Below are 144,179 nucleotides of genomic sequence, written 5' to 3' on the forward strand. Positions count from 1 at the left end.
ACTTTTGACTTATGTGTGCAAAGTAGCTATAAATAAATCGTTTAAATGTAGACATTGAAAGCTTCTTCTACTTTGTTCTATTTCATCTTTAATTCCCAGCTGAACCCAAGTCTACATCTATCAAATCTATTAACTCACCACTACTTTGAAAATCCCTCCTTCCCAAAAGATAAGGTGGCGTGCAACAACATTTTGTGTGCATGTTGCATTTGTGTTGTGTCCACTTTTGAACTTAAGTTGTAGGAGTCTGCACGGATATGTTAACATTGACTTCAAGGAGTTACACCACCAACCTAAAAGTCTTCAGCCACAGTCACAATCACTTAGAGCCGGAGATGACAGAAGATCATTTGGAAAAACTGGAATACTACATTGACAAACAGGTTCATAATCTTTCTGCTATATTTAACTTTTTCTTTAGTCAATCAATCTTTATTCTTCACTTCTTCTTCTTCACATCACTTTAGTGGGGTATCTATAACTATATATGCCTCAGGGTAGGCTTTAGACGTTAGGAGCATTCCAGGTTCAGCAATATATGCAAAACATTTATTAACGATTTCAAATTATTTCCAATAGGAACTATGTTATGTTTAGTATGGTATATTTAGTGTTTCTGTCTTTGGAGTGACTTACAAAAATAGCCAGTCATGTCACATCAGCTCCTCATCCTCTTTAACCCTTTAGAAGAAGCAGTTCAACGGTCTGATGTGTCAGCAGGTGTGAACTAACCAGGCGTGTCCCTCCGTGTCGATAGCTGACTTTGTTTGTTGAAGATGAGTCAGTTCAAGGTGGAAAACGAACAGAATATTCAGACAGGCATCAAAATTCAGCAACAGTTTGATGGTGTGATGTTGATGTTACCATGGTAACAGTGGTGCATTGACATGCAGCGGCCACCCCTGCCACAGCCTCTTCACCCTGCTGTCATCTGGCAGGAGATACAGAGGAGTCTGCTGTCGTACCACCAGATTACAGAGCAGCTTCTGACACTCCTAAACTCTTTCTCTGCACTGCACCATGAAAAAGATTGATTTTTTTTCCCTCTGTAGCAATTTGGAACACGACTTGCATTTAGCTATGCAACCCTGTGTTGTAGAATGACAATGAGGAAATGAAGAGAACTACAAGTGTCCGACTGTCAGTGGATCTGCAGCCAGAGCTGTTAGAGCTCATGCTTGTCATGTTGCTGTCCTCATAATTATCATAATGTGCCAAAGTCGATTTGGTATTTTCATATGCTTGGATTTTTTGATTCACCGAAGAGGAGAGGGGTTTGTCATGCAGTGACTATGAGAATCCAGGATCCCTCGGTCTCCTTCTCCTTCACGCCTCATAATTTACAGCTCATAAACTGCCAGAGTAACCAGTATCAAATTCAAGCACAGATGTTTTGTTATTTTGGAGAACCAAGTAATGAGGCAACAGTTGACTGTCACTGTATATCTGCTCTAGTGCTGGTACTTTAGTTATAATCTCCATTTTATGCTACTTCATATGTCCACTCCACAGGGTCTTAATGCATCGTTGGTAATAATCCAATAATATAATTATAAGCTTGATTGGTATAGCACTTTTTAAAACACAACTATAAAGTGCTTTACATAAAGTAAAACAGTATTGACAGTCAAGCTGCAGGACTCAGGATCCAGTTCACCTCACAGGTACCAGTGTTTTGAATAACAACAACTAACAAGCTAGCTTTATCTAGCTAGGTCTTTGTCTGTGTGGAGTTTGCATGTTGTCCAAAGACGTGCAGGTTAATTGGAGACTCTAAATTGAGCGTGAGCGTGAGTGGTTGTCTGTCTCCGTGTGATTGGCTGGCGCCCAGTCCAGGGTGGACCTCGCCTCTCACCCAAAGCCAGCTGGGATTGTCTCCAGCTCCCTGAGGACTGAGGAGCAGTATAGATCGTTGGATGTTATGAGTGATCCTTTTCCCGTCCTCTTAATGTATCTATGTATTTCAGTACAACTACTCAGATGATTATTTTGTTTAAATGATGTTCTTTTCCATTCCGCTACACCAGGCGTGTGAACGGTGGTGTGCACCTCAGGGCACCACAGAGATCCACTTAACAGATGGAAAAGTAGGCCATTCTTCTATTAACACCTTTTTATGCGAGGTGTGTTGGCACTTCTACACTTTCTTTTTTGGCATTTTCCTTTGAGCTGATTAGAGAGCTTGAAATAGCAAATTGAATGACAAAAGAAATGATAAAAGTTTCACAGTTGACAGGGAAGAGAAGTTTTGGGCCAACAGCATGAAATACGTTGTTCAGAAATCTAATGCAGAAAATGTCTAACTGACAAGTGGAAGAATATAAGTGGGTGATAAACTTCTCTACTTTTAGCATTGGCATTGGCTTCTAATGAGACATACAGGCAGAGGGTTCAGTACAGATGAGGAGATTTCTGGCCACAGGCGTGATATGGAGCCTGATGCCATCTATTCTATATAAGAAATGATGGAGGAACTGCTAACAGGTCTCAGTGGACGCTTCCATATGCTGGCTAGAAGGAGACGTAACCACTATGTTGATGACCCTAAATAAAACCCTGGGGCTTTGGACGTTACTAGCAATCAAATTGGAGCGATAAGAATACCTTGTTTCCCTAACTGCATGCTGAAAGACCCACATCAAGCTTTTAAAGCTATAAATAGCTACTTCGAGTTTGTCTTTCTGCCATTTTCACTCAGCTCTCCTACATCGCCTCTTTAAATCCCTTTTTATGGTCATTAAGCCAAGAGAGAGCATTATATTTTGCTCATTTCGATAAGGGTGATGTCATCAGGGATAGTTCCATTAAGATTACCTAATAAATAATTTACAGAGCCCCATCCGATTGAGGTCATTGAGGACAGAAAATAACTTTTCATCTTGCCAATCGCAGATACAGGTAGGTGGCCAATGGGCAGGAAGGTTAGGTATGGTTTAGTACAGAAAAAGCGACGGTGTTATTTAGAGAAGCACTATGCGACAGCACAAGGTCATGGTTATGTTCTTTTTTTTGTGGGTTGAGTTTTTTTTTTTACAGACTGTTCAAAGCTAAAAGATTCAAAGGGGTTAATAAAATCAAAAGTGAAAACAGACCTGGAAGGGCAACAGATGTACATTAAAATCACCAAGGATAATATTTTGCTAGATTAAATAAATGAAGCTCAGAAATGCAATAAAAGAAGTGCTGGCCTGAGGTGGCCAATAGATGAAAACACAGAGTAGCAGACGCTGGGCATTTAAGACTCAAAAGGGGGAAAATATTGAGGGGGCAGCTTTTCTGGTTACTGTTAAGATGAGCGCTATGCCTCCGCCATGGCCTGACAGCCGAGACTGATTAAACAGTAGTTAGCAGTCATGCCTCCGGTAGTGGGACACAGCATCCAGGGCTTAACCAGGACTCAGAGATGAATATGGATGTTGCTAGACGTTATAAAATCTGGGCGTATGAAAGATCTGTGAAAGATTGTGTCAGAGGTAAACAGTAGTTTTGCTGGGGCGGAGGTAGAGCAGGCCGTCCACTGAACAACAAGATCGGAAGTTTGATCCCAGCTCCTCCAAAGTACCCTTGGACAAGATGCTGATATAGTGAATGTGTGTGAACACTCACCCTGTTGTTCCTCTTCACGTGGATTTAAACCCACAAGTCATGTCAAGAAACTTTGTACTGCTGCGCAAGAGAATGGAAAACTACCATGTCACTCCCAGATGTTGAAAACAGTATAGAAGGAACAAATAGAGTCTCTGAGGCTTTATCTTTGATCATATATCAGTGTGACTGTACTTAACTTTAACAGACTGTAAGGATGGAGTGGTATCCTGCAGACAACGAGTATTGCAGAGTTGTGCATAAGCACAGTACTGCAGTAGATGTACTCTGCTGACCACTGGAGCAGCTGGAGAGAGGTGGTTATCTGTGTGTGAGCTCGTCGAGTCAGTCAGCTCCTCGTGGGGATTACAAAGAGGAGCAGTGGTGGTATGATGTGGTGACAAGCTAAAGCTCACATGCTGGTGATGTTTTCTTACAACATCGTCCTCAATAATGCTCCACTGAATCAATGCAGTATAAAAGATGAAGCCTCAAAGACTAAAACACACATTCACAGTACATAAAACCATAATAAGCCACAGTGTGAGCATGATTATTTATGCCCTGCCATGTCATTTACTAAATACAGTGGGTGTACGTTGGAATCAAAGCTGCTCTCTTCAGTTTAGCATATTTCCCCATGCCCTACTCACTGTTAAATACCTTGTACATTACAGCGAGCCTGAGCGCCATGCATAATGTAAATGGATACAGTGTAGGCAGACAGATTACCCCCGCTACAGGCTCCTCTGTTAAAAGGTGTTTTAGCAGAGCACTTTTAGCTTTAGAGGAAATCGACATCTGGAGAATATCAAGCTTTTAGTCTGCCCTCAATCTTCAAAATCAGCACAGAGATTCCTCTCGGCTTCAAAGGTTTTTAAAGTTCCCACCTCCCAGTGAGGCTATTAGTCATGAGGAGAAGTCTGGAAGATGATTCCGTATATCAGTTGCTCCTCAAACCAAGTCGCTGCAAAGACACTATAGAAGGAACTTGATCTGACAGGCGTGGACGTTGCCAGGAAATGAATGCTGTGCCATAAAAAGGTGTTAACTGCTCCGACCCATGCTGCCCCGAAGAATATTACACAGCACACTGAGTATCGCAAATAGGTCAGGAGCTGCTGCATCTGCTGCGAGGCGCCAAAGAAACGAGTCAACCAACGATCAAACAGCAAAGGAAGTTCTGTGAGCAGGTCATAATAATCATTATTCTGGGTGCAGCAGCAGGGCAAAAACTGCGAGGTCCATCCTCTGGTGAGCATGACGCTCAGCAAATTGATGCAATCCTGAGTTTTGATATTTATGTATGCATACTGTATATATTTCTATAATTGATACGGTGTAAATGTGCTCTCTAAGTTCAAAAGTGACAACCCTGTCCCTTAGAAGTTAGATTTATATGCAGCTAATTTGCAAGAAGCAAATACACTTTGGAAGTAATGTGATGGCACCTGGATTACATTTCCTATCAACATGATGAGGACATGTTCATTGATGCCAGTCGCAGTATGTTTAAAGTACACGGATCAGTAAAGAGTCCACACTCAGGATTCAGTATGCTGCCTCCCTATGACTGTGAGGCAGAGTATAATGTATAACACTTCTTTCTCTCTTTCAGTCAGGGTTTTAAGTGTTGGTCAACCGATGGTAACAAGAGAGGAAAGCTCGGGAGGCCACCGCAGTCATCCTCTGGGTACCATGAATGTTTTTACCACATCTCAAAGAGTCTCCCTGTATTTGTCACAGTGACCTGAACCAAACTGTAAGAAGTACCATCTGGGACACTAAGATAGGACCTGAAGGTGAGGGTCGTCTCACAGACTGTCAGGCTGGTGGTTTGATAGTGTTGATATTTCAGAAAGAATTATTTGTTCTTGATTATCTGATATTTCTGCAGTCAGACGCTCTGAGCAGAGCTGCTGGAAGTCACAGACCCACACGGTAAAGACTCTGAGGCACTGTGTGATGTACAAATGTAATAAGAAAGCAACTGTATCGATGAACGGTAAAGCAGACATTGCATACGGATATTGAAGGAATTCTTAAATCTGGAAAATTGCATTAAATTAGAAGTTATGTTTTGAATGAAGATAGGTTTGCTAAATCTTTATAGTCATCTGTTTTTCCTCTTGAAATCTCAGTTTCTTATTCCTCTTGTATCACAGTGATGAGTTGTATTGTCAAAACCAAATATAGGTAAAAAAAAAAGAAAAGTAGTAAAAGTGTCTTGGTTTTTGATTTTAACGTGTTTTTCCCCTTTGCTGTATACGTTTAGCTATTCTCTAAAAACAGTTGTTCAGTGATATCTTACCTCACGGTACAAATAGCAGGATTACCAAAAAGTAGCCTGCTGATGCCTTCAGTTGTCTCCGCCTGTGCTGTGACCCTGAAAGTGGAGTCCAAAGCAATCTCTCGATTCTCAACGAGACTCTAGTTTTACTTTGATGACAGAGGGTATCTGAGATTACTTTGATTTCAGGTATGTGAGACATCAGTTGTAAAAGTCATATTTTGGTGGCAGTAGTGCAGAAATGACAGGTCCACCAGTGAAGAGCCATCGCAAGCACGGTTCCCCACTGTACACAGACTAGTTGGTCAGTGAGGGCACTGGAAATTCACACACTGAGCTACGACTGAACGCAAAAACTTAGCTTCTAGTATTTCTAAACTGGGTCCTGATTTTTCCATATTTTGGGTTCCACATGACGAGTAGCTACAAAAACCTTTGGAACTGATCCGGCATATTTTCTTTGTTTCCTCCAGCGTTTGGTAACAGCTGGTGTCAGAGTCTTTGTTAGGGTCAGGTCCGATTCTAAAATAAAAGCAGAGGAGTGGAATGACTGGCAGACCTCCATTCACACCACCAGATATCAGGGTGGGGTCCAAGAATGAGCCCTGGACAGGGCACGGTCCATTCCCTTTAGTTAAACATTATGTGACACACAGCCGCACTGTGTGTGTGTGTGTGTGTGTGTGTGTGATGATATGATATTATAAATAAGTGCAGTTCAAAGCACTCCAAAGTTAAAAGAACTCTAATATTACTCTGGAGGACAAATATGAGGTTTGAAGAACATTTTTAACTGTGAGTATGATCTGTCCTCCTGCCTGCAACATTATCATTTATTTATCCAATGCATTTTTCATTACTCTTTATTTATTAACATGGACCGGTGCTTAAGCAGCCTAGAGTCTGTTATAATATAACCTCCTGTGATCGAGATCTGTGTTCCACAAAGGTGGAATTTAGTTTTCCTCTTCAAATTTTGAAGATAAAATATTTTATACATTTTATGTGTTTGATGATTCCAAGCCTGTTCCACCAAATACAAAATACTATCAAACTCACAACAGTTTATTTTAATTCCAAAATGCCAAAAACTCAAGTGTTTTTCATGTCGCAACAACTAAAAAACAACCAGAATAAACTCACTGTACAAAAAAAACACAGTGGGGTTCTTTTCCAAGTACTCTAAAATACCATCAATAAAACACTGCTTCAGTCAAATATTCATTTTGATAAAGCTACAATGAAAATATTGATACGAAAATGAAAGCTAGTCAGGATATAACAGAGCTGTGCTTTCTTTTCCAAGGCTCCAGTAGTGGTTAAAGGTACGATAGAAGATGTATGAACCCACATCAGATCCTCCTCCTTTGATTCAGAATTTCTACAGCTCTCGTCATCCCTCAATCGTGTCAGTGTCTGCATTCATTTTTGATTAAATACGTCTATGCTTCCAATATCCTCTGACGGGGAAAAATGAGTGGTGCCAGCTCCAGGCCTGGGCCTGTGCAGCAACACATCTGAGGAGCTTAAAATACACATGAGAAAGAAGAGGAAATTGATTGAATATGAAGTGACATCTCATCAGAGTAGATCTTTTCAGGGGTCGGTTTTCTCGGTGAGACAAAGGTTAGTTGCATACAGTGTGCACTTAGAGAAAGAAGGAAAGGAGTGGGCATGAAAATGAAATGACATGAAACGCTGATTTTTTCCTGCATGTTAGCACACTTTGCTAACTAAACACACTGTAAACAGACAGCGCTTACATCGTGTTTCATGTTCACACACACACACACACACACATGCGCGCTGACGGTGATAGAGGTGCAATGCAAAGTGCTGGCCTAGCCAATGAGGGCAACCGAGGGTTCGGCGTCTTGCCCAAAGATTCTTTAACATGTGATGGGGAGGAGCTGGAGATCGAAGCGCCAACCCAAAGATTAGTGGATCCCCCCTTGTGTGTGTGGACTCTGAACGCCTGTGCCAAACTGTGATAATCAGTCCAGTAGATGTTGAGACATGTCACTGAGGACACTAGAGGAAAACCCAACTGACCCCAATATCATTCTCTGGGCACCATGAGTGTCTGACTTCATGACAATCCATCCAATAGTCATTGAGATACTTCAGTCTGGACCAAAGTGGTGGACCGACCAACTAAACATCATTGCCATACTCGAAACAAGGCCACTACTGCAGCTAAACACTCTGATGTTGTTGCCCAGAATTAACACAAGATGTGAGACTGAAGCGTCCATCCATTTAGCCCTCACTGACCCCCCTCACCTTTCCGCTGTCGGCATCCTGCTCGATGCTTTTCTTAATGGAAGCTTGTCTGTTCCATGCAACAGACAAATGGTATCAGTCAGAAATGTTGCAGAAAATGGTGAAAATTGCTGGTGCTGTGGACTGTCCATTAACACTGAGCCACGAAGGGCACACAAAAGCTTGTCACTATCTCGTGCCCTCCTGAAAGTATCTGTGCACACAGCGTACTATCCCCTGTGCTCCAGAAACTTGGAGGAAATGTTTCTTTTGCTCTCCAAACTTTAGACTGTTAGTAGTTCTGGGACTAAAATGGTAAATGGTCTGTTTTTGTACAGCTCCTTTTCTAGTTATTTCAACCACTTTTACATCACATTCACGCATCACGCATACAGGAGGAATCTAAGCTGTGTTGTTTCACACACATTCACACGTTGGAGATCAGTGTGTCGCCCAAGGACACCTCGACATGCAGAACCCACCGGTTAGATTACACGTCACTCATCTCTCTTCTCCCCCTCATATCTGTGACAAACCAGCACCACGTGCTTCACAAGATACCAGGAAGCAGGGACCAAGTTTGCACATGAAATATTCTCGGCGAGATTCCCCGTCGACTGCTTGGCCACTTGAGGGTCTCAGTAAGTTGAGGTTTCAGAGCAGTGGAACAGCACTTAAGATGGTAGCAGAGATTCTCTTGAATGAGAATGCCAAAGTGGATGAGGACATAGCAAAATGACTGTGCACTCTCCTATCCTTCACCGTGATGGACAGACCTTTGACCTTCTCACTCCAGACAGAACCACGGGGGGGAGGTCGAAACGTATATTGAAGGAATATTTACCACCTCGACTGAAGCTCCAATCATTGATTCTGTTCTGCAAAGTGTTCTTTCTCTGCCCATCACCTCTTTTCCTTCGTCTCATCACTCTATGCTCAGGGCCACATTGTCACTGACTTTTCATTTACTTACTGTTGGCTGCTAGTAATTTTGTGATTAAAAATCCGAGCTTTTTTTATTCCGAACATTGCAAGTCACTCTGGGTGACTGTGTCAGCTGAATGCCAAAATTGCAAATGCAGATGAAACAGATACAGGCACTAAAACACAAACAGAGTTTGATTATTGCTAAGAGCAGGTGGAGCCTTTGTATGTGTGTGTGTGTGTGTGTGTGAGTGTGTGTATGTTTGGGGGGGGGGGGATGTCAGAGGTGCCTTGGGGCTTAACAACATCTGTTTATGTGAATATTGAGAATTCTTAAAAAATAATCCTACATATAATTCATACACATTTACATAATCATATGTTACACTGTTCATTTGACCAGCAGTATAATTCGTATTCTCCATCTTTTAGCCACCAACTCCAATAAATATGCATGAGAGTGTAGTAGCCTCTGTGTGTGTGTGTGTGTGTGTGTGTGTGTGTGTGTGTGTGTGTGTGCGCGCGCGCCTGTGCAGAGCTCAGTTGGACATCAAATAATAGGCCACCATCAATCTCTGTCACAGTCTCCAGAGAATAGGGAGAGTATGTGTGAGTGTGAGTGTGTGTGTGTGTGTGTGTGTGTTTGTGCACTGGGTGGTGGGGGAATGGTCAAGTGTGTATGCGCATGTGTGTGTGAGTGTGTCTTCTAAAGAGAAGGAGTAAATGTAGGCGAGACAAAGGGAGGGTTGTGGGCTTAAGAACAATGCATGAGGGTGTTTGTGCAGTGTGTAATGTGCTGTGATTGTGTAGGGCGTGTGTGTGTGTGTGTGTGTGTGTGTGTGTGTGTGTGTGTGTGTGTGTGTGACATATGGACCATGCACATGGGTCAAGCCGCAGCATGTCATTGAGGATATCTTATCTGGGAAGAGTGGCAGGAATAATAATGTTATCCCTGGCTGGTGATAGCTAGAGCCACGGTGGCACTCTTTTTCTGTCTGACAAAATGACATGAGCTTCCTCTCTGGCCTCCTCCATCACACACATCCACAGTTTTCCTACATGTCCAGCTTCAAGTGCAGTAAACTCTTAAATAGCTCAAAGTGTAAAAGTTCTGTGCAATAGCAGCTCGTTTTAGGAGTTAGCAGTTTTGTTGGTGATTGTTAAAAGATCGTGCCAGAACTCGCTGTTCTCGTTGTAGAAGTAATATAAGTGGAACCTGATAAATGTATGTTTTCTCATTATAGTGAATAGCAACAGGGTTTGTTTACAGCAATGGTGGAGTTGCCTCAGTGGGGCGGGGTGTGGCAGATCTCTCCACCAATCACTATCGATCTTCCCTCGAGCAAGAGCTGGAGAGGCGGGACTTGCGGCTTTACTAGCTAATCAACGTGTAGCTTCCTCAGAGCTGGGAGAAGTTAGCAGTCGGCTGCCAGTCTGGTCCGTAGCCACGATGGATGTAATACCATGCCTTCTGCTCGTCCTCCTGTTCTGGACTAGGATACGTGAAAATACCGGTAAGTGCCCTTAAATGGACAACCCCGGGTTGTGTTTTGTGTTTCTCGCGTGTTTCTTGCAAGTTACTGTCTCGTGTCCGGCCAGTTCCGCTAGAAAAGCTCTTTGTTCAAGAAGCCCGAAGAAGCAGAGTGTGTCTAACTAAGATGGCGCAGGGTCGGTGGCCAGCCTGCTGCTGCTGCCTGGCTCAGGAATGTTTATTGTCTGGGGAAAAACAGGAGCAGGGAGCTAAAAGTCACACTGGGTTTAAGAGGGACGACGTCTGGAGCTCAGGAGCACAAATGACCTCGTATCGGCCGGTTTGGGTCACAGCTTTTTGGGTTCTGCTTTGCAGACAAAGACCATCGGACTCCGTCCGGTGCAACAGTCCTCAGTTTCGCAAATACAAAGTTGGCAGCATCACTGAGGGGATGTTTGCTTTTTGTCAGGCGCTGGTTGCTCATTTACCCTGTGATGGAGGAGGTCCCGTCGTAGGCGTCAGCTGAACAGCGTAACTTAACTTTGTGCTACCTGCGGGGAACATGTCGGTCGTCACCGTTATCTGTCGGTCCAACACAGTTTCTCCTCACCTCTCTGTCTCCGCCACATCGCTCGCGTTTTAACATCCACGTCCTCGCTCCCAAATGTTTTGGGCAGAGTGAATCCCTGACTGTTGTGGAGTCCGGTAAACCTCGTACCAGTCCTGACCCGTCTCCCCTTTGTCTCATTAGTTAGTGAACTAGTTAATAAGCGGTGTTGGTTTAGAGCTGTTCGACAGATACACATGTGTCCTAACTCTGGACCGTCAGGTTAGCCCGTTAGCTTGTAGCTGCTGCCGAGAGTAGCGTGGAGCTGACAGCGGGGTGTTTCACCGAACCTTAACGAGTGTTCGGGAAATGACTTCTTCTTCTTCTTCTTCTTCTTCTTCTTCTTCTTCTTCTCCTTCTTCTAAGTGACATTGGGCTCCTTACTCCAGACGTGCTGCATAGTGGAATTTGGCCCGCAGACACCGCGGTTAAGCGGCTAGCTGTCAAAATGTAAGGCACACTTCCCTCCGTACTTCTGCATCTCCCCAGTCACAGAGCACCGGGTGCGCCAAACTCCATTCAAAATGTGGCACATTTTAACGCTGCTTTGTACCGTTCAATCTTCACCCATTTATCGAAGTCTTCTAGGTGAATTTGGCTCACAACATTTCACTAAAAGTCGACTTTGCAAATAGCTTTGCAGCGATTAGTTCACTACGTGTAGTTAGTAGTTGAATTGTTGAAATAAGAGCTTCTTGGCGTGGAGGCTCGTGTAATGTGGCGTTCGTGGTTAACGATAAGCGGTGTTCAATTACCTTACCTAGATTTGTGAATGGGATTCGGTGTTGATAGCTGCTCATTAGAGAACACCAGAGATGCCCCGCTCGCCGCCGCCGATACCATTCATGCCGACTCTCCTTGCGCTGACATTTTTATTTTCATGTTGTAACGGAGCTGTGCGCGTTTGTCTTTTTTGCGGTGATGAGCTTCCAGTCAAAGGAAGAGGCCTTTCATACAGCTACAAGCAGCCGATGGTGTTTTTTCCTATTGACTCTCGCCTTTCCTTTGTGTGACATTCCTTTGTGTGTGTGTAGAGAGAGAGAGAGAGAGGGAGAGAGAGAGACAGCTTCATCATGAGAGGAGGGGAATGCTGTTCAAACAGCATACATAAAGATCTCATCAGGACCATCATGTCCTCATATACCCCCTTCGCTGCCTCAGATGCAGGCCGTTTATTAAATTGATATGTTGGCTCAGGGACACACAAGGAGGGGTGGGGGTTGAGATTCGCTTCCTTTGTCCAGCAATAGGATTGTCATGGTGTGGGTCCAGTGGAGCCGCATCATTTCCATCAGAAAAGAATCCAATATTTAAGATGAAGAGAATCTGGACCACAGAGCAGAAAGAAGCATCGGTGCACATTTCAGCTGTTACGTGAGAGATGTGAGTCTCAGGCTGTGTGTTACATTTTTCACACAGTCACAAAAAGATGGATGTGATGAGGCAGAGAGCACCTTCACTGACACCTTTCCATGTCATGCTGCCGTTCAGTGTCCAGGACCACACCCCTGCAGCTCACACACACTTGCTTTAGCACCATTCGCATACAGCAGTGCGCTACACATGCAAAAACATCCACACACGTCCCGGCGCTGGCAGTGGGCTAAATTAGATGGTGCACTATAACTCTCCTCACCCTACCAGCCCCCAGTCCCAGTCCTTCCTGCTTAATAAGCTCTGTCCTCGTGCTCTGTCACTCATTTCTCCCTCTCACCCCGCAGCCCCCCTAGCCCCCAGTTTTATTTGTCTGCTCTGAGTCTTGTGCTGCTCACCCTGCCCCCTTTAGGCATAGTAAGTAAATGGGCCACGTTTAGCTGGAGTGGCTCGTAGAAAGGCTGAGTGTTGTGTCAGCACTCTCAGCCACTGTCAGGGGAGACTCCAAGTCAATGCTGACTGTCCCTGACAACAGAGGATGTGAGGGATCGGTCTTGGATGTTCTCTCAGCTCTGCTCGCTCCAGGGTTGCTGCTCGTCATGAAATAGCCTGAAACAACAAGGAATTTAGAGAGGTGTATCCTGCAGTGTGTCGTACTGACATACTGCAAAGCATGCACTATGTAGTGAGGTTCCACTGCTTTTGTATGTTGAATCTGTGACTCTCTGTGTCACTAGAATACTTTACTAATGCTTTACTAATCCTAATACCAGTGACTACTTTGTAATTTGAATGTTTTAGAAAAGGCCAGTGCAACGGTCTCAAGAGATGTAATACTTTAAGTGCTTGGTCATTGGAGCTGTCTCATTGATGTCCATGATTTGTCCATTCTGAGTAACTCCTCTGTTTTTACTGAGTGTTGACACGTGCACTAGTGTCCCACTGATTGATCAGGTTTTTGTAGTATTCCTGTTTTGTATTGTTAATGTGAACCATACATTTTCGTTTCAGAAACCTGAATGAGCCCATTTCTCAGTTCTGAGAAATCCGATATGTCACCTGACGCACTCAACGTAGCACTGAAATGATTAGGCAATTGATTGATTAGCTGTTCAATGTACTAATTTAATAGATTATTAATGTAAGGTGCAAAATTAAGGATTCTTGAATCCTTAATGTTGAATTCCTGAATCGTTGGGTCTCTCTCTTAATGAAAGAGTTTGGTCTAGACCTGCTCTTTATGGAAAGAGTCTTGAGATAACACTGTTATGAATTGGAGCTATATAAATAAAGATTGATTGATTGTCAGGCATTTGTCAGACCATCATTGGTTCCAGTTTCTGTGACAATGTGCAGCTTTTGTTGCTCTTCTATGACATTACATGGAATACATTTGGCTTTCAGGCTGCCGGTGGGACAGAACAGGACATTTTAAAATAGAGTTTGGACGATCCAACCCAGTATCGGTATCGGCTTCCAATTCGGATGTAAATCACTGATCGGATGTCAGACTGCTGTCATCGCTTCATGTACCAATCCAGATCCCATAGACTGCTGATGTTTTTACGATTTAGAAACATGTGATAATGCAATTTAAATCCATAGCCAAAATGTTATGGCAATGAAGCTTAATTATATGGCTCTAAAATTAAGCTAAATTCTGTGGTAATTTACAACAACAAAAAATAGCAGTAATACCACTCTGAGCCAGCGAAATGACTTCTCAGAGACAGCCCTAGTTGCTGGCCCGTTCCAAAAGAACAGAGGATAGTATGGGATGTAAACCAACCATTGTTCATGCTCAACTGCTGAGGTGTATCCGTCTGTATAAAAATAACTGGCCGAGATGTTAAGGAATCAAGACACACCTGCATGCTGGTGATACAGGGAAGAGAATAACCTGGTTTCTCATGCTCCATGTGAATGTCATGTCCCAAATAAGATTAAAGGGTAGACACTAGCTTTCATGTAAACATGCTCATTGTGTGCATGATGGGGACAAAGTGTCCAACAATTTTGCCCTCCAAAATCAGGGAATTTTTAGTCTGCACACTTGTGTTTTGAAGCAGTCGTAATTTCCACTACTACTCGAAGTAGGTTAAAAATAGTTTGCTGTCCTCTGGGGATCATGGCCAGGCATTGAATTTTGAAAGTGACGTAGTAGAGCTGAATGCTCTTGGGATATCGCTGTGGACTGATTGATGCTTATATGATACTAACAGTCATCTGTAGTCCAAGTGTAGGTGAAGTCAGGAGTGTTGACTCCATTAGAAAAACAGGAAGTAATGTTTTTCAGTAAGGCAGTAGTCATGGGATTATCATCAAGGCCACCGTGGTAGCTTTGCTTCCTCTTTTCTGTGGGGTTCTTAAGCTACGTTGTGCTGGGTTTTATCTTAATGCAGAGACTGTAAAAATTCCACTCCGACTGCAGAGAGTTGATATTCGGCGCTTTCATCTGCACCATGTTCTTGCCCCCCCGCCCCCAGCTGCTGGGGGCCATTTTTGTGGCTGTTGTGTGTTCCTACGAAATGCTTGTGTAGCGTTGTTTTTCCTGGGTGCTGTTGCTGTCACTACTAGCAGGAGAGGAATGCCAGGCATGCGGGTGACCCTGGACGCCCGTTGTCCCAACCCAAGGAACCACGACTAATTTGAACGGTTGTAGCCATGCCAGTGGCTATCGGATTGAAAGGCACCAGTGCGTTAATGAATGGCCCCCCACTCTGCTCTCCTTCATGGGGAGGCCAGGGAATCACATGCTCTACTGCTGATTCTGGGTTGGTGAGAAGTGAAAGTTATGTCAAATGGGAATAAGAATCTGAAGAACGTACAGAATCAAGCATTAATAGTTAATCTCTCTCTCATCAGCTCTGGTTTATTTTAGTCTCAAATGTTAGACACACATCCAGAAAGTCCTGCCCCCCCTCCTCAGTAGAGTGATCTATTGCTTTGCTGTGTTACAGTGAGATGCTGTGAATCAAACACAGAGGGTAGGCTGCAGCAACTACACGTTTTATAGCATTTCTTTTCCAGACTTGGCTTTGTGACAGAAAAAGGACCTGCATCTTAAACACGAAGCCTCCGCCCAAACCACCTCCTGCCAAGCCAGAGCACAACAGATTGCCCCGCTTGATTCAGTTTGCTTCTTCCAAAGAAATGGCGTGAAGGAAGGATGGATTATGATTTTTGAATATAATAGATTGAATCGTTTATGCGACTGTCATCTTGTTTTGAAAATGTATTTCCACCTGTTTTTACTGGCCCCTGGTAGTACACGGAATTTTCAGTAGCTTGATCCTGGAAGTTGAGATGAAGCCAGGTCGGTGTGGGTGTAAGCGGTCACTAACACATTTTTCATTGCTAAGGCAGCCTGAGTCCCATTTCATCCATGCAACTGCCCGCGATCCAGACATTAATGCTATGAGCACCCTTAGGTTACCTTAGCTCTCATCCTGGCTCTCTCTCCTCCCCTATTTCTGTTCTTAGTGGTCTGGCGATGCCGGGGGTAACAATCATCCACTTTAATCCAAACACTTAATTGAAAAGTACAATGCCAATAAATACTCATTTAAAATAAATGAACCATATAAAAACAACAATGTAGTGAAGTTCGAGCAAGCTACGCCTGTTGTATCTGCTGGTTTTTTCCAGCACAGTTCACTGAAGAGGCAACAATAATAATATTGTGGCAGGGCTAACCCACGGGATGGATGCTTTTTTTCCTACCACTGCACTGAAGTATTCTGGTTATTGTAGGCCTTCCCAGTTACAGAACTGAATTAGAAGTTCAAATAAGCCTAAAAAGTAACTAAGTCATCCATCGTCAAACACTAAGTTAATTGTAATTTAGATGCATGCTTGTTTTGTACAGTGGGATCTCCCAGCAGAGCAAAAAAAAATCAGTAAAAAAATCTCTGTAGGCTACGGAGTAACGTCTCACCATTACACTCACAATATGTCAGTTTCAAAAATAATGTCATGTTTACAGCTGAAATGGATCTTTCTGTTGTAATCTACTAGAGGAAAATCACAAGCTTACTGCGCCAGTGTAGAGCAAATCGGAACAAGGCTCTGCAGCCTTTTAGCAGACATTTTGTCACTTTCTGTTCTGAACATAGAAAACATCAAAATGGTTGCTCTTCTGCAGCGTCTCAGCTTACAAATGCAGACTTCTGGCTACTTTTTTCTCACATAGGAGGCAGGTGGAGACTAGGTGCAGAATTTGCGGTGCATCTTGCCTGCTGTTTAGAATTCTCAAGATTGACATACCCATTGCCATTTTGGCTTTGAAACAAAAACTTGACGTTCATTCTACAAAGTCCCTGTGCTGATTGGTTAAGTTAAGGCATGATTTGCCTCCTATGCAGTCTATGGTCATGGTATCGTGAAGTGACTGCTGGTGCTGAGATGAGTCTTTGTTGACTCTACATATGGATGGAAGTGATAAAATGATGTAGCCCAAAACAAACACTTCTCTGTTGTTTTGTCTGTTCTTTCACCTCACGTTTCTCACACTCTTTTAAAATCTTTATTGTATAATACATTTACATCATACTTTGGCATTGCTGTGTCACGTATAAGACAATATGTAGGAAAGTAAAACTGAGCAACAAACACATTATGAAACTGAGTTACTTGGATGTAGAGCTGGTAGCACAGTGTTGCAAGCAGCCTGTAATACCCAGGCTTGTTGTGGATGCCTATAGGGCGAGGGGCCGGGCACCGGAGCAGCCAACCAGACAGTCAGCCGGTTGAGTGAACTGTGAGTCAGCTGCTTCAAACAGCACACCCCCCTCTGGCCTCCATTAACTTCCACCCCCCCACCCCGCACACTACCCTTGCTTCACTCAGGATGGTTTCTGTGTGTGTGTGTTTGTGACATTGTCATTTCTCTGACACTGCCCTGATGTTGGGTAGTCCGTCCATCTTAAACAGTGCTGTGCAGAAGGAGAGGGTTTGCTCACTGGAGTGAGGGAGATTTGTGAGGACTGGCACTAAAGACTCAATGATAATATCCATATTCATGTTAATCAACCCAGATTCTCTGTGTGCTCAGAACTTATTGGAGTTGAAACAGTATCTAATCAAACTATTTCATTGGTGTCAACATGTGCTTTAGAAGTAAAAGAACATGAAGGAGTGAAGATGAAGCATCTCAGTAAAGGAGGGGCCACACGTTAGTTTGTGTGACCTGAACCACCAAATGACTGAGAAACAAACTAAAGGCAGGGAGGAACACACAAAGAAGAACCTCAAGTGAGAGAATCTACAATGAAATGTATTATAGAGCAGAATCACAACAGAACATGACATGAACCGGACATACCTTCATATATTTGCCATTTTGTCATATATATCAAGAATCAAGTTTTCAAATGCACCTCCTTTTGGAGAGCGTTTCCAAAAGTACTCTACACAGGGAAAAACCAAGCTCTCTGCTTCATGATGCTGTAAGTTTCTGCTGGAGTGGATTAGACTCCCATTGAATCAGAGTGTCATTGAAACAACCGGGACAGTCTTGTCCTGTAAAGCTGGCCAGCTTGAGAAACGCTGTTTTGTGAAGTTATCTGTGTTAGGAAATGATGGGTATTATTTTGTTTGACTCCTTGATCAAGGGCTCTACCGTGTATGGTTTATCATAAGTGTGTGTGTGTGTGCGCACTGTGTCTGGGACGGAGCAGCTGCCAGGGTGCAGGCTGTCTAACCTTTAGATCAAGCTGCTGCATATTTATGAGAGCAGTGGCTGAGACAGATGTACTGCCTCCTCCACCCCGCCTACTCTCAATCTGCGTGGCCATCCATACCTTCCCCTCTGTTTTGTAGGAACAGCTGCCTCAGCTTTATCTCATCTTTTACCATAAAGAGGCAGGTTGCAAGGCACACACATTGTTTTCATGAGGAGCTGCAGTCGAAGCAGCCGCCTGAATACTGTGTACGTCCAAATGCAACACCGTAAAAACAACCAGTTTCTCCACCACAGAATTGTTTTGCACAATAACACAAAAATCGGAGGACATACTGTGTACTATATATTACAGAAGTATTTGCAGACTATACTGAAAGTCTGCCTGCTGCTTTACTTCCGCCAGGCTTTTCAGGCTAGCTACCCAGGCTCTCTCATAGTTAGGTTTCCTGTCCAAACCTGCTCATTGGTCTCATTTGCCCAGTGTCTAAGAGAGTGTGTTGTATCTGTTCTAGTGTGAGCCACAGTTTGGTTTACACCACGTCTCTGAGCTGTGGCTCCAGCTCCAACCTACAAGGACAAACAATTCAGCGGGGCAGATAGCAGCCTTTCTCCTCTGCCCTGTCTTTGTGTGTGTGGTTTGGGGGGCTGGGGCTTGGGTCACCTGGGTCTGGGCCTGTGGGCCCCTTCGGTCAACACACACACATTGAGAGAGCACATCTGGTATGGACAAAGGGCCGTCCTTAATGGAGCTGAATGGGTGGAAGGGGGGTGGGGTGGATGGGGCCATGACCTATGGAAATGACTCTGGGAGCTGAAAGGTCCCACTGAATAAGGGGGAGTCAACACACTCTCTCTCTCACACACACACACACACACATATAGATCTAAGAAGCGGAGCTGGGGCAGGGCAACATGTGGAAAGTAACACGTAGGTCTTTGCTTTCCTTTTGAGCTTTAGCGTTGAGCATAAATGCGGTGTGATATTTATGGGTATCCTGTGTAGGCTGTTTCTCTTAAGCTGGATCAAACAGTGTACTGTGAGGAAATTAAATAGTTACAGAGCAAGGTGTGTATAAATGTGAACATTCATGTTTTAAAGGTGTTATGAATACACATTAATCAAATGTACAGAAAAATCTGTATATAACTGATGATTCTTTGAACTGCACCAGGCTGTGCTGGTGTCTGTGCTTTACAAGTGCTGTGGTCAGATGACAGATGCACCCTGCCACTAACTCATCTCAGTAACTTAAAAGAAGGGTCAGAAGGACAAACGCAACATCAACACCATTTAGCTATGCACTACGTTGGCCGTTCAGATACAATGGCACTAGGTAGACTGTCTTGTGACCAGTAGTAGGAAACGTGAACCCGTGTGTCTTGTTTTGTAGCAGGGTTGCTGTACTGTGGTGAAGCCCGCACTGCAGGTTAGCACCAGCTGAATCAGAAAACCCCCCTCACATCCTTCCAGACAGATATAGTACATTGCTTTGGTTTCTCAAATACAATTAAGGCTCAGATTGCATCGTCATTTCTGGATAAGCAACATACACAATCCAGCAATCATCTTTACCTCTGATAGAGCATTTAGAGAATGAAATAAAAATGGTTAAAACACGTCTGAGCCCTTCAGACCTCAACAGTGTAATAATAAAAGTAAAAAGAAGTGAAACACAGGCTTTCTGATCACAACGTCCTATAGGAGAACCAGTCCCTTTGCAAAGATTGTGGTTACTATGGTGATGAAAGTAATTAATTCAGCGCACGGCTGGGGTGAGGAGAGAGGTGTATTGTGTTCACGTGACTGCACATTTACTAAGGTGTTGCTTGTAGAGCAGATAATGAGATGCCCTGGGTGAATTAGATTAGAGCGTTTATGAGAGCTGAGGCACTACACTCTCCTCTTTGTTGTTAAAGACTTTATGTTTTTGTCATTGGGATCTATATCCAAGGTACTCAGCAAACAATTGACATAGGCAATAATCCATCAGTGGAACACAATAGAGGGCCCAGTGTTTGACTAGTCACTATCTTTCAGTCTGTTTACAACTTAACTAACTGGGTTTATGATTGCTTCCATTGGGAAGAATTCAGTCTACCAGTTTGTACTGTGATAAAATGATTTTGTCAACAGTACTCCTCGTGCTGCTCATTCAGGGTCATTTGCTGCTTTGTTTGCTGACTGGTGTTGTAGGTCTATGTTTGGAGAGGAGCTTCTGTGAAGTTCTCTGTCTCTTATCCGTTCGTGTTTTACAAACACGTCAATTTCTGTTATTTGCCTCGCTGGCAAAGCCAGCAGTTTCCTCTACAGGGGAGATGCCTTCCTCTAAAGGTTTGTCCAGATCAGAGGCGCCATGGTTGTGGATGAAGTGAGGCTGTGATGTGAACTGGGTGACGGTTCAGCTGGGACCGCGGCTTAATTTAGGACGAGTGTTTGAAATGCGAAACAGTGCTGCGCTTACAAATCCCAGAGAAAGCAAAGTACTTATCACTTTGATTCTCAGTCAGAGTGCCTCATGTCAAACTTTGGCTCCTTTTTAAATTTGAGGAGCTTGGCCTCGAAACTGACAGAGGCGCCTTGCCTCTTTCCAGGGACAGTGTTTCTCTGACTATTTGAAAATCGCACTATTCACTTCAATGAAACATAATATTGCCCTCTTGCATACTAAAAAAACCTGCAGCGCTACAGAAAACATTATACAGCTGTTTTCACAGTAGCATTAACCATGACTAGTTTAGAGCTCTTGTCAAGATGAAGCCAGACACCTGGCTCCATCTCAGGGCCCTGGATCAAGCTACTGCTCTTGATTGGCAGACCATATTCCGAGAAGACAGATGGAGCCAAACGCAACACAGATATGGATTTGTACATGTATATGAATAAGCTATATACATTGTTTTTATTCCATATTTGATCGTGTTCCATTCTAGCTGTAATGATCTGTATATGTAGTACATTGTGTGTGTGCATGAAGAGGCTACAACTTTCATTTCATTATGCAACAAAATGACAAACGGGCCTTGAATGAGATGAGATGAGGTCATGACACTTCACAATGATGATCACATTTTTGAGGACATTGCAGGGTTTATTAGAAATACTTAAGTTGGTCATTGAAACTGCTCTGAACTTCACTGGTACATTCCGTCTGAGCGTTGGTGAGGTGAAGGGAAAGGATACCCCACCCCAGCAACATCCTGTTCACCCTGCTGCTGTCTGGCCAGAGACACAGAAGAATCCGCTACCAGAACACAGAAGGGCAGCTTTCCTCAGGCTGTGAGATCAACTCATCCTCCACACTCCACCATAAAAATAGTGTTCTTGTATATAGCACACCACAGCTTACATTACAGTTTTATTGCGCAATCCTGTATTGTAGAATGTCAAATGGACCTTGAAGTTGTATTTACTGCAAGTGAAGAAAGTCAACTTAATTTAAATGGACTCAGGTAGACACAAGATACAGACTGGTTGGTCAATGATGACAATTTAATGATGCTTGTGGTTTAAATATTACTGTGTAGTAGGATGGGTGACGTGACTGTAGAAATGTGTCCACCGCTAGAGATTTGTCAGCACTGTTTCTACTGCAGGGGCTATTCTCACGGGATCCCGCAAATCCAGCTCCCTCACAAGGTAAAGTAATTTGGGCAGACACTGAGGAGGAGAGTGAAGCTATAGAAGCCTACAGAGCATGAGGAGGAGTTTTACTGTTTCAAGTCTTTTGTATGGAAGTACCAAATATAAGAAGAAAATAAACAAATCTGAGAAGTATGCTATGATTATTTCAAACCATGCCTTGAATTTGCAGAACAGTCCTTGTATCATGATATGAAATTACATTTACAGTGATAGACGTTTTACACACTTGGTGTATAGAGTACACTGGGCATCATGCAGCAAGAAGCATGATGTGACAAGTGCAAAGCCTGCTTTAGACTTGAGTGATTGTTGCAGCGGAAGTTGCTGAAATATCTAAAGCGGAAACAAACTCCTGGACATTCCAGCATTCGGCCCGCTGAGACGGTGCTTCAGACAGACATATATTGTATGCCTGGCAGCAGAATAATAGGTTCTTAATAGTCCCAGCTTTCGATAGACTACTAGCGAAGCCCACACACTCCCCAGAGTGTGCATGCTCCGTTGTGTTTCATTGACAGCACATTTTTGAGTGTGTTTACCACAAACAAGTTTCCTCCTAACAGAGGAAAGAAAGCTCTTCCAGTTGTGGAAATCTTGCAGAGTGAAAATAGTTTAGTAGGTTGGGACACAAAAGGTTATGGAGCCACAGCCTCTTGTTAAAAGGAGCTTCATTTTTGTTTCTCAGTGGAAAAAGCGAAGGATCAGATGGAGTCAGGGACGTTAGTCCCTCCAATTAGATATTCATTTTTGTTATATTTATTTTAGTTCATTTTTTTGTCTCAAAAGGATCAGACACCATGATAATTTTAACTTTTGAGATGTACGCTGTGCCAGGTTAGGTGACCATGGTGTCATAAATCCTTTCTGGGACTTTTCATGTCTGCTGAAAGACTGAAAGACTTATTCATAACTTGCGTGACTTATAAAAGTGATTGGGAAGAAACTCACAGGGACCAACTTCAGTGTTCCATCTGACAACTTCAACAACACGAGTTCATTTAAATACAGGTGTCTGAATGAAATTGGGGCTGGAACCCATCATGGTGACTAGGCAGGAAAAGTTAACTTCGTATAAGTTTGCCTAACTTGGTGAAAGAAAGTTAAAAAGTCATGTCCAGACATGCGTTTCTACCTGTACTCTTATAATTAGTGCTTCGGTTCATTTCAGTCAGATCCACAGGAAGCTAGGTAAACAACACACCTCAAAACACTTAACTGCTTCCACGCAATGATTAAAATGATGGCAAAATTGTGCCAAAGCAGTGGAAGATCTCTGCTGAGTCTGGATGATGGAGACAGCCTCTGTGTGCTGCAGAGACCCTGACCATGGACTGCTAGATAATGCAATTATTGCTTTGGACAGTTTAAGCCTGCGAGTGTGTGTATTTGCCCAGCTATGGGTACTTCATGGCTTTGCATTGGGGTTGTGGAATTGAATTGCTATTGATCTTTGCAATGTGAAACCATTGTCTTCTCTCTCCTGCACTCTGCTGTAAGTCGATGTATTAGACTAAACTTTATCCTCTCTTTTCATTGTAAGCGTCTCCTGGGGCTTCCACTCTGCTGGCCTGTAGTTGCAGCAATCAGTCTTTCTTTGCCTCACATTATCCTCTTCACTACCAACACTGTTATGATAATGGCTTATTTAGCCCTAATCAGATTGTCCACAATGAGGTTCAGGTTCATTTAGTGGAATTCTGAAAAACTGTCCAGCAACAAACGGCAACCAAAATAATAACAGCGACTACAGTACTGACAATAGGAATGTGACTAATAATGAGCAATATGGTTAATATATGAATAATAACAGGACTAATATTAGATTAGATATTGTTTATTGATCCCTTAGTGGGGAAAGTTTGCTGTTACAGCAGCTCAAGGGGACAGACAAAAGCACACAGTTAAAGAATAGAAAATTAAATAGCAAGAAAATTAAATAGCAATAATATAATATATATACAGTGGAAAAACCTATATACACAAAGAAACAATCATATACACAATGTAATTACAGAAAAAACGGCAACAGGGTGAGGTGGAATGGGATGTAAATTATTGCACAGTTTATGTAATAATAAAGTGCATAGGTGGTGGTTGTGGTTGTGATGGTGCAGCATTATAAAGTCTGACTGCAGTCGGGATGAAGGACCTGCGGAAGCGCTCCTTCTTACACCTGGGGTGTATCAGTCTGTCACTGAAGGAGCTGCTTAAGGCCCCCACAGTCTGATGCAGAGGGTGGGAGGTGTTGTCCATGATGGAGGACAGTTTGGTCAAGGTCATCCTCTCTCCCACCCCACCACCTCTATGGAGTCCAGGGGGGGGGGCACAGACTGTGCTGGCTCTCTTTATCAGTCTGTTGAGCCTGTTCTTGTCCTGCTCAGAACACCCCCCTCCCCAGCACACCACTGCATATGAGACCACAGATGCCACCACAGTCTCGAAGAAGGTCCTCAGGAGTGGTCTACTCACTCCAAAGGATCCTAGCCTCCTCAGCAGGTATAGACGACTCTGACCCCTCTTGTAGAGAGAGTCAGTGTGGTCTGTCCAGTATCAGTAAAGGTGGTGGCAGCCGACGATCCTCAGCAGTGATTCATGAAGCCAGAGAACCTCAGCAGGAGAACCAGGACCAGGATCCACAGGAATCAGAGAACCACAGCAGGAGAACCAGGACCAGGACCCACAGGAACCAGAGAGATGAGAAAAGCACAGAAAGGCTCCGGGGAAGATTCCAAGTTAGTAACAGACATTAAAGAGACATGAAGCATCAGGATGGAGAGGAAGAGGAAGAGAGAGGAGCCCAGTGCATCATGGGAGTCCTGGCACTCTAAGCCTATAGCAGCATAACTAGGGGCTGATCCAAGGCCTGATCCAGCCCTAAACTATAAGCTTTATCACTAAGGAAGGTTTTTAGTCTACTCTTAAATGTAGAGAGGGTGTCTGCCCCCTGAACCTAAACTGGAAGGAGATTCCACAGGAGAGGAGCCTGATAGCTGAAAGCTCTGGCTCCATCACTATTTTAGAGGACTTTAGGAACCACCAGTAGGCCTGCATTCTGGGAGTGCAGTGCTCTAGTGGGGTAGTACGGTACTATGAGCTCTTTAAGATATGATGGAGCCCAACAGCGGTTTCCATGGTTCCTAAGTTTGAGGGTAGGAGGGGATAAATTTAGTCTCTCATTGTTAGAATTTTTTCATTAAAGAAGCTCTAAAGGACCTCTAAAGGAACACAAGGATCAGTAGAGTCCTGGCTGACGTGCTGAACAGAAATCTAGGGCTGTTTTTATTTTCTTCTATTAATGAGGAGTATAGCTAGAGTTGAAAATGGCTGCAACTCCACCTCCTCTTCCAGAGTCTGGAGGTATGTGAGTATTAATATGACTGGGGGGAGTGGCTTCATTAAGGTTATATACACATACTACATATTCTTCATGGTGCAGCCAGGTTTCAGTCAGACACAATAAATCAATATGATGGTCTGATATCAGATCATTTACTAAAACAGCTTTGGATGGCAGAGATCTGATGTTTAAAAGTCCACAGTTAACCCTTCTGTCCTGTTTGACTTTGCCAGTGGTGGTATTAACTTTGATCAGATTTTTCTGCATTTTTCCTCTTTTTACTTTTGAGTTAATAGATTTAAATGATCTGAATGGTCGGGAGACGGGCACAGTCTCTATGGGATGTTGGGTGGGTGACTGTTCTAATGGAGAAGCAGAGAAGCGTGTAAGACTGCAGCTCTGCCTCCTGGTCTCAACTCTGGTGTGTCAAGTTTTGGGACAAATAAATTTAGCCATATTTCTAGATAAGAGAGCAGCTCCTTCCAAAGTAGGATGGATGCCATCTCTTCTAATCAGACCAGGTCTACCCCAATTGTCTATGAAGCCCACATTGTTTGCTGTGCACCACTTTGACAGCCAGCGGTTGAGTGATGACATGTATAGCTGCTGGTCAGATTGGGCAGGGGACCAGAGAAAACTATGACATTGTTGTCCGACATTGTTTTAGCATAATTACACACCAACTCCACATTCATTTTAGTGACCTCCGATTGGCGCAATCGGGAGTCATTCCCACCAATGTGAATTAAAATCTTACCAAATCTACGTTTATCCTTAGCCAGCAGTTTAAAATTTGATTTTTATGTCGCTCGCTCTGGCCCCAGGAATACACTTGACTATGGTCGCTGGCGTCGCTAGCTTCACGTTTCTGATTATAGAGCTGCTGATTGCACAATTGCCTCCCTGGTAATTTCACTCAGTTAAGCTGATCAAGCTGAAGTTGAATGGCCAGTTTGGCATGCCCTATTTCCAACTGGCCATTGCGCCCTTACAATAAAGTTCTGGATTTCATCATTTAAACTACTTGCGATCCCAATGTCTCCATTGTGATGCTGGACACCATCCGTAGCACGACATTTCTCCCACTTCTGCCAATATGAGTGTGATGTAATGGTAGCATACGTAAACACCGAACCTGTTTGTGAACAGAAGTTAATGTTATGTGATAAGCAGAAGCACCTAAACACTGTACAGTGTAAGTATTAAGTACACATGCTTAAACGTTTACCAGGATTTCACTCATTGCTGGGTGATCCAAGGAGTCCCACCTCAAACACAGCAAATAAACTACACTCTGCGCCATTATCAGTAAGGGAGGCAGAGGAAAGCTCAACATGGGTTAGACACACTGAGCAGGAGAGGGAGAGCGAGAAGCCAAACTGCAGCTAATTGTTGAATAGCACGTAGATGCCTGTGGAAGAATATAGCAATATGAGCTGGGTTGAGACAAGCAACAGGAAAGCAGTCAACTGGTAATAAAGTAATACATTTACTGCACATCAGGTCACAACTTCATCTAGGCAGACTGCTGTATTTTAGAGAATGAATCTGTATACCCCCTGATTTAAAATATGTTCCATTTTATTGATGTTTATTATGTTTAGACTTTTTTGTTATATGTAATTTAACTTGTTTGTTTTCATATTTTTGGGATTGAGACACACAAGCACAGGGAGAACATGTAAACTCCACACAGAAAGACCCAGGTTCAAACCTGGAACCTTGTTGCTGTGACAGCAAATGTGATAGCAACAACAGTGCTAACCACCGCTCCACTGTGCTGCCCTGGTACGTCGGTCTTCAAACTTATTTCACCTCAGGTCCAAGCTTGACAAGTTCTGCTGGCCTTGTTATTCATCTTTAGAGAGTAGCTTTTTGATCGTCTGCTAATAAAGAGCTTAGAGACTGATAGAGATATGAAGTAAATGCATGTCTTTCATGAATGCTTTTCAAGGTGTCAGGCAAGTAAACAAATAAGCCCCAGCAACCTTTTATACTTCACCTAAGACGTTTACTTTGGAAACATTGGAAAACTGCCTGCCCTTCCTTGAAGATGTCTCTTTGGCATTAACTTTGTGACTGTGTCAAACATAAACTCAGACCTTCAGAATATTTTCTGTGACTATATGCGCATTGAAATGATCAACTCATCATCAAGCCTTTGTAGAAGTCTGATAACAACCCAGTCATTTGAATCAGGAGTGCAGGGCAGTGGGCCTCTAGGACCAGGATTGGGAAACATTGCTTCATCTGAACAGTCTGGTGCCTTTCTGCATCTCTAACACATTATAAATGATTCTTTACCATGTACCAAAGGTCTCCAACCATGTTAGTGTAAGAACCACTCAAAAACGTCATCTACTGAGACTTGCCACACTTTCTCTTGACTTCATTAACGACTAAATGCCACATGCTTAAGTCATTGAATCAGTACCACCCTGACATGGTGTCGGAAAAAGGAACTGGAAATATATAGCAATCATTACCATGGTAGCAGAAGAAATTTACTGACATGTTCAATCTGCACTTCATCATATTCCAGGGGGTCGCAGGTCTAATTACCTTCACCAAATAGAGACAGACATATTAAACATGCAAAGGAAGACACCTTTAAATAAGTTTCTCATCTTCTTCAAGGATTCCTACTTCAAGATAGAATCCTGTCAAGAAAAACCGATGAATTATTGATCCAGACTTTGATCCAGCAGACTAATTTTGTTCAGCCTGTTTAAATGACTCAGCCTCTAGCCCTGTCATATATGATGCAGATAGTAGTGAGCAGCATCAAGACATGATACATGATTTAAAACAGCTTTGCAGTTATCCCGAGAAGACTAATGAAAAGTGTGTGAGGGAAAGGCAGAAATGAAACGGCTAGATATGGACAGGCCTTTTCAGAATAATTTGGTTTCACTTCATTGGAGCTAGCTCCCATGATGTGTCACTGTTGTCTGATAGTGAAATCCACCATAGCTGTTGATGGGGGGAAAACTACAGTTGTTGTATCTGCGTGGACTTGTAGCTGAGTGATAATTCAAATTAATTTGAACAAATTATTTGAATGAGTGTGAGTTCTTAGACCATGGGAAGTGTGCTGTCTGTCTTGAATGTTTATGACAGCTGGCAGATTTCTGCTTCAAAAGGCTGCGTTGTGGTTGTGGCTCCATCTCTGTGGGCGGTCAAATGTCCAGTCAAAGTGACTGAGCTCACTTTTTTTTCCTTCAGCAATATCATTGGTTTGCCAAAAGTTTTTGTGTATGCTCATGTATAGTCAATGCAATAACAGATCCTCTGTGGTCGTGTTCTACTTGATTAATGACTGTATGACTGTACTGCATGTTGTCTCGTTTTGTTTTTGGTCCATCCAAGACCATAGCAATGCTTCTGCTGCTTCAGACTTCAGACAAGAAGTGACAGAAACAGGAAGAATATACACTAATATACGCTGTGTGTAGGGATAGAATGAAACATGTTGAGCATGTATTGTGCTGTCAAGCATCATGTCTGTACCTGTGACAATGGAGATATCCTTTATCCTCATGCTGCTCATTCCACCCTGAATCTCCTTGATACAGTTCAGCATTGTACCCTGTGTTTCATTACAGAAGAGGAGTATCATCCTCATCATTGAACTACATGAAACAGTTGAAACAAATGCAACACTCAGTGCACCAGCTCTGTTCTCTAATTTAAAACCATAGCCGTGGATCGAACCACAGATGTTCTGCCTGAACGACCCTCTCTACCTCTGAGCCACAGCCGCCAGAGCCTATGACCCCTCAGGTCAATGAAAGCGGTCTCCCCCACAACTCTTTTTCCAGCCTGGCTCATCAACGGATTTGCCAGCTAAGAAAGCTGCACACTGATGGACCACTGTCTTTCCCCTCCAAGGATTGATAACAAACTCTAACTGGGCACATGCAGTATAACATAACTGACTTAGCAATGGTTTAACCTCGTGAATGTATTGGTCTTTGCTTTGACGCTCATTGAGTTTGATTATTATGATATGTTGTTAGTTTGTGAAGCAATACTGCTAAGTTGATGGCACCTTTATCATACACACTTGTATATGTGTCTACACAAATTGTCCTCGCCCAGAGAGACCTTACAACAGCAACGTATGATTAACAAATCCTTCCTATCAGCAGTCCACTGAAAATCCAATATCTCGTGCCTTCTGCTACAGGGCCTCGTTCACTGCAGGGCCTCTGGGGCACGAACACAGCCTCCAGAATACTGTCTTTACCCAGTCGTCGTAATCGTTTTCCATCCCTTACTAGGCTTTGATCCAAACATGACCACAGCCAGGCAGATTACACTGAATTCATTTCATGCTTGTATCCTGAAATATTGACTCTATACTATCCACAGCTTGCAGATGCCTTTTATTTTATTTGTTCGTGACACCCGCCTCAGTGTTTTCCCTTCTATTGTTGTAAGAATGAGAAGAAGGAAGGGGAGGAGAGGAGGTAAAAAGAAAACTGGGTGGGAGGGAGGATGTGACAGGAGGGGGATGTTAATAAGATGGGAGCTCTAGGCGAGGCAGAGAGAGGAGGGGTGGATGGAGGGATAAACGTGGTTTGCCCCCAAAACTGCTGACGGGCGGCTTTGTAACGGATTGTTCCTCTGTTGCCTGGCTACTGCTTGGCCAACAATGCACAATGCTAACATGGCTATGTGCGATGAGCATGACAGGAGGCAACGCTGGCTCGCTGCAAAGGTCCGGCACAGACTCAACCTCCAGATGGTGCTGCAGTCGACTCCACTTCCGTGTTGACTCAAACAGAGCTTCAGCACCACATGATAAGAGGCGATGGGTCAGAAGCAGTCCTGTCCTGAGACGTACGTCAGTTAATGAGCAAAACATTGATCTGCAACTTTTTTTATACCATGAGTCATTTTACCTCATCAATAATTCCCTGGTTCCAGATTCTCCAGTGTAGAAATTTCACTTTTCCTTTGTCTTTTCTCTTTCACTATTTTCTTACATTGAACAGTCCAAACAATGAATAGATTATTGTAGAAAATGAGGAGCAGGTTAATAGGTAATTAGAATAAGGGTGAGGTGCACCTACACGGAATAGTTAATGATCAGTATTTACTGCTGTAATAAATTAAATGTGGTGCATTTAAGTACTCTCCTACTTCTATTTACACCTGACGGCTGTAGTGAGCTTTCCTTTGTCAGATTTTGCATATAAATCAATAAAACACATTGCCTCCAATTATAGCCTTTATTCCTATATTTTTACAGTTTCTTCATCCATCCATCATCTATACCACTTAAAGACCCCATATTGAGCTAATTTTCCAATTCATACTTGTATTTGGTGATCCTACTAGAAAATCTTCAGAAGAACAGAATAATCTGCTCCTGGTAGCGCAAAAACATCAGAGGACAGCGAGGTGGATTCAGGAGGCATTCATTGGGCTGGGACAATCGGCCTGTTGAAGAGTCTGTGGGAGGAAGCCGCAGTACTCGAGCAAGCACGGGGAGAACATGCAAACTCCACACCCAAAGGCCTCAGGATCAAACATTACAGTTCATTTGCTTAATCAGTCTTAGGCCTGAAGGCTCATTCTTGACCCTGGGAAAAGTAGTTCACAAAAAAAACAACTTGACTCAATGGCTTACCAGATTTCCCTCAGCCCTCATCAGCAGTTTGAGTTTGCTCAGTTGGTTGATGAAGGGCACATGATGATTATTTTGTTTTGTTGTTTAGTATGACCACCACTCCAATATATGTATCATGTAAAACAAACCAGGCAAATGTTCATATTTAACAACAGGGAACCACAGATTGGTTTGCAGGTTTTTGATAAATGGTTGATTATCAAAAGTTTAGTCAACTAATCAGTATATCAGCTGTACTGTATGGATCAGACTGACCTATCACCATGTGAACATTAAAATATCATCTTACTACACTGACTGCCTGTCAACAGTGTGATGGACTGTGAGCACAGTGAGTGTTGGCACAGATGTATTAGTAGCTCCACTTATATGTATGTCAAGTCAATACTGCACAAGGCGTCTTGGTGTTCAGACTTCATGTACTGTGGTAAAACAGTTTTAGCCTGAAGTAACATTTGTGGTAACTTCAGTAAAATGGCTTTGAGCTACAGGATTGGGACCTAAACAGGGTGAGAGGTGAGAGAGAGCCATTCTCAGAAGGATTTGAAATTCTCTGGCTTTCACTTGAAGAATGAACAACTGGCCCACTTTCCCATTCCTTCCACTTCCAGTTTTTTACACTTGTCTATTTCACAGCCTAGTGAACTTTAAGCATAGACGAGAGAGTGGTTGGCAAAAGGCTCAGTCTGGCATGTTGTAATCTTTAGGGCTCCAGAATACTTGATTCAGAATAGAATTCAGCGTATTATCAACGGCTGCAAATACCAGGTCAGCCGCTGCGGGTGAAGGCCGGACCCGCCAAGCCAAGAGGTGGAGATGTCATCCAACCTGGAACTAATTCAGCTCGATTTCACTGTGGGATAGAGCTGTGGAGGGCAGAGCGTAGGGAGAAGTCCTTCTTGTTTATTGATCTTGGTTTGACAGTTTCAGGCTCTCTGACAGTGTTGTGTACAAAAGGTCCTGTGCTGCCACATGACACACACCCAGACCAGCAAGCCCCCAAGACACCCCCAAGCAGAGTTCTCTCTCAGTGGTTGGCAGGTCGCTCTCTCTTCTTATTTGAACAGTCCCAGCTCTTTCCTGTTTCCTCTGACTTTATTGCATTTGGCCGTATAAACAAACCCCGTCTGCTCCTGATGACCCCAGTAACCTGGTGTGGATCAGATATGTGCAGCTCAGTCAACTGTGCTACCTGTCCTTCTCTAGTGTGTCTGTGTCTGTGTCTGTGTGTGTGTCTGTGTGTGTGTCTGTGTGTGTCTGTGTCTGTGTCTGTGTCTGTGTCTGTGTCTGTGTCTGTGTGTCTGTGACAAGTTCAAGTTGGGGCTCATCATGGCACCCTGCTGTCACTAGCCATCACTACTGGCTTAGTCACTAACGTTTTAAGCAAAGTTCCCTCAAGCTGTGCGTCCCAGACCAGGACAGCAGCACTGATGCTACCTTTCTGGTGGAGGAGAGAAGGGCTGGCATAATGAGCAATTACAAAATCTTTTAAACATTTGTGTTAAAAATTTTGTGTTTCTACAATATTGAGCTGGACATAAACAATCTTTGATGAATTATGTAAAAATAGTTAAAGCATTTTATAATGTTGCAGTAGATGATTGCATTCTATTCCATATACATTTTCCCATATAGTTTTTCTTTTTGAGAAATACTGCTTACTCCAACTGACTGTTGCTTCTACAAGTCAAAGGCCACTGTAGAAACTGACACTGATAATCAATCATGTCCTAACAGCTAACAAGTGTCCGACGTTCACATCTCATCGCATATTATCAGACGCTTTCTGTCCTCACTGAGCCCGTTAAATAAGCATTTGTGTTGTTCGTGTCGTTTAGATGTTTCATTAGTGGAAATGAGGCGATCCAGCCAAGAGCAGCAGGTTGTTTTTATGGATCAGCTCTCTGTGACCCTCCAACCAACTTATTTTGGTTTTTGTAGTGAAATGAAGAGGGACTGTGCAGATAACTCCTCAACCCTTCCTTTCAACTTCACCAATCAGCTGTTCCTCGCCTGTTACAGCGCTTCCAAAGTGACGAAAATAGAATCCGGAAACCTCCAATGAAATTTTAGTTTTTTAACTCAAAACTGTCACTCGTGGCCAGTTAGAACAGTTTGATGGGAAACAGGGCAGTCAAACGCTGTAACACTCACTCTCAGGTCACTCTGACCTGACATCGTTTCTCGCACCACCTTTCACATCTTTTGGCAAGGTAATTGGCCCTTGCCACAGGATCGGGGGGAAAGAGGCTCTATTATTATCACCGAATTATTTGACTTTTAGGTCTTTTTAAAGTTGCTGTTCATGTTCCACAGTAGGTGTCACTGCTGACCCACTTAATTTTGCGACATTATGAAATGCAAATATATGAAGTTATGTTACATAAAATTGTAAGTGAATGGAATACAGACATCCATTAAAGCAAACATCAAAAACACCAAAGTGATGAGCAGAATGATTTTATCCTAGCCTGTAGATAAATCACCACTTCAAATGGTAGGTAAGTTAGTTCATATTGCATCTTTAATCAGCATCAAAAACCACTGCCATTTGACAAAGTTGGCCTCTAACAGAAAGGCTTGTAATAGGAGTCAACTGGTTGGTTTTTGAAGTAAATATTCATCTTCAGAATTATTATGGGTAATCAATGTTTTCATGTGGTCACACCATATGACATGTAAACCTACGCATACATGACTATACCCTAAGAATGCTAAGTGATCTCCTGTCACATGGTTTTCTTGCACAGCATTAAAATGGTTTCACCACCATGACATCTTATGAAGTTGACTTGACTCACAGAACTCCAAATTAATTACAATATTCAGATTAATGGCATTCCATTACTTTTATTTACTAGTAAATAGTACTAATGTAGTAGCTACTATGCTAAACTAGTTGATGGGGTGTTTTATTGAGATTTTTTATTTATTTGGTACCAAGTTTCTATGAATACACTTTGACATTTTTGCTGTATTTCCCCACATATTCTCTCAAAAGGGATTCAAACCAGAAATTGTAGACTATATGCTCAAAAAGGAAATAGTTGTGAGCTTATTTTCAAAAGTTAATGCTTTTACGTAAAACCGTAAAAAGAAACGTAATGCCATTGACCCCATAGCAGAAGTAATGGATGTGTCGGCCTCCTCAGCTGCTGTCTGCACGTGGAGACCCATCAGTCTGGTTCGTTTCTTCTCAGTCCACCCACTGACTGAGCGTGCTCCCTGGAAGCCCTTCCTGCTCTGTAATCGGGCTCCTGTTGTGTCACTGCTTGGTGGCCTCTCTGTCACCCTGTTGGGCATCAAATAGTACCCCCTCAATGAATTCTGAGTTGACTGTCATAGTGACGCTGCATGAAACTGCTGTGACATCATCTTCAACGCGGCACAAACATATGAAATCCTGTGCGTTGTTCCATTCAACCCTTGGGATCCATTCATCTGCAGCCACACAGAGAAACATCTGCACTTTGTTAGGTGACCACGGTGTGGTTTTGCAGGCTGCTATGAGTAGTTTTCTGCACATGCTGTGCTGCACATGTAACGTAAGTGACTATTTAATCTGCAATTAACTTTTAGTACGGACTCAGCTCGATTGGTACCTCGATGGAGGTGATACTAAAACTAGCCATGACTTGTCAATGGAAAACTAAAAAAATATTCCAAGCAATCACTCAAGTCGAGCTGAGTCATGCCATTCAGTGGAAAGGAGGTATAAGCTGCCTCAGAAAAGTAAACCACACTGTCTGACTACATTGCAAACGCATGGCCTTGTATCTGTCTGCTCTCTCATGTTTCCTTTATCATATCAGACACAGTGTGTGTGTGTCTGTGTGTGTGTGTGTGTCTGTGTCTGTGTCTGTGTCTCTGTGTGTCTGTGTCTCTGTGTGTCTGTGTGTCTGTGTGTCTGTGTGTCTGTGTCTGTGTCTGTCTTTAGGCCCCAGTGCTCATTTTAAAACTAACTGTCCTTATTACAGCAGTGGCACTTCTTCCTCGAGTGTCATATCTTTTAGGATTATAGGACTTGACTATACGCACTGTCCTCATTACTGATGTTCTACCACGTTACAAACTCCCCGATGATCCTCATTTCATACAGTGTGATTTATCAAAACATATGTGAATATGCTCTTCCATGTATAATATGAGTGCCCATTTAGCTGGAGAGCCACTGAGTGAGAATGGCACTGTTTATAAGCTGTCACTAGTTTTCACACTTCCCTGTTGTGGTTTCCATCCAATCAGACAACTTTGGTTTCATTTGTCTACATTTGGTATTTCGACACTGCTTTGAAACGGGAATCAGATGTTGTTTGTGCTAGGCTTTCATGTACAAATCACAAGTAATGAGCAATTTGTTCCTAGTTATTGACAAATCCCATCTATGTTGCCTAATCTTAAACGTCTGAATATGACTGCAGTTGTTTTTTTTTTTTTAGGACCAGTTACTTAGTCACTAAGAAGTCAGAAAATTGTGTCACAATTTTCCAGATAATAAAATGATGTTCTTTTTGCTTGGCCAGCAGTCCAAAATCTAGAGGGATTAAATTTTCAACATTTCAATATCAGAGAAAAGAAGCAAACCCTCACATTAGACAAACTGGGACTACAGAATGTTTTGCCCGTTTGCTTGATAAATGTCTGAATTATCAAAGTTGTTGGCAGCTGCTATTCAATACAGCTTCCCTCTAACTCTGCTACTCAGACCGAGTTAGAAACACTGATGGTCATTTTCTGATGGAAGGGAAGAGAGGAAGGAGGAACAATTGTTCTGATATTGTGGAATAACACAAGTAATGGGTGTGTTTGCTTTCTCCACTTGGTCTGCTGGTGAAGGTGGTGGGCTTTGTTTTTGAAATAAAACGTCACGTCGGGAAACCTTGAGGAGGAGCAGGTGAAGTTGGTAGTAATATCAACTGTTGTGCAGTTTTGCCTTCCGATAGGCATTCAGATCTGTTACTCAAACTGACTTAGCGGATCATATTTCATCATCTCAGTGGTACCTGAAACCGTTCATAAAGCTACAAGAATGTGGCCTTCCAGCACCACTTCAGCATACAAGCTGTATGATAACATCTGGCATCAAATGTGTCATTAACTATCAGCGGGCCATTACTGTTCTTCTGGCACTAATACACAGCAGGACATGGAACCTCCAAGTCCTGTTAGCAGGCGCCTGTTAACATATACAACAACATGTGGAACCCTTGAGTTATTCTGAAGTCTAGACATGTGAGACACACTACGGTGACTCAGAGCAGCGTGTGCTGCTGGGACAGACATATCAGACTTATCTGCTCTGAGGGTGAGTCAGAGGAGACCAGTGTCAGCTGGCTTTTATTTACTCGTCTCCTTTCATTTTTCCATCTTCCTGAAACTCCGCCACTTGCACGCACGCACGCACGCACGCACGCACACACACACACACACCCACCACACCCACAGACACAGACACATACTTGCTGTTGTTTTGCTGTTGTAATTGCATTCAGACTTTGTCCGTCTGAATTCACCTGCAGACAATTCCATGAATTCCATGAGCAGTGAGAAAGACTGCTGTGACACTAAAACCAGGATCATGTTCTAACATTCTCAGACTGCTGGTGTATTTCTTCACTCTTACTGGCATTTACTGAATATGTGAATGTCCGGCTGTGAAGTCACAGAGCCAGATTTCATTCTGTTAATACCATCTGCCTGTGTGTGTCTGGAGAAACAGAGAGAGTGTCCGACATAGACTGCATGGTCGCCCTATTAATTATTCAGAGGTCTCGTCTTAGAAGGTGTATGTTGCTTTAACCCGGCGAGCCATGCATGATGTGTTTCTGAGCTGCATAATGATACCAGACTCTCAGCTCTCTGACTGCCCTGTGTTGGGGGCAAGGACACTGTGGAGAGAGTGACCTGGTTTATTCATAGCACTCCATAACAGCAGCACTAATGGGCTAAAGCCTGAGGGATTGTTAAGTAGACTTCCTTACATTAGGCACATTCCTGACTTTGCTGGTGTCTGACCTGCTATTTCCGTGTGTTGGAAGGTGATTAAAGATGCTCTGACCTGTGGCTGCATAGTTCAGAGCGTACAACAGCTTAGTAGAAACAAAGAAAAATGGCCACGACAAAACATGCTTCACATTCTCTGATTGTCGCTGAGTGCATGCAGCTGATTTGAAACGTGAAAAAACATTTCACGTTTTCATTTTAACCTCCTAAAATATTCCAAATCAGCAAAAATCCTGACTGAATTATGAACTGCAGTTTTCTCTCTCAGCCAACTTTTCTATCTCCGATTGTTATGAGACAGTGACACTGACCAGGTTTACCCCATTAGTATTTGTTTCTGTATGCTTCTTGTCAATGAAAAGAACCAGGAATGTGTTAGTCCATCTCTCAGTACTGCCAGCTCCAAGCCCATTGGTTTCTACTAAAGACGTCATTCTTTAAAAACTGCTTAAAAATACCATCCGTCTTTTCCACAAATGGCCCTTTACACAGTTCTAACAAAGATTCAGCGGCAGATGAATCTCTAGCGAGTATTTGTGGCAGCTGGACAGTGCATTTGGAAACAAGTCTAAACTATAGTGTGTTGACACGATGAAGGAACAAATCATCCAGTGCAACTGTACGGGTGTTTTTTCATAGTTTTTTAACACGGAGGAAGAAGATACGCCAGCCCTGGACACACACAGGGAGATATGTTGCTCTGAGCACAGATATTGTGATTTATTTATCTAGCAAATTAATTAGGAATTATTATTGATATCTGACGTTTGTGTGACAGACGGCGCCTGTAACAAATCAGTCAGAATGTGTTGATGTAAAGTATGACTGGAGTGACGTAACGTCTCACACTCCCTTGGGGAGATTTCCTTCCCAAACCCCCATACAACACACACGCACTTCCCACACTTGAACAGTCAAATGTTGAATAATAAGCACCAGCCTTATTTTCCAGCCAGCCACTGTCCCACAAGCTACTGTAATTACTGGGAATGTCGTTCACTGGTCTTTTTGTACAATCCAAAATACGTTACCTTATTTTTATACTTATTCGAGACACCTGAGAGCCTGAGTGTGGCGCCAAGTGATGTCACCAGCGAACGATGGCAGGCCTTGTATGTGAGATTCATTTTTGTACAATGGGAGACAGCAAAGATGCATCATCCATCTTTATATACAGTCCGTGGTGTAGACTGTCTCTTACACACACACACACACACACACACACACTCTTTCATTTTCTCACATTATTAATTAAAAAGATAAAAAGGAAGTTTGTGTGCAGACTGAGGTTTGACCCTAAAACAACAGCACTCAGTTGTCCAGTTTCACGGTCAACTGAGTGCTGCTTTTCAATTTACTGCAACAGTTAATTGAAAAAGGACGGAAAATTCCGATTGATATCGGAAAATGAAAGGTATTGTTGAGCCACATGTAGTGCTTTTATTCAGTTGTACAGAATGTTTAAACTCACATTGATTTAAAAAAATTAGAATTAGGCAGGAGCACCTCGTGGACTCAAATTGAGTTTGAGGTGCTTTTTGGATAAGGATAAATGGAGGCACAGAAAACATTGTCATGCCATGATAATAAAGGTATTATAAAAGTATCACTTTATTTAGGAAGAAAGTGCTGTGGAGTTTTATTGTGTTTTTGTGTCAACATGAGCTTTTGTTGGATTATGTCTGTGCATACAAAACCAAATCATGTCTCAATTCTAACTCTTCATCCCTTTTGTATGTCTTCCTCCAGCCCTACAGTGTTACTGTGACCGCTGCAGTGCCAACTCCAGCTGCACGACCGATGGCGTCTGCTTCGTCGCAATCCGCAAGTCGGGCAGCAGGCAGACCATTGAGCAGCGCCAGTGTGTACACGAAAACGAATTGATCCCGCGGGACCGGCCCTTCATCTGTGCCCCATCTTTCAAACATGACTCAGGCATTTACCCGATGTGCTGTACCACGGACTACTGCAACAAAGAGCCAAACCACACAATCGTCTTCCCTGGTAAAAGACACGCACATGCTCTCACACACACGGGCAGTAATATACTATATGCACATATTCATATACTAATATATACAAGAGCCTTCCATTGTCTGAATTTATCAGACAATGCTGTTGATCAACATCATTAACAAATGGCATTAAGAGAAAGACGAAGTGTATAGAGCAGGAGTGGCTAACCATCTACCGTAGAGAACTAATAGCACCGATGAGTTGGAATGAGTCAAAATTGGCTGGAGGTCTTCCTTTGCTTCTTTAATGTTACTTAAACTTTGTTTTAGATTGGTTTTGCCAGTATCCACGTACTTCATTGCTGTAATTAGAAATTAAACCAGACGCTGACCAGACCAGAGACACTGTTTGGAAGGAAATCTCAACTGTGTTTTATAACGAAAAAAAAACCCTCTAAAGTGGTAGATCTGGAAAGTTCAGCAGATGTCATGGAACAATGCATGCTCACATTGGTAAAGAAATACAAGGCCATGTTGAATGGCTGAGAATGAAGAATTAAAAGAAAAAAACAAGTACTTGAAAATCATCATCATCAATTTGATTTATGATTTACTGGATTACAAGAAAGGAAGAGAGGCAGGCGAACCTCCTGCCTTTGTTACCAAACATTTGTATGAACTGTTCAGAGAAGAGAAACTAGGGATGGTCCTGCCTGTGAGCATAGGCCACCATACTCCATAAGGTCAAGCCAGGATCCGTTCGGTGATCACCCAGCTACACAGTTTCAAGTGAGACATAGGAGTGGTAAACTGAATCGGGGTAAACTGAATTTACTGAAGACAAAAAGTCCCTCCCAGTTCGATGACATCAGTCAACATAAACAAGCAAATTATTCGACTGCCAATCTGCTGCTAACTTTCAAGGACCACACATCCTCCTTCATAGGAACAACAGAGGCAACAGTGGTCTGTGGTTAGAAGGTCCATGTTATTGTATTTGTCCTCAGCAAGAGGTCACAATATTGATCAGCCCAAAAAAACTTTAAAAAACTCTAAAATTGTGAATACATATATATCAAATTAAAAAGAAGGGTTATAAATATATAAAACAATGCATGAAGTGAACGTCAAACAATATTTTCCATAAAAATCTGCCTATCAAAGTTGTGTCCTCAGTCCCTGTCAACTCCGTCAGATTTTTTCATAAACCTCATTAAATCAGGCAATAGCATGGTCAGCTATATCCCTGAGGACCCCTTTTCGTCTCCCTGGCTGGGCTGAATTCAACACTACCACACATACACTGGTAAGTTTGAAACTTTTTGATATTTTAGACAAACAATGTCAATATTCCTATGGTCACAGCTGGACCATGTCAACACCGTCTCTCTGTTATGATCATGTTTTAAAACATAGTGAATTGAATTTAAGCATTTTAGTGAGACAGCTAGCAACTAAGGAAAAACCAACTACCGTCAGTGTACAATACATGTTTTGGAAGGAAAATACTTGCCCTTACGTCAGCTTTGACAGACACATAAATGTACATATCTAGCATGAATGACTTTGTTTAACCATACTGTATAACCTACACTTCTAACTTGCATGGGCAGGCTTTGGTCTGCTTATTATTGTGTCACAAAACTACACACTGCACCTTCAAGATTTTACATCAATCAATCAATCATGTCAAGTAAATGGAAATCTGATTCCATAGTCTTATTCTAACACATTTTTCATTACTTCAATTTGTATTGTAGGAAAGCATGGCTAGACAGAAATTGTCAGTTGAGGAGCAAAGGAGAAGAAATGGAGAGTACCAAAGAATTTTAAACAGTGACCCAGAGAGCAAACATGACATGCAAGAGAGGGAAAGACAAAGGTGGAAGACAGCTCAAGACAAAAAATAGGAACCAGAGAGAGGCACAGAAAAGGTCCAGACAGAAAAGGTCCAATGAAGGTGTAGTGCTGGAGGCAGACACCCCCCCCCCCCCCAGATAGTCCGCAAGATCAGAATATTCAAGAATGCAATGCCAGACACAGCAGACACTCTCAGACAGGAAAGGGAGAGAAGTAAAACAAGAAAAGGCATTCAAGCTTAAGAAGGTAACAAAGCAACGAAACAAACTGAGAAAACAAGAAGAAAGGCTACAAATAAAACACCACTGGACTCCCCAGGCACAGAAACAGAAGATGCTATCAGGAAGCAAAATTAGGAATCCAAAAATCAAGAAAGCCCTTCTATTCCACAACATCCTCAGAAGAGAGCTGAAGAAAAACAAACAAACTCCTGGGCCACGGCGTCAGGAGCCAACACTGAGTGTCATCAGGCAAGATTCTAAACAAAATATCGTCTCCTTCACCAAATCCACCAGTTTGGGTTAACCTACTAATTAATGAGAGGAAACGTTCTTACAGGGTATAACACAGACTATTCAGGATTTGCTGAGACGGACACCATCACTAGGAAGAACACGAAGCACCAGAGAATGATCCTTACAGACTCCATGATCAACCTCCACACTGATTTCCTCGTTAGGAACCCCACTGTGAAGCTGAGCTATTCTTCATTCTGCGCTCTGAAGCCATTCTATGTTACAGCACCAAAAGCATCTGATCGGAAGACATGTCTGTGTCAAATGCATGAAAACGCATGCTTAATGCTGGAGGTCCTTAGATCGTCTGGTGTTGTGAAGTCAAACAAACTGGATGACAGTTTTCAGTTAGTTTGCTGCTCTCCAACAAGTGAGGCCTGCCTTCTTTGTACCTGTTCACGATGTCTAAACAAAGGTACAGTTCCAACCCAAGAGCAAGACAAAATCCATGTTCAGTGGAAGCAGTGGGAGAGAGTTGAAGAAGACACACTCAATTGAATCCACATCAACGTTAAGCTTGTCCAACACAGCGGCAGTCTTTCAAAGCTCATCAAACTCTATGAGCAAAAACTCAGAAATGAAACCACAACACGTATGTTTAGTGCAAAACCAACCAAAAGCATACAGAAACACAATTGAGACCTGTGGCGAAAGTACAGCAATTATTCACATTGACTTTTCGGAATCCTGGAGATGCAAATATCAATCTGAAGTTTAGGCCTGCCATTTTGGACAAAATCTGCCCCAGATAACGCTGCATACCGGAATGTAGTACATTAAGGATGGAAAGGCAGGGTTTTGAGTCAAAGAGACAGGATGCTGCAGCAATCTGGACACATGGATCCAGTCCTAAAAGATATCGAGACGACATATCCACAGGTTACCACCGTGCACTTTTGGTCTGATGGTCCAAGTAGACGGTATAAAAACTTCCCATGGTAAGGGCGCACCAGACGGCATTGGTGCAACAGGGAAAAGAACAGCTGACAACCTGGTCCTGAGAGGAAATGACGTGACGGACGGAAACCCATTCTTTGAAAATGTCTCCAACAGTCTGAAGGGCGTTCAGCTGTACTACATTGCAGAAGAAGACACGATACGATAAAGAAAGATACGATACACTTCTCATGCAACCTCTCAAACAGGTTCCCCCAACAAGACAAATACACCAGGTCATCACACACGAGAACAGGATCCACCACAGACAACTATCCTGCTTTTGCAGCGAGATGTTGGTTTGCCAGTGCTATTATTGCTTCTATTTCCATGGCTACCCAGAGGAACAGCAGAGTGATACAAGGAGAGCAAGGAAGAGAAGACCTTTGACCATGTGGATGAAGGAGATGGAAGGGGAGATGGAAGGGGAGATGGAAGGGGAGATGGAAGGGGAGATGGAAGGGGAGATGGAGATGGAAGATGTGATGGAGGAGGAGAGGGATGAGGAGGCTGTGAAAGGTCGTGAGGGTACTATGACAGTAACGACTGTTAGCAGCCTTACTAATGGAGATTGGCTAGCAGTAGTATATGGTGACCACTGGTGGCTAGCCAAGACCACTGCTGTGGATATTGAGCATCAAGACGTGAAAGTGGAGTTTCTGCATCCCCATGGTCCAACAGCAAAGGTTCAACCTAAGCTTGGCAGGAAGGATGTCTGTTTCTGCCCAGTTGAAGACATCATGGTGAAACTAATGGGAAAGGCATCACCAGTCCAATCAAGAACACGAGAGGTCTACAGCACAGCCCCTGATGTGATGGACTTCATAGAGCGTGAGCATGTCCGACGCCTGTCGCTGAAGGCACAAGTGCAGGTCAGACGAAAATGAAATCTTAAGTAAGGGAATCGAAACTGTTGCTAGGATACAGATTCTGTGTTGCATTTTGAGCAGTATTGTTGTTAAGGATCAATTTAAGATCACAGCCAGTATGAAGTGACAGTGTAGGGCAATAACACTCACACATGCACACACACCTCCCCCTCCCCCTCTCTCCCCCACCCACACATGCATGTTTTAAAAAGCAAATCATGATGAAGACCAAGCAAATGACACAGTATTGAACTGTCATCTGTCTGACACTTTTCATCTATCTGTCCAGTTAGTCACAGGACCCACACCAGAGAGGCACCAGAGGAGTCACACATGCTAAAAGGTGGAGACGGAGGACGTGGAGGAGAGGAAGAGGAAGAGTAGATGAAGTGGAGGAGGAGGGGAGAAGAACACAGGAGGAAGTGGTAGAGGAGAGGTAGATGAAGACAGGGGGAGAGGAGGGCAAGGAAAGGAGGAGAAGAGCCCGTGTTCTCCATCATTGCTTTGATAGAAGAAAATGTTTCTTCTTTCTTCAGTTTATGGTGTTTATGTAATAAAAGACCATCTGATCTACATCCTCTTATGTCTTAATTATTTAAGAAATTGTTTCTTACAATATTAAAATTAAAAACAGAGTTTGAAAATGAAGATATTTAGAAATCTGAGTTTTCAGAATAGAATAGTGTGAAATCACAATTAAAGTTTATGTATTGTATTTGATTACACATCAGAGTAACTAAACCCTATAGAGTAACTAAACCCTATTACAACATACTTCAGAACTTTAGGTTCTTGTTGGACTGGAAGAATTAAAATTGTATACTTCTGACTGTCTGATGGAGTTGACACAAATCAAGTTTGAAAGGGAAACATGTTTATTTGCCAAATGTGTATATATGTGTGTGTGTGTGTGTGTGTGTGTATGTATGTATATGTGTGTATATATATATATATATATATTTCTAATTGATAAAATAACCACCTATTCTTGAGAGTTGGGAGTTTTTTAAATGCACACTATTTTTTATATATATAGAGAGAGAGAGATAGAGATATATATAGAAATATATATTACTACAATCTATAAAATGGCATGAAAGGCAAAACAAATAAATGAAAAAAACCAACTAAACTAAAAAGGCAAGCATGTGTGTGTATACAAAGAAAGGATAGGCTCAAAAGGTGACTACTTAGACAAAGGGCCAAGCCATGTTCTGGAGCTGTTAACTTTGTCTCCTGATGAAGGTCAATTTGAATAGAGTATTTGGAAACGTGCCAGGATAGAAAAGGAGGGTTCGTTTGCATGCAGGACCGTGTGTGTGTGTGTGTGTGTGTGTGTGTGTGTGTGTGTGTGTGTGTGTGTGTGTGTGTGTGTGTGTGTGTGTGTGTGTGTGTGTGTGTGTGTGTGTGTGTGTGTGTGTGTGTGTGTGTGTGTGTGTGTGTGTGTGTGTGTGTGTGTGTGTGTGTGTGTGTGTGTGTGTGTGTGTGTGTGTGTGTGTGTGTGTGTGTGTGTGTGTGTGTGTGTGTGTGTGTGTAACAAACATTAACTTACTGCTATGGCTACGCAGTAAACTACAATCTATCACAATAATAAAACTCAAAGAACATCATTGAATCGAATCAAAACAAATGCATTAACAAGGTTATCCAATTTTGCTTAGCCATGTATACTGTTATGCTGTGCTTTGGAGGGGGAGAGAGAGAGAGAGAGAGATCCTTCAGTGTTGCTGCTTTTTTAGTTGGCAAATCTGTTGATGGGCCAGGCTGGAAGAAGGGTTGTGGTTCTGCAGTCAAAGCTGGTCTTTGTCCTCGCTGTCCTGCTTGCTGATTGGAGGAAACCGGTCGCTCCTTTGTTCCTCACTAGTTAGTCTCTTGCTGGTTGCTGTTGTGCACCTGTTTGCTTGGTAGATCAGCTGGCAGACTTGGAGTCTTACCTGCTGACACTAAGAAACTTGGTTGAGGCAGGACGCTGCCATGAAAAATGGGGTCTGCTTTGTACAGGCCACACTAAAGCTGGAGCAGAAGAAGAGAGCTGCGGGCCTGAAGCTGGCCCCCCAGCAGGGACCAGGGCAGGAAGAGAGGTGCAGAGCTGGAGGCGGAGCTCCAGCAGAGCTCAGGCTAAAAGAGAGAGCAGTGGGGGGGCTCATATTGACCTGAAGTTGTGAGGCATCATATGACACACATTGACCAATGGCGATGATAAAGCTGGGTCTAGTGGTGCATTTAGCGCTTAAGTATGAAACTTCAGGACTCAGTTCAGAACAGATGACAGAAGTCTTTTATCTAACAACACATAGCGCTCCACTACTTGATAATACATCTACCAATGTTATTGATATGAAAGTAGTAAAAGTAGTAAATGGACTACTTATAAATGACATCTACCAGTCTTTGCTATCCATCAGAGCTCCATTGGACAAACACAGACCAATAAAGATGTTTCAACAAACTAATTGGACACAAAAGACCTAATTAAACAAGACTGGAATAAAGCCTGGTAGGAAGATGTAAATGAGACGTGTTTGTCCATAACAGCTGCTCTCTATGAAAACTTGTCCTTTAGGTAGGAAAGTAGTGGAACCCCATTGTCTTCCTGAAGGACAGCAAGGCAGCAACACTACATGGAAAGAATGCTGGCTAGTCCATTTGGGTCGGTGCCTCAGAGGATTGCCTAACAGAAATCTGGTGGAAATGAATACAGATGGAGGTCTTCGTTGGTCTCACACAGTAGTTGCATTTAAAACTGGGACATTACTGTCAGTTCAAATTGTGAAGCACTTACATCTTATGCTAAAGTCATCCTAAAACTAAAGATGGAAGCTCTACAGTGGAGTTGAGTATGAACCCAAGAACTGGTGTGTTTGAGGAGGTAAAACCTACCCAATTTGTACAGTTACATGCATTAATAATAATTAATTCGAGATCATCTGAAAACTTCAACACTGAACTGACTGTAATGGGGACAGTGGGGCCCTTGCTTCCCAAATGCTTGTTCTTTCACCCTGTAACTTGGCTTTAGAGGGTATGATCACAAACTCCCATGAGAGCGCTCCGTATCTGTATCACCAACAATGGGTCAATGGGTGTGTGTGGATGTAGTATGTAGAGCAGGAGAACATATTTCTTGTACACTATCTGGTTGGGAGAGTCCTTGAAAGGCTTCTGGTAGTGTGTGGTCAGATACAGCTCTTTAGACAAACATATTTTGTCTCCTTTATAAAAGAAATGTAAAGACCTTGTCCACCCACGCAGATGCTCAGAATTCTTGTGATCAGACCTCTCCTGTGGCTGGAGATGTGCAGGGCTATGGTGGGAAATACCAAAGGTCACTGAACACTGCACTGATAAGAATGAGTAAGTGTTCTGTTTACTGTAGTTTGATAGCAAATTAGGATTAAGATGGACATTCATGACTCTACATTACTGTCTATGTTAAATATGCACCCTGGAAGCAGATTAGACTCTGGGTCAGGGTGTAATCAGCTTACCACAAAATGTTAATGGTGATGGTGTTCATTTTAAACAAAGTAGAAGTTTTGACCTCTGTATGAATGAACCATACTTTTCCCTTTACTTCTTACTTCCCCACCTGTTTGTTGAATTGCCATTCATATATCTGAGACTTTCTCACACACTGATGGATATCATTTTGCTTTTCAGTTATCATGGAGGCCTTTCTTAAAGGGTAGCTTTTATCATTTTCATTTTGGGTTCACTCCCATTTCACTTCTCCCACTTTGATTCTTTACAAGTCGTCTCCACTGGCATTTTTGCACCATCATCAGTGGTCGTGGTTGATCACAGAGGCACAGCACCAGCAGCTCCTCTGTGGCAAAAGCCTTCAAAGAGTTTTTCCTGTTGTTCCTGTGTGCATCATACAATTAGTGTTGAAGGTAAAAGCAGTCCATTGAACAATAAATACCCAGTGCGTGCTATAGTGACGGACAAAGCCGAATTCTCCTGCTCACGGAGCTGTGTTTGAGGTCTCTGCATTTATCATGATGCATTCTCTGGGTTGGTGTCAGCCAGAGACAGCTCAAGAACGATATAAACAAGATCAATCACAGCAGCTGAAACCGACGGGCAGTGCCAGGCTTTGGGTGTGTACTATGTACAGTGTGTGTGTGTGTGTGTTGGGTGTGTGCTATAGGCCAAATCTCCCATCAGTGAAGCAGATGGACTGCGCCCCTTTACCACTTGGCCTGTTAGCTTCCTGGCTAGCACTTTGGGCACTGCTGGCTGGTAAGTGGCAGGGCTAAAGTGAACCTCCCAACAGCCTGTGGCCCCAATTGATCGCTCACATGTTGGTCTCAGAGCCAGATATCAGCCAATCGCCGGTCATTTATCAACTGTTGATCTGTGATATTTTCTGAACTCCTTTGTGTCTGTCTCCTCTCTGTCCTGCAGGCCCCACAGTAAAGACTCCCCCTCTGGGTCCCGTGGCCCTTGCTGCAGTGATTGCCGGCCCCGTCTGCGTGCTCTGCCTGCTGCTGGTCTTGGCGTTCTATGTTTGCCACAGTCACAGTCTCAGGGCAGGAGGTGCCGGGGCACATCATCACCACCACCGGGTGCCCAATGAAGAGGACCCCTCCATGGACCACCCCTTCATCACTGTTGGAACAACGCTGAAGGACCTCATCTATGACATGACCACCTCGGGCTCTGGATCAGGTACAATGCTGCACCCCGGGGTCCTTGTAATTGGGTCTAAAAGACAAGTGACTAGTCACGAAATAGTCTTGAGTTGTGGCATTAAGCGTATTTGATATATTGTAGTAATGATTTAGGAGGCTATATTTACTATGGTTCATTCAGTACTGTGCTGCTCAGTGCAACATTAGCAGTGATTACATCCTCAGCTATGGATCAGCCAAATGAAATTTCAGTTTCAGATTTGTACAAAACCTGTGTTTCTGCATCACTTTGCAGAGCTGTAACGCACAATACAGCGTTTATACCAGCTGCAGTCCTCATGGGCTGACTTGGTTCCTTGTAGCCGAGACCTGAGACCAGTTAGGACAAACTGGAAATCTACTCGTCCTGTTTGTATTCTGTGTGTGAGACAGTGTGTCTAATAAGCAGGTGAATCCAAGCAGCTCTTAGCTAGGTCAGGTAATGAGACTCTTGTGAGAGTCTCAGGTCTCAGGATCTCATATTCAGGTTAGTATTATTATTGTCACATTGGCTCTCTATGTGTATTTATGTCTTTTAAATCACACAAGGAACTATTTAGATTCACTGTATGATTTTTTTTTTTCCTCTCTTTCTTCACAAGTCCTTTGACTTATTTTTAAAGTGGGTACATTTTTAAAAAATGCACATAATTTTACTTAAATGAGTTTATAGGGACACTTATACCAAATTGGCCCTTCTGTGTCCTTGGTAAAAACGAAGTGAACGTATAAGGAATTACCAACTGACTTTATTATTAGTTATTAGTTGTATTTTTGTGTTGGTAGATACAGTTGTACATTTTTTATTTCAAACGAGTGCACACAGTGTTCTCTACGCAGAAATCTGTTTTAATGACTGACTGGCTCAGATTCAGGCTGCGTAACTGAAAAGACACACACACACTCATGCTGCACTGGCAAAAAGCTGTTTGTGATGTTGGCCATAAATTAGCACCTCTCTGTGGAGACTGGCACCTCCAACACTCTGCCAAGGAAAAACTTGGATTCCGTTTTTCTAGCTATTTACACCATATTGCACAGTATGCAATTGTGTGTGTGTGTGTGACCAGTACAGTGTGTGTTCACTTGTGTTGTGTTCGTTGGCAGAACTGCGTGGGCTGTTCTCACTTTGCTGAGTCAGAGAGTGTGTGTTGTGCCTGTTGAAATCGAGGGATTTCCATTCCACTATCATTTTGTTTCCTCATTGGCACTTTGACAAACTGGTGAGCTGACAGTTACAGTTTTTCAGTATTTCTAAAACACAAACCACAGAACATCTGTGGTTTAAAGTGAAGGTAAGCTTTAACTTATCTATGGCTGGGATGAATGGAAGAAAATATTTCATTTCAGTCTATCAATAATTATTGATCATTTTCATTACCTATTTTTTTAAAGAGTTGGAGAAAACAGGTTGAATCTACCAACTTTATTTATCAAGGTGCACAGATAAAATAATTTAGATGTTAGCACGACGATGAAAGACCCAAATAAACACAAATAGAAATAGAAATGTAATGAATAGTATTTACTAGGGATGGGATCGGATGAGTCATAAATTTCAAATGTTTGAATAGTCATCACATTATATCTAATAATGTAATGTTTTCTTCAATTTTTTCAAACTGTCTCATCTTAAAAAGTATTTTTTCCTTTGTTTCCCATCGCACATTAGGCTACTATCAATCAATCTTTATTTATATAGCTCCATTTCATAACAGTGTTATCTCAAGACACTTTTCATAAAGAGCACGTCTAGACCAAACTCTTTAATTAAGAGAGACCCAACGATTCAGGAATTCAACATTAAGGATTCAAGAATCCCCACATGAGTAAGCACCAAACACCCGTTAACAGGGAGTCCACCTCCCCTCGCCCTGCTGTTGTGCGCTCTGTTGGCTCTGAACACGGTCTGCCTGTCGAAAGTGAGAGCTTGATCCTGGCCTCCAACGTGGAGACGGGCCGGTGGGAAGACGTGTACAAGCGATCTGTGATTTCCTGTTGCTTGGTCCCATTCCGTCCATTCCACCATTCTGCGACCAGTCATTAGCCGGGAGCAGCCGTGGGTCTGAGATGACTTTGCTTACCTTCTCCTTGTGGGGCGGTCACACCAGCCACTGTGGCACTTGAAAGTCCAAAAACAAGAACAGATCAAGCTCCCGCACATTTTCCTTTTACTAGCAAAAATCTTGCTGCAGCTGCAGAAACAATGCTTAGGTATTGTGGGACTGATTGCCTGACAGCTCATGACCCCTGACTGACCTCACCTGAGGAGATGTTGGCTATTTCTGCCTGGAATACTCTTTATTTATTCCTTTATTTTCATTGTTGTTTGCTGCGAAAACAAAGTAATGCTAATGCTAACCCTAACGCTACGCCGATTTATATAGAGTTTCCAGGCTGGCTGGTGTTGGCAATATTAAGTCATGGCTCCTTATATGCTCACAGCTCACACCTTTTCTTTTTGGTACTTTTTTCTCAACTACTTTAAACATCTTCTCATATAGCTACAACTTCATTCTTGGAATTTTCCAACCGTGAGTATCAGGTTTATTAGGTGAGGTTTTGAGGAGTCTGCTGCCTCCTCCTCAGCACATGGGTGGAGGTGAATTGAACAATGTCTAGTTAACTGTGACATTTTCCTCGGACCTTCCTCCCTTTAGATTTGTTTGCCAAACAAACAATATATTTCCTCTCACCATGTTGCTGTCAGATGTTGAAAGGTTTGATTCCTGCGTGTGTTTTGGTCTAGGTCTGCCCCTGCTGGTCCAGAGAACCATCGCCAGGACCATCATCCTCCAGGAGAGCATTGGGAAGGGGCGTTTTGGGGAGGTTTGGCGGGGTAAATGGCGTGGCGAGGAGGTGGCTGTGAAGATCTTCTCCTCCCGTGAGGAGCGCTCCTGGTTCCGGGAGGCTGAGATCTACCAGACTGTGATGCTGAGACACGAGAACATTCTGGGCTTCATCGCTGCCGACAACAAAGGTAAGAAATTTCCAGAAGAGGTCTGAGAGGACAGATTAAGATCCGACTATACATCTACCTGTTGGGAAAAGTGAAGACGAGAATATAAATCAGACTAGAGCCAGCAGGAAGAGAATAGAGTAGAGATGACTTAACACAAAGAAATAAATGAAAATATGAGAGACAGATAATTACGTTGTCAGCAAAGAATCAAGTTTTGATTAAAGCGTGTCAGTGCCAGACCCTGTAAATTAGACCTTCATCAAGCTAAGCTCATCGTCTGCAAATGAGAGTGTGGGCTGCTTTAATTACATGTAAACCCTGAGCTGTCAGAGCAGAAAAGCAGCTCTGCTGAAGGTGAAGTTGGTGCATGCGAGCATTCACTGTGAACAGACACGCTGGTAGACAGTGTGGGGGAGTAACAGTTCACAGTGAAGGCCAAGCACACATTACCACGCAGTCTACAAGCTCCAGCCACACACACACACACACACACACACACACACACACAGGAGCAATGGATGTTGTGTGACTAACAGGAGGTTTTGCACTTCTGTATGTATGTGTGTGTGATGTGTAGGGTTTAAAATACACTACCCATAACATATTTTTAGAATATCTTTGGTCTACCATGAAAAATGGGCTTTTGAGCACTGTTTGTGTGATTAGGGAATTAGTTTAGCTACAGGACAGCTCATGTTAGAGTGGTCTTGAGGCATGAATTCTAATGCCTATATGAGTGGTTGTGTGAACACTCCTCCCGTACATAATGGGATTTGTGTTACTCTCAGTAGCTAAGTACCCAGCCCATGGGCAGGGTGATGTTTTCTATATGGATTACATGTGCTGGATGTCTCTTGATGGTTGTTAATGGAGTCGGACGGCATTTGGACCAGACTGACGACTGACTTGATATGTCTGCAAGCTTGGACAGCCGACTATGGAGACGCCAGTGGGAGACTGGGCAGGAGGCAGGGTCATGGTTGTTTGTGTATGGCAACACCTAGACAAGACCATTATCTCATCGCATAGTGTCGCTACAACTTTTTATTCTTTTTCTATCAAAAAACTGTACTAGAACCTGTAAATGGCCCCTTACATGGATATTGAAGCCTAAAAACTGTGAAAATAACAAGATATGGCATGCAGAACTAAGACTTGTGAGATGAGATGAAATCAGCCGGGCTCTAGCAGATACTACAGGTACCTGTTTGTGGAAGAGCAGAAGGACATCATTAACCCTTTCTCTCCTTGCTCATCTTGCTGTCTGTGTGTAGATAATGGGACATGGACTCAGCTGTGGCTGGTGTCCGATTACCACGAGCACGGCTCCCTGTTTGACTACCTGAACCGCTACACAGTTACTGTGGAGGGCATGATCAAACTGTCCCTGTCCACAGCCAGCGGCCTCGCCCACCTCCACATGGAGATAGTGGGCACGCAAGGTGAGACACACACACACACACACACACACACACACACACACACTGTCCCAGGCACATAAACTGCATGCCTTCCTTCAGATACTTGTTGTTCAGTGTTTTATTATTTAATGAATTATTTTGTTGATATTGTTTTCCTTTTAGATTTTGTTAACGAAAGAGAAATAATTATTAACACCAACTTGAAGAATGACCTAATGATGATGATGAGGACCAAATTTCTCAACTTTGTTAGACTAACCAAACTCCTTCATTAGACATGATCTCTAAACTAAGTCTGGTGGAAAAACACAAGTCCAAGTCCAGTCGGTCTTATCTCCCCTCTTACACCCCCCAATTCGCCCATTACTGCTTAATGCATCTTATATCAAACAAGCATCTGCATTGTGAGAAGAAGTGTAAGAGCAAAATCATTCTCATTATTTTCTTTCTTTGCATTCAGTAACTCTGATATAGGTATAGTTCACGGATAGAATTTCCAGTCACTGTTCAGTTTTACTTGGTATTAGCTTTTGTTGAACATGTCACGCTCTGTCTGCAGGTAAGCCAGCCATAGCCCACAGAGACCTGAAGTCAAAGAACATTCTGGTGAAGAAGAACGGGACCTGCTGCATCGCTGACCTGGGTCTAGCCGTCCGCCATGACTCGGCAACAGACACCATCGACATCGCCCCAAACCACAGAGTGGGAACTAAAAGGTAACTGAATGCTGAGCACACACATTTCTTTAGAAGCAGGAACTAAGGATTGGACATCTTGTTCTGTATCCACTGTGGGTCTCTCTGCAGGAAATTGGAATCCTCTTGGAATACTTGTTAGTAGATGCGTTTGTCTAAGGTTCGTGTCTGCACATGAGATTTGTTATTGTTGTTTGTCATTTCAACTACTCAAAGCACTTTTCCATCACATCCTCATTCACACATCATTCATTCAGGAGGAATCTTAAGTTAGAGGAGACTCTCCTTTCACACACATTCACACTGAAGCTGCTTCAGGAGCAAGTTAGGGTTCAGTGTCTTGCCCAAGGACACTTGGACACGCCTGCTCATAGCCAGGGATCGATCCAACGACCTTCCGATTGAGGGACGACCCGCTCTACCTCTGAAGCATCCAGATAAAATGCCCCTGTGTTCCACTAGCCACACAAGTAGCTACTCTTTACTTGGTCCTTTCAGCTAATAATTCTCCAGAGTACAGGTGGCTTCTCACTTTCACTTGACCTCTGTGTGCCTCCACTTGTCTCTTGCTCTACTATGTAGACTTGTCTAGCCGCAGGGTTGGTAAAGTGAGCAGCACACTGAGGCCATATACAGCACTCTTTCCCTCCCTCCGTCCCACAGTAATACCAGCATAGCTTTCGTCCTCCTCTGTACCCCCCCTCCCCTCTTCATCTTGTTTAAGACTCTCATGTCTCCTTCTCTGTGCGGTGGTTTGATGCTGCGAGCGTATTACAGTGCCACTAAATGATTCAGAAGGCCTCGGGTCAGTGGAGACAGACGCTCTGGCCTTGGCTGAAATTCATGTTGCATATTGATGATCTGATCCCACTAGTATTTTTTAAACTTTCTATAAAAAACAAGCAAAAGAATCCATCTAACCCAAAAGTTACACTTAGTTGGTCAACATGTTGCTTGGTGTGATAGTGAATGCACATAGTTTTCATTAAAATCGTACGGCCTTATTGAGGCATCTGTTTTCAGCACGGCTTCTCTGTCCTGCTTTCTGACTGACAGCCTTTTGCAAATTTAAAGCTGCTCGACTTTGAACAATAACACACTGACACAGAATATCCTCTAATCTGGCTTTATCTTCATTTCTTATTGAAGGGTTTGTTGGTTTTTAGCAGCAGAGAAGTAACAGCGTGTTCCTCAGCCACTGCATTATCATCAACATGTCATGCATCTTCTCCCTGGGTACGAAATATTGCTGGCATTTATTTATCTAAAATGATAAGTAGACAAAAGAGAGGCAACGTATGAGGTTTGTGCTTGAAGTTGAACACACTGTTCAGTTCATCACACAGAGGATGTTCTGCTACAGCCTTACTTGGTCTGGTATGATCAGTAGCTCATGGTGGCTAATGTTAGCAAACCTTAGTTAGATGTCAGCTTGCTGACCTTATTACTCTCATATCCTCCAGAACAAAACATTAAGGCTAAAGAGTACTTTATTAAGGAAAGAAATGAAAAAATATTATGCTTGACAAACATCAGAAATTAAAGCATGGCCTAAGCATGAAAGTTCATGTTCATATTTCTGTCCCTCCTGGACTGTTACCCACGGTTGGCCAACATGGGCATAAATAATACATTTATTCCAGTTCAGTTTAGTAGTGTTTCTGCTGCATTGTATTGTATCTAAATAGACGTAATAATCTCAGTTATCTAGTAATCTAGTAATCTCAGTTGCTGTTTCCAAACTCAAGCATGAATGTGGAAGTAAATAACAACAATAACTTTATTTGTATAGCACCTGTAAAAGAAGAGTTTACAAAGACCGGGATCAGAGACCCGCACAGTGAGGGCAAACAAAAGAAAGGATTACAGGGAATTTAGAACAAGAAGAAAATGAGAAAATACAAAAGCAGGAGAGACAGAAGACATTAAGTCATTAAAAAGTGCAAATCTAAATGTCTGCACGCAAAAATAAGAGCAATAAAACATAAAATGAAATAAATAAATGAGGGATACTGGCACTGAGTAAAAAGACAAGAGGACATGAAAACAACATCATCACGTAAAAGCGAGTCTGTAAAAATGGGATTTGAGAAGTGATTTAAAAGAAGTCGCTGACTCTGCGAGTCTTATCTCCTCAGGCACGTTGTTCCAAAGTCCAAAGTCGAGGGGCTCTGATGACAAAAGCCATCCTTAGATTTAAGCCTCCACTGTGGAACAGCCAGCAGGGCCCCCGCTGAGGATCGAAGACTGCAAACTGGCTCATAAGGGGTCAACATTCCTTCAATGTAGCCTGGGGCCAGACCCATACATGCCTTAAACGGGATCAGTAAAATCTTCAAATCCATTCTAAAATGAACAGGGAGCCAACGAAGAGAAGCCAGTACTGTACTGGGCTGATGGGATGTTGTCTGTTAAAACCAGTAAGAAGCCCAGCTGGTGCATTCTGAACTAGTGAGCAGCACTCTAAGACAGCAGCAAGGCTTTTTGGATCTCCAGGCCTCAGGGGAAGGTATATCTGTGTGCCACCTGCATACCAATGAAATAAAACATTATGATGTTGGATAATTCCACCAAGTGGGAGCATGTATGAGAATTGAGCCTTGCGGTACTCCACAAGTTTTAGAAGAGTAATTATCTATAGTGACCTAGTAGGTTCAAACAACCCAGGTGCAGTGTCCTTGATACAACCCAGGTTTCAAAACGGTCAATTAAAATGATATGATCTGCTGTGTCAAAGGCTGCTCTTCAATCTAAAAGAATTCAAATTGTGCTCTGGTCCCTTTCAGCTGCTTAAAGGTCGTTGGTTACCATGAGAAGGACAGTTTCTGTGCCGTGTAGAGCTCTCAAATATATCAGTGTGACACAAAAGCTAAAAGTGAAAAATGGAAGTTTTGAGATTGGCCTAAAATTGTTAAGAACAGAAGGATCGAGGTTTGGTTTCTTTAAAAGCAGATGGAAAAGTGCCTTGTTCTATTGAGCTGTTAGTAATTGATAAAATGCTGGGCCCAACTGTGTGAATATCCTCTTTAGCAGCCTTGTGATGATTAGTCCTCACACCTTGTATTAAGGTGCTTCCACACTGGTTTTTTTCCACCAATTTGGTTTGTCTTGGCTAGTGTGAAAGCTGTCAATCAAGCTGTGGCGCCGGCCAAACAACTGGACGGAGACCACTTGAGAAGCTGAGGCACTCCGCCTCTGGTATTGGACTTTGTGATAGTAGATATGCAATTTCTGAATCCATCTGCTGATCGTGGGAGCTATAAAGGAAGCATCTGTTTAGTGACATGATTTTTAAAGATCATCTGGCAACCATGGCAACACAGTGAAATATAGCAACCACTCAGTAGTTAAACACATCAGGGTCATTTAAGTGCAGCGAGACCAGTCAGTCACCTGAATTTAATTTCACACTGCGTCCATGTCCATGTAGTACTGACGAGGCAGCGTTACATCACTGACCACGTGACGTCATGTTTGCTCTTCTAGGTTTTTGTTTCTAGTAAATCAGTGTGAACATGAAATGGATCAGAACAGGGTTATTCAACTAAAATTCAGAAAGGGCCAGTCAGAGAAAACGTATTAAAGCAAAGGTCCAGAACATCATAATGTCTAACATGAGTTAGTGTGATATATGCTGATATAGCCTAGGAGTTGTATCAACGTCTGCATGTGATCAATAACTGACAAGTCAAATGAATTCAGTATGATTCAAAAACATTTTGACAATATTTATTGTCACTTAACATTTAAGTAAACAGACACATAACACTGTAGAGAGTGATGCTGTTATACTGTTAGTGACCTATGCTGTATAACCTTGAATCAAACACAATCTTGCTAGAAAGTCTCAGATTCATATGTACTCTGTGTTTTCACTGTAATATAGATGCAAACAAAGACTGCTAGCTCTCTAAACCAGATTAACTTGCTCCCTTGCTGTTGGCCACATAATTACACTCTCTCTGAATTCCTCAGATCTCTTAGAAAATATTGATGCATGTCTTGTTTTCAGCGTGATGATTTCCCGCTCTCATATATCTGAAGCAGCAGCAGCAGCAGCAGTTTGCTTACGGAGGCCCTACATTCATTATTTGTGCACCAGTCAGTTAAAGAATTCAATTAAGTCTTGCTCTCTTATACCCAGAGGGGGAGTTATTTGATTACGCTGTTCAATCCATCTCATTACAGATCTTCAGACTGTGTGCACATCAGCGCCCACAGGTTTAGTTCTTTACTGATTTCTGTGTAAGCACACTGAAACTCATCATCCAGTTTGTGGTCAGTAATTTGAGTTCTATGGTTATTTTGCAGCATCCTGGTGTTATTTTCAATCCTGGGATCCACAGTGGATCACAGCATGGAATGGATGTGGTGCCTTTCAAACTGGATGTGGTAGAATCATCACGTCACATCTGTCATACTGCTTTTATTCATATCGCAGAAATAGCAGCTGTGATGACTGATAATGCAGAATATTACCCATTTTTCTATAGATTGCAGGTAATATTTTTCTGGCACCAATCTAAAAACAGCTACTCAGACGATGCACCATACTATGTGGCAGCACATCCATTTATGACCAACGATGTTGACTACAGCTTCGGAGAGAGTTGTATACACAAGAGAAGCAGCCCTTGGGTTGGTTTTATCAAAGATTATCATGAGAAATGTCAAGCCTCCGCCTTACAAGGCGAGCTACAGGCACTTGTGTAGAACCTGCAAGCATACCATGAATCTAATGTGTTTTAATGAGAGCTGGCTAATGATAGCATCCCTGACTCCTGTGTGGATCTACCTGGCTTCATGGTGGTACGGGCAGACAGAGAACAAAGGTGGAGGACTGATGTTGTTTGTGAACAACAGATGATGCAACCCTGGTCACATCACTGTAAAGGAGAAGATCTGCTGTCAGGATGTTGAACTGTTGGCACTCAGTCTCAGACCTCACTATGTACTGAGGGAGTTTTCTCACGTCGTCGCCATTGTCGTTTACATTGAACCACGAGCTGGGCCTGGAGCAACGCTGACGTCATCCACTACACTGTTGCCAGGATGCAGACCCAGCATCCTGATGCATTCATTGTGATATTGAGATTTTAATGATATCAGACTCACCTCCCATCTGACGGGCTTTGCACAGTTTGTTGACTGTTCCACAAGGGAAAACATACACTGCTTCAGCCCTTCCACCACTCAGCACATCAGATCACAACCTGGTCTTCCTACAAACCCTGTGTACTGAGGCAGCCTGCAACCACCTGCACACTCAGGAAGTGGACACCAGAGGCCAGAAAGTCTTTCAGGGCCTGCTTTGAGTCCACGGATTGGGATGTACTGTAGGGGTCACAGGAAAATAATCAAATAATTTGGCCCCAAACATGCAAGATTAAAAGTCAGTGCTCAGCTTGACTCTGTGAAATTAAAGCCCACTAATCAAGCCAGAAATCTTTGTGTTATGATGGACAAAATTTCAATTCCAGGTCTACTCAGTGTTCCCAGAATCAGAACTAAGCAAGGTGAAGCTTGTAGTTTCTCTGCTCCCCACCTATAGAACAAGCTTCATGAACACCTAAGGTCTGCTAAAACTGTCAGTGCATTTAAATCAGGCCTTAAAACATCACTGTTTACTGTGGCTATCCAATAATAGAGCTCCATAACTTCTTTTAATTTGTAACTTTTTATACACATGCTTTTATTGCCTTTTAATGCATCTTCTCTTAAGCTTTCACTATTTATTTTCTTTTGCATGCAATTAAATGTCCCTGTGTCTTGTTTTTATTGTGTTTTATGTCCCTATAAAGCACTTTGAATTGCCTTGCGTCGTGAAAGGTGCTTTATAACTAATTTGCCTTGCCTATGACATCAATGTCACCAATCAGGGGACCCCTCTCCCCGCTGGCTGTTCTTTTGGAGTTTCAACTGCCACGACATGATGAAATTTCAAATCTGCCAATCCACAATATTAACTATAAAACTGATCTCTGCGGTTTGTGATGGTTGTCGGTCTAAATAGGGAGTGAGCTAGATGAGCAGACACACATGTAAGCAGACAGACAGGTGGGGAAAGTTGAGGTGGGGGGCTTCATGTCATATTCCTTAGAGCATTAATAAAGATGAGCTCTATATGTGATCAGAAAAGAGTTGAGGAGCAGAATCACTTGTTAATCAGAGAAATGTGCCCCTGGTTCACCAGATAATCAACATATCACAGGGCTTCTAACTCCTGTGTGTCAACTCCCACCTTTACACCGTTCACAGTGTTCTGGACATGACACACAGGCTAAGTGTAATTCAAGATCCTGAAAATACCAACTTGTCATAGCGTGCCCATGCTCGTCTTTGTATTCTTCTGTCATTTGTTTGAGGTTGTTTTTTCAAAAGTGGGTGCTCACATGTCTCAGTACTGGTTGTATGTCTGTCCCTTCTGAATAAAGCGTATCATTTCCTATGTACTCATAAAACAAGAAGGGCCACGGTGCAAACAAATGCAGACAGTCCACTAACTGCCCATTATCTTTGTGCTCAGGTATATGGCCCCAGAGGTCCTGGACGACTCCATAAACATGAAGCACTTTGAGTCTTTTAAGCGAGCTGACATCTACGCCATGGGCCTGGTCTTCTGGGAGATCGCCAGCCGCTGCTCTATGGGAGGTGAGGATCAAAGGAGAGGGGCTGAATGAAGGGGAGCTGGGTAGATTAATTTTGGGAGGGGTGGATGAATGGAGCAAGAGTATTTTAACCTCAAACCTTTCTGTCAGGCATCCACGAGGACTACCAGCTGCCCTACTACGACCTGGTCCAGTCAGATCCATCAGTGGAGGAGATGAGGAAGGTGGTTTGTGAGCAGAAGCTTCGGCCCAACATTCCCAACCGCTGGCAGAGCTGTGAGGTAGGTGCTACTGCCTGTGGCTGTCACTCACGTTTCATCCACCAGCTATCAATGATTTCATTCCATTTTCCTTACAGTAGCTAAATACTTAGCTTAACTCATGTCTGAGAATGATATGACACAACACGACATGATCTGTCACACCAATAAAGTAAATCACTGGTTTGCAAACTGTGAGCCGCATCTCCCCAGGAGAAGCCCCCGCACTAAAGTAAATAAAAGAGTAGACCACTGTGTAGTTTTTCCTTGCAGCAAAAGGGCACTGCCCTTGTTTTTGGTTAAACCATAGACATCTTGTTTTGCCACCGTGTCCAGGGTCCTGTTACTTTCACTGTAGGTAAGCCAGTCGTATGCAGCAGTAAGTCTTACCACAAAGCCTTGGAGTCCTTCTCAGTAACACTGTTCAGTCATACGATATACACACCCACATTCCCACAATCCACCACTCGGCTTGCAGGAGCAGAAAGCATGTGTCGCATCCTGAGCAGCCTCTGGTTTCAGATTTGTCTCAGGGAAGCTGAGGAAAGCTTTGGGCTGGAACCACATCTTTTTACTTCCACTGCTGTGCATTATTAAAAGTCTTACATACTTATTCGCGAGTATTGACTTCTTTTGGTATTTGGCACTTTGGTACAGATTCCGGTACAGATAACACCATCATTGTTTTGGCCACGCTTGTGGTACTGGTTTGCTTACTGCATTGGGAGCCATTACAATTGACATGACCATTTGGAGAATGTCTGCAGGCTCTTTCAGGTTCTTCATTTTATTGTAACCTTTGCAATCATCAACTAAAATAATATACTACTTTTTGCTGTTCAGTTAGTTTGACAGTTAGTGTTTTTCTATAAACCATTTTTAGGGGTTGAATCACATTCAGGCATACACAGAAACAGATGACTGTTCTCTCTATAGACACTAGACACTATTTGATAGACTCAAACATATGCACAGATAATTAGCCATTGCACAGGTAGCTGATTGTGCTCTTGTCAGACGGGAAGACACACAGCTATTAAAGTTATTATAAAAGTGTCAGTAGATATCAGCATATTAAGTGCACATTGTATTGATTGGAGCACAAATTAGTCCTTGATGTGCACAAAATGTGTTCTTTCTTTTTTCTCCCCAGGGACAGCTCACTCTCTCTGTACCTCACATGTTTTTCTTGTCTCCTGTGTTTGAGTGACTGTTATATTATGTGTGTCAAATCACATTGCAGCTCCAGCTCTAGTCCTTTTGCTTTGTGTGTCGGGCTGTACCACAGTCTCCACCTGTCAGCTGTCCAAACCAGACTTCTTTTTAAACACAGACTAGTAGGAGCAGCCACCTCAGCTGCCCACACACACTCCTTAAAGCTGGGTATAAATGTTCATCAGAAATCCCAGTCTCTTGTATATTTTGACCTTAGCTCCCTTTTTGTCTGGCACCAGCGAGACAGCAGCGATATTCACAGTAATCACACCTCTGGCCAAAAAAACATCCTCAGAAATAATGACACCTTTCTGAGCCAAAGGCAGTGTATTGATTTTGTGGTCTGTTTCTCTGCCCATGTACTTTCTACGGTGAGCTTAGCAACATCTCTACCTTGTGTTTTAATGACACCAAGACAGCCTCTCAGTGTTTCTTTTTCTCCATCCCAGTGGAATCTCAATAAATGGTAAATGGTCTGTATTTGTATAATCAACTACTCAAAGCTCTTTACATGACATCCTCATTCACCCATTCACACATCATTCACTCAGGAGGAATGTAATTTGGAGAAGATTATTCTTTCATACTCATTCACACACTGAAGCTGCTTCAGGAGCAAGTTATGGTTCAGTGTCTTGCCCAAGGACACTTCGACATGCTGACTCATAGGAGCTGGGGATCAAACCCCCGCGGGACAACCCACTCTACCTCTGAGCGCCCCAATAGAGAACTGATGTTCAGGGTTCACTTTTGTTCCACTAGCCTTTCTGTCTCAAAGTATTTCTCTACAGAGAATAACAGTTTGTATAAACAAAGTTGTTTACTAGAATGTTTAACAGAATCAGAAAGTTCTGAATCAGAAGATGTTAAACTAGGTTCATCCTCAAGAACTTCATTAGTTGTCCCATGATTTGTTGTACAGTGCAGGACAAAGCTGGACTGTTGTTGCACTGGTGCCATTTATACATCATGATCTTTAAAAACCTTACTGTACCATGCAAAAGCGCTTGGTATAGCTGGACAGGTTGATGCACTAAGCAGCTCATCGTTCCACAGCTTCATAGAGCCTTTTCACGGCGGACATTTTAACTTGTTAAAGCAGGACGATCACAGGTGGATTCAATAACATTAATGATGGCCGAATTCCAATTAGGGAAGTCGGCTGTGGGGCTCTGGTGGTGTGCCGGCTCTCACTGGGACACTTGGTAGAATGGAGCCATTGTTTATGCTATCTGCACCTGTGCCTTTCCTGCTTTTACAGGCCAAACTGTTGTGCACACTCACGCCACCATCAAGCAGAAAAGCTTCATAAGCAGCCATTTTTGTGTTTAGTTTTGTAGTGTTCTCAGTGCCAGAAGTGATACTGGTCATCGTGATGCCAGAAGAAGAAAATGTAAAACACAAATGTTAGAAGTTAATCTTAGGGAAACCGTTTCATTTTAATTAGTATAATTAAAAGACAGTTTATCTCAGGTTGGGATCTGGTTCTGACCGTCTGGTCTGGTAAACTCACTCACGCGCATCTCGCACAGAGAAAAAGGCAGAACCACAGACTGCAGCAATGATTACCCATCCAGACAGGCAAACCGGTTTAACAAGTTGAAACTAGACAGTACCTAGAGGTGCAGAGCCAGGGAGTGTTTGTGAGCCCTGCTCAGTCTGTTGTCAGCATAATAGTGATAGATTGCTGGTGTGGCACTGAAAATATGACGGTTAGTTAGTTTGTCTTCTGATTTCATCAGATGGCTGGAGCGGTGTGTCGATGCTGATTCTGTTGTCGATTCTGTTAAGTGTTGACTCGTCTTTAAGCATATTGTTAGCTGCGAAAACAAGTCTAACAAGCGGACTTCAACAAGGACATAGAGGTAGAATCAGTGCCTTTTTTTCAAATGTGGCAGACTTTTAACAAGATAGAACACAAAGTGCAGATAACTCCAGCAACATCTAACCTCTTCACATAGGCATGACTTTCACAGTCTACTGCTACTGCTGCTACTGCAGGTAGTTTTTCTAAAGTCAACACAAAAACTTTTTGTATCCTTTTCCTTGTTTGTGCAAGCCAATGATCTCTTAACCTTGGTCAGTCCGGGTATTTGATGCCTTCTATCTCAATCACACCTGATGCAACCAATGAGGCCAGGTGTGTTTGACACCAATGGGTGCTCTTATGAAGGGTTTTGTTCAGGGGTTTCACCATTTTTTGACTGCAGTAGTCATTAAAAGTGGTATATTGTGTTGAATTTGGAGAAACCACCTGTAATATATTTTGTGTTGAGCTATTTAAATTGTTCCTGTTTGACTTGCAATGAGGGTTGAACAATTTTGAGTTTAACTGTACACATATATATATAGAAACATACATAAATATCCATTTATATACTGGCATACACACAGAAGATTGAAAAACAAGACATGAGTTATATTTAGTTTGACTGAGAAACAACACTGTGCAGTGAAATGGGTTATTTTTTTAGAATAATCATACAAGCACCAATTTTACAATAAACTAATTTGTAGCACAGATAAAGACCTTTGCAGGTTCCTGTGTGTGCAGCAGGTATACATAACGGACAGAACACATGCAGGCTGATCTTACAGAACCTTGGTCAGTTCCCAGGTGCTCCTGATAACTCCGGAATAATCTGTCGTAAGATCAGTTTGAACAAAAATGATGACGTCCATGAAATGTTAGACGGAGGGTTTCTGTTCCTCTAATTGGTTTCACTTTCCTGTTGTTGTCTCTGCTTATACTGTACAGCCAAATGTGATCAAGTGAGACTCTGTGGGGTCGTGGGTGGTTCAATTTGAGGATCACTGACAAGAAATAGTGGTTCCCTAGTGTAAGAAGCACTCATTCAGAGTCAAGTGTAGTAGACGTGCCACTGCTACTACTGCTGTTCTGGGCATTGGTTTTTACCTCCCAAGGGGGAGGTTCTGCTCTGCATTCCACCATTTAGCCGTGAATCAGAATGGCAGATTAAAGGAAATGAAGCCGTATCTGAAAGCAGTTGAATCTGAAAGCCTTTACAAAAGAAATGAGCTTGAGCTAGCTCTGCTGATGGTGCGTGTGTGTGTAGCAGTGCAGGGTTGGCACTAATCCACGTGATGAATGGAGGACTGGAATGTGTTGGCTGTCTTAATGAGCACTGTAGGAAGCTGTGTAGATGAAGGACTAGCATCTCACCACACAGACGCCGTGAGAGGCTGAGACACACACACAGACACATTGACTCATACATGCCACATGCTGTTTACTGCCCTGCCAAGGGAGACGTGAAGGAATTACTGTAAACTCTGGAGGCTCAGTGCCCTAACGTCTAGTCGGAAGTCACCACCTTAGTGAGGCAACCAGAAAGACTTTCTTTAAAAAAAAGTAAGATGCTGTGGAAGAGTAGCCTACAGAGGCTTTAGGTTTGTCTTTCAGGCCATGATCAGAAGCAGGTAGAGGTGTCAGGAAACAACATCTGATAGATTTCATACCTTTCAAGTATCAAATCTCTTGGGTCAGATCTCTTGTATCTTGAGCACACAAGACTTTAATGATTCATATCAACAATTTCTGAAAACTTCATGGAATGCAGTGTTTCCCCTACCATTACATTAGGCTATTAGGCCCCCCCCCCCTCTCGAAGGTCAAGTTCATTTATAGCGCCAGATCACAACAGAAGTCATTTAACTCATTTAATTCTAAGTTGTCTTTATCGACCACTTCATCGGTTCACGTTCCACCCGTCCACAGCTGTCTTATTTCTACACAGAAGCAGATGAGTCAGCTTCAGACTGTTCCAGCATCATGTTGTCATCTAGTCGACTTAAGTGTTGTCGTGTCTCTCCTCTGCAGGCCTTACGGGTGATGGCGAAGATTATGAGGGAGTGCTGGTATGCCAACAGTGCCGCCCGGCTCACTGCTCTCCGGATCAAGAAAACGCTGTCTCAGCTCAGCCAGCAGGAGGGAATCAAGATGTAGACACCAAACAAACACATGCACACACACCTCTGACTGGCATCCATCTTGCTAGCATTACAGCATTATTATTTTCATTGTTATTCATCCATTGTTCCTCCGCTCTGGTTTGAAGGGAGGTGAAGACTTTTTCCCCCTGGTGTTTTTTTTTTTCTTGTCCTATTTCATTCATTGACAAACATTGAGTTCTGCACCTGAAAGTGTGTGTGTGTGTGTGTGTGTGTGTGTGTGTGTGTACGGATGCATTAATGAATAGATAGATCTAATGAGGGATGGTTGTGCCTGAAGAAGATAAGCCTCTGCTCATCATTCTCCATCTTCCTCTTCATCACATGAAGCCTCTGAAAGACACATTGAAGCAACTGGTGTCCATCTCAAGCCCTGCCTCCACTGCTCATGACACACCCAACCGATACAGGCTCAGACCCCATCAGGTAAACTAAAGGCCAGAATCACCAGGGGGGGCTCTGAGCTGCCGGAGCTTTACTCTCCTCTCATCCTCATTATTACTCCCTCATTTGTATATTAGCATCTCATTCTTCACTAAGGTTAAACTACTCTTCAGTGGGGCTGCAAGATGCACATCACCATGTTTGAATAATGCTGTCAATCATGAAATATTCTAATTTCCTCTCATTACAAACACACAAATATGAAAACAAGCCCTAATGGAACTTTTGGCCCAACATTAGCTTATTTCTTAATAGATGTCAATATGTGCACTCCTCCCACGACACCAACGTGTCATGTTTTAGGTCAACCATTAGTGGAATTTATGTTAGTCATTACAGGGAGGAATGGACATCACTCTTAATTTGTAACTGCAGAGGTTTGTGAAGAAATTCATTAAATATCCATTTAACAGTGCATGTATGGAAGCAAAGAAATGTCACAATGGAAAAGCTAAGCACCGCTGAATGGAGTAATGTCATTACAACTCAATTTATAGCACTTAAATATTTATGAATTAATGTGGTTTGAAGTTCCCTCTTTAAATGTCCATATTGGGCTAATTCATTTCTTTAGAATAGAAGTAAAAACATGAGGAAATGGATGAATTTCAGCCGCTAAAACTCAGTAAGGATGAGCAAGTAAGCCTGAATCATGATTGATTTATTATTTTTATTGGGGAAAAAACGCCCCAAAAGTTAGAAAAAGTTTTCGAAATTATCACAAGCACCCACAACCATTTTTACCTGCCCAATCACAGAAAGTAGTTCATTTTAGGCAAAAGCGATCAGGTTTACGCCGTCAGTCCTGTGATCTATGGCAGAGAATCTTAGATGAGCTTTTTGTGTAATGGAATTCAAACCACATAGATTTAGAAGGAGTTTCTTCTATGTAAAATGTTTTAGTGCTATAGTACGGTGGCCGGGAGGTGCAAAACAATTTTACAATACAAGAAACACTTTTACAAAGCTGGAGACAAATTTACATTTTATAAAACATTTTTACAAATCAGAAAACAAAATGACATTGCCATAACACATTTACAAGTCCTAAGACAAATTTACATTTGAGAAAACAAATTTACAAGACGTGAAACACTTTTACAAACGCCGAGACAAATTTGCAAGTAACTTTTTCAACCGGAAAGGGAATGTACCAACTGTCGAGTAGAACCGGAAGTGATAAGGAGTTCATGGCGACCCACGATGGACGGCAGTCAAGCGGTCTTCTGCCCATTTTGTGGCAAACATATGAGCCGATTAACGCGGTACATTCCCTTTCCGGTTGAAAAAGTTACTTGTAAATTTGTCTCGGCGTTTGTAAAAGTGTTTCACGTCTTGTAAATTTGTTTTCTCAAATGTAAATTTGTCTCAGGACTTGTAAATGTGTTATGGCAATGTAATTTTGTTTTCTGATTTGTAAAAATGTTTTCTAAAATGTAAATTTGTCTCCAGCTTTGTAAAAGTGTTTCTCGTATTGTAAAATTGTTTTGCACCTCCCGGCCACCGTACTATAAAGTCAGTGGGGTTTAATTTCCAGTATTTGGTAGAGAATTAAAATGTGATTATTGTAGCCCTCCGTATCATGGAGTGAGTGTAGCAATTCAATATCAGCCGTTGTGAAATATGTTAGAATGGACATTTAGCTTGTTTGTCTTTGGATTCTGGCCCAAAAATTTGTTTGGAGAACAATCCATTCATGTTGAACAATCACTCCTGCCGCAGGACAAGGCTGCAGCAGAGTGAGCAGTGAGTCACTGCTGCGAGGGCTCCTCTGACATAATCAGTGGAATCTCTCAGAGTCCAGACGATTGGTCACAAACAGCTGTGATGTGAGGATGTTTGCAGCCCTACTCTTGAGTCGTCTTACAGTAGCATCTGGGACTGAAGCGAGGACCTGGAGCTAATGGGACAGTCTGTAAACCACCCTGTTGGGTCCAGACAAACAATGGCTTCATCTGTTCTTCATCTAGTCAAGTTGTAAGCAGGATCTCTCATCTCTGCAACAATTTTGCACCTCTTTTTTTGTTATTGATGTGTTTCCTCGTCTCCTTTTGCATTGGCAGGGAGTCGGACAGGTCAGTTTAATTTATTGTATATTTTGAATTTTCTTTCTGGTGCCAGGGGATCTTTTTTGCAAAACTAAACTGGACATGATGACCTCATTCATTTTTGGCAAACATGCTGCAACATATGCAATATACAGTAGATAAATGTGTCTATTTTCTATACTCTGCTCTGCTAAACCACAAACGGCAAGAACAACAACAACACCACCACCAACAACAACAATCAGCTGCCATCATGCCTTCCAAGCCAGCTGTTACCGGAAAGTGCCAGTGCTTTAAAACCCAAATCCTCTCATGTCGGCTGCTGTGGAGTGCATTTGCTCTCTTATGTATGCAGCTCCTTGTGCATGTGTGTCAGAGGCCTGGAGCCATGCCGAGCATAAAGCAAGCTCGTACTATGCACACCCAAGAAGTAGGGACAGAAAGAAAGGAGGGACACACACCGCACGGCACAACACCCACAACCCCAGCCGACTTTCTGGTGCCATTTTGTCAAACCCGACCACCCGACCACCTCAGCAAACAACTCATCATACAGCTTCTCCCCCCAGTGGACTGAGTCTGGAAAACTGAGCTCCAGCAACTCAAACTCTGTTAAGTTGGGAAAACGATGCCACAAAAGCTCACGGGGGCTTTCGAAAAGAGACACAAAGACTTGTAAGCATTACTGATGTTGCCCTATAAATGTAAACTTTGTTATTTTCATGTGTTGACGGCGCTGCAGCAACCTTTCAAGCATTTTCTTCTTTGTAGGATAATCAACAAAAATGAGGTACATTCATTTAAATATAGCAAACAGATATTTACTAAGCCATAGGTTTTCCAGGTTGTGTATTATTTTTTTCTTTTTTGTGGCAAGATCTTTTTCTACTAGAATGTACATTTACGCAAACAAAAGATGAAAAAAAAAGAAATGTGTAAAATGGACACTTTCCTCATTTCAGCTTAGCAAGCCTTAAGGGACCAACGCATAAGAGTCAGGATCTGCTCTTCTTCTTCTTTTCTTTGTTTTGTTTTTTATGAAAAAGATATATATATACATATATATATATATATCTTATCAATCATATATATATATATATATATATATTACTATGATTGATTGATTGATTACTATGATAAAGGTAGTGTCATTATTCTATCTAAAGGACAAAAAATATATGTAGCACCTGATATAACAGTTTGTTTGTCGTGTATGTGCCCTGTTTCCAAAATTGCCATGCATGTAAACCCATTTGATCTTAATTCACAGATTTGCATGTCTACGTTCCATCAAAAGCACTTTAGTGCACAGGTTAAAAACCATAATTGGGTGCAGTTGAAATGAAGATGCAAGTGTTAAACATTCAATAATGAATCCAGCCAGTAAATTAGACGTGTCAGACGGTGATATGCTCAAAGAAATCCTCCAGAGTGTCTCGATTGTTAAGCAATAAGTGCCCCTTCTGACCCACTGAGGGGTTTACCTGTGTGGCAGTTTGGAAATGGGTGAGTCCGCCTGTCTCCATTGCTTTTCTTTATGGATACATAATGTATTGATGTGCTGCTACTTAGTTGTCCACCTTGCTTTCCGAGTCAAGGTGAGAGCTGCCGTTGGATGTAAATACCCTCAGATTGCCTGAATCTGAACATTCTGTGCCATGTTGCTTTGACGCAAATCCAGCCCACTGACGTTTGGTAGGCAGTCCTCTCAAAGATATGCTGAAGTATGTTAAAGAGAGTGTTGTCAGCCACCACCCACTGCAAAAGCTGAATTCAGAGCTCATCAGTTCAATCAGCTGCTCTCGTGCTCATTTAGAATGGAAAGTTGCAGTGTCCATGGAGCATAGTTAAAAACCATGGTGCCTATCGAGGGGCACTGGAGTAGCTTGTTCTGTCCACTTTGATGCTCACACGTGGAACATTGGTGGAAATGCATTAGCCCCTTTTCCACCGCAGGAACTCTTCTCATTTACCCGGGATTTTGAAAAACCTCTGCGCGTTTCCACCGAAATTACCCCGGGGGAAAAAACTTTCCCCGAAAAAAGTTCCTAGTAGCGAGTAGGTACTTTTCAGATTCCGCACTTTGTGTGTTTAAGCCAGTGTGGCTGCAGACGTGTTCATTTCATTTCTACAAGCTTCACTTGGTTTCTAAAATGTAGGGCACACGCCCGACGCCATACTGGGCCACAGACCGGCACATTCTGGCACTCCCCCACACGTCATCATCCTGATTAAATGTTCCGGAACTTTGAGGTGCGGTGGAAACGCAAACCACACAGATTAGCAGGACTTCTTTTCTCCAGGTAAATAACTCCCTGGTAATAAAAGTTCCTGGAAATGTTGGTGGAAAAGGGGCTATTGATGCATACTGTGGTTTCCTCTACTAGAAGGTGTAAAGGAGGGGTAGGAGAGCAAAGACATCCCATTATTTTTGAGGTCATGATTTGTTTAGTAAAAAGTGCTCGTAATATATTACAAAAAAAAGAACCCTGTTGATGCCCTATTAGCAACTGAAAATGTAATGACAGATGGATAATGTCATAATGTGGCCAAACATACAAACTGCACTTCTGTGAGCATTTACCTCCCAGACGGTGTGATAGCAGGTCTAAAGGAGCTCCCGTAAGGCAGTGACATCTAACATCAGTGGACTGAATTGTTAGACAGTCACAACAAAGCTGAACAAAAACAGAGTCACTCCAAATCAAGTTGACTCAAACAAAAGGTCACTTGAGCTTAAATGTTCACCTTGACCTCAGAAACAGTAGATAAAACGGTCTGCAGTCAAGGTCCACTCACTCACTTGTTCCAGAGCTTTCACTTTATCACACATCCTTCATCAGCAGATGATGTACAGTCATCCAACTAATGCAGACTGAACCAGTGAGTGCAGGATATGTACAGTATTGATATATGATGTGTAGACTTCGTCAGCTCACAGTGCTAGATGTTCAGTCTAAAGCTCCAGAACAACTGATCAAGTGGACCCCTAGTGGAAGTAGAGCCTATTAAATTTTAAAGAAGCTTTTCGACGAGCTCCAGTCTGCATATTTATCAGCCGAGGTAAAAGGACGTTTCACCAGCAGCATCCCATAGCCTTCTAAACTGTTCCTAAACTGACATACCCATTCCTGGGACAATTACATCATCAGTTGCTACATGCTTTATTCAGCGATTCCCTGGTCATCCTTTAAGAAAACTGTGGCTTTGTTTCAAAAAGAAAAATCGAACAAAGTTTGACAAACAGCAGACTGCTGTACCCGCCTGGACAGCTCCACTGGTCAGCCCTTGTGAATGAAGTACTATTAAACATGTAGAAATGGTCCGCAGTGGCAGGAGTGACATATTAAGCCTTGTAAATATCTTGTGGAGTGAACAAAAGAAGAAAGTTAACCTGATATTAGAAGAAAGTAAAGTGGATATTGCTGCTATGTTAAATACAAAAGGGGGGGGCAGATTATGCTGAATTAAATGCTCAATGTGTACAAAAATAGTGAAACTAGTAGGGACAACCGGGGCTTGCCAGGGAAGACGAGGGCCAAGGATCCATCTTTCTAAGCCATGTACGTTTTGGGGGTCACCGTGGGGGGTTGGTGACGGTGTGGGGAAATGAAATTCCAGAATCTCAAAGTATCCCTTTAAGTGCGCCCTGGCTAGCCCTGCTGGGCCTGTGGGTGGGATTGGGACTGTATAGTATGTGTATTCCATTAGCGATGTCATTTTCTGGGACATCAGCAACAACAAAAGCTCAACTCAACAGCACCTCTGGTATGCCTCTACAAGGACAACCTTCATTCTGTCTTAAAGTCACCAGCAGCCTTGTACTTTTTCTTTTCCAAACCCAAGATGACTTAACTGTAAAAAGACATGTTTGCACCCAGCTGTTTTTCTCTTTCTACAGTTCTCTCACTGTCCTTGATTCTATCTTGCCTTTCTCTCTTGTCATTCCATGTCCTCTAATTGACTTAACAAATATCTCTTAGCTACAAGCGCCACACTTCACTGCAGCCGGTTTCCTGGCTTCCCAGTTCCACACTGGGTCGACCCACCTCACATCCATCCCTGCCTGCGTTTTTCTCTCTAAACTCGGACGTTAAGGCTGCAGTATGTTTGGAACAAAACTAGTTTGTACGACGCAGTGAATTGTACAAGTGGGCTAAGCGCTCACACCTTCAGACGGTCTCTCCCTGAAGACATTCATGGTTTTGCACAAACCAAATGATTTGGTGTGGTGGTTTGCATGGAGAGCGACGGAAGAGAGGTCCGAGCCTTCTCCTCTCTGCAGCCTTTGTCGCAAGTTGTTGGACGAGCTCTGACAAACCTGCTGATGCCTTTAAAAGAGGACTCACATCCATGTTCCTCTTCTTCAAAACGTGGCGCTCGCATTGCCCACAGTGCAACTCGGTCACTGACAGCACTTCTTTATTATTTCTAACTTTAATCTGTAGCCCCGGCCAACACTGACTCGAGTGACATCACTTGAGGACACCACTCCCTCTGGAGACCCTAAAGGCTTCATTTTAATACTGCCAATCTGACAACGACGCCCCCATGATGGTGTTTGAGGAGAGCCCGTCTGTGCGGTCCTTTACCTCCACATCTGTCACGTTTTCTCCATCTCTATATTCGGTGGCTGCATTCGACAGCCTTCTCCTTCGTGACGACGTGTTGTACAAACTAGTCTTTTTGGAACATACGTCAGCCTGCTTTGGTCATAAAAGGCCCGACACCTCTCTTCTGTCTGGAAAGATTGGGACTGAACTCCTACATCCCGTTTTTCCTCCTTAATGTGTGGGTTATCTGGGTTTGAATACTTTTTGCTAAGGTAACTCAATCACTATCTGCGTCATGGCCTATTTTGAAAATTTACAAAGAAAACCTGCTGTACCTCCTCTTTGAGAATCTTACCTTGCCTTCTCTGTCCTCAGCTCAGATTAAAGGGGGGAGGAGGTCACTGTACACTGTTCACATGCGGCCACACTTGCAGATTCAAATCTGGGCTCACTGGTCAACACAGCGGAAGGTTGTCGCTGGGCGCAGCGATGTGGCTGAGCCATTTTGTGACTCAAACCCACTACACGAGATGCACTCTGTTTGTGAATATGCAGCCTTTTCATGCTATTGTTTTTAACGCCAAGAAAGGTGCAAAACGGACAGTTTTTATTCTGCTCTGTGCGCGTTGATGGAGGGCCAAAAACAGGGAGGTAACATGAACTATGCCAGCAGCTCTACAGCTTCAAAACCACGCACTGAGTAATTCCTGCAGCTGTGAATGTATCGGCGCTCTCAGAGTCTCTAACCAATCTGAGCACAACCTGCGTAACTCAGCCCAAAGATTATGGCAGCAACTTTGTGAGCATGCAAAACTCCACCGCACGGGTCTGTTTCTATCTGTCTCTCTCTTGTTATGCAAAGTCTGGGCCAATCACGTCTGCCCACCCAGTCCCTCTGGATCACACAGGTTCAATGGCCTATCTATGCTAGCATGATCCACACACTGTGATGAGGAACGCGTTAGGGTCAAAGGATTATCACGGTCTCCCTTCATGCTTGCCCTCCATCATCTCAGAGAGCTGCCGTGTGCTGGTCAGGCGCGAGGAGTGGTTTGGGTCACTAAAAAGGTTCGGGCCTTTTTGCCTGGCTTCAACACTTTTCCTCTCCTGTTCAATGCTGCAGTGAGGCCTCCGTGGCAACGAGGGTAGCAGAAAGCTTTACGGTGTTTTATTTGGTGCCTAAGTTTGACAAGACTTCTTTTACTTTTCACCTTGAATGACAAGACTGCATGTGATTGTGTGTCTGCATTACCTGCTTTATAGATGTCACCCAAAAGCTGAGAAGTATCTTAAAAGCATAATTAACATATTAAAAAGGTCACTTAATCAAAAAGAAAATACCTCCTTTCAAAGACCAATGTGTTTTACCTCACTGTAAATATATTCTCGATTTGTTTACTCTCAAGTTTCTCAAAAGTTTCTCTTTTGTTTCTATGAAATGCTTAAAAAAGTTGAAGAGAATAATTTGTTTTTCTTTTCAATGGTACTTTCTTTTTTTTGTCAGATGGCATTGTATTGTGTTTGTGTTGTGCCCAAGCAGTATACTGTTCCTCTTTTACCATGTTCTGTATATGACCTGTTGGTTGTGTTCTGCGTGAGCTGTACAGTCAAAGCGCTTTACAAATGTCAAAGCCCCCTTCTGAGCTCTGGTACAAATGCCTTGTTCAATATGTTCTTTTGTTTAATGAAAAAAAGAAATCGGAGTCAAAGTGGAGGAGGAGGCTGGAAGTAGGGGAGGGACTGTAAAGCGAAAACCCCTCAACAACTGTTGACCCCTCCTCACCTCACAGCCCTGTTGGATTTCTTAACATATTATAACCTTGACTTTTTTTATATAGTGTGTACAGATGAACGAGAGATCAACATAGGAACTAGAGGATTGACACTTACGTTAACTTCTAACATAGCTGGAGTAGAAAATGGTGTGAATAAAGAAACAATGTTTCACTACAGCGTTTGTGTTTGTCTGCTTTATTCACGCCGCTGTCGTGACCCTTCACAGCACGGTACAAGGGAACAGTATGTGAAGGAGGGGGAATAAGGTGGAAACAGCAGGTAAGCATCGAGAACTTGATCCAGGTCCAGTCCGACCTACCGAGGCGTGATGTGTAGCACCACATGTCTGCTGTGATGTTTGACCCTGTACTACGTGACATTAGGGGGAAGGTTTGCGGTACTGACCGAACAACCAGGAGGTGCTCTTGTGTTTTTACTGAGGTCAGGAGCACAGCGCAGGCCTGCAGCGTACATGTTGGTGTGTGTTGTACCTGAAGGAGGCCTGCCGTTCTTCCATTGTACGTACAGGGACCACAGGGTTACGTTGTTACAGAGCGCTGTTTAAGATGAGGAACTGTGTAGTTTGCCTTGTTTCCTCTTTTTGTTAGTACTGTGGAAACAGCTCATGGTGATCATTCCCGTCTGGGTCAAATATATCACTGCAAACATGATTAATACTGTAACATATGACCACAGCAGACTGCCTGGTAATAATGTTCAGCACCAATTTTAGGTTTCCCACGTGTGCGTTTGTGTCCTGATGTGCATTTAGTTACGTGTTTTGATCTTTGTTTTAACAATTGGGTTCACACATTTGTAATGACATGGGCAGCACTGATAAACAGTAACAGGACTGCAGACGGACTCTGCTGAGCTCTTTAGCTTCTTTTAACTCGTACGTTTGGTTTTCCAGCAGGTTTCCTCTGGTTCACTGTCTCTCTAACACTGTTTCCAGCTGCAGAAGCTCCAGTGAAGCCTCAGACACAGCTGCTGAATGCAGTGGAGCATTTTGCAGCGAAAGAGCCTGATGTTTTTCTGAAGACTCGGTGGAGACCAAAATCAGAGCTAAAAGAGATAGAATATTGGGCATTCATACATCAAACACAAGAATGAATAATAATGGTGCTCTGCCGCTGCGAGGTGTGTGGATAAGCAGTTTGCGAACACATTCGCTGTATTAAATCTCAGGCTGGAAGCTTCTTTCAGAGGTATTCTGCTCCCGGCTAATCTGGCTTTAATGTAACCAACTGAAATCCAAAGAACATTTCAGCTTTCAGGTGTCACAACAATCACAGCGTAACTCTCGCTGGCAATGAAAATATTAAATCTCAGGCTCCCTCCAACAATGCTCAAACAATATGCATAAAAGAATCGTAAGACAAAAGACAAAGGAGAAGTTAATGTAAAGGAATCAAGTCTAATCTAAAGAAGTGAGAATATAATACTGTGGTGATTATTAAGTATTTACATTGTTGTGAAGGTCCAACAGCTTGTGAACAGGTAGTAAAATCCATCTCGTATGTTCAATGTAGTGGTAAGTATATAGAGAGAACAAACAAAAGTAAAGTGATGACACTGAGGACTCATCGGGGGATGATTATTAGTGTGGTCAGTGAGGTCTAGAGGAAAGAAGGAACACGTTTGGTGAGATGCCTCATTGTAACCGAGAACAGAGAAGCGTGGGGTGTGTTTGTGTCCGGCTCCCGTGTCTCGTCACTCCCTGTGAAGCTTACGGAGCAGCAGATGGGAGCGCAGGGAGTGATCAATGCAAATCCTCCATGGGGAATGTAAGGAACAGAGCCCACAGGTGGATGCTTGGGTGGGGGCTGAGCAAAGAAAAATTCCCCCGGGCAGCCAATAGAGCAGCAGTGCAGTAGCAACAGGAGGCATCAGCAGGCTAACACGTTTGTGCAATGTGAGGCGGCCTGTTAGGGAGGGGGGGGGGCACTTAGATAAGGAGAACAAATATGGAAGGTGATGACAGATTTACTTCGTTTTTCCTCAGATAGCTCGTTTATTGAAAATGGTGAAAATGCAATTAATGTTGGTGTCAGTGCTTCTCTCTGCCTGTGGAGCCCAAAGCGCAGCAGATGGGAGCACAGAGAGAAATACAAACCCCCCCCCCAAACTGCACCAAGATCACAGGGCACCTGCCCCACAGCCAGGCCTGCGCTGCTGGATCAACACTCCAGTCTTTTCTACGTACAGCCAGGTTTCACCAGAGGTCATGTGACTGCACAACTTAAGACATTCCTTCTGAATACGTATCAGTGCTGTCGATGATCAGTAGCCGGGGGATGGAGTCGGAAGGATGAGGATGGAGATGAACTCTCTTGTCTGAAATATGTTCACTTGCAGCATGTTAAAAGCTTACAAATTGGAAGAATCTGACATGGGATACCAAGGTTCACATCCTGTGTGTCCACTTCTAAGTTCTTAATTGTCACACAGCGGCAATTACATCAAGGCTCAACGCTCGCGTATAGAAAACAAATCATGTGAATAAAATGAGGGTCTGGATGGGAAACAGTGGTCAGCACTGTTGCCTCACAGCAGGAAAGTTCCTGGTTCGAATCCAGGTTGGAATCTGGTCTTTCTGTGTGGAGTTCCCATGTTCTCCCCAAGGTACTGCAGGTACTCCGGCTTCCTCCACGTTAATTGGTGACTCTAAATTGGCAGGTAGGTGTGAGTGTGAGTGGTTGTCTGTCTCTGTGTGTCGGCCCTGTGATTGGTTGGCGCCTAGTCCAGGGTGTAGCCCCCGCCTCTCGCCTGAAGTCAGCTGGGATTCGTTCCAGCTCCCCCACAACCCTGAAGGATAAGCGGTGTAGACAAATAGACAGATGTGAAACAGTGCAGCACCTAAAATACAGCAATAACATATAATCTAAAATAAAATATAATAGCGTGGCGAGTAGGCATGTACTGTGATGTGTCCAGGTGTGAACAGCAGAAATCAACCTGTATAAACAGGTGTAAACCATCAGTAATCAGGTGGGTGCGTCGGTGCTGTGTGAGTAAAATGACGTAGTGACAAGCTCAAGGGTTCAACGGTCTTATGGCCTGCAGACTGAGGCCGTCCCTCCACCCGCTGGACTTTAATCACTCTCATTTCCCCACCAACATGAAAGCAGCAGCACTGTCGATGTGCATTTATTAGGAGAACGAATCATTCAAGCTGGACTTTAATCCCGACACTGACACCTCCGACACTGACTACCAGGAGGCCCACAGCTCCTCTGGGACTGGAGCCGACCGCAGGCCTCTCTGATGCTGACTGAGCCTGTGCTGCAGCGCTCAGCCTCCACTCATTTCAGTGACGGAGCTGATTAAGAGCAGCCGTCTGACAGCTCTGATTTACAGGCTACCAAACAGGAAGTGATGCTGGAAACAGGCGCTTGTCTCCTGACTTAGAACACACACACACACACATTCACACTTTAATCCCTTTAACTGTATCTCTGCTCACCTCCTGTTCTTGTGCTCTATTTTTACTCCTACTATATTTATACCTTTCTGTTGCTATTCCTGGACATCCATCATTCTCTTTTTTTCATTCCACCATCCTCTCCATCGTAAACAACAGACTCACTCAGCCAGTCTGGATGTTCAGGATCCGGTCTCACAAGGCGGTGTGGAACCTCAGGTCTCTGAGCTTGATGACGAGCTTGGAGGGCACGATGGGGGGGCCATGGTGGCTCAGTGGTGGAGCAGGTTGTCCACTAATTGTGAGATGGCCGTCTCAGTTTTAGGCTCCTCCACTTAACATGTCAGAGTGTCTTTGGGCAATCCTTGACTGAATCCCAGATGTGTGAAAGGTTAGTCTCCCCCCCGATGAGCCGGTTGGCACCTTGCATGGCAGCCCCTGTAGGAAGTGGAGGCATCTGTTGACCTGTTTGCACACTTTGCAGCCTGTCCAGTGAGTCCGGGAGAGAGGGGGCGATTTTGAACGACCCCTCAAATGCTTCATGAAGGCGGTACTACTGGGTGGTGGTAGTTCAGGCAGAGGGGTTTGGTCTTTCTGGGAACTGGGACAATGGTGGACTCTTTGAAAGGTGAGGGGGGCTAGAGACTGGAGAAGTGAGAGGTTAGAAATGTCTGTCAAGAAATCTGCCAGCTGATGTGGTCACACTTCAAGAGCTCGGCCAGGGATGCCAAGAGGTCTAGGTGGTAGCCAGGGAGGTGTTCAGTTTGTCTGGGAGGTGTGCAAATATTATCTCAGCACATAGGCTGTGATAGCTCTCTGTCCAGCCCACGTGTTCCTGGTGTTGGGGTCCTGGCGTTGGGGTCCTGGTGTTGGGGTCCTGGCATTGGGGTCCTGGCGTTGGGGTCCTGGCGTTGGAGTCCTTGTGTTGGAGTCCTTGTGTTGGAGTCTTGGTGTTGGGGTGCTGGTGTTGGGGTCCTGGCGTTGGAGGTCTTGTGTTGGAGTCCTTGTGTTGGAGTCCTGGTGTTGGGGTCCTGGTGTTGGGGTCCTGGCGTTGGAGGTCTTGTGTTGGAGTCCTTGTGTTGGAGTCCTGGTGTTGGGGTCCTGGTGTTGGGGTCCTGGCGTTGGGGTCCTGGCGTTGGAGGTCTTGTGTTGGAGTCCTTGTGTTGGAGTCCTGGTGTTGGGGTCCTGGTGTTGGGGTCCTGGTGTTGGGGTCCTGGTGTTGGGGTCCTGGCGTTGGAGTCAGCGTCAGTCAGTGCTTGAAGTTCGACGTGGACTTCCCCATCAAGGCTTCAGATTTGGGAATGTCGGCTCAGAAATCTTCGGTACACCATCGAATAAACCTTCTCAGTAATTAAACTCTTATAGAACACAGTGAGGAATCTCTTTCCAGATGTTTCTGAGGTTTCTTCTGCAGAAATAAACTATAACACATGCAAATCAAAACATCATACTTTTTCATGAAAAACATCAGCAGGTCACGATGAGACTTTTAATCGGCCTCAGCGTCATCGAGCTTAAATAACAGCAGGACCACACGTGGACCTCCTCTTACTTACTTACAGCACCTCCACACAGCAGACACAGTGTGTGTGTGTGTGTTTTAGAGAGTGTGTGTCACAGCCGAGGCTCAGGCCAGCCGGTGGAAGAGAAAGGTCGATAACTAAATGAGGAAATCGATGCAGTGAATCATTAACGGAGCCTCTGCTCCTCCTGCCTGCGCCCCCACACACTGCAGTGCTGCCCAGGAGCCGTCGAGCTGCTGAGGACTACAGCAGCACTTCTGATGCTGTGAAAGAGGAAGCTGCAGTAGACCCTGAGGGGGATCCCATATGGAGTCACATATATATACATACACACACCCTATGTAGGATGTGTGTTGTGCTGCAGAGGCTGGACAGATTTCCCAGGAGAGGGAGAAAGTTTGTCTTGTCATGAACGTGGTGTGCATTAAGATGTAATGTGCACAAATTCATTGCACGTTCTTCTTCCATCATCCTGTAGTAACTAGTTCTTCTGTCTCCCTACCTGCCGTTGGCTGCTGCAACACCTCTAAATCATTCACAAGTGGTCTGATTAGAGCTGCGACAGTCCGAATCATCCTCCAGGAGCTCCACCGCCGTCGCACTGTGCTTTTGGTAATGATGATGTTTCACCTGCATTGCATCGCAAAGCTAAATGTGCCTTGGGGGGGGGGTGGGGACCGGTGAGTTGCCCGTGAAGCAGGGAGTGGTACTGTATTCCTTCCTTGGTGTGTTGGTGTGGAGGATAGCTAAGAATAGCTTGACAGATCTCTCTGCAGATCGACAGTGATGTATGGATGTTGGCCTGATGCTGCTGCTGCACAAGGTGCAGCATCTGTCAGCAAGCTGAGGCCTGTCCCCCCCCCGCAACAGAACAGAAAAATAGAGAGTTTAGTTTAGTTAGTTCTTTAATAATGAGGCCCTGAGCTCCAGGAAGAAACTAATGGAATGCAGTGACTCTGCACCACATCGCTGAAAACCGTCTAAAGCACTCTGTACGTCACGCAGGCTTTTCATTTGTGGATGAGTCTCTTCTACAGTTCTGTGCACCCATGTTGTAAATCACTGAATCCATCCCAGAGAATATTCAATCTGTATTTCTGAAGAGTTCCTTTCATTCCTTGTTGCATTATCACAGAATGCAAATCCACTTTAAGTGCAGACTCATTTGAAAAGACTGCACTTAATCATCTTAAACTTGGTGCCCCTGTGCCCCCTCTCTTTGGCCTCATGCCCCCTTTAAAAGATGACGTGCCCGGCGGCCCCAGCTGATTTCGCTGTTAGGCCTTGGCGTCTGTAGCTCAAGTCTTTGAGCGAAGCCCCAAATATAATGTGAAATGTGAGCCTGCTGCTCTCTCTCTCTCTCTCTCTCTCTCTCCCTCTCTCTCTCTCTCTCTCTCTCTCCCTCTCTCTCTCTCTCTCTCTCTCTCCCTCTCTCTCTCTCTCCCTCTCTCTCTCTCTCTCTCTCTCTCTCCCTCTCTCTCTCTCTCTCTCTCTCTCCCTCTCTCTCTCTCTCTCTCTCTCTCTCTCTCCCTCTCTCTCTCTCTAAAGGAGCTTCACTAACAGCTGGTCAGAGAACAGACTAACTACCACTACTGTGTTTAACATCACATTTTAGAATCAAACTGGAAAACAAACCATTTGACTGTTTTTATGATTCAGTGTATAAACAGTATCTAAACAGAGTTGAGATCCTGGGAGAGGATTCCCCCCCCGGACCCCCCTACAGGGGTCTGAGCTAAGCCCCAAATGTAAAAGTGACATAACACATAACACTGCAACCCCCTCTGACCCCCCCAGGCTACAAATGACTCAGGAACATTTTTTACATTTTAATCTATATGTGTGATTCTACCTTCTGTAAAATGGCGTACTGACTGCTGTCGTGTTATCAATTTAGAATATCATCCCTCTGATCATATCTGTTCGACACTGTTTTTGTGTGACCACTTCAAGTTTTCCTTGTTTTTATTTCAGACCTTTCACAGTCCGGAAGAAGTGACATTATCTGATGATTCACGAGGCACGAAACAAAGATCAGAGGAGAGTCTGTTGACCCCTCAGGTTTAATGTGTGAACAGCCCAAGGCACAGGCACACTCAGCAGCGGTCCAACAGTCCACTCTTTGGGCCTGGGACCCAACGCAGCCCTCGTTGGAGCTGCTGGTGGTCAGAAAATAACACGTCTGCCAGATGAAAAGGAAGAATTAGTTCTTTACTGTGTGAGTCAATGATCAACAGGGTGCTGAAATAACCACTGGGTCTTTAACAATAAAGACAAGAACAGATCAGACACTGAGCAAGGCCTCTGACGTGACTGTAAACGAGCCGACTGAACCTGAGCTTTGCCATGGGTACAGATCCAAGGTACGGTGGCTCATAATGACCAAACAGGACAATGATTTACCCTAATGATCTAAAAACCATCATCAGGTGAGTTCAGTCCAGCTGTGCTCTCTTGCAGGATCACCATCTTTACGTTTCAGGCTCATTCTTTTTTGACCTGTTGGATCACGTGGCTGACAGCAGGCTCGTTGCAGTCACGGTAAGTCGCCACTAGGGGGCGCTGCTGCCTGTCACATCACTCTCCTGCATTAGTGTGTGAGGGTGTGTAGAATCACAAAATCAGCTGTGCCTCACATCAGTGTTGAGAGCTTTCAGCCAGTGAGGGTCTGGGAGGCTTCAACCTTACATAAGTGACATGAGAGTCTGGAAGCAGACACATGTTTATCACCAAGGACAGCATGAAGTCAGCAGGACCTGAGACCAGCAGAAAGGATTTCTATACATGTATATTATATAACACTGTCTACTTTCTCTTCATCCTCTCATCTCAGCTTCATCTGTCTCCACCCTACCCCCACCCCCAGCCCGCCTCCCTCCCAGCTGTTGCCCCCACCCCTCTGTCATTTGATTGGATTGGTCAGGATCAGATTAAAATTGATTGTTCTCTATTGATTCCAGGGAAGGAAATTGAGTTGCGATCCCCTCCCACTTTCTCTCCTCCATGTGCTTCCCTCCCCCCTCCCTATATACATAGAGAAGACTGGTATTCATTGTTTCTCCCCTACGTTGCCCCACAGGTATCTTAGAAGGAGACAGATATCTTAAAAAGCCACCAGACGCTGGCTGCAGGAAACCTCTGACTGTGGTGAACAATCCTCCCAACTGTCATTTAGATAAGAAATTCAAATGTTTTTCAGAAATCCAGGTCACACCAACTGCCTTAAAGTGTCCTGTGGAGTTCTCTGAACACAGCTCCTGTGTGTCCTTCAGCTCAGACAAATAACGTGAAGGGATGATGATGGTGCACTGCCAGTTCACCTTCTATCATCATTTATGGAACAGGATTTCATTAGTTCCACGGAGAGAGAAGAGTCCCATTACTCATGTCATATTTAGCAGCTCTAAACTCGCACCCCAGGTACACTAAAGCTGCTGTGGCACAAGGTGGTGCTGGGGGGGGGGGGGGGGGGGGGGGGTCAGCACCAAGAAGGTCCCAGGCCGGAGTACCCGGTGGTTCAGGGTACTTCAGGGTTAAAGATAAAGATAAAACTTTTTATTGATCCCCCAGAGGGGACAGTGTGCCGTCACTGCAGCTCAAGGGGAAAAGACAAAGCACACAGTCGAAGAAATAGAAAATTCTTAGTGGTCAATGTCCCGTGGCTGTGAATGGTTGTCTTCACTGTCCTCTGTATGTCAGCGTTATGCACACGCACCGTTTTCTCCTTCATAAAGAGAGAACACCACACGGCAGAGGGCCCCCCAGCCCTCCGCTCCCAGGGGATCATGGCTGCGGTGGATGTGCAGAAATGAGGAGAATGGGAATTGACGTGCCGAGTCAGCATCGGCACAGTTTCCACAGTATTTACGTGACGCTCCGTGACTGATGAAAGCAAGAGTGCACATCAGACGAGCTCTGTGTGAGGCCTGTGGGTGCACGCTGCTCTCTAATATCACTGTGATTACGCAGCAGGCAGTGTTGATCCTAATTAGATGACAGATCAAGCTGCTGAATCTAGACATGAGTCTGAAACGACACGCTTCCGGAAAGTGTTTCTATAATTGGAAGCCTGTGTCTCGGCCCTCCTTTCCACACAAATCATTTGCCCAAAGCAGCTACTGCAGTCAGTACAGCCACACACACACACACACACACACCTGGAGTGGCCTACCAAACATCAAGTCCTCACCTGAGTTTCACAACATTTCCATTCCCCCAATTTATTATATATTGTTCTGTACTGGGGGGGACACTGCAGAGTCTCAGAGAGAGGTGAGCTCTATCAGCCTGATTACAGCAGTCTGTTACTCCTTCATCTGCTACGATGAAAACAGGAGGAGAGGAGACATTCATTTATTCATTTGCTTGTTTTGACTGACAGATCAAGCTACATTCTGTAGGACTAATGACTTCATGGATTAACAAAGGAAATAATCTGTAGCGGGATCCGTGATGATAACACTCATTACTTGAAGCCCTCAGTTGAAGCCTAAACTAATGTTCGTCCTCTATTAATCTAGGTGCAGTCTGACACAAGAGATCTTTTTCAGGAGGAACCATTGGGGGCTGAGAGCCACGGACGATAGGGGTTGTGTTGGTGGCAATCTTTTCTTTGGATTTGCTGAAAATAAGAAATAAAAGTAGAATAACAGCAGACGCATCATTAAAAGATGGAACAGCACCACTGGGGCTGTAAAGACTTCACCGCTGCCTCGTTCGTCCCACTGCACAGCTCTCACTGTGTGCGGCTGTCAGTGTTATTGACTGTCCAGGCCTGTGGGGTGGCCACTGGCCAGAGGTCGTTGTCTTACTGCTTAGCTTAGCAGGCGGCCCACTTTTCTCTATGATTAATTCCGGTCTATGTATGTGTGTGTTTGTGTGTGCGTGTGTGTGTGCGTGTGTGTGTGTGTGTGTGTGGGATGTGGCTGGTTATCCCCTCGTAAGGGGCAACATTCCTGCATCCTGTCATCATGGCGACACAGCAGTTGCCATGGTGATAATCTTCCACATCCCATCTACAAATGCTGCGATCGAAGTATCACAGAGCCTGCAGACGAGGAGGTGGTGCTTGATGGGAAAAAAAAAGAGAGGCAGGAAAGGGGAAAACTGTAAACGTGTAAATCCCATTTAAATGTACATACAAATGAGTGCACACAGGCATGTAAGTATTTCCAGAATGTTTTAAGAATGCATAGACACTCATAGACTGGTATTTGAATCTCAACAGATCTTCCTCCTGCTGTTTATACAGCCCAGATTCTCCTCATGGAGCGTCATAATGTGTGCAGCCCCCGGAGCCTTCCATCCTTATCCTGAAAAAGAGCTTTAATGGAGAAAATCGAAGAAGGCGTGGGGCAATCAGGATGACAAAACTACAGAGAGATTCCTTCTACGTTCCTACTTCTGCTGCATGTCAATCAATCAATCAATCAATCTTTATGTATATAGCACCAATTCACAACAGCGTTATCTCAAGACTCTTTCCATGAAGATGTTTGGCCTCTGTTGAAGACAGACGCTCCAGTCAGATCAGTGGCTTCCTTTAGATAGATTACTGTGCAGACTTTTTAAATCAACAAAAAGCTCGTTTTGACTTTCAATTCAGTTTATTTTGTATAGCCCAATATCACAACAGAGTGTCTCACAGTGCTTTACAAAGTTCACTGAAATAAACAAGTGGAAGCAAACAAACAATCTAATAAAGAGTCCAGCAGTCGATGAGGCCAATGGATCAGTCCGGTGGATCAGTCCGAGGCATCACCTGCCCTTTATGACCCTCCTTCTTCGGGAAGGAAAAACTCAAAAACCCCAGTGGGAAAAGAGAAACCAGGAGCACCACAGTTGACCTTCGACCTCATAGACTCTTCCAGAGGAGTTCTGGGGCTGCAGCTGCTTTGCTGAGTAATGCTTCACGCCTGGGTCGGTCCTGATTTGATTCTTCCTCTCTTTTTCATCTCGCTAATTGTCTGTGTCCACGTGTGTCCTCAGTAGCTGCACAGACATAGTGAATACTATTCATATTGAAAGTGTATACAACCGCTTTTGTCTTGTAAAATATTTTGTCACGGTAAAATAGTAGTTGAAATTAGCACAACTGCAACAGTAAAGAGCTACTTAATAGATAAGCAAGACTGATCTCAAAATACCTGTATGATGATTTAACACTCACTGGGAACAATTTTTCTAAATAATGACTACTTTCACATATTACTCTGGACTCACCTGGTGCAATAATTTACCTCTGTGTAATAATTTGTAATAATAATTTTGATACATCATTTTTAAAACATACTTTTATAAATTTATATTTTTACTTTTGTGTTTATTCTTATTCTTTTGGAGCTGTGTGTAACAAAAAGTAATTTTCCCCTGGGGATTATTAAAGGAATTCTGATTCTGATTCTGATGTGGGCATGAAGTTTACCTTTGTGACTCAATAACAATATATTTTGCATCAGTATGGATGAATATATGAAACAGCCAATAAACACTTCTAATAAATGTGTGTGCACATGGACTGAAACAATATAAACAATACACTGTTTTCATTCGGATCTTTTCACGCTTGGATGTAAAACTTCCCGTCGCGACGGACAAAACGTAGTCTCCAAAACATTGTCTCCATTAGAGCAGTAAATGTCAGCCCCCTACCTCACATGAGCTGCAGCTTTTGTAACCCTCATAACTCAACTCTGCTAAAGGTTATCAACGATGAACCGAGTGCAGGCAGTGGCTGGGTGTGCTCATCTCAGTGAAACAGAGCTCCTGGGACACAAATCAGATGGAAGGGCAGGGCTACAGAGCCAGATCCTGCTGACAGCATCCCGGCTCTCTGAGCTCCGGGTGGCAGCTGAAGCTTCAGTTAAGTGGAATCTAGAGGTGTGATCAGGAGGGAGTGTAGAGGCTGGACTAGTAGCTAGCAGTAGCGAAGCACAGCAGAGAGGGAGGGGGGAGACGTATGGAGAGATGTCACAGTGTTTGTGAAACCAAACATTAGTGACGAGCACCAAGTCCTGACCAAAATCATTTTTCATGCATTCATAAACCAAATGGAAGTCCAAGCTATGAGATTAGTTTGTTTTGCAGCTCTGTCCCGAGGTTTACTCTTGAATTTACAGGATAGGAAATACTTTGCGTGATGGTAATTATACATCTGAATGAACAGAAAATAAAGTGGAGTTCCCCAAGAGACCATTCTCGGCCCTCTAACTTTCTACTCGGTCCCACTAGCACAGATTATAGAAAACAAGATATCTGACAATCATGCAGAAAACTTCCTCCAGTTCATCAAACACGAAACTGAAACTGAAATAAATATATCATATTATGATTAGATTAGATTAGATGAGCCTTTATTGTTTGGATAAATGTTCTATATACCATGTACACTAGTGTCTTCACAGGTCTGTCAGATACAAGCCTATTAAGACCACGATCACCCCCAGTTCTCAGATCTTTACGCTGGCTTGTCACGTGTTAAATCATTCATTTTAAAGTACTATTGTCTATTTACCATCTAATCTGCACACAGACAACCACCCAGACCTCTGAGATCGACTGGAGCCGCTCTGTTTACTGTCCACAGAGAGGCAGCATTCAGTTTCTATGCTGATTATTTGGAGGGAGACCAGCTCCCAGACTCTCCTGAGCATTGGGAGATGAGACGCTCTCTTCCTTGTGAAGAAGGTTGATAAAATGCTTTTGCTTTGTTTTTTTGGGATCATCTCCAACTCCAACATTCCTGATCAATAAACACGCATGCTCATAGATGCTCCCACATAAAGGATGAAAGCTGTTTCCACACACACTTGGGGCGTATGACTACTGTGTGTCGCGCTTGGCAAGACGGGCTGATGAATTAGCGTTCAACGAAGCAAGGTAATGAGCAATTTGGAGCTCTGCCACAACTCTGCATCAGTTTCACTTCTTCAAATTACCAGCACATCTGTCTGAGCTGCAGAGCGAGCTTCTGCTGTTCAACGGCAAAATGAACACTTCTCTCTCTCTCTACTGCTGCTACTGCAGCAACAACTCACTGATGTCTGAGAAAAAACAGAAACCTTTGGGTTTGTTAGGTGAGGCATCGTCTCAGTTCACACACGGCAGGAGGAGGAAAAAAAGCTGAGTCTGCAGTTCTGGTTAGGTGCATGTTGTTGTGGACAAATAAATGTAGAAATAAACGTGGGTGCTTGGCAGAGGAGCGCTGCCTTTCCCTCCAGGGCAAGAGAGGAAAAGAACAAATGGTAATGTCATAACGAATGGAATAATGTCTCAGTAATGTCACAAATGTGGCTTTAAATAAACCAAATAAATCAAAAAGCCATCAACATTTCTCTGGTGACAGGTCAAAGGTGTGTTTGACCTATCGGGGGGGGGGCAGCCTTCAGTACCTTACTGAGGGCTTACCTGCACTGAGCTCCTCTATTCTCTATCCTCCTCTTCCTCTCCATCATTATGTCTCATGTCAGTCAAATGTCTGCCTCTAACTTATTATCTTCCCCGGAGCCTTTCTGTGCTTTCTTATCTCTCAGGTTCCTGTGGATCCTGTGGATCCTGGTCCTGGCCCCGCTGATGTGGTTCTCTGGGTCCTGTGGATCCTGGTCCTGGCCCTGCTGATGTGGTTCTCTGGTTCCTGTGGATCCTGGTCCCGGTCCCGCTGATGTGGTTCCCTGGTTCCTATGGATCCTGGTCCCGGTCCCGCTGATGTGGTTCCCTGGTTCCTGTGGATCCTGGTCCCGGTCCCGCTGATGTGGTTCCCTGGTTCCTATGGATCCTGGTCCCGGTCCCGCTGATGTGGTTCCCTGGTTCCTGTGGATCCTGGTCCTGGCCCTGCTGATGTGGTTCTCTGGTTCCTGTGGGTCCTGGTCCTGGTCCTGGTCCCGGTCCCGCTGATGTGGTTCTCCGGTTCCTGTGGATCCTGGTCCTGGTTCTGCTGATGTGGTTCCCTGGTTCCTATGGATCCTGGTCCTGGCCCCGCTGATGTGGTTCTCCACCAGCCAATGGATGTGCGTCTGTCCAAGGCTACAGCCTGTCCGTCCTTGGGAGCTGGATCTCTCCTTCACTGTGGTGCTCCCGGAGGTTTCTCTTTTCCCACTGGGTTTTTGGAGTTTTTCCTTCCCGAAGAAGGAGGGTCATAAAGGGCAGGTGATGCCTCGGACTGATCCACCGGACTGATCCATTGGCCTCATCGACTGCTGGACTCTTTATTAGATTGTTTGTTCGCTTACACTTGTTTATTTCAGTGAACTTTGTAAAGCACTGTGAGACACTCTGTTGTGATATTGGGCTATACAAAATAAACTGAATTGAATTGAATTATAACATCATCAAATATCTCTTACTTACACGTTCTACTGTAGCTTGTACTGTAGTAATGATGAGCACTGTTTGTGAGGATTCGCTGTTTTTGACACTGTGTCAGTTCAAGACGTTTCAGTCTTTGCTATATTTGCTTCAAAGCTGCACGACTTCACCGGAGCACCGTCGTTTCTCATTAATAACGGGAGTGTTATTTCTCCGAAGCCCTCAGGACGATCACTGGGCTGACCCTGATGACTGTGAACTGCAGGGCACTGGAACTACCATCTGCTTCCCCTCCCATGTTCCCATGCACGGCCTCTCCCCCGTTTGTTCCTCCTCTCTCACACTTCCGTTTCCCTCCGCACCTGTCTCTGTCTGACCGTCGGCTAAATGTGTACGATTCTTCTTTACACTAAGGAGAAAAAAAACACGAGTTTATTTGTGTGAGAGACTGGTACAAGGTGACATGAGGCAGCATTTGCATGTGTTTGGAGTCTGTCTCTGTGGGATTAGAGCATCATGACTTCAGCGCAGGGTTGAGAGGAGGAAAAGCAGCCCTGTGTTTACGACAGGATGTGGTGAATGCTGTATAAATTCAGCAAGTGAACCGTGCTAATTGCTCAACCAGCAGATGCTTCAAAGATGTGACGTGCTCTTTCTAGTGCCCTTTGTCGAGCCCCGCGGGCTGAATGCAATAGGTTAGCCCACATTTCTATTCTTTTCCAAGTGTCTGCTGTGTTCTCGTGACATGTCCACGATGTGAATCAGGTATCATCGCAGGCTCTTTGCTTTAAAACTGTCCTCTCTTAAAAAAACAGCACGAGTCGGGAAGGTTGGGAAGTGCATCCCGCTTACTTTCCTCAGTCAGCATTGGGTACTTTTAACCAGGACTGAAATTGACTGAGACGGAGGGGAAAGCTTTTGATTTACCAGTCGGTCTATATTCCAACCTTCCACCTGTGATTCTGAGCTTTGGGTGGTGACGACTAGAACAAGATCACGTAGGGTAGGATGGCCGTGTTTAGCCTTATCATGGTGCTTGTCCACAGGATCCTTCATTTCCACACCTTCTGTTCATTGTCTATGTCAGCAGCCATGCATGTCTTTCTTCCTTGGGGCTCATGTTGGCTGCTTTTCATTTGCATAAAGGTCGGGTCTGGGCTACTTCCTGAATAATCTGGGGCGTTCTGCACATCTCACCACGTCTGCAAACTCTGGAAATACGTTGCTCATCTAACATGAATGACTCACCAACTGCACCAACTTATTTCTTACCTAAAATGTTTTCAGAAACATGTCGGTGAGCGAGTTTCATAATTCAAACGAGTTTTGAAGTTTGTTGGTGTTTGAAATCTGGGAGTAGACAGCCCACAAGCCACAGCGTCAGCCATGAAGTGTTTGCAAGGTCTCAGGCAGCGAGCAGCTGTCAGTTATCTATCACGACACCACCCAGTGGTAAGCCCATCAAGCGTCCAATGCTGGGGAGCAGTGCGACCCCATCCCCCACCCCCACCCCGCCCTGTGGACACCTACCATTTGAGACCAGGTGAGGAGCTCAGAGGAGAGCCGCTGAAAGGAGCCCGTGGAGGCAGCTGAGCCTCTGATTAATATTGTAAAAGTCAGGAGCAACACTTGCTGTTTGTGACTGATGGCAAGACGCTCCAGACTTTAGCTGATCAATGTGTTGATAGCCTTCATCGTCACATAATATGTCAATGCAAATAATAAATAAGAAGAGGGAAAAAAAAAATGACCTGGATTCAGAGGTTCAGTGTTGAGGACTCTGGGAAAAATGAAAGTGAGGCTAGTGTTTCTAAAGACAAGCTGACCAGAGACCAAAGCACTACAGAATGATGAAATGAATAAACCGTGTACACAGAAGATCTACTGTCATGGTAATCTGGACAACTCTGGTTCCATTCTTATTTGCAGATAGGCCAGTATCAGCTGCATGCACACAAACCATCTGCCTTACCCTGACGTAGATCACATCTCACCTTCTCAGCATACTCACTGAGAGCTGGTCGTTCTCCCCTGATGGACAGTGGCCTGAGGGAGAGCAGATAAGGGAATGAAGTCTTCCCTGGGAGGCAGCAGCCCGGGCCAGGCTGCTGCTGCTGCTGCTGCTGCTTTAGCCTCTGATATATTGGAACAGATTACTGCAACTTGCTCTGGAGATATACAGTCAGGGCAAATGCAGATGGAAAGTAGTTTAATCCAATGCCATTAGTGCTCACTAATTGTTCGAACGGTGAGGGGATGAGGAGGCATTTATGGAAAGAGATCTGGGAAATGATTATTGGAATGACGCCTCAGGTTTTGACTCTCTGAGTGGATTGGGTGCAGAGCCGAGCCTTGGTGCTCAGAATGCATCAGAATGATGCCTATTGGTGCAGAGGGAGAAAGTGAGAGAAAGGGAGAGGGGGCTGTGCGGGTGGGGGTGGGGGTGAGGGGCGGTGAAAGAGGGTGGGGGGTGTTGCCTAATCCCGTCCCGGCAGCATCACACACCAACACCATCTGTCACTATTCACACTTGGAGTGAGACGCCGGACGGGACTGAAGGGTACTGACGGGTACTGGCTTCTACAGGCGGGTGCTGATGGGTAAGGCTGGGACGGTGGGGGGTTAGGACACCTCCCGCAAGCCTGTGGTCTGGACAGAGTGTACGGGGGTCTGCCTTTTCCAGCGGAGTGGAGTGGAGAGGAGTGGAGTGGAGGGAGGGATCTGAGCATCGGCAGCACTGATGGAGCGGGGAGGGTGCTGACTGTTCCGCCTGCATGCTGAGACTGCGGCTTCACCGGGAAACAGGAGGAGGCTGGACACTGGGATGCTGAGAGAGGCTGCCGCATCCACCGAGCAGCTTGAGCCACACACACACACACACACACACACACACGCCCGCTCTGAGGAGACCACATAGACTGCTGCTCACACTGCCTTTAGGTAAGCCGGCTCCACCTGTCACCATCTGCACGGCTCCAGTCATTGGACCCGGGGCTGCTGATGCACTGATCCCTTTTCCAGCTGTCACCCTCTGCTCCCACTGACACAGTTCATCTGCATGTCGTTGTTTCTCACTTTTCCATCACACAAAGGGACCCTGCGACGTCTAACATCATTTCACAATGACATTATCTTGAATGTTCTACATGAACCGTTGCTGGGGCCTCTGTGGACAGCGTGGCCTCTCAAGGTGACATTCATTAGCTGAAGTTTGCACCCTCAGGTGTTCCAACTTAAAGCTTCTGCAAGGTTCAGTGCCCCGGCCCTTGTGCATGTGTTAGTCATTTATTTGGAAGTTTCAGCTGAGCAAACTTTTTTCTGTGCAGATTTATTCTCAGCTTCATAGACATGTTGGTTAAAATAGGGGGAAACAACTAAAATCATTTAGCGCTTGAATAATAATCACAAGAGGAGCCTGGACTGACAAATAGTCCTAAAAATATTCATCAGATGACTGAAAGATGGTCAGTGGTACAACAAAGCTGTATGTTTGTCTGCTAAATGAAATGAAAGCTGTTTATTCTCATGTCACCTCCACTCATTCTACAGCAGGGATCAGTTTCTGTCTGCATGTATACTGTCGATGCATTACGACACCTTTAAACACACTTTCAAGAGCAATTTCAATTCTCAAAGTGTTAACTCCAGTCACTTAGTGTGCTTTCAATGTAAAAATTGTTTTGTTTTTTTCTGAATCGCGATTACTTCTCTCCTCTATAATGGCCGTGCAGTGCGCCTGAGGGTTTTTATCCCCGCCGAGCCGCCGTAGCGATGGGAGATAACGTCTCCAAGCGGCTGAAGCTGATCTCGGGCACAGAGGCGGAGATGGAGGAGCGCTCTTTCCCGAACCCCTACCCCGACTGGGAGCCCGGACTGCCCACCTGTGAGCCCGGAGCAGACGTGGGGCACAATGAGCCGTGTGACGCAGAGGGAAAGGTGAGCTGCTCAACTGCTAACACACATTAGCGCTAAAGCTAAAGTTAGCTTGGCCCGGGCTGCTAGCTGTGGGTCTACTTTTCACACAGCTAGTACGTTCGTGTGTGTGTGTGTGTGTGTGTGTGTGTGTGTGTGTGTGTGTGTGTGTGTGTGTGTGTGTGTGTGTGTGTGTATATATACATCTGTGTGTGTATGTGTGTCTGTGTGTGTGTGTGTGTGTGTGTGTGTGTGTGTGTGTGTGTGTGTATACACGTGTGTGTGTGTGTGAAGCATCTTTAGTTCTTAGTAGAGTTCTTAGTTTGCTGTTCTGACCTGCTGCAAACATGATGCACAGCCAGACACCAGGTTCTGACAGCGTTCCTGAGGAATCTGAGCCCATTCCTCGTGGACAACAGCCTCCAGCTCTCTGATGTTCTTGGCTTTGTGTGCTGCAGCCTCCTTCTTCAAATCCCACCAGAGATTTTCTATGATTCAGTCAGTCAGGCGACTGTGACGGTCACTCTAGTATCTTCCAGGACTTTGTCTGAAGCCTTGGTGGACTGTGAGGTGTGTTTGGGATCGTTGTCCTGTGTGAAGGTCCAGTGATGTCAAAGCTTCAGCTTCCTCACAGACACCATGATGTTTTCTCCTGGATTTCCTGATACTTGATTGAATCCATCCTGCTCTTCAAACGCTGCAGGTTTCCAGAGCCAGAAGAAGTAAAGCAGCTCCAGAGCATCACTGAGCCTCCTCCATGCTTCACTGTAGGCAGGGGGTTCTTTTCAGCGCTCCACAAAACAGAACCCCAAAACTTCTGTGGCTTATTTACATGGTTTCAAGCACTGTGTATATATATTAGTTTTAGCCAGGTGAACCTACTAACAGACAACTGTGTGTGTGTGTATATATATATACTATGTACACATGTATCTGAGTATGTTTCCTCACCTGCTGATATGATATGAGTACCACTGTCATGTGAAGGATATGGTGGCACACTGGCTGAAGATGCAGTTCAACAGGTCTCAGTGATGTTTAAAGCATCAAATATTAGCAATGTTTGAACTCTATAAGCAACAAATGTGAATATCCAGGCCATGAGCACTGGGTCATCACAGCTGAAATGAAAGCAGCATCATTGTGAACCATTGTGAGGAGCTAACAGTAACAGCCCTGTACTAAATCCTCCCCACCTTGAGTTAGGCTCATTTTGTAGGCTGTAGTTAGTTAGGAGCGTCTGAAATATATTACATGTAAATAGATTGGACAAAAATATGTTAAAACACCTCCATTGTTTTATCATAATTATAATTATTACATTACATTATTATCAATACACTTAAAGAGTTTTATCAGATGTTTTTTTTTTAGTTTTTAACGGTCACATTATGTTAATATTTTGCTGTTGAATACTCCTCCGCCTCACTGTGAGTCACCATAAGACTGAAGCAATAATTGGCAGACCACCGGGCATTCACAGCTCCATTCTGAGGATGGCTGCATGAACGCCCCCAGTGTCCGTCATCTGCATGAGGTCCTTAAAGTCACCTGGGCACATAGAAACCCCCAAGTCAGTTTTTATTATATTTATATAGTCCTGGATCACGCTTTGCCTCAAGGGGCTTCACCCTCTATCCTCAGTCCCTATGGAAGAGCAGAGGAGGGGCCGACAGGAAACTCATGCTGCACGTAGGCAATAGATGCTGTTCATCCAAGCTATGACGACTATGACAGCTACACGAAGACTGGAAAAGGTGAAGAATGTGGGTCAATGACACTACAGTGCTTTGCTGTAAAACTTGACCCACGTTAATGAATGATCTGAACCGTGCGGCCCAACTACTGATATGGCTCTGTCAGTGCGTTGTTGGCTCCGACCAACACACAAAGTCATATTCCACTAGCACTAATAAGGAGCGGTGCTCTGTCGTGTTGTTCGCTCTCACTCTCCTCCTCGGGTTTCCGAACACAGTGGTCATTGTTGTGAAACTTTGCCTCTGCTTTGTTCTCTCTCCTCCACCGTGGATGACTGCAGCAGTGACTCAGAGCGGAGCGAACACACAGGCTTGGTCTTAAGCCCTGTTTGAAGACAAAGGGCAGAGGCTGGTCACACTCTTTGGGTTAAAGCCTCGATGACTGTTCTGTTGGAGCAGATTAAACAAGGCCAGACTAGAGCATATACTGTATGTGTGGTGATGGGCTCAGCAGAGTGGGGCGTGTATCGACTGTTCAGTAAGTTGCTGTGGACAAAGATAATGTTGGCATATTTATCAGAGAAATTCATCGCAATGTTTGAAAGTGTGTATAGAAGCAGATGAAAGTAGCCTCTCATTTTCATTTGATGATGATGTCTCCTTTGTCGACTGTGTGACTAAATATATGCACTTGATGGCCACATGCAAGGTTTCATGTTAAACTGAGGCAAAAGCTGCACGTCCCAGGCAAAAAGTCAGCCTCCTCACTAGTTGATGAGCCATGAAGAAAAGACAGAAATAGATAAATAAAGAAACAGCAGTGTTCTTGGAGCGAGTCAGTGTTCTACAGGAAGTGTATGATCAGACACAGCTCTGTTTGGCTGCTTAGCTTACACAGTGGGACAAGCAAGACAGATACGGTTAGATACGGTTTGCTTTATCGTTTATTGGATGTTTTCTTGTAGCATTATAAAAAAAAAAAAAGGATGGCCCGTTGTGTCTGAACACACGGTGCCACAATCTCAGGTCACTTTGCTGTGGTCTAACTGCTCCTTTTACTTTTGCTCCTGTGTTTGGCTAAAAACAAAACACACAACCTTCTCTTTTTAGACATCTTACTGTCTCACCACACCCCCATGCACACCGCTTGAGTGTCTGTGGAGAAATCTGAAACTTGACAGGCCTGTTGTGCCTGACTGGTGCATGGGTTTAATGGACGGTCAGTTGATTAGCTTTTAGCCAGAGTTCGATCCGAAAGTATTGCAAATTTGAATATAATTAAAAAAAAAATTTGCAAAAGTATAGTGGAAATGATGGTAATACTTTCATGTGTTAATGGAAGGAAGGTTACGGACACTAACCCATTGATACCAAATGAATACATGTTTGGTTTTTAAAGTATACAATATAATTGCTAGTTGTGGGTGTCTGTAACCAAACCTTGCATCCCATTGTGCATCGATTAAAATGGTTGGGGACTGCAGATGTAGGCAGGGAGCAGCTTGTGAAAAGCTCTCTGCACACGGCTGGCTTTCAGTAGCAGCAGCAGAGATTGTCCAGAGCTGAGAGACCTCTTCTCTAAGTGGCTCCTGTTAATTTCTCAGGTCAGTGGCTAGGAGTAAATGGGCCTTAAGTCCAACAAATGGCTCCGGTGCTCCTGCACTCCCAGGCTCCATCTGTGTGTGCTTGAAGAGGTGGCTAGTGAGAGACACTTTGAAATCTCTGCGGCTGCTTTGAACCGGGGCGTCTCCAGCTCTTCTCTTCATACACTTTACACTGTGGGCTGAATGTGAACGGAGCCTGTAGAGAGTTAATTAACTCTGTATCCTTGATCAAACCAAGCTTTGGAGCATAGTCTGACCTATGCTGCTAAATCTGTAAAGGGCAAATAGAACCTCGAGCCTCGTGGAAAATAACCTAATTAACATAGTGTGTTTCCTGAAATGAATCCTAGTCTGGGTCACAGCCCACTGATATCTTAGAAATGATTATTATCTGACAGACAGGATTTACTCACAGGCGTGTTATGACCTCTGGAATTAGCAAGGCAAATGTAGACCAGCAGTTCTCTCAACTTGTTAAATGAAAGCAGGTTCTGTTGCCTATCAGATGAAGTCCTCAGTGGCAGAATGTTGCCAGAAGTGGACGACAGAAATGTAATCTGTAAATTCACAGTCTGGCATCTCTGTTTGGGAATCTGAGTGGATCTGCTGCTTCATGTCGGCCATCCTCACAGAAGCCTCTCACACATGTGACATGAGTTCCATGTAGCTGCCTCATTTCCAGGCTCCCGTTACTGTTCATGCTGGCTCACTGGCACACTGTCATTCCTTACTGGACACTGACATAGAACACAGTAACGTCGAGATGACGTTAATCTGATCTGATTGCTAACAGAACCAATATGTGAATTTTACTAATTTATTAATTATAATGAATTACTTATATCTATATACTTATATCTGTAACTGTAATGGGTATTTTCTTTTTTACGATTTCTTGACATTTTGAGAACTAGACAATCAGTCAATTGAGAAAATAAACTAGTGATGAATTGATAATGAAAATAATCATTATTAATTAACCCTTTAACCTTCTGCTCAACCATATGGTAGAGCACATTTTGACTCACTATATCTTATTGAAAACATGTTTTACTTACAACATCTTAACCGTTTGGTAGAGGCCAATATTTCAAAAAATGTCTGTTCATAAAAAAACATAGATTTTTGTAATTAGTGCCCCAAGGAAATAAAATATATAAAGAATACATTTTTTCATTGCTTTTTTTCTTGGTGAGGAGGCTAAAGGGTTAAGAAAGGTTCTGTGTCAGTGCTCACCAAAAGTCTGTATTTCTGATTTTAAATTCTGTGGCGGCTGTGGCTCCGAGGCAGAATGGCTCATCCATCAGTCAGAAGATCGGTGGTTAGATCACCGGCTCCTCCAAGTCCTCATGTCGAAGTGTCCTTGGGCAAGACACTGAACCCCAGCTTGCTCTTGAAGCAGAGCATTCAGTGTGTGAATGTGTGTGAAAGAACAGTCTCCTCCAACTCTTAGATGTGTGAATGAGATCAAAATGACTTGAAAGGCTCCATACAAATACAGACCATTTCAAAGCTTTAGCTTTAGCAGTTTACTTTCAACAATAACAGTTCAGGTGGCACAAACGGATTCATGAACCGAGGAGGAGTTTCTAATTCTGTTTGGGCGGCAATCAGAGATTATTTTCATTCTATTATATTAGATATCAGAGAAGAGTAGAGGCCCAGTAAAATGGCCATCCGAAGTGGCTTGTTTGTCTGGCCCGATGAGATATATTGTACCATCACTGGAGACTTTGAAATGCTGACTCAAGTTTCTAAATGTGCTCTCACTGTCCTCCTCAGGTGAGCGCAGCATTCCAGAAGAAGGTTCAGAATAAGATCAAAGATCTCCTCCAACAGATGGAGGAGGGCCTGAAGACGGCCGACCCCCATGACTTCTCCACTTACACTGGCTGGACAGGTCTGTGCCACCCCGGTAAAACTGACGACATGCCAAGTCCACGTGCCAGGTCCAGCCTGTGACTGAGCCCTGGTCTATTTTCTTCACTGTAGGTATTGCCTTGCTGTACCTCCAGCTGCACCGGGTGTCCCACGAGGCCTGCCACCTGCAGAGGGCACTGGACTATGTCAAGAGGACCATGAGGATCCTCAATGGCCGCAAAGTGACGTTCCTGTGTGGTGATGCAGGGCCGCTGGCCGTGGGCGCGGTGGTCCACCACAAGCTGAACAACACTGCTGACAGCAAAGACTGTCTGTCCAGGTGAGCGGGTGGGGCTGTGGGTGCTGGCACCTATGTGACCGTCCAACATACCGGCTCTGATGACGGAACACTGATGTTGTCACAAGCATATTTCATGATGATGCACATTTTGCAAACTGCGAATGCGACGTAAACTGTAATTGGAGATCTAGCAGGAGAGGGTCTGGTCTCACACACACACACACACACACACACACACACACACACACACACACACACAGAGTGAGAAAAGAGAAGGCTGAAGTTATTTGTTTTGCACACAGACTTTGAGTTCGATCTGTGGATGTTCATTGATGTGGTGGGTTCTCTGACTCTTGTATTGGTTTCCGGATGTACACTGCGTCGTCTTAAGACCATGGGTGTAATATACTTGTGTGTGCTCTGACGTATAAAGCTCCCGTTATGCTGTCTTTCTGTCAGTGCTAAAATAAACAACATGTTAGTCTTCTTAGCACCACTGCGCTAAGAACAAAGCGTGTGTTGACACTTCTCCTGCTCTGTGTTCTTGCGCTCTCTCATATCAGTCACCTCCCTTCACTTCAGCGGCAGCTCTCCACTAGTGGTGAACTGTTTGACCAATTAGAATTTGGTTGGACGGGAACATGTCGACCAAACAGTCAAGTGACCGACCAAAGAACGGCAGCTCTAGCTTTTAATCAAACGTTACTGAAACAAGAGGAAGTAGTGCATTTCATGGGATCTATTTTCAGCTGTGGACTAATCTCTTGTAAGTATTTGTGGCAGCAGGACGGTGTGTGAGTATTGAGCCAAAATGAACTACAGGATGTGTGTTCATGGTGATGAAGGAACGTGTCATCCAGTGCAACAGTCAGGCTTACTGATGTGTTTTCAACAGATTTCTTGACAACAATGGAGCTAGAACATTGGCTTGGCATTGGCTACAGAACACTGAGTTTGGATCTTTGGGTCCAAATGTCTGTGTCTGTGATGGTAACATGAACCCCCTCAGTGATTGTTGAGCTAACTAACTTTGTGTGTCTGTCAGGCTGCTCCAGCTGCTGCGGTCAGTGCTGAGTCCAGACTCTGAGATGCCAGATGAGCTGCTGTACGGCCGGGCCGGCTACCTTTATGCTTTGCTCTACATTAACAAAGAGATCGGAGCTGGCACGGTGGATGAGGACACAATTACAAAGGTGAGACGCACGCATGTGCTTGCATGTTTTCAAATGTTCCCCTGTGTTATTCAGATTCTTCAGTTTAACTTTGCTCAGTGCAACTCGACATTTAGTCCTACCTGAGATACTGATCTCCATTATAGTGCATGTTTCCAAGCAGAATACTGAATCTGTCATGGATGGCAGGTATTACAGTGCCATGTCCGGACCTCTAAATTTCCTCAAGCATGCCAACATCTGTCTGTACAGATTTATGTGTGATAAGTTTGATACTTAATGTAGAGCAGGTGTAAACTGTATACACCTCCTCAGACCAGGTTCTGATGTTCATGCATGCATGCATCCTCTAGCAGAAGAGGGAAACTGTGCTTGGAAAGCATCTTCAGGCGATACACAGCATTGTTTTTCTGTCAGGCTGCTGTAAAAATGATCTCTTAGACAACAAGCTGGGACAAAAGTACCTAGTACTAGTACCTACACACACACACACACACACACACACACACACACACACACACACACAGCGAATAAAAATCCCTCTACAGTATTTTGATTATTTATTTCAGCACACAACACTCCCCACAGAACCTGCAGGCCCAGCTGTTCCCTTTGGTGAATTCTAAAACAAACACTGGGAGACGAGGGCTGAGAGAGTGGGCAGCTGCAGTGGGATAACAAACGTAGAGATGATGGATGGAGGTATTATTACGACAAATAAAAGAATAAAAATGTGACGCTTTAAAGCTCCAGATTCCTGCGGCGCTGCACTGCTGTTGATCCCGTATACCTGTCACCAGCACACACAGCACAGCAGCCCTGCACGCATCCTCAAACGGTGGCTGCGCCCCCCCAGGGTGCTGCTGTTTCTCCCTCCATCTCCAGGACACTTACTCTGGTGTTCTCTCTGAAGCACTGTGAGACTTTTTCAGCTTTATGTCAAGATTCCTCTCTCTTTTTCTCACTCCTCTCTGGGGTATTTCATGTGTGTGTGCCTGTTATGGTTTGTCCTGTCTGACTGACAGCTTGCAGTACACAGTGCTGAAAAGAAAGTTTCAGCTGAGAGTTTGTTTTTCCACCAGCAGATTGTCTATCTGTATATAATATCTCTAGTTTGTACCAGCTCCACAAAATCGAGGCAAATAAAAAGATATCCATATATCAGTTAACAGGTTAAGGACTTAGCATGTAGACAGCTGTTGTAGAATCCATCAAGATTGATTGAGCTGAATCGGACTGCCTCATATTAGCCCAGTATGCTGGCAGCCTGATGCAGGCTCAGTGTAAACTGTCACCACTGACGACCAAAGCTTCATGTATTTTCGAGTGTCTCTTAAGTTAATTACTTTTGGATCTAGTACAGTAGGCCAGTCATGTCCATCCATTGTCTATACCGCTTACCCTTATGGGCTGCAGGGGAGCTGAAGCCAGGCCCAGCTGACAGTGGGTGAGAGACGGGGTCCACCCTGGACTGGTCACCAGTCAGTCACTTAGAGATGGGGAGAACATGCAAAGTTCACACAGAAAGGTTCGCCATTCAACCCGCAGTCATATCCAGTGCTCTTAAATGAGGTTTGGATTAGATTTGTTCAGTGCTCTTGACGCTGAGTCACACAGGCTTCAGTTTGCTTGCAGTAATTAATTTACCAACAAATTAAGTGTGTGTGTGAGCCTGTGTGTGTGGTGCCTTTGAAAACATTTAAGAGGAGATGCAATTGAGTGTATATGAAAGCCCTTGAAGTCTCATATGTTAGAACAGTTAATTAACTCAATAAAGTTAATTAAAGTGTTTTTTAACACTGACGTTTACAGTGAGAGGATTGGTTTTAGTTTGGGCAATAATAAAAAGGAGTGTTTAGGCTGGGACGGCATACAGAAGAGTGAAGAGACGTGTGGATGAACAAGCTGTCTGTAAATCTGCTCTGTCATGAGGGAGGCAGCGTTCCTGCTGCTGCACAACTGTTTCCTTTATTTTTCACTCCCTCTGTCGTGCCTGGGGACAGCATAAACTGCTGAGTCAGAACCCCCAGCCCCTACACACACATACAATGTATATAATCTAACCAATACATCTACGTGACAGTGGCAGCAGAGACCTAAAGCATCGCTCTGCAACACAGGAGGAGTGAGTTCACACAATTTATCACCTTCCAGGTCTTGAAAACTTCTTGTTAAGAGAGATCCATCAATCAGTTGGGTCATGCAGTGAAGCCTGTGTAAGTGTAGCCTGCAGTGCTGGCCATAGTCCTCCAAGAAGCTTGAGTGGAAGCAAAACCGTAAAGTAAAATGCCAGCTGAATGTAGAGTACTTGCACTGCAAGCTTTCACGTCGATATTGCGGCAGTTGGGGGATCATCTGGCACATGCAATTATTCATATCTTTTTAAACATACTATTCATTTTTGCACAAGTAAAAATAGGTTAAGAAAAGAAACAAAACAATGTAATAATATGGTAGTGCTCAGTCAGACAGTCTGCTTCTGAATGACATCAGCAATCAGGATGCCGTAAAAGGATAGATTCTCCACATATTCAATAAGGGAGTCCAGGCACTCAATATTATTCAAACCCCATTGAAAATTTGATATATTGGCAAAATATACAACCTTTCAGCTGTGTTCAGTGAACATCTCAAACTAGAACAATTTAAATAGCTCAACACAACTAATATTACAGGTAGTTTCTCCAAATTCAACACAATCTGCCACTTTTAATGACTGCTGCAGTCTCAGAATTATTCAACCCCTTGAATAGAATCCTTCATAAGAGCACTCATTTGCAAATCAGGTGGTGTCTCAAACTCACCTGATGCAACTAATCAAAGGCCTCATTAGTTGCATCAGATGTGCTTGAGACAGAACACATCAATACCTGGACTGACCAGGGGTTCACAGTGACTTTTGGTTATGTTAGAAATATGGGTCAGTCAGGGATAAGTCAAGAGGAGATCATTGCCTTGCTCAAGAAGGAGAAGGATGCAAAAAGATAGCAAAGACATTGAATGTTCCTAGAGATACTGTTGGAAGCATAGTTCACCAGCTCAGAGCTCCAAGATAACTGGCTGCACTACCTGGACGTGGCAGAAAGAGGAAGCTATCAACCGCTGCCAAAGACCTGCAGTAAGACTTGGTGGCAGCAGGCACTGAGGTTTCAGCTCCTACAGTAAGGTGTATTCTAAACACTGAAGGCCTCCATAACCAAACTATTAGACGTTCACCACTACTGAGCTAAAAGCACAAGACCAGTCGGCTCCAATAAGCTCAAAACCATAGAAATAAGACAGAGGGACTCCAACACACGGGACTCTGTCCTGTGGAACGATGAAACAAAACTGGATGGATTGGATGGTCTATGGATCAGCAGTATGTCTGAGGAGGAAGAATGAGGCATATGCAGAAAAGAATTTCCTGCCAACAGTGAATCATGAAAGCAGAAAATCCTAGGAGAAAATCTCTGGTGGGATTTGAAGAATTTGAAGAACCCAAGAACATCAGAGAGCTGGAGGATGTTGTCCACGAGGAATGGGCTCAGATTCCTCAGGAACGCTGTCAGAACCTGGTGTCTGGCATCACGTTTGTCAAAAAGGGGTAGAATAATTTTGAGACTGCAGCGGTCATTAATAGTGGCATACACTTTTCAACACAAGTGGCATTGTGTTGAATTTGGAGAAACCACCTGTAATATTAGTTGTGTTGAGCTATTTACATTGTTCTTGTTTGAGTTGTTCATTGAACACAGCTGAAAGTTTGTACATTTTGCCAGTGATCCTAATTTGCAGTGGGGGTTGAATGATTTTCAGTACAACTGTATTTTTATGTGATCCATTTCAAGTGAATCTCACTTTCTCAATTTGAAGACACATCACAACCTCTTTGATCCACTGCAAGAAGACGGAGGGCCAACAGCCTTCCACCCAAAGAGGATTAAACATTTAGGCAACAATGAAGCAAAATGCTGCACCCTTTGATTTATATAAAGTAAGTCTTGATTTGTTAGAGGTTAACCAAATATTGCCGAACATGGATTTGGCTGTATTGTTTTGCTGCAGATATAGGAGAACATATGTCCCTTTGTAGCTGGTGAGTGGTTCCAACTCTCTTCGGTAAAGTAGAGACTGTAGGAAGCAGTGACGTATGCACATAGATGAGGAATGAACATGATCAATAATGTGATCTCAAGTCTGTTTAAGTTCTGTTCTTTTGTTCTGGCCAGTGTTTGAGGGTTAATATGTTTCACAAGCATTTGAATGTAAAGTCAGACATTTAATCCTCATATAATCTTAATGGAATGACCTTTTCTTTTCACCTCCTTGGATCAAATGGTTGTATGTGTGTAACATTTAAATTTTACTACATGTAACTTTTATCTTGATGAAGGAGCAGATTCAGACTCCCCTCCGGCCATCGATAATAGAATAGAACTAACTTCATTATCTCGTGCACCACTCCTTTTTGAAAGGAGAACATTGATAGCTTTTTTTAATGAATTTAATCTCCATCTTGAAGGTTTCAAAAGAGGTCGTGACACAGTTCCCGTAGTTTCATACACACAAGCCACATGAGCATGCTCTTTATAGAATTAAAGGCTTATTGCGTAACTAATAAACATACAGATAAGTGGATGAATACATGCAACTAGGAAGTAGGCCTAATGAATGGATGAACACAGTGAATAGAAGCAACAAGTACAGTAACCAATGAATGAGTACAATCAGTAAATGTGTGGAGGATGATGATGCTTTGATGGGACTGAATATCCTTAATGAGCTGGCATGTTATTATAACCTCACATGCTTTGAACTTAGTTATTTGGTGGATTTTAAAACGGCACAATTAATATATAAAGAAAGCAAATGAATTGCTAATGGATAGAAATCTATAAAGCAAAGACTGCAAGACACCAAGCTGTGTAACAGTTACAGATAAATGTTTATCTGTGGAATAGTTTAAAGGGAATGAAAATGGGTCATACATGAATTAGAAAATTAAAATAAACACAGGAATTCAAAATGGGATTACTGAGTCTGTTCAGGTTCGTCTTCATGACCTCATCTCATGATCGTGATTTCATCCATATTTGTTTATTAGCTGCATAAAGAGTACAAACACATGGCATCTTCATTTGGGTTAATGTATGGAAATGTTGAAAGCATCAGCATGTCCAGTATGACACTTTTAACTTTTCAAATGATTCATTAAACACATGTTGATCAATGTCCACTTTATTTCTGCAGGACACCTGCTACCTCATTTATTTTTGAGTTTTTGATGTGAGTTTTTGAGTGAAGGCCAGAGTGTATTACATTGTTAGATGCTCTTATTTATCACCCAGTTGCGCACTCTGCATTTTGTTGTTGGGGTTCCAGCGTCCAGTGGGCCAGTGGAGTTCCTTGAGCTTTGGCAGAAGCCTGTTATGTGAACCCAAAGACCATGAGACACCAGGGATTTCTGGAGATTTTGTTCTTTATGAAACAAAGGGATTCTTTATCATCGCCACCTTTGTCATGCTACAGTGTTAGAAATACAAGCAAAAGAGAGAAAACTGAGCTCATATCTGGAGAACTACCTGTATTACCTGTATTATGTAAAAGCAGATCAGGAAGGATTGTCTCTGCACTGTGCAAGACCATAGAACGAAATCTTACCAGCGCCCTTGCTGGTACATTTTATTAACCAATGTGACCTATCAAATCATCTTGTCATCATGTCATCATCCAAAGTGACCTGGAACCATCAATATTCAGTCAAGTCATAACATAAAACTGGCTGATGTCTGGATTGTGTTTTAATCTCTGACCAGTGTAAATATTTTAGAACAAATGAGAGACAGCTGATAGCTCCCTGCAAAGTAGTATGTAATAAAATCAGTGAAGACTTTCTTTTGTACAATAATATCATAGTCATCACAACATCTAAACGTGTGTGATTGGTTATCTTAAGACCTGTATCCCTTTAATCTACCGCAAAGTAGCTCTGAAACAAGCTTTGAATCAAACAAGAGATGAAAGACTCAGTATAGTGTCACATTATCACACTCCTTGTGTATTGTGTTACAGAGAAGAAGAAAGTGATGATGAGTGTTTTGTGTTGGAGGAATGTGTTACATCCTGCACACACTCAGTAACTCCAGTTTTCAAGGCTCTTTCAAAATGATATGTGTCGCTGGAACTCTCCACACTAATTACTTCTTAACAGATGAGACCGGTGAAAGAAAGCTACACTTGATTGGGTGGAGGACAGTAGGCACACTGTTGTCACCGTGGTGACGTCCACAGTGTGGGGCGGTCACGCTCGTGGTCTGACTGCGTCTAATTCACTGCTGCGACATAAATATAGCTAGGTCAGATGCAGTGTGTCAGATCTTCTTCTGCCTCAGCATTTAGTCAGCACGATTCTGTTCCATGAAAGGAGGCGGCTGTCCTCTCTGAACGGTTTCTCTGTGCTCTTTTATAACCCACGAAACAAACATTATTTTACTACCAGGCACACCCCTACACAAGCACGAGGGACACTCCAGGGTACCTCCAGTGTTTTTAAACCTGTGACTTTGGTGTTTTTAAAGGGTTAGTTCAGATCTTGCGTAATAATATAACACACATTAAACCAAGCAAACTAATGGGCTGAGGTAGTGGTAGACCACCACCATCCCGTATTCTTCGAGGTAAAATGACTATTTTTGTCAGTGGAGTCTGGTGTGTGTGCAGAGAGCGATATAACGGCTGTTTGTGGTTAAACCAAAAGGATCTTCCAGGTCTCTCTCTGTAGGGATCCTTTCCATAATGCTTTTAGAATAACAATCTGAGCCTGTCAGTGGCAAAACCAAACTGTTTGTACCCACTAGACATTTCAAACCCCAAATATGTAAATTTGGGCCCAGGATTAAAATGACAGGAGTTACCCTTTGAATCAAAAGACTCTGAAGGATGGCCCTGTGCTCTCCATTTAGGGTAAGAGAGGAAGGAAACAGGATGTGAAAGTGGGACTTTGTGAGGAAAGTAGTAGAGTAGTAGAGGTGCTGTGTTCTACCAAGAATAAGCAACACAAATAGTATGTACAGGTGGCGACACCATTCAATAAACGCTGTGGTTGGGTTCTGATGTGCTTTGGGCTCCGTTGAAAAAATGTTGAAACTTTTCAGTTAGCAGAGATTTTTCAAGCTAGAATGACAAATTTGACCTACCAGGAAATTCTGGTGGTGTGTGTACTCAGGCAAAGATTGTTTGTGACAGAAACGAGGCATCTGTATCTATTCTGTCAGCAGAAAACTAATCCTTAAAGGAAACAGGAAACATCTTATAGGACAAGTGGACTGTTAGTAGTTCACCAAGACAACAGATCCCACTTACTCTCCCAGTTGAGCCGCTAAAGTCAAAATGATTAGATGACCAACTTTTTAATTCTGAGTCCGAATCAAAGTGTTTGTGAGTTCCACTTGTTAATTCAGATACCAGCGTGTCATATCTTATTTTTAGGTTCTAGTCTATAACCAGGCTGCTACTAAATATTGTACTGTTAATGCTTTCTCAGGTAACTAAACATTAATTAAATCCAAACTGCGAGTTTGACCCCAGTTACTTGCAAATGTTAAAAGCCAAACCTGATAAGATGTGATAAGGGCTTTGTGAGGATTCGGATTTGATAAGCGGATTAGATTCTTGGCTAAGTCGATTCTCAGTGGACTTCCCCCTCATTAATCACACGAGGACACAAGATGAAGTCTGGAAAGTTGTAGGAATTGAGTTTCCACGGGGAGAACGAACACTCTGCCGGGATACAGTGAGACTGTACCTTGTGTAACTCCATCTCTATGTCCAATCCTCAGGTGGTGACGGCCATCGTGGAATCGGGGAAGAACTTGTCGGCAGAGCAGAAGAAGACGGATCGCTGCCCCCTGCTCTATGAGTGGCACAAGAAGCAGTATATCGGTGCTGCCCACGGCCTGGCTGGCATCTACTACATGCTCATGCAGGTGAGAGAGTGCAAGACTCTGAATGAGTCCACCGTTTGGTTGCTGGTGTTGTGCCGTGATCTGTAATTGATCGAATCCATCTGTTTCTTCAGTGTGTGGACTAAGCAGATATACAACACCACTGTTTGAAGACTTGTACCGCTTGGTGTCGTTCGTCTCTTGTGCTCGAGTCAGATTTCTGTACGGTTGGCATGTTGGTGTATCAGTTGGTTCAGTTGGTGAAACAGCCACAGGTCAAAGGAGCTTCCTGTTAATGACAGATGTCTTTCTAAGGCGACCTGCTCTGAACAAAAACATACATGCTTTTAATTTTGCTCCCTTTTTGCAAGTTAAAAAAAAGACTTATGGTTTTCTGTTACGCACACAAAAGGCTTATTTCTCTCAAATTATATGTACGAGTTTACTAAATTTTGTGTTGGTGAGCATTCCAACTTCGATCCACCTGACAGGTGTGGCATATCAAGATTACACAGGACGCCTTGGAACGGTCACAGATAAGGGGCATTCTAAAAAGATTATTCTTTATCTATACAAGACATTTCTAAGGCACTGAACTGTAGATTTCACACAACTGGGGCTACAGATAAGCCTTTTCTGTTCACACATACCCCAAAGAACAATGGGGGGGTGTCTTGAAGAAGAGTTTGAAGAGTCTTTCCTGGTAGCCGGTGGAAGGGGTGTTAACTCCTACAGCTGCACGTCACAGAGGGGCTGTTTTGTCACATTTGCTCAAGCTGTGGCCCGCAAATTATTCTAAGTCTGTCTGCAGTCGGGGGGGCTACAGCACCTTCAAGCTCAGGTGAACAGCCTAAAAAAATGTACACAGATGTACAGTGTCGATCGCGTGATTTACTCCATTTAAGTATTCCTCAGCAAGTCCGAGCATCAGAGAGCTTTGACATTGAGTCAAGAACCAATCCAACGCTAATGATAGCAATAATAATAACAGTAAAAGTCCTCTAATTGTTGTTTTTATCTAGGGTTTATAGTTTCAGATATTTGGGAAAAGATTAGTAGTTTAGTGCAGTGCAGTCACAATAGTGCCGCTTCCATAAAACGGAGCTAGTGATTTTAATTTGGGATTGTACGCTGCGTTCAGGTCACTGAGACCAGTCCACAGAGTCCACTGATGATCTCATTAACTGGACTAGCTGGACTCCTCTCTGGAAATGAATTATTAATTTCTACAGTGACTTCTGGGTGTGTGATGCGTCCATTTAGACCACTTGAAGAATCTGTTTTGTTTTTAATGTGCATGTCAGAAAAGACCCAAAAAGGCTTTCTGATCATTGTTCAGCATCAATGTTTCTCATTATATCATTTTATGTAGCTGCTTCGAGAGCATTCTGATAATAAAGCCTGACGAAGCCAAGCAGGTGATTGTTTAAACTAATTAAATTATATAAAGCTGAATGTAACCATACAACATATTCTCATGTGTTTGACTCACAAAAATGTATTTTAAGTGAACAAACGTCAGGTTATGTACAGTTAAAACTCGTTCATACGACGTGCTTTAAGTCCAATCAGAGGTGTTTGTAGGTATTCTGAATGTCTACACTGCTTTTCAACTGCGCATCTTTCTTTGTTCATTTCAGCCCCAACGTGCCTCGGCAACATTAAGCAGATGAAACCTGTAGTGTTGGGCTGCCCGAGGCAGACTCGGACAGTAGATTCTGAGCCGTGTATGTGTGTCTCTCCCCAGCCAGGAGCAAAGGTCCATCTCGACCTTCTGTCAGAGCTGGTCCGTCCCAGCATCGACTACGTCCGCCACAAGAGGTTTCGCTCGGGGAACTTCCCATCGTCGCTGAGCAATGAGAGTGACCGGCTGGTTCACTGGTGCCACGGAGCCCCCGGTGTCATCCATATGCTCATCATGGCTCATAAGGTGGGACTGCCTCATGATGTGGTGTATGCACATTATGTGGCCAGACTTTAAAGCTCCTGCCCAATGAGCTCACCCTGTCTTATCTCAACCCTTCACGTGAACAACACTGACACCCAGTGGCGTGGCTGTGCACTGCACGGACAGGCCACTGTGTCATGTTTGTGTTCAAATGTGTGGTATGTTCCCAATTCTACGAGGACGCTCGGAAAGGTAGTCAATCTATATTAATAAACACATATTATCTTGTCACTGATGAACTTGAGAGAAGACTATGACAAAGATGGGACTTAAATATTCCCCGTCCTGACTGATCACCAGCTGCCTCTCATTTCAATAGTCCACACACACACACACACACACGCACAAACTGCAGTAAGACGATAATTACTTCTTTTTTTGGCCCATTAGGGAGCCACTTGGCAGCTAATGTGCTGCTATTCTGGCATCCTCATCCCTCTCACTAATACAGAGACTCTTTGGCACCACGCGGAGAACAAAGCACAAAGGGAGTCACAATGGCTTATCACTGTTTCACGATTAAAAGAAAACACAGCAGATCTTCCATTCGTTGTTGCAGCAGGAGCATCTCATCGGCTGCATCAATGCTGTCGGTAAACATTTCACATCAGCTGCAGCGTCTACATACTGCGCACTCAGTGATCAGAATTAAAGTGGAGGTTACATGATGGGTTCGACTTCAGAGAACGTGAGCATCTTCATTCAGTCATCGTTTCAATGAGCAGATAGAGAGAAGTTAAAAACTGCTTAAGTCTGTTGTCTCCTACAGAAGGGAGGCTGGGAGCAGCTCTAGTGACACGGGAGGATGTCAGAGGCTGCAAGCAGTGCGACATCATTTGTGTTGCTAAGCAACACAAAGTTTGTCACTAGACCAGCTATATGAATCACTTTTAAGGCCCCATGAAATGGTGAAACAGGTCAGCGAGGTTCTGATATTTCTCCTTTCAGTGACACTAACATATTTTCACCAAGTAGCAGATAATAAGATAATAAACGCTGTTTGTAGTGTTAGTTGGCTAAAGCTGCTGTGTAAATCCTGACCTATTGTTAACACGGTCCCCTGTGTGGCTGCATGATGATGTTACAGTAGTAGAGCAGAGCGTGGCACAGGCTGCTCGTAGGCTTGGTTGTTGCTGGTAGCTGCAGAGGCAGCAGTTCTACCGCTGCTAAAAGGTCAAGAGGATAATCAAGATGGATGGAAAGGTTGGTTCTAATTCTGCTCTGAAGCTATGAACAGGGCGTCATCAGCACCCACGTTTAAAACTGTCACCAATACAGCACCTGCTTCTGTGGCTCTTTGAGTCATTTACTAGAGATCTCCCAGGCTGATCCTTGTCCGGGCCGCATTTTAATGCCTCAGTATCTGCGAAAATAAGGCAGGCGATCATAATCTGATCTTTTCTTTACCTCCTGTCTGTTGTTTTGACCTCCTCAGCCTGTCAGCGCTCTCCACACTGCAGCATTTCACCGCATAGCACAGTGACGCGAGTGTTCTGACGCTTGAGTTAGCAAATGACACTCAGCTCTGACCTGTCCCTTTACTTCTCTCTACATTACGCAGCAGCTCCATGAGCACAGGCTGCCGCTTCTCAAAGCTCCGCTTCCTGTTTGAGGCCAGCAGGGACCTCAGTAACACTGCTGCGAGAGACTGGCTCTTCTAATCACCTCTAATCAGACAAACACAGTGTTCACACTGTGTCTCAGTTTGTCTCATCAGCTTCACACATGTCTTACAGGTCATCAGTCATCTGCGTTATGAAGTGTAGTAGCTCTGCTCTGGATGGGATTTATTTCCTGCTGTTCTAATGAGGTCTGGGTATGTGGGAATATTTAGTCTTTTATGTGGGCTCAAGTCTTATCTGTTCTCCAGGGAAAGATACAACACATGAGCCAGCCTGGAGCCAGTCAGGAAGGTGGTCTGGCATATTGTCCAGCTTAAATCCTAAAAGGCTCTTACTGGTTGCTTTGGATTGAAGCTGTTGTTTTATAGCTGATAAGTAGTTATTTTTTAATGCTGGAGTATAAAGAAATTCTGTTTTCAGCAGACCAGGAACATTACAGAAGATGATGACAACGACAACACATAACACAAAGACATTTCACAACATTTTGAATTATCACAATACTGTCGTGATTTTGAAGTGCAAGTGTGCCCACTTAATCTACTCACACCTTGCCTACCTTGTTAACGGCGGTTGTCGTCTCCCCAGGTGTTTAAAGAGGAGAAGTACTTGAAGGAGGCTGCAGAATGTGCTGAGGTGATCTGGCATCGGGGCCTGCTCAGAAAAGGCTACGGTATCTGCCACGGTGCGGCGGGAAACGGCTACGCCTTCCTGTGTCTATACAAGCTCACCCAGGAGAAGAAATACCTGTACCGCGCCTGCAGGGTAAGAACAGCCCGGTTTTAGAGGACCAACCATAAAAAACACGTCTCTCAGTACTGAGTTGACAACAAATGAGCCGAGTTTACTTTAAAGGCAGAGGCAGTAATAAGTGGTGTGAAGAAAGTGAATACATGTTGTAGCTTTAAATCGAACTCGTTCTTCTAATATTCATCAAAGCGTCTTTATTAACAGTCCATCATCATCATCACCATGATGAGACATCACAGGAAGTCTTCCCTCCCACGAGTGTGAGTGTCACCTCGGTTCAGCTTGGCCAACAGCAGCTTGATAAATTGCAATGTAATAACATTTGGAGAGGATTTGAATTGCTGTGTTTATTCTCCATTCATTTTGGGTGCTGGATAAAAACCTCTTTGCGCGTGGCCAAAAAATCCTCTATGCAGAAAAACCCCACGACAAGAACTTATGATTAGCCTTCAAAATCTGAATTTTACAAGCCCACGCATGAAGTGAGCTACAGTGACACTGACGTAGCAGCACCAGCCCCTGCTCTGCTGCAGAGAGGGGGGCTCTGCAGAGGGTGCTGAAGGCTGCACAGAGCAGCCTACCCACCACCACCGACAATAACACCAACAGATGAAGGAAGAGGGCCGTCTGCATCATGACGGGCTCCACCCACCCCGCACACACACACACACACACACACACACACACACACTCTTTGACCCCCTCCCCTCAGGCAGGCGGCTGCGGAGCATCCGGAGCAAGAAGCAGCTTCTCTCCAGAAGCTGTTAGGGTCTACAGAGCACCACCAGAGTTCAGAGGTCTGTGTGTCTGTGACTGAGTGACACCTCTCCCCATACCTGTGGTTTCAAATGAAAAGCTCTCCAGTGTTTCAGACACGGTCCAGCCACATTAGGCTTTGACCTCATTTTGACGAGGTTCGATTAGGGGACAGAAGTGATGGCGGTTAAGTTGCATTGTGGGTAACATAGGCGCCAGATTTTGGCAACGAAGAAGAATGCCTGGAGTAAAAATGATGATATCTCTCGTTCTGCTGCATCAACTTTGACGGGCGGTTTTGTGACAGCGTTGCTGGGAGGATCCTGCCCACAGTGTCATCACTGGAGAGCTAAAATGATCCAAGTCCACAGCATCAAGGAAGTCATTTCTTTTTAAGAGAGGGAAAAACATTTCTTGAGTGTGTTTAACCATGTCATTATTTTTCTTTTTTTCTTTTTCATGTACAGATGAATGTAGCTGTCTATTTATGATCTATATGTTATTACCCTCCTCCAGTTTGCTGAGTGGTGTTTGGCCTACGGGACCCACGGCTGTCGCATCCCAGACAGACCCTACTCCCTTTTTGAAGGTACCAAATATTTATTATTCGTCTCCCTACAGAAGCCTTCTCTTGCTGAATACCGGGAAGAACTGCTCTCATCATAACCATCAGAGACTTTTGCAAAGAGGAAGACTTAAATGTGTGTCAAAGGAGCAGGTTTATCACCTGACATCTCTTACTCTTACGCAACTCTTCTGCCGCCCACATCCACATAGTCGTGACATAAATTTCATCAGTCAGGCTGACAGTTGATGTGAATTTCACATCAGCTGATTGAATATGCTGTCAAAAAGACTCTATGTGGACACCCTCATGCTGAGAGAAACATGCACAAACAACCCAGGATGAACTGTGAACAAAGCTGTAAATACCAAACCAAAGGTCAAGAACACAGGCAGCTTGTAAATAACCAGGAATAATTAAGACAGTAGTCATTCTTCAAATGATACGCTTTAGGCAACATTCCAGTTATAATAGGCTTTATCCTGATTCGGCTTTTCAGAGTGCAACATAAAAAGAGAACGTGTACAGTCCCAGTCAACAGTGTGGACACACCTCCTCACTCAAGGGTTATTCTGTGTTTTTATTATTTTTATGTTGTAGGTTAATACTGAAGAAATCAAAGCTGTGAATGAACACGGGGAATTATGTAGTGAACATCATCCACCCCTGGCGCCTTGCCAGCGAGCAGCTTAACCACCTCTGAGACCTCTGCCAGGGATATGGACGAGTCTTCAGACTCTGCCTCCTCCACAGAGGACGTGTTGTCCTCCCCGGCTGAACACAGCCTGAGCCAAGCCCCGCGTTCCCTTCCTGATCCGCCGAACACTTTGCCAGAACTTCCTTGAGGCCGTCCAAAAGTCCTTCTCCACAGCCTCCCCGAACTCCTCCCACACCCGGGTTTTCGCCTCAGCGACCACTGAAGCTGCAAACCTTCTGGCCCCCCCGATACCGATTTGCTGCTTCAGGAGACCCCACGAGCAAGCCAGGCCAGAAAGGGCCTCCCTTCCTGCCGGACTCCGGACTGCTGTTTGGTGCATATGTGCACACAACAGTCAGAGCCGTAGTCACCGGGGAGAACTCCAACACAGTGGCTCAGCTGGGGACTCGTCAATGGACCCTGTTCAACTACTGTTCTGATCCATATTATGGCAAGAACCACTCAGCTGAGTCAAGAGAAACGACAGTCCACCATTACATTACATTACAGTCAGTCTGGGTCAGTCAGTCACTTTGAATGTTTCCTCATGTGCACTCACAAAAACCATCAAACGCTGTGATGAAACTGGCTCCCATGAGGACCCCCCAGGAAAGGAAGACCAAGAGTAACCTCTGCTGCAGAGCATAAGTTCATTAGAGTTACCGGCCTCAGGAACCATTAACAGAACCAAATGAACAGCAGCTCAGATTAGAGCCACAGAAATGCTTCACAGAGTTCAAGTAGCATCAGCTGTTCAGAGGAGACTGCAGGAATCAGGCCTTCATGGTGGAACTGCTGCAGAGGAGAAACCACTGAGGAAGAACAAGAAGAAGAAGAGAACTGCTTGGGCCAAGAAACACAAGGAAGGGACTTCAGAGCATCTGGACTTTGGTCTGATCAGGCCAAACTCTAGATCTTTGGTTCCACTCCACAGCCCCTGTGGGGGCTGTTTCACCAAGAAGGAGAGTGATGGAGTGCTGCATTAGATGACCTGACCTCCACAATCACCTGACCTAAACCCATTTGATGGTTTGTGATGAGTTGGACCACAGAGTGAATGAAAAGCAGCCAGCAAGTGCTCAGGACTGTTGGAAAATCATTGCAGGTGACGCCCTCATGAAGCCGATGGAGAGTGTGTGGAAGAGTGTGCGAAGCTGTCAAAGCAAAGGGTGGCTACTTTGAAGAATCTAAAATATAAAACATATTCTGGTTCACCACATAATTCCATGTGCTCCTTCATCGCTTTGGTTTCTTCAGTATTGTGTTGTTGCAGTACTGTAGTTGACTCTGTCCTGACCGATGTGCTCCTGTGCTGTAGTATAAGCAGGAGTGTGTAGAAGGTGTCTGCTGCTAGATACACTAATGGTTTTGTAACGCTGACTTCAGTAACATTTAATGTTCATGTATGTGTGTGTTAAAGGTGTTTGGTAGTCCAGCAGAATCCTTGTGCTCACACTGTGAGCCCTCAAAGAAGAAGCATCGAGTTAGTACAGTGTAGAAATGAGTTATACATTAGTATTATTGTGTGGTTTACTGTCGACAGTACATGGACAGTGAAGACAGTGGAATCAGAATCAGAATTTAATTTAATTTAATAATCCCCAGGGGGAAATTACTTTTTGTTACACACAGCTCCACAAGAATAAGAATAAACTTCAAACACCAAAGTAAAAATATAAATATATAAAAGTATGTATTTAAAATTCTTATTATAACTTATTACACAGAGGTAAAATGCTTGTGTTTGTCCTCTCAGGTATGGCAGGAGCCATCCACTACCTGTCAGAGATAGAAAACCCCGAAGCCTCCTGTTTCCCCGCCTTCGAACTCTGAGCTGCCAGCGGACGGGACTGAGGATGAGGAAGCTTTTGGAACTCGAGTCACAAACCCCCAAATGTTTTGTACAGCTTTAAACGTCGGTCAGAAGTAAGTAGTGACCGTCATCCAGAGAACAGTGAAGATCTGAGCAGAGTGAGTGGAACGGGCTATTTCCTGGAGTTGTTGGAGAGAGCTGTTGTTGGCAGCAGCAGGTGGACTGATGAGGAACCGTGTTAGTAGATGCTTCTTGTCTTGAAGATGGACGACCGGGCCTGTCATAGGAACACTTTGGCTCCCTGTCATCCTCCTGTGGTGGAGCGAAGGCACGGACCTCATGTCTCCTCCTCACTCGTTACTATTTCTTGCCAGCCGGCACGGACACAGAAGAACACACTCTAAGCCCTCAGCCTTTAATCACAGCACCTAGGCCAAGGAAGAGAGTGTGTGTGTGTGTGTGAGAACTAAAGCTGTTTTGGTATTTCTATGCCTCTGCATGCTTGCTGTAATTGGCTCTTGGTGCCTCATATCCTGTCAGTGTGGTGATTCCTTCCTCCTGTATGTGTAGCTGTGCTCTTCTCCAGGTATCCGTCACACAGTGGTGAAACGTTTCTCTGTCGTCTTTCATCTCATGAACAAGTCCAAGCCGCTAGCTTTGAGGTCGGCAGACTGTTGTGAAGCTAACCTGCCTTAGGGACACTATGACATGTAGAATACCTGCACATCCGCGCTCTGGAAACAAAGGGATGATGTTCAGGGTTCTTTATTGGGGCTGAAGAAGGGCACCAAAAACCAGGAACCCTCACGGTGCCTCCTCCTCTTCCTCCAGGGCCGGGGCACCAACATGGGATTGGTCGACCTCAGGGCGGCCAGGAGAGTTACACTCCCTCCTCCGTCCCTTCTCCACATGGATCTCGACCTCCGCCTGGCTCGGCTCAACGTGGCCATCCACCCTTCAGTCTTAAGGCAAAGGAAGAAAGAGCGCCATGACTTTGGCCTTGTCATGTTTCAGAGAAACAAGGAGGAAAAACATCCCTGGTTCATTCAAAAGCACAGGCGATGAGTAAATACCACAAAATATCAATAACTATCTAAAAATGAGACAGAAGATATAAATCCACTTCAGTTCACATGAATTATCCTCACAAATGCTTCAAATGTAACATATTTACACAGCCAGAAGAGCTTCAAATGAAACACAGAAGTGATATTTGAAGCCCTGGATAGGACTTCCTGGACTAGATGTCAGGCTGAGACTGTGAAGTGGAGAATGTGTCTGCCCACACATTCCTTCACACGCAGCCTCAGCCTGACACCTTGTCCAATTAAGCCTCACCCACTGCTTTGAATATGAATCCTGTATTTAATTTTCATGTATTTACATTTACTTTTACAGGCTTTTCAGAGTCCAGCCTGTTTTTTTTTTTTCTTCCACTTTAAGTCAAATGAAATGCCCGTTGCCGTATCTAAGCACAAACTATTCTTTTCCTGGGATGCGTGCCTGCTTAGAGGGAGAAAAACCAGCATTCGGTGAGCCGTCTTCTCTTTGGAACATCTGTTGGAGGTGGAGTCAAGTCAGCCTCATAGAGCACCCTTCAGTAGGGAACAACTAAATGAGTCTTTATAACGAGGGACGACCCAAAAGCCCGTCTCTTGAAGAGATTTTCAACTCAGATGCAAATGGCAGAAAATTTCCCATTTGGCATTTAGTTCACAGAGGGGAGGTGGGAATTAGAGCTTTGTCGAGCCCCCACCCGCCCTGTGTGAGCAAAGTGTGGAGTCTCCGGCACCACCGGACCACATCTGAAAGAAGAACTGGCCTATCTCCACTCAGTTCAGGCATCGTTCCCCTGTTTTCATACCCAGGAGTCAGAAGGTTTCCCGTCTGTATGGGAGGGGAAAGGGTGGAACTGGTGTGCCCCCTCCCCAGTGGATTCTGTACTTAAGGCATATTCCTCTCCCCCAAATGACACAAGAATTTCCACACGACACAAGTGAAGGTATTCCAGATGTTCAGCACATTGTCACCGTGGTAACCTCCGGCCATGGCGGTCACTTTGTTCTCACTGTCAAACAGGAGAAGGTCCCTCACTAACATATGAGGCGCTACGTCGAACAGAAAGCTAAACTTTAATGATGCCACAGCTATTCTGCTTATTTTCTTTTTCAAAAGATGAGAAGACAGTTTTTGGTTGTTGTTTCCATGGCAGCGGATGATTTATATCCTGGAGTGAGTGCTGTGAGGTGATGGTCAGTGTCTGTGGTGTGCTAGTGAATGGAGAATGTCATATTAGAAGCCTGTAAAGGGTGATACTTAGTCTATGTAGTGCCAGTCGTTCACTGTTCCTGTCCCATTTATCAGTCTGCAGGATCCATGCAGCTGTTGTACTCACTATGTTTCAGCATCTAGCAATGTGCCCCTTATTTTTGGTAATTAAACTTTTGAATGTGCACAAGTCAAAACAAACACGAAGGACAAAGTGAAAATGTGTTTTTATTTCAATTGGACTTCAAAAGGCAGGTATCAGTCGTACGTTCACAATATTCAGCAATGACTCGACAAACCACACTTTGTTGGATTGAAGGTTTATTTTTTGAAGAAGCAACACAGCAACAGTCCAAAAGCTGGGTAGCTAGTTCCTTCGCTAGCTAACGGTTAGGGTGGGAGCTAGCATGAAGTGCCTGATGGACTGACATCAAAGTTGGATTACTGTACAGACAAAGCCTTGTTTTGCATTTCTGCTAAAACCAGCCAAAGTGAACTTGCAGGCATTGGCTCTCAGTTCAGTACGACGAGATAGAAAAATGAATAATTGAGCTGTAGGTACGACCACACTGATCTGGGTGCAGTATATAAAACGTTCACACTCGACACAGGCTGTCCTGTTTTACTTCCCAAATGTAGCTACCTTTGGCTCCTGGAACCAGACTAGTGTCTTATGTGCATTCATGAGGCTTTTTCTATAATCACAATGAAACCAAACTTGGAAGTGCTGAGGCAGATCAGTATATGTGTCATTTGGTTTAGGGTGGCAGGTGCAAAGCTGACGCCTGAGGTTCAGCTGTCTACTCTTTGGGTGAATCGAACCAAAGGTTCTACCATCAGCCCCTGTGAGATGTTCTGCTCCACCAGCTGAAGCAGAACATCCCCAGCTCCTAAAGGTTTTGTGCACCATCTCAAAACACGTTGCTACCATCCAAGTTCAGTATGCTACATCTCAGCCTTAGCAATGTAACGCTCTCTGTGTTCAGTTGAATGTCATATGGGTCATTATGGGTCATAATGTTTGAGTCATTAAATTATGAATTGGTTTTTAGAAAATGAAATATTTTCCGCAACCGTCAGGAGCAGTAACTTGATCCGGGGTGTTGAGATGAAACCAGGTCTCTAAAGATGTGGGCATGACATCTGTTGGAAGAAGTCTGAATGGTGAACAGTGACGGTCAGTCTGTATTTAAAGTACTGCGCCAACGTTTTAGGCAGCTGTGAAGAAATGCTGTAGAGTAAGAAAACGTTCAAAAATATGGAACTGAATTGTTTATTTGAAGTAATTTAAAAAATGCAAAGTGAACAGAAGAAAAGTCCAAACCCAAGGAGGTTGTTCCAGACATGTTGGAGAACCAACCACAGATCTTCTGTCTCTTCATGTGATCCAGACAGACTGGATGATGCTGATGTTTCTTTGAACAGCACGTCCAGTCTGCTCTGAAGTCTTTGCCTGAGAGACCTTGCTGATGCAGTAGAACCACCTGGTGTCTTGTTGCTGTGCTCAGTCTGAACATGATAAAACTGTTCACCAGCCTCACCTTGGTGCCACAGTTTGGCTGTTCCTCCCCCAGTTTGAATCCTCCTCCAGCTGTTTCTGTTTCACTTCATGACTGTTTTAACCTACATATGAAACTGATGATCATCAGCACCTGTCTGGTAGAACTGGTTAATCACACACCTCAATATGATCCTACAAGATCCCTGACTGTGCAAGAACTGCTGCTGTTCTGAAGGCAAAGGGAGGTCACAGCAGATATTGATTTGATTTAGATTTTTCTTCCGTTCGCTCACTTTGCATTTTGTAAATTGATCAAAATAAACAATTTAATTTGATATTTTTGAAAGCATTCTTACTTTACAGCATTTCTTCACACCTAAGATGTTTCCTCAGTACAGTATATGTGGCACAATTCATGACAATCGTTACCTCAAGACACTTTTCATGAAGAGCAGGTGATGATCTGCTTGACATGCACGTCTCTAATGTTACAGTAGCAGTCTGACCGTTTGCTGAATAAGCAAATGTATATTTGAAAAAAAACCTATGAGATAGTTATAGTGGTCGTTAAAAAGGCTTGCTGGCTGGAGCTGGCTGCAGACATCACATTGTTGAATCCTTAATGTTGAATTCCTGAATCGTTGGGTCTCTCTCTAATTAAAGAGTTTGGTCTAGACCTGCTCTTTATGGAAAGAGTCTGGAGATAACACTGTTCTGAATTGGTGCTCTATAAATGAAGATTGATTGATTGATTGATTGACATGAACTAAATTGAGTACGAGATCTGTTGTGTGAGTATATTGTTGGAGCAAAAAGACATTTATGCATTTTAAGATAATAGTATGTAAATCAACTTTACATCTGTCATGCCAAATGTAGTAGGGTTGGTACATTTGAAACATGATGTGAAGTGTTTTACTTCCTTTAAGTGAAGTTAAAAATGTAGTTTACTAGAAGTTTATTAGCTTTTTCAAGTAGCTATTTGTCTAAAATAACATAAAGATTCATCACTTTCAGCTGTTTCCAGCAGATGATGTGCTTTAGTCCAATCAGAGCTCCAAACACAGTCAGGCAAAGCTCCAGTGGATCACTGAGCTTAGATGGTAGCTGTGAATGTGTGTGTGTGTGTGTGTGTGTGTGTGTGTGTGTGTGTGTAGAGCTGAAGTACCTGCCGCTAAAAGCGTCCAATGATTCCGACAGCACATGAATGCCTGATTCTCTCTCAGAGGTCTTGTCATGAATGTCTTTGCATGAGGATAATGTCAATAATAAAAATGTGTGTGTTGTCTGTCACACACACACACACACACACACACACACACACACACACACACACACACACACACACACACACACACACACACACACACACACACACAGTGTGTTTCCAGGTTCACAGACCCCAATTTGTTTGCTGGCGATGTGGATCCTGATTCCTTTGTCCCTGTTGCTTCATTTCATTTGCTTCCAGACTAATTGGTGTGTGTGTGTGTGTTTATTTCTCCTCGTGCTTCAGTGACAAGTTTTCATTTTCGTCTTTCATTTTGCTTTTTGGCTCATCTGTGCATGAATTAAGTGTCCGCGTGTTTGACTTTGTTGGAAATAAAGAATGAACAGAGCTCCTCTCTACTTGTTTGGATGTTATTATTTCACCTCAAATGATTTCATGTCTTCAGTTTTGTGGAAATATCGACACATTTGATCGTTTTGAGGTTCGAACAAAGTGTATGGAATTACATTTCAGGGCGTTTTGAGCACAGAAGAGGAGATGTTGCACATAGTGACACTTCCTCCACATGCTATCTGCAGCTCCTGGAAAGTCTGAAGTTCAGTGTTGAGTTCACAGAGCTGTGAGAGAGTCACTACTACAGTATACTACTAAATAAAAAGCTACAAACAGAAAGTAGGGACTGAAACACACATATTTATCTCCATTAACCATCAGCACTGATTGGACATCTGCGTGAAAAGTGGTGAACTTTGCCTATGAGTTTAAAAAGTGGAGGTTGGGTCAGCACCGTCACACCTGCAGCTAACTGTCGCTAATGCTAATCGCTGCAGCTCAGACACACAGTGAATAATCGGCCAAGTGTCAATCATGCAAAAACCTTCTTTACCATAAATAAACGTTCTCATCAGTTAGTCCGCCATCAATTTTCTGCTGCTTGTGTGAGTCCGCGTCATTAATCATATTCATTCTATTACTTAATATTAACACATACAGCTGAGAGGTTCCGACAAAAATTTCTGCAGGTCATAAGTGATGAGGCGTTCTCATTCTGGTGTGTGTGTTAGCATGCTAAGATGAGATGGTGACCATATTAAAACATTGTCACGTTAGCGTTGCCGGTGTCGGAGCCAGAGGCATGATGGGATGTTCACTGCCGCTCATACTCTTCTAACATATCTATGACACCTGCAGACCTACAGTCATTATGCTCAGTTTCATGTTGGGGTGTGTCAGTGGTGTGGTTCAAACTAAATGGAAATCCCTCTGAATAAGAATAGCAACACTAACGCTGCCCATTAAATGCAGAGAAATGATCTGATCCGGTGGCGACTGATAGAAAACATGCTGAGATGAGTATCTTATAACTTATAACACCACCGTCGTACGAACAAACAGCTTCCACTTAATCCATCAGTCGGAGTCACAGTTTCTGAGAAGTGAACTTTATTTACATATTTCCCGATATACAACGCCCTCAGCCGAACAGGAGAAGAGGTGAACAAGGAAAGGACGGAGAGCACGGAGAGAACACAGGGTTCAGATGCTTCAACAACTCCAGGACCTGTTGCATAGTTTGACGTGATGAAAATAGAATCCACGTGTGATATTGTGCTGTGAATTCCTAAAATCCAACAGAAACCAGACTGGAGTCTGATCAGCTCTAGAGGAGTGTCACAGTGAAACATCGGGTGTCTGGAGAGCAGATAGACCAGGACAGAGCCCCCCCCCCCCCCCCCCCCCCCTCCAACCATCTCAGAAAACTTCATATACTCTAAAGTGAAAGTGGACACGGGCTCTGAACTAAATGATCCCAACGAAGCGCCAATGTCTTCACTCATTATGTCTTCAGGATCTAATAGAAATAAAACAATTAGTATCCCATAATCCAGATTTTCTTTTTCTCAAGACATTTCGTTCCTCATGAGACCCGGGTCATAACCATGGGGTATATCCTAAGCCGTTATGATGAGGACAAAAAGGTAGTGATGAAACTTTTTTATCAAAAGTTGATGTTTTTCCAGTGGCTGAAATGGGCTTTCTCTATCTATCAGCCCCATCAGGTCCAAATGTCCACCCGAGAAATCATTTAAGAAAAGTCCTCTGAGGTGCCTAAGGTGGAAGCACATTTATGCTGTGAACACGTTTGATTTTACTGCACATGTATTGTTTTTTAACTTCAGCCAAGCTGCCACAAAGTCCCTTAAAAGGGACCTGAACCAAGTCTTAAGGGTTCTGGCGACTGGAAACAAGGAAACGTCAGCAGGCTGCGGTGGAGCCCATTTCAACAACATCGGGGAACAACAGGCCTCGATGTCCCGTCAGTGCTGCTACACTGACAGAGGAAGCTGGATTCTCCTGCTTTAGGGAGTCACGCTGGCAGTGCCTACATGTACCAGGATGCATTGCGCGGCAGCCTCTGACGCTCTCCTGGGGCTGGCATCGGTAACAGCATCAAACACACAGTACCCGTGCTGAAAGTGATGGCACAGTGATTCCCTGTCTGTTGGCATCAGAGGGCGGTTTGCTCTCAGCAGCTCAGCCGCTCTGCTGCAGTACACTCTCATTTGAATAAATACAGCAAAAATATCCATAAACACTGTAAAATGTCTCCTTGTCCATGACGTCCCCTGCACTGCTTTTGGAGCTGGTTTTCCAGTACAAGCAAAGAGAGTAAGGAGGTATTGTTTCTGCATCTAGAACGCCTCCTGGCAACCAGACTAGAGATCCCAGCAGACAGAGCCTGCGGTTCTTCATCAACACCTCGTCAAACGACGGCGTCGGTGGCTGAAGGGCTTCAGAGCGGCAGCAGAACTCACGAGAGCAACGCCTGAGCTTTCTATCGCTTCAACTGACAACTTCTACCATCAACACCAAGCGGACCTCCACATGAAACATGCTGAAGCATCTCTTTAAGAAGAGCCTGTTGTATTCTTGTATTCAGAGTGAAATGTGCACGGCGGCAAAAGCACCTCTTTGACTTCCACGTGAAAATGTCTTGAATCGTTAAACGGACGCATCAGTGTATCAGTGGGAGGTCCATCCTGGCTCGCCAAGTTACCGTGAGGTTACAGGCTTGTGGGACAGAAGTGAAGTCTGAGGTTGAGCGGGAGCATCGATGGGATCTCAGCAGGGACCAAAGCTTCTATAGAAAGAGCTCTTCAAACTAACTAATATCTACAAAGCTCATGGGAGCATTTACTGCAGCACAGAATCCCAAAAGAGAACCACAATCACAGGTTACTGCACTGGAGCCGTCATTCTGTTCTTCAGGGAAGTGACCGTGGGGGGGGGGCTACAAACACAAGCTACAAGAACCTTTGACTACGTACGAGGTGTAAGTTCAGCTCAGGGTTGGACAAATACACTTATTTGCTCTGCCATGTGATCCTCTCTCCCATCGTGTTCCAAACGTCCCTGTTCCTGAATTCTTTGGCGTGGAAATGGTCTGATTCAAAAAAAAAAAAGAGAAGAAGAGCACAATGTATTCAGACAAAGAAGGTCTCTGTCATTAAAGTTGCTATACATCATGTCAAAATCATTACCCACAATTTGTGCTTATTTGCTTCTTTTGTTGGGAGTTAGCCGACAGGAAGGACGCCACTCGTGCCTTCATCTTTAAAACAAGACGCGAGGGGGTCATTGCTCTTAGATCTCCTGTATTTACAGACGTCTTCCAGCCACCGGGGGCAGCACTGACCCTCTACGCTGTGCTGCACCACCTTTGACAGTCCACGGTTGGCACTGATTTAGAAGGATTTAGGTATTTACGTCACAGCTGCCTGTTGGTGGTTCTTACACCTCTAAAGACTTCCCTCCATCCACTCAGTGTCGTCCTTGTACGAGTTTTATGAGCAGGTCAGTGACAAATGTTCCACTCCAAGAGAACGTCATAATGCAGCACTGGGTCGTGGATGAGGGATGAGGGCTGGACGCTGTACGGAGGCCGGCAGATGACAACCTCTGAACTTTGCTCCGCACCTGTGGAGCCCTCGGTGTTAAGTCTGAACTAAACACAGGCACAAAGAGAAGCTCATGCAGCGATCTGCCTCTTCCTCCAGCTCTACTACAGGAGGAGCAGCCGTCCTGCTATCGTTCATCCAGCAGAGAAGACTACGTCTCTGCCTCTCTCTCCTACAGTCACATGCACCACTCTAAGACAATCTGTTATTCAAACCCACCAAACAAAGTGTGTGGAGTCACATGTTGGCTGTGAGCAATGTTAGCCTAGCTTAGCACGAAGCAGAGAAAACCTGCTCACAACCAGCGTGTCACGTCTTCTTTGTTTAGTCCGAACCCACTCAGAAATGTAAAACACTCGGAGGTTTTGGGGAGCTACGCAGTGACACTATTACCAGGAGAACAACAGCACCTAACTCCTTTTAGTAGAACCAAGAACCAGTGAGCTTCAGAGGTGCTGGGGGGTACGCTGGCTACGAGGAGGTGCCAAGACAGGATGTCTGGATGTAAACTGAGCATCAGCTACAGACTGGACAATAGTTTTCTTCTTCTGCCCCTCGGTCGGTTTCTAAAAGCTGCAATGAAAAACAACTGGATTGCAAATTAAAGTCTGAGGTGGAAGCTGTTCCCATGACTGGATTCCTCCTGGATGGGGAGAATTAATTCAGTATTTCACTTGTCATACTTGAGATGTCGGTTGCGGTAACATAAATCTTCAGGAGAAAAATGGCTCGTCAACTGATTTCCTTCTCTGGGATTTCCACTGGAAATGTGCTGAGTGATTCAGCAGGAATGTCAGATGAGGGCATGGACCAGTGCTGCAGCTCCTACACAGCACAGGAGTGACCGGATCCACTTCTCTCCTCCCCCCTCCCTACTTTTTAAATATCAACACAGGGGTTTATTTATGGCAATATGTCGCTCCCACTGTCCACTCCTTTATTTCACTTTGACCTATATTTCTCCAGCATGTGGGCCCGTCACATCATGTCTGTACTGGAGCATGCACAGATGGAACAGTGGCCGACTGTGCGCCTCTTGTTTTAGTGTTTCATGCCGATTTAGACCAACATAATGTTGATGGTGTTACATACACACATAAGATATGGCTCTTACCAATTCTTCAGTCAAATATTGGTATCAGTGCCACCACACACTGTGTGCACCACCTTCTACATAAGCAGAGCACCTTGGTGACTGATCAATCTATTGGCATAAAGTAATTCAACAACTACCTCACCTATATAATAATACATAATTATTTTTTTCTTTCATTCATTTCTGCTGACTTGCTGTTTTCTCAGTGTCAGTCAGTGATTCTAATCCAACACGTCTCCTATTTGCTGTTAGCACACGCTAACTATCAACAATCTGCCTCCAAAACCTCTGCCCCCACCTTTAGTTGAATGTCTTTTATATCATTTTGATTGGACAAATGAAGGCATTTGAGGGCTCACACAGGGATTCCTGAATCCTTCATGTTGAATTCCTGAATCGTTGGGTCTCTCTCTAATTAAAGAGTTTGGTCTGGACCTGCTCTTTATGGAAAGAGTCTGGAGATAACACTGTTCTGAATTGGTGCTATATAAATAAAGACTGATTGATTGATGGCCTTTGGGAAATTGTGATGAGCCTTTCATAGACCACATGATTAAGAAAATAACCGTGAGATTAATCAATGATGGAAATAATCTACAGTAGCAGTCCTTCTGACATGACGTCCTTTGGTGCACTGAAAGAACAGTTTGGTCTCATCTTGTGCCTCCTGGTTGTCAGGGTGAACTGGACGTATCAGAGACTGGGTGAAAAGAGCAAGAGCACTGCAAGCGAGGTTACAAAGCCCCCCATCGCTGGCAGTGACACATAAACACCAGCCCAGTTCAGGCATGGACTAACATGTCTGTGGAAGAATCGGTAGAAGCCGGCGGAGTGTGGCGGAGCGTCAGCGACACGTTCAGGTCCCACGGCGACCTCAGACCGGCCTCAGACCGGCCTCAGACCGGCCTCAGACCGGCCTCAGACCGGCCTCCAGAGCGACACTGACCACTGAGACTCGGCATGTGACACTAGAAGCAGAGCGGCTCACCATCAGCCACCTCTCATCTCACTGCGTCTGATCCAGCAGAACATCTGGCATCATGTCGTTACATAACTGCACTACACATACTGGAATAAAACATTTATCAAGAAGTCGTCGTCCTTTAGGAAATGGCCCATCTCACAGTAAAATGCTGGATAGAAAATGATTCAGTGTCCTTGAAATTGTACAAATGCCTTCTTTTAGAATGATGTATTTTACTTCAGCAGGTCAGATGAAAATCTTTGTGTTTTGTAAGGACTAAAACACTGTCCATTACCGTAAACCATATCCAGCATTTTACTACAGTATGAGCCTCACTGTCACTGTCGGTCCCGTTCTGCACAGCTCTAGTTGTAATTGCACTGTGTGGGAGGTGGAGGGGACGGGTGACAGTGGGGGAATCCAAAACCGCGACCATGACGGGTCCATCCTCGCCTGTCTTCAGTTTAGCAAGGCAGCAGTCACTGTACACGTAGATCCACGCGGATCGAGAGTCAATGAAGCACTGCACATGGAGCACTAGGAGGGAGTGAATGGGTTTGTGTCTGTGCATCCACATTGTGGTCACGACGCCACTTTCGGTCTTTTCCATGGGACAAGAGATTTGGGTTTTCCAAGTCTGACCTCCACAAACAGGTAAGTTCTCCTTCTCTCCTCCATCTGACCTTGCTGATAAGTCGGCCTCTAACTGCCTCCTCCCTTCCTTGTTCCTTGTTCCATCTCCTGAGCGGGCATCACTTTTTGTCACTGTTTTGAAATATTTGTTCGTAGGACGGAGGTGGGTGGTTGCAGTAGGATGGAGGCGGAGGGTAGGAGCCCATCATCATGTGGGTGGAGCCGGGCTGTGCTGGGTACGCTGGGTGTGTCATGGTGAACCCCGTGTCGCCACCTGTCAGCCCGTTGACCCCGAAGCCTTGCATACTTCCTGGCTGCTGGGACACTGAAGAGAAGAGAAGAAGCAGTTATTATTTAGTACAGACTTACTTCCTCATCAGCTGTGGCTCCACCTGTGGACCAACTGCACAGCTGGACTCTGCCGTAGACGGCTGTGCCGCCGTGTGGCTCGTCTTTTCAGAGCAGTCCACATATTGCTGATGATTGACGGGTCGAGGTCAGGCCTGACTGATGTGTGTTGGGGTCACTGTCCTGTTAGAACATCCAGACGCATCCAAGACTTTTGCAATTCTTGGATTACATCGGATGGTCCAGACCTTTCAGGAGAGGGTGGCAGTTTGGGTGTTCCTCTAGACCACATATGTCAAACTCAAGGCCCACGGGCCAATACAATTATATACGACCCGCGAGATAATTTCATGTGACTATTAAGAGCGGCCCATTGGTAAACAGCACTCCCACCTCTAATACTACAAATCCCACAATGCACTGAACAGCTGCCGCGCTAGTCAGGACCCGTGCAGCAGCCCCTCCTCCCGCAGGTATAATGACACACCGATCAGCGGATCAATGCATCGATCAGCACTGTTATAGTGACACTTTATAGTGACACGCCATTAAGCTAGCCCCCCCAAAATAAATGGCTAAAGGAAAAGTGGACTTTGAAAACAGAGACTTTCAAAGCAGGTGGGGGACAGAGTTTTACCTGTTTGTCTGTCGGAGGTAAACCTGTGTGTCTTGTTTGTGGAGCTGATGTGGCCATAATTAAAGAATATAAATATAAGACGACACTATGAGACAAAACATGAGGATAGTACAGAGAAGAAGAAAAATATTTAAAATTCTATTTATTTTATTGAGGAAAAGTTGAAGTCTGGCTGTTTAAATTCATATTTCTGGATAATATATATATATATATATATATATATTTATTATTATTATTATTATTATATTATATCATATACTATAATAAAAGAGTCACTATTAGAGTCTTCACTAAATGTTGAGCCCGTTTGGCCCGCGACTTAGACCGTGTTTTAAATGTTGGCCCTTTCTTTGATTGAGTTACCCCTGCACCCCTGCTCTAGACTTTGGAAGCATCTGGTTCTGCTCCACGAGACTCAATATTTTCTATCTTAAATCCTACTCAAACTTTGTTCCACTATTGGTGGTGTTTTATATAAATATTTAGGAGCACAGTTGGAGGAGCCTGAGCTCAAAGAATCTCTCATTGTTTTTCCTAAATTCTTTGGCAGAACCAGAGCCCGTAACACCAAAGTGACAGCTGACTGAATAAAGAGGTAAAAGTACCGTTCAGCTAATTAACAGCTTTCAATGTAGTTGACTTCACCTGTTCTCTTTGTGTCTAAGCCACCACTTGCGTAGCGACATCACTGAGATTCCTTCTTTGGCTCCTATTCTGGGTCTCCTTTCTGGTACTTAGCCTGGACAATGCAGTTTTATATGTGGTTATTACTGGAGCGCTCCATTCAATTTTCTGCTTGACTGACTGACAGAGTTCCATTCATGTCACATTAAGACTCAGACAGTGTTATCAGCTGCCCTAGTTTGCCCTAACTGAAGCACCCTTCATGTCCACAGTGTTGATCATAATGAACAGGATGGGATTAGTCTGGGAAATTACTAAATTTAAACCGTTACAATTTAACTTGGGAGTCTGATAGAATACACAGTGTGTTCTGACAGAAGACAATCACACGTCACAAGGTTTGGGAGATGCTGCCAGTATACCAGCCAGAGTATATCAGACTCTCTTTCATGGTTCTTGAAGTGAAAGGAGCTGTTTTTATTGGTATACCCTGCTCCCACACAATGAGCATCATGCAAGAACTATTTTCTGTGAGATGTGCTCATACAAGAGCTCCAACTGCTGCAACTACTGCAACTACTTGTATCGTATCGTATATCTGTTCTAATGGAAGTATTTGTAGCTGTATGTTCTATGTGTGTGTGTGTGTAACATTTGAGTCTTAAGTGATTTTTTCACTATGTATATGCGACATGTCTTGACCACTCGAGAATATTTGTTCATATGTAGAAAGAAAATGACAAGGAAACTGGTGAATGCCGCAAATCGTTTCTATGCACCACTCCAGAGCAAATCTGTTGGTTTTTGCACGTCTTCCTCCCCTTGAATGCTTCATCTGTAAACATTTATGAGCAGGCCATTTTTCATCTCATCTCTCATCCCATTTTCTTCACACTCCCACTGTGGTGTCTCCATCCATCCATCCATCCATCCATCCATCCATCCATCCATCCATCCATCCATCCACAGGTCAAGCAGGGCGCTCCAGACGTCCTTCTCCAATGCCAGATGTACAACCCCTCCAGCGAGTTCTGCGTCAGACCCGAACCACCTCAACTGGCTCCTTTCGATGCAAAGGAGCAGTGGCTCTACACTACGGAGGAAACCGCTGCTTCAGCCACTTGTAGCCACGATCTCGTTCTTTCGGTCATCACCCAGAGCTCATGACCACAGGTGAGGGTTGGAGCGTCGATTGACCGGTAGATTCAGGAGCTTCGCCTTCGAGCTCAGCTCCCTCTTCACCACAAGTGCCTAAATTACTGCTGACGCAGCACTGCTCCATTTTACCCTCCAGTTTCACCAGTTCGTTTTTACCAATACATCAAACACACCTCAGCCAAGTTGCAATCATTTTCTTCTGAGTGCTGACGTTTCCACTCCAGCTTTGTCATGCACAAATGAGAAATGTGCAGATAAACGGGTGGATGCACACGCAGATAGTGAGGCGTTCTATGGCCTACACAGCTGTATTGACTGACAGATGTGAAACAGACTAAATATCAGGACTGTGTCTGAATCATTGTTTCTGACTCTGAGCACTTTGACCCAACGCTTCAAATATGATATTCCTGTGGTTTCTGCTTTTTTCTTAGAAATGATCTTCTGTCTTTTAATCAATACACCTTACATAGAATTATGTCTGTCTAAGACAGTCCAGCTGCCACACACAAAACTCACATAGTGGGCTTCCATATGAGATTTTACCTTACAAAACATTACTTTTTCTTTTTTCTTTTATTTCCATTCTTAATATTTGATCTGGTTTTAGGGCATTTGAGGCATTGTGCTCTTTGCATTTGTGGAGTGTACCTGGTGTGGTGACAGGGTGCCTGGTGAAGGAGACGTTGAAGGCTGGCTCATCTCTCAGAGGGGACGGATACATCCTTCTACGAATGAAGAAGCCAGCACCGCAGCAGAACAATACTCCCATCATCAGCAGCACCCTGAGTGAAGAACAAAGCAGTTTTACTGACCCACAAAGACTACAGTGAGGAAGTCGGAAAATATCTGGTTTTAGCATGTTTAATCTTTAGTCTTTTTGTCCTGTTATGGAATTGTGTGTCTCGTTTGAGAAACTCACACCATAAACTGTCTGGTTATAAACTATGCACTGTGGAGATGTTTATTTTTCTGGCTTCAGAACAGCAGAAAGTCTAAGCAAGTGAGCAGCTCCATAATTTGAGCTTTTCTATTTTTGTAAAACCAAAATACATTTGTGAAATCCTTGGTATGATCGTATCCTCCTTAATATGACCTGAACAGCATGTTCTGAACATTAGTTCCAACAGGAAACCTTTCATATTAAGTATATTTAGAAGAACACACTGTTTTTTTGTAGCCATTTTGCATTCCACAATGTCTCATTTTCATTCCATTCCCTGGTTAAAACAACATTGCTCCTACTTTGTGTTTTGCTTTTGCATGGACTCATTTTTCCCTATGATCTCCTTTCAGTTCCATCCAATCCCATGGGAGTTTCCATGAACCCTCCCACTGGTATCATGCGCCAGAAATTATGAGAAGACATTTATTCTTTATTAGTCTGAGAGCAATGCAGCAAAGTAATTATTATTGTACATCAAAGGAACTAAGAAAACATGTAGAAGAAACCTCTCTCTATATATATACTCAAGCTAGGGTTCCTAGGACTGTGCTTCAGAGACCTCAGATGTTGTGTGCTGTCATATGCTGTTCTTGCCTGCATCTTACAGTCTGCTATTATGTGCTGGATTGTTTCAGGAGTATCTCTGTAGAGCCTGCACCTGGGGTCCTGTCTGGTGTCAGGTGCTTGTACTAAGTGCCTGCTCTTGTGCTGCCATGATTAGTGCTTCTGTGCTGTCTTTTAACCCAGCCTTTTCCAGCCACTGCTAGGACTTCTCAATATCAGCAGCTTCTTCTATCTGTCTGTGGTACATGCTGTGTAAGGGGTTGTCCCCCCAGGAAGGTTCATTCTCCTCTTCTGCATTATCAGGTTTCTGCTCCCTATTCACGTAGCAGCTCATCTCCAGGGGCCATCCTCCTGATTATATCCTCCTGGTATTTCTTGATCTTGGTTGTTTCGTCCTTGACAGTGGCTCTGACGCTCAACAGCTCTCGGCCTCCCTCGCTCCCCTTAGCGTACAGTCTCAGGGTGCCGGACTTGGGATGAAACCCTCCATGCATTGTGAGGAGCTTCCTTGTCTTAATATCCAGTGAGGTATCTGATGACTAGAAGGGCGTACGTGTTGATGGCTCGGATCTTGTTCTTCCCATTAAGCCAACTTGTGAGGCCCTGCCTTACTCTATATAGATATTTAGCTGTAGCTGACTTCCTTGCAGCCTGCTCATGACTCCCATTGGTCTGCGGGATCCCAAGGTACAGTGGGGCAAAAAAGTATTTCGTCAGCCACCAATTGTGCATAGTTGAGGTATACCTATGATGAAAATTACAGGCCTCTCTCATCTTTTTAAGTGGGAGAACTTGCACAATTGGTGGCTGACTAAATACTTTTTTGCCCCACTGTATTTCTGAACAATTCCTGAACAACTTTAATGTTGCTTTTTGGTAGTTTGATCCCCTCGGTTCTGATCAGGTCGGGGTTCAAATTGCAGTCAATGCGTAACACCTCCAGTGTGGAACCTTATGCAAGGTCCTTAGTGCTATTAGCCTACCTCAGGATGTGTGAAAACGCAAATACAAGAGTCAAAGTGGCGGCTCTGAGTGCGACCGAGTTAGCAATCAGGTGTTGAGGAACCAGGAGAGATGGGCTACTGGAACGGAACATAGCAGCTGGACACATCTTACGATAACGATTACGTCTGTTTACCTGTTACACGCCAAAGACCAAGCTAATGAGTCAACCAGCTGACCAGTAGCAAGCACTTACTGAGCACTTCAGCAAGGAAAACGTTCCCTTATTCAGTCAGTTTTTGAAAGAATTGATGTACAGCTCTGAGAACAAAATGTCAGGACGAGGAGACAGTACTGTCCAGAGAAATAGGAAGAAGGTCACGTCCGTGCTGAGTAGCATGTTCATGATTTTCTCACCAACTACAACAGATTTATTTATCTGTTTATTACTTATTTAGGACAACCGGCTTCAACAGCCAACAAAGATGGAGGCTGACCATGTAGCATCATTGTAACCACTCCTTACTCCTTATTTATTCATTTTTATGAGTAGTAACTAGATCATCAAGCTTCTAAAAACACATAATTTACAAAGATGTGCAGATGAATATCAGTGCAGCACTTTTTGTTTTCAGAGCATCCCTGTAAGAGAGAGCAGGAACTCACCAGAAGTACCATAGTCTCTGGATGGACAGGGCTCTCACACAGCAGCGAGTCCCACAGCAGTCCTCATACGAGCGACATCTGCAGCAAAAAAACACAGCAAGGCATGTGGGTCAGCACGAGCACAAGTACAATTTGACTGTGTGAAAGAACGACGGCAGAGCACAAGAGGGAAGCTATAACACAAATTACTGGATTTTTAAGCCCAAAGTTCAGTTACTCAGAACAAAATGCACAACATTTTCATTGTTACTGTTCACACTCATTGCTTTTATCACAGTAATCAACAGTTTATACCACAGGCAGCATTACATCTAAACTAAATGCATTCTAATGCAATAGCCCTGCGGTGAACCCTACCTTCATAAAGACTATAACTGTTTTAAAGAGGTTCAACTTTATGGACTTTGGTGACAGTTGTTTGTTGAGTTAATTCCAGAGGTGTTTCTAATATTTTGTCCACCCAATTTATATACACGAGGCTAGAATAAATATTACTCATTCATAAAGCAGCAGCTGAATGAAAGTAAACAACGCTACTGTTTGTACTGGTGACACTTTATTGTACATTTGGGAAATACAGCTGATGTCATACAGCTGAACTGTTGGATGGATTGCAAAAAAAATGTGAAGTAACTAATAACCCTGATTTTTCACATCATGTGTCAATAAACACGTCCAATACTTTGGTTTATGACCAAATACCTGTCAGCGGTACTGTCAGCCTCAGCTGTCCTTTGTGTTTGATGCTAATGAACAACTGTTGATATGCTGACATGTAAACTAAGATGTTGAACATGGTAAACATTGCACATACTAGAGTGATGCATGTAAATCTTATTTTGAGCACATTTTCTGTGTGACACTTGTGGAGCCCATCAGCAATAGACTGAAGAGTCTTCATCTTACAGGTGCTTTCTCCCCCTTGACTTCAGAGCTGAGAAGCTGCTCCCACAGGTACATACTGTAGTCTGCAAATGCAAAGGAGTGGGAAGTGGAAACTGGAAGGTCTGCCCTTTTGTGATTTCAAAGAAATAATGTAATTCACAAAATACATGGAAACATGCCTGAGTATTACTTATTTCCATAAAAATCATAGATCACGTTCAGGTCAAAGGGTCCCATTCAGGCCGACCGTGAAACCTAAAGTTGGAAAAGCCCTGTCTCCGTCTTTGAAGCTGTCTGATTGTTTGGGTTGGCTGGCACCCTCCAGATAAGAAGTGGTGCTCCATTTAACAAGAAGTCTCAGATGATAGCTGTGCTGTGCTCCAGACATTGTCTTCTATTGGAGAAACATGCTGTTAGTGACTTAAAGATTCAATCGATCTGAGGCAAGGTGAATTGTCATGTGGCGGCTGTGGCTGTGAGGTAGAGCGGGTCATCCATCAATTGGACGATCGGCAGTTTGATCACCTTGGGCAAGACGCTGAACCCCAACTTGTTCCTGAAGCAAAGCTTCGCTGTGAATGTGTGTGAAAGAACAGTCTCCTCCAACTTAGATTCCTCCTGCATGAGTGATGGTCGAATGTGAATGTAGTGTAAAAGCACTCTAAGTGGTTGAAAGACTAGACATTTTTTACCATTTATATTTCTTTGGTTAGAAACCAGGGAACCAATAGACTATTCTGTAATATTCCTAGTATTTGTATATTGACCTCATCTTGGCAGGTCAAACGGGGGTTAAAAGATTGATCGAAGGAAGCAGCCTGTCATGATCCTGTATTTTGTTAAGTTCAGTTTTTTGTCTCGTCTCATGCTGTCTTGTCATTTCCTGTTTTATTTTGTAGTAACCCTGTTTTCGCCTCGTTTTAGTTTAGTTCCTGCCGTCTGTGATTGTCTGGCCCCTCCCTGATTGTTTCCACCTGTTTCCCATCACCTTGTGTATTTATTGTCTGCGTCTCCCTCTGTCCTGTGCCAGTTCTTCATGTCCATTGTGTTGTCTTTTTGCGACTTGTTCTTGAATTCTATTGTTGGAGTTCCATTCTGGAGGTTTGGTTTTTCTCAGTTGTTTACTTTGTTTCAGGCTCTGCCTTGCTCCTTTTGTTGTTCACTTTAAGATTAGTCTAGCTTAGTTTTTTCAGTTGTTACTTTGTATCGTGTTTCTAGTTTGGAGAACCTTTTGGCCTGAGTATTTCTGTTCTTAGAGTTTTGATTTTGTTTTGTCTATTCGCTCCTGTTTTTTCACGGAGTCGCCTTTTGTTAATTTAGCCTCAGTGTTTTGCATTTGTCTCTGTTTTTCCCCTTGCCTTTGTTTAATAAAGTAAAGGGGTGGCTGTGGCTCAGTGGTAGAGTGGGTCGTCCCTCAGTCAGAAGGTCGGGAGTTAGATCCCCTGCTCCTAAGGGTCAACATGTCAAAGTGTCCTTGGGCAAGACACTGAACCCCAACTTGCTCCTGAAGCAGCGTCAGTGTGTGAATGAGTATGAAAGAACAGTCTCCTCCAAATTACATTCCTCCTGTATGAATGAGGATGTCATGTAAAGCGCTTTGAGTAGTTGAAATAACTAGAAAGGTGCTGTACAAATACAGACCATTTACCATTTATTTTGTCACTTTGAGTCGTGCATGTGGGTTTTCCTTGTCTTATTGGCCCTGGTTTTTGACACAGCCTTCAGAATTGTGGTGGCATCAGGCACACTGTGTTGCTGCCATCTTTGTTCTTCTCTATGGAGCATCAAACATATCAAGGTCTCTAGAGTCAGAACTAACCAAATCCAAAGATTTACATCAGGGCTAATCGCTGTCATTGTGTTAACGTGCCAGGTCAGATCTGCAGTAGACTTTGCAGAACTGGAAACAGGACAACTGCGAAACTGTTGTGTGGCGACGGTGAAAAATGTCTTCTCATTCATAAAAAATCTATCAAATAAGATTTATTTTATTCCTCGCTGCATTTAGGCATATAAGATGAAAATTGTGTGTTCACATGTGGCTGGCAGGTGACAGTTGGAAGTGGAAATAGTATTTCACTCACAGTTCATCAGCATGTTTACAGTTACATGTTTGCAGTCCTAGTTTGGATTGTTAGCCTGCTAGTATTGAACAAATGTACATTTTTGCTTGACGATGGTGCTAGATGAAAAGTTAGGGACTGCTAGCGTTAAAATTCATCCTAAGGGTAACATAAAAGTTTGCGGCAATTGCAGTCAATCCGAGAACTGTTGTGACATTTCACTCAGAACCACAGCGATGACGCTAGACAAAAAGTCAGAGAATCACCAGAGGGATTCATCATCAGGGAACCATGAATGGATGCAGAACATAACTGTAGACAAATACATTCCTCAAAGAACAGCTTTAAGTACAGTCTCTACTACAGACATCACACACTCACTGTCTCTCATACATAAAGAATTATTATTATCCTCACTTTGGACTTTCATTTGAACTGAGTATCAGTGAAACCCTTGCTACCATTGCACAGTGGTTAGCACTGTTGCCTCACAGCAAGAAGGATCCAGGTTAGAGCCTGAGTCTTTCTGTGTGGAGTTTGCATGTTCTCCCCGTGCTTCAGTAGGTTTTCTCCCACAATCTAAAGACATGGAAGTTAGGTTAATTGGTGACTCTAAATTGCCTGTAGGTGTGAGCGTGAGTGGTTGTCTGTCTCTGTGGTTGGCTGGTGACTAGTCCAGGGTGTAACCCTGGAGTCTGCCTGAAGTCACCTGGGATTGACTCCAGCTCCCCCACGACCCTGACGGATAAGTGGTATAGATAACGGATGGATGAAACCATTGCTATTGTCAAGCCTTGGCATAGCTAATGCTGAAATATCAGTAACACTCCAAAGTTCATACTTCCCCACATGACAAGAGGATGTTGAAAATGGCTTTATACATTTACTGAAGAGAACTACAGAGTTGGTGTTAATTCTCCATGTGTTTGGCGCTGCGGAACAACACTGGTCTACTGGGGAAAAGTACAGAACAGAGGAAAGAACTAGAAAGTGTCCCCCTTCCAGGTGCAGAAAATGACTTCCTGTCTTTCTACTGTTTTAATGCTGCATAACAAAGAGCCTGAGTATAGCACAGTGGCATTTCTTCTGCTATAACAAGTCTCCAAGCAACAGACACAGACGCAATGTAATGTTGCCATTCATCACGTTTTCTGCTTGGTAAACAAACGCTTTGCTTTAAATGGCAGGCCCAGCAGCATGGGAGCCAAGAACTCAGCGCAGAGGGCCAACCGTGCTGTGATTGATCCGACTATGGAGAGCAGCAAGAAACCTGCATTAATATAGAAGAAATAACATCAGGATGAGCGTGTGTGTGTGTGATAAATGCCTGTGGATAGCCAGCATGACAGTGTATACCTCAGACTCCCAGTCTTCTCTGGCATTTCCACACTTTGAATGAGTAACCACTGTCCCCGGGTCCCCACAAGATCCTGATCTTGTAATTAATTCTCAAGACATTTTTCTAAAAATTATGAAATTTTCCTTCTAATTACAAGATAGTAAGTCATAGTTATGACTTATGGAAGTCATAAGTAGTCTACCAGCAACTCAGCAGCTTTTTATCCTGACATGGCGCCCCAAGGACAGCACTGAGACTCTCATTTAAGTACTAAATGACATCCAATTAAACACTGACTCCGGTAAAATGGTAATTCCACTGCTTCTGGATCTCAGTGCTTCATTTGACACAATCAGTCATGCAATGCTACTAGACAGACAGGTCTGCCTGGCATGGGCCTAGACTAGTTTAACTCCAATCTACAAGACATGGACTCATTTGTCTCCTTTGGCAACTACACGTCTTTGTGATCTGGCGCCACGTGGCATTTCTCAAGGCTCCATTCTTTAACCTCTGCATGCTCCCTTTGGGTAGAATCATGCAAAACGGCAACACCGCTTATGAGAATAACACGGATGAAACTTAAACTGACTGACTACACTCAGATAGACTTTGCCTTGACCAAATCCATTGCTGGATAAGTCAGCATTTTCTTCCATCAAATAAAGACAGAACTGAGATTAAGACTAAAAGTAGAGGTACATCTGGACACCTGGATTCTTTTTTTTTTAAGTCAATGAGTCAATTCAGAAATCTTGGCAGTATTACTAGTGCTACTTCAGATCTCAAGTTTAAGTCAATAACAGTGTGAGCCTATTATCAAGGTCAAGATATAATGAAACCTTGAGGATACATGCTAATTTATGCCTTTGTCTCCAGTAGGTTAGACTATTGTAATGGTCTTCGTCTTTCGAGGCAGCTTCAGAAGGGCACTGATCATATGACATCACTCCTAAGGTCTCTGAACTGGCTGTCACAGGGCTGACTTCAGGTTACTGCTGCTTGTCTGTAAATCACTTAATGGTTTTCTTAAGCCATCTGGAACAGGTCTGCTAACCTTTTACTACAACAAAAGCTAGAAGACGGTGAAGCTACATTTGGTTATAATGCTGTCCAGAAGATCTCAGATTTTCACCAAAGAGAGAGAGAGACAGAAAGAGAGATTAAGTTAAGAGAATTACTGTGTTGTGGATAAAATGGATATGGTTTTGGTTTGAGGTTAAGAAGAGGCAGAGACATTTCACCTTATTGTTTCAGTGCATAAAACATGTGCAAGGTCACTTTCAGGGCAACAGAGGGGTCTTTTGCTTGCATCTGAACGCAGTCATGTCATTTTTTTTGTTGGTCTCATGAATGTCACCAATGCTCAGGTAATGAAATCTTGTAGAGATTTTTCTTTCTTGCGTCCAGAGGAACAATCCCACTGACTGTGATGATCCTCTGAGTTTTCCTCCAGCACCAACGTCAACCAGGTGGACTTGCCTTAAATGCAGATAGACACGTTTCCTCCAGAATTCATTGTAATAACTTCCATGATCACCTGACCTTTCAACTTGTGATACCACCAGATCAGATTTTAATTGGTCCAACCCTTGATTTTAAATACCTTACTAATGACACCTGCTGACTGTTACAACGGTAACTGCTAGCATACTACCACACTAGACTCAGAGGTTGAAGGACGTCACCGCTGGATGAGTAGTTAGGTTTGCTTTTGTTTCCGGTTTGGTTCAGGCGTTGCTGTATGTTGCACCTCAGGGCCTCCGTGCAGTATTTATCTATTTATTTAAACTCCTCATTGTTAAATCAAGTTGTAGGTGAGTAATCTTGTGAAGCTTAGAAGCAGCGAGCTCGGATTTGGGTTGTTCAAAGCATCACTAGTGAGTTGGGTGTACCTTTAATGCAGCATATTACTGCTACACAGTACTTCAGTCAGTATTACAGGGATCTGAGATAACAGAAGAGAACTGCAGAGTTCTGCATTGAGGACTGTGCAATATGGATATATATGGTGTAATGAAAGATGTCTATCTTTTTGTTGTGTCACAAATCGCTCTTTGTGGCAATATGTTGTGGATGGCTGTGTGGAAAACAAGCCTGATTCTAGTGATGTTGAAGCTGGAGACAGAAACACAAATTGAGGGTTGAGATGAGGAGGAGTGAGGAGGTTTTTACCACGGAGTAGCTTTTCATTACCAAGGTAATCTCTCTTCACTGATGCTCTCAGTCTCTCTTCCTCTGTTCCTCCCTCTCATCACCACTTTAGATGTGGCCAGCAGCTTGAAAGCAAACTAAATGGATGAATGTTGGAACTGTGGGAGAAGCCTGCTGTTGGTCTGAATCAGTAAGCAAACTGTGTGAGCAGCAGAGTGAAAACCTCCACTGAGAAATCTGTTTGGAATTCTGTTTAAGGTGTACCCATTAGTTGATTTATTGATTTACCGATATTTGCCAACTATTAAATGAATCAAACTAATTAATAGAACCCCCCTAAGTCTTGCGTTTACACTCAGACGCTGCTGGTTGTCACAGATGTCGTCCTTCTGCTTCTGACCAGAGAACAGACTGAAATTGCAGATTGCTTTTTCCCTCGGAATGAGAGAGAGCATCACTGTTGCTACATTTTAAAATATCAGATTATTCGCAAAGAAAGAAATGACGTGGTCGTGTCACGGCCTTTGACTCGTCTCTAAGGCTGTGCACACTACCGTACTGCCTACCACCTCCTCCAACAGTATGGACTGCACACTGGATACTAACTGGCCCATGAAGTATGTCACTACCAGCATGAAGCATGCTCACGCAATGTGTCTTCTCTGCACTCTATGAGTGTATTAATTGCAACATCACAGCTACAAGCTAAAAGTTTCTTTGTGTTTCTTTTAAGTTTCCTCTGTCCTGTCAAGTTTATGAATACGGACTTTAGTTTTGCTACTTAAATGTCCCACAGTATTTGCTGCAGTGACATTACTGCATGCATGGAAACATTTACAGTAAGTGGAAGCAGCCTGTCCCTGGTCACTAAAGTAACCTGCTCATGCAGCCTACTGAGACTGTGAGGAAATGTCCATGTGCAGGTCTCTAAATTGGAGAAAATAATCAATTCTGATGTGTAGCGGGTGGATGACTTATGCGTACATAATCCATACATCACTACATTACTATTTTATGCAGCCATACCTCCCAGCAGCCACACTGTGGTGCTAGAACCATCTGCCCTCGCAGCCGCTGTTGGACAGTCCAAAGAGACGCGCTGCATTTTGGGTTGCATTTTGTTACCTATGACGAGAGTGCTCACAGCACATACTTAAACATTTTTGCTTACATAGTATACATTCAGGCGTTTCTCGCCTACACAAAATCCACACACTGTGCAGCTGAAACACACTCCATACTCAGTTTGATGTCATACTTAGTATGAATAGTATGTTAGTATGCCATTCTGGGTGTGGTCTGCCATCCTCGTTCTCCTGGCATCGCCTCTGCTCATCCTGCACACACGTCTGCAATCAGTTCATCAACTCTCCTTGTCTACACACCAGCCAGGCATTCAGCTCCGTCACCTTCAGTTTTCCACCCCAGCTCTTCTCCCACTCATTGCCACATCATTGTTCAACCTCAGTGGTCACGTGTCCCAGGATCACATTCTGTTGCCAACAACCACCAAGCTACCCAAGTCTTCCACATTTCACCATCATTTTACGCTCCACGGCGGCCCTGTCCTCCATCACCTTCACTCTTCCCTGCTGCTGCAGGATTCCATTCCCTGCCAGCATCTCCTTATCCACAATAAAAATTATTTGCACCAAGGCTTGAGAAAGGACCAATGCTGCATGAGACGAAAATCACATTATTCATTATTTACATTAAAATGCAGAAACCCCAAGCACAGATTATTAGAGCACAGTTGCTCTTAAGTGGGCCAAATTAGGATGTTCAGGAGTACGCATGAATCAAAGCAGAAGTTAAATATAAAACTATATTAGTAAATGACTCAAATTACTTACACTGCAATGTACACTCTAACACACGCAGCAACATTCATTTTGCGCTTAACTGGATTAACTGCTGGAGCTAGAGAAAACTCCAGTGGGAGATGGAACACAGCACTTTAAGAAGGGAGGCGGAACAGTTCAAGCGGTGCTTTTTAACAGATGCACTGTGTATGATTGTGTATGTGACAAACAAACTGATGATTACATCTCATTAACAACCAACTCCCAACACCGAGTCTGACTTGTAGATCGTAGTGTGGTGCTGCTGTTGACCATAATGATGTAGCCTACATTCAAGCTTCATGAATACAGAGGTTTGAGTTCATTGGTTTTAAAGACACAGGAGGGGAACATTGTGGTACTTACATGAAGTAGATTGGGTATCCACCTTCAAAATACCAACAGTACTTTTTGGCTTCTACACACTGTAAAAGAGAAAGATAGGTAATCATTAAAAACAGATATTTTCAGCCTGAGCACACATCACCAAGAAAGCAACACAGTATGGATGTAGCACACTTTTTAAAATCTGTATAGAATAGACTAAATAAATGAAATATTCACATTCCTTTACAAATGCTTGTACAAATGATGTTCGTGTTTATTTTCAGACAGTGTTGAAGGGAGATCCAATCACAAGTGGCCAGTCCAGATGCATGCATAGACTCGATCACTTGTCATAGGATCACTCAAGATGCATGTCTGAAGAGGCCAGAGACAGACCCCGATAACCCCCACCCCTTTGATGATTTTATGTATGTAACCCAAAACATTTGAATCCTGCCTATTGTACCTTTTAATAAACACATTCTCCTGTGATCCGGTGGAAAAGTCAAGTGAGAAATTGCATGCTGATGACAATGGAGAGAGAGATCCTAGAAACTCTGACCAACAACGTTGCAGAGAAAGTCCTTCAAGCTTGTTAGCTGCATGAAAGTCAGACACACTTATCTATTATATACTGTGGCTGAGTGCTTTTCATGCTTTGGTGGGGCTGTTTATTTATAATGTCCATCCATTCATTGTCTATACTGCTTCTCTTTAAGAGGTGCGGAGTGGCTGGAGCCAATCCCAGCTGACTTTGGGCGAGAGGCAGGTTACACCAGTCAATCGCAGAGCTGACACACAGAGACAGACAACCTACGGGCAATTTAGAGTCACCAGCTGGAGTTCACGGAGAGAAGCCATGCAAACACAGGGAGAACACACAGAAAGGTTCAATGTTCAAACCACTGCACCACAACGACGCATCTGGAACCTTGTTGCTGTGAGGCAGCAGTGCTAACCACTGCACCACCATGCTGCCCTGTATCGTAATGTACTACACCTTAATGTTGAGCCTATGTATTTGTGCTGAATGTGCAGTAACATTTCCTGTGAAGATACACGACATCAACAGTTATAAAACTTGCTTTCTCAGCTGGATAGTCAGCAAGGAAGGCTTAGTCTTCTCTAGCTTACATTATCTGCTACTTCTGTTTATAATGAATTCTAAGTTAAAGTGTCTTTTGGATGCTCTTGACTAGTTTTGAACTAGAGGTGGCCTGATGGTGCTTATACATTATGACTCAAAAACCCAACAACTCGAAAGCTGAAAATATGAAGAGGTCCATCTTCTATCATAAAGGAAAATGTGCTTAATTTGATACCAGTCTACAGCACAGTAGTATACAACAGTATACACTGCAGGGATCCTCCTGCATCCTTTGTGTAAGAAAGCTCAGTTACTGGCTCCAGTTCAGAATGCACAGAGGACTGGAGAGAGCGCCTTCAATAAACTGTCTTTGAAATGATCTTCCTCTGTGGAAATACAACCTGCTTTGTAATGGCGTACAGAGGATTGCCAGTTTTATGATTCTGCTTCCTGCAGAGAAACAGTGCGGTGTGGAGAAGAAAGAGACAAAGAGAGAAGGAAGGTGAGATAGGAGGGAAAAGGAGGCAGCAGTAGGCAGAGAGAGGAGAGCGTGCTACATGAAGGGAATCATACTGCAGAAACACATCTCGCCTCACGGTGGCAGGCAGCATACACAGCCCTTACTTATGTGGTCATGAAACTGATATTGACACTCATGTCATTGTTATGCACTGAACACTATTAACTTCTGGTTGAGAAAAAGAAAAGCACTCAGTACTCGTAGGAGCAGGTTTTGAGAACAAATTTGATGTTTCATCTAGAGGTAAAACATGATCTCGCTCATGTAAAGCAGCAATCAGTCCTCACTCACATAAACAACCCCCCACACGCCCTCAGCAATGTCACAACACAAGACACATTTTACTTCTGTGGTGTCCGTGGGGATGGGATTTACATACTGTAGCTGTGTTGTAGTTTCGCTCAGTTATTTCGGATTGTTCTTGCCTTGCTCAGGCTGGTGCAGTGCATCCGAAGTATATAGAAAGTAGCAATACTGAATGTTTATTTTAAACATCAGCTCCTCGCCCTATCTCTAAGGCTGAGCCCAGACACCCTACAGAGGAAATTCATTTCAGCCACTTGGGAGGCGCCCAGGAGGCTTCCTGACCCCAACCATCTCAACTGACTCCTTTCGATGCGAACGAGCAGTGGCTCTATGCAACGGAGGAAACTCATTTCGGCCGCTTGTATCTTGTTCTTGTATCTTGCTTGATCTTGTTCTTTCGGTCATCACCTAGAGCTCATGACCATAGATGAGGGTTGGAAAGTAGAACGACTGGTAAAACGAGAGCTTTGTTGCTTTGCAATCCACTGTTTTCCGGCAGAGAACCAGACTTAGAGATGCTGACTCTCATCCCGACCGCTTTACACTCAGCTGCAAAATGCTCCAGCGTATGCTGAAGGTCATGGTCTGAGGAAGGTCTGAGGTTTTTAGACAAGACAAGGATCAGGGGAACATTCGGGGAGGGGGCTTTACTGATCACTCATTAAGCCAGTATTTAAGCCACTTGGGTCTTAAAGACTCCTGTTACCCTATTACACATCTGGTTATTTTGTCCTTCAGACAAGGAATTGTTTCATCACCTTGGAAGGTGGCCACAGTTACCCCAATTTTTAAATCTAGGGAAAAAAACAACATGTCAAATTATCAGCCACTCAGTTTCCTCCCAGTCAAATCTAAGGCCCTAGATAAGTGGGTAGCAAAGCCACTGTCTGGACATCTAAATAAGGAACACACTCTCTAAGTGGTCTAGGTTCTATGTCCATCATTCCACAGAATCAGAAAACTGTATTGTTTATTGGATAAGTGTTCCTATGTCAGTGCTGTCTTTCTTGTCTTCATAGTCACATTTAATTTTTTCTGAGGAAGCTATCCTGTGGATGAAATTATACTTATCCAATAGAAAGCAATGTATTTGACAGTATCAGATCTCCTTATCTTGACTATACTGTAGGGGCCCCACAAGGCTCTAATTTTGGGCCATTACATATTAACGGCATAATGCATAATACATTTCACACATCAATATTCAAATGTATGTAGATGATGCAGTAATTCTTTACATGTGCAAAAGACATCCAAGAAGCCTCTTTAATTCTTACATCTGCAATGACCCACAATTAGGACTGGCTTACTAAGTCATGTCTTAATTGAATACCAGGAAAATAACCACTAGAAGTGAGTTCTTGGGGTCACATTGGACTTGTCACACCCTCCACCTCTGCTTCTACTTCTTCCTAGACTGCAGTGTGGGTCCCTCTCTTATCTGTCTCTCTAATTACAGGAGTAGAGATGGCTGTGCTCAGATCCTTGAACCATGATTAGCCCTGCTTTAAAAGCCTGGTACACTCCACCATGCTGCCAGATTGTAGATTCTGTTTTGAAAAGATCTGTCGCCAGCCTCTGTCTCCCGTCTTCATGCCCTGCCTGCCTGTCCAGTCTTCCCGGTCTCTAAACGTCTCTAGCCATAGCCCCCACTGAGCTTGGTTTCCTC

The 144,179-nt window shown here is 43.8% G+C and overlaps 3 protein-coding genes across 3 annotated transcripts in view; 2 read left to right on the forward strand and 1 right to left on the reverse strand.

Annotated features, from left to right (window-relative positions):
* Positions 1–10,499: 10,499 nt before the first annotated feature.
* Positions 10,500–64,958, forward strand: tgfbr1b (transforming growth factor, beta receptor 1 b). The gene is made up of 9 exons (XM_070852651.1): positions 10,500–10,575; positions 38,567–38,821; positions 47,360–47,623; positions 50,375–50,605; positions 51,862–52,029; positions 52,568–52,724; positions 59,230–59,354; positions 59,462–59,592; positions 64,628–64,958. The coding sequence occupies exons 1-9, from the start codon at positions 10,512–10,514 to the stop codon at positions 64,751–64,753; spliced, it is 1,521 nt and encodes a 506-aa protein (XP_070708752.1). The 5' UTR covers positions 10,500–10,511; the 3' UTR covers positions 64,754–64,958.
* Positions 64,959–91,600: 26,642 nt separating this feature from the next.
* On the forward strand, positions 91,601–114,587 carry lancl2 (LanC lantibiotic synthetase component C-like 2 (bacterial)). The gene is made up of 9 exons (XM_070852652.1): positions 91,601–91,765; positions 96,825–96,942; positions 97,035–97,242; positions 98,249–98,396; positions 106,196–106,342; positions 108,048–108,230; positions 110,459–110,635; positions 111,893–111,965; positions 114,395–114,587. Exons 1-9 carry the CDS (start codon positions 91,601–91,603, stop codon positions 114,469–114,471), a joined length of 1,296 nt encoding a protein of 431 aa, XP_070708753.1. The 3' UTR covers positions 114,472–114,587.
* An 11,635-nt stretch (positions 114,588–126,222) lies between these two features.
* vopp1b (VOPP1 WW domain binding protein b) overlaps positions 126,223–144,179 on the reverse strand; it is a 27,243-nt gene continuing 9,286 nt past the window's right edge. Inside the window, exons 2-5 of the mRNA XM_070852655.1 lie at positions 140,637–140,695; positions 131,989–132,066; positions 129,522–129,655; positions 126,223–126,428 (exon numbers count right to left, since the gene is read on the reverse strand). Of these exons, the coding sequence (XP_070708756.1) occupies positions 126,223–126,428; positions 129,522–129,655; positions 131,989–132,066; positions 140,637–140,695 (477 nt within the window). The remainder of the gene's footprint in view (positions 126,429–129,521; positions 129,656–131,988; positions 132,067–140,636; positions 140,696–144,179) is intronic.

Source organism: Pempheris klunzingeri, chromosome 21, assembly GCF_042242105.1.
Source record: "Pempheris klunzingeri isolate RE-2024b chromosome 21, fPemKlu1.hap1, whole genome shotgun sequence".
NCBI classification, from domain to species: Eukaryota; Metazoa; Chordata; class Actinopteri; order Acropomatiformes; family Pempheridae; genus Pempheris; species Pempheris klunzingeri.

What these genes read in the sequence shown, in the direction of transcription:
- tgfbr1b (XM_070852651.1), top strand. Translation starts at nt 10,512, where the DNA reads ATGGATGTAATACCATGCCTTCTGCTCGTCCTCCTGTTCTGGACTAGG. An exon ending in TAGGATACGTGAAAATACCG is followed by an intron (nt 10,576 to 38,566) that starts GTAAGTGCCCTT and finishes GTCTTCCTCCAG; the next exon opens with CCCTACAGTGTTACTGTGAC. An exon ending in ACCGCTGGCAGAGCTGTGAG is followed by an intron (nt 59,593 to 64,627) that starts GTAGGTGCTACT and finishes TCTCCTCTGCAG; the next exon opens with GCCTTACGGGTGATGGCGAA.
- lancl2 (XM_070852652.1), top strand. Translation starts at nt 91,601, where the DNA reads ATGGGAGATAACGTCTCCAAGCGGCTGAAGCTGATCTCGGGCACAGAG. An exon ending in CACTTACACTGGCTGGACAG is followed by an intron (nt 96,943 to 97,034) that starts GTCTGTGCCACC and finishes TCTTCACTGTAG; the next exon opens with GTATTGCCTTGCTGTACCTC. An exon ending in ACCCTACTCCCTTTTTGAAG is followed by an intron (nt 111,966 to 114,394) that starts GTACCAAATATT and finishes TTGTCCTCTCAG; the next exon opens with GTATGGCAGGAGCCATCCAC.